The 129664-nt window shown below is 35.7% G+C and overlaps 7 protein-coding genes and 2 long non-coding RNA genes across 17 annotated transcripts; 6 read left to right on the forward strand and 3 right to left on the reverse strand.

Annotated features, from left to right (window-relative positions):
• The first annotated feature begins 18813 nt into the window (after positions 1–18813).
• On the forward strand, positions 18814–26213 carry LOC126718809 (probable apyrase 6). The gene is made up of 8 exons (XM_050421160.1): positions 18814–19624; positions 20605–20717; positions 21229–21336; positions 22608–22662; positions 24652–24843; positions 24945–25042; positions 25163–25359; positions 25487–26213. The coding sequence occupies exons 1-8, from the start codon at positions 19042–19044 to the stop codon at positions 25758–25760; spliced, it is 1620 nt and encodes a 539-aa protein (XP_050277117.1). The 5' UTR covers positions 18814–19041; the 3' UTR covers positions 25761–26213.
• A 5442-nt stretch (positions 26214–31655) lies between these two features.
• LOC126718810 (uncharacterized) lies at positions 31656–37051 on the forward strand. Its single transcript, XM_050421161.1, has 7 exons — positions 31656–32209; positions 33615–33686; positions 34149–34207; positions 34349–34505; positions 34898–34978; positions 35193–35282; positions 36645–37051. Exons 1-7 carry the CDS (start codon positions 31916–31918, stop codon positions 36762–36764), a joined length of 873 nt encoding a protein of 290 aa, XP_050277118.1. The 5' UTR covers positions 31656–31915; the 3' UTR covers positions 36765–37051.
• A 15458-nt stretch (positions 37052–52509) lies between these two features.
• Positions 52510–62590, forward strand: LOC126718811 (uncharacterized). Of its 4 annotated transcripts, XR_007653062.1 has the most exons (9): positions 52510–52670; positions 52820–52926; positions 56504–56998; positions 59292–59393; positions 59492–60058; positions 60364–60438; positions 60596–60662; positions 61588–61678; positions 62123–62590. It is a non-coding gene; the product is annotated as an uncharacterized LOC126718811 (long non-coding RNA). The 4 variants fall into 4 exon arrangements; XR_007653060.1 differs by lacking the exon at positions 62123–62590 and having other exon boundaries at positions 61588–61860; XR_007653061.1 differs by lacking the exon at positions 62123–62590 and having other exon boundaries at positions 59514–60058; positions 61588–61859.
• A 14450-nt stretch (positions 62591–77040) lies between these two features.
• LOC126718812 (amino acid transporter AVT1I-like) lies at positions 77041–80145 on the forward strand. The gene is made up of 3 exons (XM_050421162.1): positions 77041–77202; positions 77691–78298; positions 79612–80145. Exons 1-3 carry the CDS (start codon positions 77085–77087, stop codon positions 80122–80124), a joined length of 1239 nt encoding a protein of 412 aa, XP_050277119.1. The 5' UTR covers positions 77041–77084; the 3' UTR covers positions 80125–80145.
• Positions 80146–80351: 206 nt separating this feature from the next.
• LOC126718813 (uncharacterized) lies at positions 80352–83879 on the reverse strand. The gene is made up of 3 exons (XR_007653064.1): positions 83717–83879; positions 81963–82082; positions 80352–81146 (listed from the first exon to the last, which is right to left on the reverse strand). It is a non-coding gene; the product is annotated as an uncharacterized LOC126718813 (long non-coding RNA).
• A 9-nt stretch (positions 83880–83888) lies between these two features.
• Positions 83889–86750, reverse strand: LOC126719915 (uncharacterized). Its single transcript, XM_050422413.1, has 5 exons — positions 86736–86750; positions 85583–85777; positions 84531–84852; positions 84382–84444; positions 83889–84290 (listed from the first exon to the last, which is right to left on the reverse strand). Exons 1-5 carry the CDS (start codon positions 86748–86750, stop codon positions 83941–83943), a joined length of 945 nt encoding a protein of 314 aa, XP_050278370.1. The 3' UTR covers positions 83889–83940.
• Positions 86751–88570: 1820 nt separating this feature from the next.
• LOC126718814 (pentatricopeptide repeat-containing protein At2g02980, chloroplastic-like) lies at positions 88571–90764 on the forward strand. Its single transcript, XM_050421163.1, has one exon. The coding sequence runs from the start codon at positions 88642–88644 to the stop codon at positions 90427–90429; it is 1788 nt and encodes a 595-aa protein (XP_050277120.1). The 5' UTR covers positions 88571–88641; the 3' UTR covers positions 90430–90764.
• A 2052-nt stretch (positions 90765–92816) lies between these two features.
• Positions 92817–103427, reverse strand: LOC126718815 (disease resistance protein RUN1-like). 6 transcript variants are annotated; one of them, XM_050421169.1, is made up of 9 exons: positions 102794–103427; positions 101426–102566; positions 100921–101193; positions 100063–100830; positions 98716–99956; positions 96520–96582; positions 95438–95683; positions 94958–95160; positions 92817–93168 (listed from the first exon to the last, which is right to left on the reverse strand). In XM_050421169.1, exons 1-5 carry the CDS (start codon positions 103300–103302, stop codon positions 99063–99065), a joined length of 3585 nt encoding a protein of 1194 aa, XP_050277126.1. In that variant the 5' UTR covers positions 103303–103427; the 3' UTR covers positions 92817–93168; positions 94958–95160; positions 95438–95683; positions 96520–96582; positions 98716–99062. The 6 variants fall into 6 exon arrangements, with proteins under 6 accessions (XP_050277126.1, XP_050277121.1, XP_050277123.1 ...); XM_050421164.1 differs by having other exon boundaries at positions 95430–95683; XM_050421166.1 differs by having other exon boundaries at positions 95430–95751.
• Positions 103428–127855: 24428 nt separating this feature from the next.
• LOC126719917 (uncharacterized) lies at positions 127856–129568 on the forward strand. Its single transcript, XM_050422414.1, has one exon. It carries the CDS (start codon positions 127856–127858, stop codon positions 129566–129568), a length of 1713 nt encoding a protein of 570 aa, XP_050278371.1.
• Positions 129569–129664: the final 96 nt, after the last annotated feature.

The following is a 129664-nucleotide window of genomic DNA, read 5'->3' on the forward strand; positions in this document are numbered from 1 at the left end:
CTTTTGTCTACTAAGGAAAAGCCAAAACCCAATCTCTTGGATTTATGGCCATCTTGCCACATCACCCGACCATGCTTACTTGTACATGCACCCTAGACTGATATATTCTTCTAAGCCTCTGGTCCCACACACACAGAGTAGAGAGTTCAGTTAATGTGGGTGCCCACAAATTGTACTTTTAAGTCTAACATATGCTAAGTACTTAGAGAATAACTTAATTATCATAAGATGAAGAATTGAATGGAGGGGGGGTGTTATGGTAAATACCAATTCCTTTGTTATGAAGAAAAGGAAGTTTTTGTTTTTTTGATTTTTTTAACTCAGTAGACAGAAGCCATGGGCCACCAAAAACTTGTATAAGTTGCTATAGTGGCAAGCAACTCTCATATAAAGAATAGACGAGGGAAAGAAAGAAGGGGGGAAAATGGAATAGAACAGCCCCCAAAAGAAACAAACTCATGCTTTATGCCATTCTAAGATCTTCTCTCCACTTTAGAATTCCAAGCTCTATTCCCCATGCAACAAAAAAAAATTACAGCACTTGGTTTCTTGTGCTAAATGTCTTTCTTTATGCTTTTCTTTTGGCTGCCAAGCTCTAATCCCCCATTCAATATTTCAGATAAGACCCTACTTCATGCCTCTCTCTCTCTCTCTCACACACACACAGTTTGTTAATTGTTCTCGTTTATTTATGCAGACCATCTTTTTCTTTATTATTATTTTTTTATAATTATATTACAGTGTACAGTACCACATGCGACTAGGAACATTCTAAAGCGTAAGTTCCTTCACTTTATCAAAATCTGGTGTCATGGTGCCTTAGGTGACTGGTCATGGTCCAAGCAAAAATACAAGGGGGGCTTGGGTGTTTTGTTAATGTGCTGATTCTTTGCTTTTTTATCCTCCAATTAAAGTAAAAAGAGTTGGAATGAGTTGTTGCTTTCTGGTCTACGTTTTTCTCCAAGAGGTTTGAATTTTCTTTTTGAGGGTTTTAGGGATTAAGCATCATGCATGAACCCATGTGAATTGTAATCCAAGCTTTTGTTTTTAGAGTACAAGATAATTTGAAAAGCACATGGATCCAAATTAAACTCCATGGATGGCACCAAACTTGTGGACACTTACGAATTCAAGGATACAAGTTTAATGCAGTCATGTATGTTTGAGGATGTGATATACACATGTAGGTGATGTTTCATGGGATAATAGTTCGAACATAAGAGCACTTGACTAACCCCTCGGGTGTGTGTTGTTTCCCGTCTTGCACATCAGATAATTATAAGGAAGAATTCCTTCGGGGTGATTCCAAGGTGCTTGCTAAGGAGACTTGAATCCAAACCTTATGGATCACATGGAGTGTTGAAAATAACTAGACTAACTTCTATGATGAATAGAACTGTTATGTTAAACTGCAGTGGGGGTACTTATGAATTGGACGTGACAACAAAATATTGGTGCAAAATCTATAAACCACGTGAGACGTATTGGGAATGGCCTCGGTTGCTTTAATGACCTTGAAAGTGGCTTATTTGAGTAGATACTTTACCTCTATGCCTAAACATCAAATTTTCCTGGACATAGAATTACCCCCCCCCCCCCCCTCTCTCTCTCTCTCTCTCTCTCTTCCATAGGCTGGGTGATAAATTTTCTTCAATATAGATTCATTCTACTGATTTAACTTTATTCTACTGTATGTTTTTGCTAGAGGATTTTCTCCTATGTTTTTTCTAACAAAATTAGAACAATTTATACAAGACTTAGCAATAACAACCTCCTATTAATCACATTATATTCATGTTTAGCTTTTTAGAATTTAGTAGCTAAATGGACCACACTAAGATTCTAAACATAGGTTGTTTTAGTAGCAGATGCAAAGAATACTATTTGTGATGAGGCATCACAGTCTCCCTCACATATACCCTAATATTCTTGTTAAGATCCACACTGTGTTGTGGTATCTCTAAGTCACATTGTGTTATCAATACTATTTGTCACAACTTGAAGAAAGTGGAAGTAACATTTGTGATATATCCTAAAAGAACTAGTCAAGTTATAATTAATACTCATCGTAATCACTTATATAAACCAAATCGACCTAGCAAATACATGATATGAAACCCAGCATACACCTATGCAATCCACACTCATATCAAATCCATCCAATATCAATCTAGAATTAGGGTAACACATCTAATGTATATTAAGTCTATATGAGCTATGCTAGTGGTTAAGTAAAGCCTCATTTGTAACTTAACTAATATATAATAAAAGAAAAAAAAAATTATAGCACAGATATAGTTAATGATTTTCTTAGGTGGTGACACTAGTGTTAAAAATCATGCTTGAATTCAAATGTATAAAGAGACAAAGGAATAACACACACACAAAGAGAAGTCTGCTGAATCTGCTGGTCTTGGTCGGTTCCAAGTCCCAAGAGGCATCCTGGCTTCTAGAGAAATGGATGCAATTGGCCACTGCTGTTCTGGTTCAAGCCTTTGCCACATTAGGAAATAAAAAAGTGCTAGGTGGGGCTTTTTACTTAAAATTGTGGTACGGCTAAGTACTATGTTAATGTTCATGTACTTATTAGATACCCTTAGCTTCTATTTTTTATTTTTGTTAATCATTAGAATCTTTAATAATTAGGTGGATCCCATGCTCTCTTATCATATAATCAGCATCAAAACATAAGAAAACAGAGTTAGGCTTTCTAGATTCTCGAGTTTAGTCTTAAAGTCGTGGCTTTTGGTTAGTTTTGTTTTAAATTTTAGGACCCAATAACGTTTAGGCTTTAGCTCCCCCACATTAACGGTCTCAGTGCAATGTCTCCATCCATATGGTCTACTGAGTAAGCCACCATACAAAAAGAAAAGAAAGAAAAAGGAGCACAACAAAGCAAGTAAAAGAAGATAAAAGCAAATTGAGTTGGTATTTGTTACAGATCATTATTCATTACCCCATCTTTGAACAATTCTCTGTTCCATTACTTTTTCCAAAGTTTATTTGTTTGATTAATACTGTAAAAACAAAGAACATGTGATTAAATTTAAGCATTAATGCAGCATTTTGTGGGTCATGCTAAGACACCACTGGGGAAACCAGCATCATTGATCATGTGGCATGATCCATAATCCATTAAGACATGGTGAACAATGATTTTGATTAGCAGCAACCATGCGTATTTGTAATATTTTGAATTAAATTGAATTGGATAAGTTTATGTTGTGCAAGTGTGTGTTGAGTCTCACATTAAATCTTTACTTAGGTTGAATTAGATTATAAAAATGATTATCGCTGAAATGAAAGATGGAATATAAAATTGTTGTAGAGAAATAAAGCAGATGTGTCGAATTAGATTATAAAAATGATTATTGCTGAAATTAAAGATGAAATATAAAATTATTGTAGAGAAATAAAGTAGATGTAGGAAACTTATATAGCCGAAGTAAAAGAGAAAGTAGAAATGGAAAACACATAGAGTTGCGTGATTTGGCCTGCGAGCCTACATCCACGCTATATGTTACAAACAACCTTAAGAGCATCAGGATTGGTAGTGTCAAAAATTTAGCAATTTGATATCACAAAAAACTATTTTATCTTTTTTGCCACCTACTCCCGCGCACCCTTGGCAGCAAGGGTCGGGGTTCAAGTTTCTAAGAGGGAGTTTCACACACATATACACTTAGATTAGTTTAGAGTAGAAATTCTATTTTGTATTAAATATATATATATATATATATATATTGTCACCTCACTTTACAAAACACCCGACATCCGTGGTTTTATTTTAGCATTCAATGCAATAAAATAATATTTGCCTCATCACACGCGCTTTTGCACATGCGATGAGGTTTTTTTTTTGGGTCATAATTTTTCATTCATTCCAATTTGAGGTTTACATATTTTCTCATTAATATTACATATTTAGAACTACTAATACAACCAAAATGTAGCAAAAAGAAAAAGAAAAAACCTGTTTTTTATTTTATATACATAATTTTTATTTTGAGAATCTAATGTATAAGTGGATAAAGCAATTTGAAAATAACAGAAGTGTGACCCTATTTTTTGTTAGGCAATGTTTTACTATGAGTTAGAATTGTATTTTTATCAAATTGTTTTTTAATTTTGTCTATACTTAAACATAAGCATGTAGGGCTATTTTTGAACAAAAAAATAAAGATACAAAATAGGAAAAGTCTCTTAAATAGTAGTATAGATAAACAACCTAATAAAATAATATATCCACCACAATACAAAACATATTCACTACAATAAACAATAGCCACAGCCACCGCTACAACCACCACAGCCATAGGAACTACCGCCAAAACCCACACCACACAATCAACACAACCCGACCACACAAACTCACACCACCACAAAAACCCACACCCAACCTAATTGCATAGTGCACACACATACAGTTAGCAAATCAATGTCACTGTCCCATCATCATCATCATCATCCAACTTGCCTCACACTTAGACTCAAAGCCGCAACCAAAAACGACGTTGTCATAGTCGATGACAGTAGCGAAAATTTCAATTTCAACTTCAATTCGTTCCTCTCCATAGCCGAATTCCTCTGTCTTGCTTCTTCCTTGATTGGTCTCGTGGTGAACCTAGCATTTGGGAGTCATTGAGATTATAACACGTGTCTACTTTTAAACCTATGTCACCATCTTAACAAGTCCAATACACTACATGCATTGGACCTAAACCTTACCCTAAAATATATTATTTGCTTTTAGCATTTGAGCTACAGTGCATAGCCAACACCAATGTAGCACATTTTTTTTGTATATTGTGATGCAAAAAATAACAATTTAACTTTTTAGCACTACTAATACTAATGCTCTTAGACATATATTAATAAGTATGCTGTGAGGGTAGTAGTTAGGGACATAGATTAATAAGAAAATATATATTGTTTTTAAAGCAATTTTTTTATTTATTAAAGAAATGTATTATTTTATTTCCAAAGCAAAGACAAAAGTGGGAACAACAAATAGAATGTTACCCAAATATATATTAAAGAAGTTCCTTGTTCTACTTTAAGATTGTTCTCATAACATCACAATCATGCCAAGATTATAAGAGAATATATGCTTTGTCACTTTATCACCAGATATTAGCCATAGTATCATCCTTTATCAGCGTCTAACTGATAAAGATGATCTTCTCCATATTGCAATGAAATCATTTGCTCAACTATTGGATAGATTCATGGCCACAACTATGCGTAATATTTCTTGTTTTAAAAATTTATTGACACTATATTTGAAAGTTTGAAGAGTGTCAAGGGCCATTTTTTGACAAGCCCAAAATAGAATGCCCAAGTAAAAATAGGAGGCCCAAATTTTCAAGCTAGGCCCAAATGAACTTGAACCCATTATCATTACATTTCTCTACTTCCATATGGCCCAAGCCCTCATGAGAAGTCCATTGGAGAATTGGGGCAAATGTAGTTTGGAGGGCTAAAGAAAGAGTTCCTTTGTGCACCCTTGGATTCGATGGAAAATTTGCAACAATAGTTGAACTCTTAAGCCTCGTTTGGGAGGAGGGAATGGAATGAAAATGAATGAAAAGAATAATTTTAGAATATTCTTTCTTTCTCTTGTTTGAGAGTTTAAATGAAGGAAATGGAAAGTTCATTCCCTTGTTTTGGAGTTTAAATGGGAGGGAATGGAATAGGTTGGAGGAAACATTCATTCCTCTCTATTCCCTTAAAACCTTAAGGTTCTGTTTGGGAGTTCATAAGAGAATGGAATGGAATGATCATAAAAGAATGGAAATGAATGGAATGGAATGGAATCATTTTATGGTGATATTACTATTAGACCCCTATTTTAAAATAAATGATTGAATATATAGGGGTATTTTGGGAGTTTTAGTAAAAAAATCATTAAATCTAATTTCATTCCCTCTCATTCCTTCCAATTTTTGGGGCAATGAAAATTTGAAGTTTTAAGGGAATAGAGAGGAATGAGTGTTCCCTCCTACCCATTCCATTCCCTCCCACTTAAACTTCCAAACAAGGGAATGAGCTTTCCATTCCCTCCATTAAAACTCACAAACAAGGGAAGGGAAGAATATTTTAAAATTATTTTTTTCGTTCCTTTCCATTCCCTCCTTCCAAACAAGGCCTAAATTTTCATTCCCTCCGAAATTGAGAGGAATGGAAGGAAATGAAATTAGATTTAATGATTTTTTTTACTAAAACTCTCAAAATACCCTTATATATTCAACATTTTATTTTAAAATATGGGTCTAATAGTAATATTGTCATAAAATGATTCCATTCCATTCCCTCCATGTTGCTCCCAAACAAGATTACTTATATTTTATTCATTTTCATTCCTTTATTTTAAAACATCTAATCAAGGTTACGTAATTTCATTTCATTTCATTCTTTTCCATTCATTTCCCTTACTTAAATACATTCCATTCCATTTCATTTTTTTTCATACCCTTATGATCATCCATTCCATTCCCTTATAAACCAAGCACATGTTGAAAACTAACTTAAAAGTTAAACTGCTAAAACACTCATAAATTCCAGCCAAAAAACACAACCCAATGTAAATGCTTTCTCTTTACCATTAATGTCAAATGACACAATCCCTCAAATTTAGCATCGCTTATAATAATTGCCTCATTTATTATCAAACCAAAATATCAATCGATTTTTAGTGTGAGCGGAGATTGAATCACAGATCTCTTATTCAACCATTAGAAACTTTACCAATTAAACAGATTGGATCCTATCTTTAAAGGGTATTAAACGTTCTAGAGAAATGAAAATGAAAAAAAAAAAAAAAAAAAGTAGGATTTTTGGCAAAACAATTTACCTCAAAAGGCATAAAACCATATTGTTTCACTCTTCCATCACTGTTAAAGGCTATGATGATATGATCCCCTCAAAATCCAGCAACTAAAGTCTATTCATACTCCTTTAAGAATGAATTATTATTATTTTTATTATTTATTATTTATTTATTTTTTTGAATCACTATAAAGGCATAATAAAAGGGAGGCATTAGCTAAAGAATTCACCCTAGAGACCATATAATTACTCCCTTAACTAATACGCGTGTATCACATAACATATGCCAATAAAATTTTCTCCTGAGAAGTTTTTTTTTTTTTTTGAGAAGGTTCTCCTGAGAAGTTTGTTAACCATTTATTTGAGAGTGAGACTTATAATTATAAATTGGTAAAAGATGCCATTAATATTTAGGAAATTAATTTCAATTACATAAATTGTTAACATGAATTGAACCTCATTTAGCGACATCATACCTCAAGAATGAATCTCCTAAAGATACTCGTTAAATCAAATGCAAAATCTACAACTTAATAACTGGGAAAATCCCCCTCAAAAAAAAAAAAAAAAAAAAAAAAACTGGGAAAATGCTCTAACAATGGGAAATGGACCACTTTTTACGAGACTCCCAAAATTTACTGCATTTAACATCTTCATGGCAAATTTTAATTGAGCAATCCAACCAACTAATTATGAACAGTAATAAGAAAAACACACACAGCACATTAGTGAAGTTGCAGAAGTAGCCATCACTACTTCCCACGGGGGGGGGGGGGGGAGGAATCCAAATTTGACTTCCAAACACTCTTCGGGAAGCTCCCAAGTTAGCCCTATCTTCAATTTTGTTAAAGGTTAATGCTCAGTAACTCATCTAAATACTTATGCTATATATAGGTCATAGAGGGTCTTACATTTTTAGGTTGAAATATGTTCTTTAAAATTTTGTCAATTTGTGATTATGCCATTTGCACCAAAAAAAAAAAAAAAAATCTTCTTTTATACAAAAGAGAAAGTTAAATAAAAGTAAGTACGCAAGGCATTTATGCTTGCTTGCTTAGATTTATATACTTCTCTCTCTCTCTCTCTCTCTCTCTCTCTCTCTCTCTCTCTCTCTCTCTCTCTCTCTATATATATATATATATATATATCCATGTCTACTAGCATTTTATTTTGTCATTGATTTATAAGATTCTTTACTCCTCTATATCTAGGTTATACACACCTAAGATGGCTCACACAATATATAGGACTAGAGTGTGTTCATCAAAAAATATATATAGGACTAGAGTCTATCACTCTTTAAGGTTGAAATATGTTTCTTATTATTTCATCAAATTATTATCATGACATTGTGCCAAAAGAAAAATCTTTTCCAGCACAAAAGAAAACAAAAGAAAAAGTTAAAGAGAAGCAAATATAAATGTCTTGTCTACTTGCTTACTTAAATTTATATACTTCTTATTCTGATTTCTCTAATATCTTCACACACACACACCAAAGAGAAAATTAAAGAGAATCTCTTCACACATGCCAAAAGAGAAAGTTAAAGAGAAACAAATGTGCGTGAAAAAAAAAAAAAAAAGTATTTATACTTGCTTATTTAAATTTATATACTTTTTGTTCTCATTACACACACAACACACATCCATAGAAGTTTAAGCATTCAATCCAAATTCCAAATTCAAATTCTACGGAGGGAGTGAAAGAACATTAGCCAGAAGTGGCCAACAGATTAGGGAGTAAGCTTTCAATGAAAGACGATAGACTCATCGAATTTACTTATTCATTTATTCCCTCTTGTGCTACTGTGCATGCCACTCCCGTTTCCATTATTATATTTTGTTCAACAATTAGTTTTCATTTTTTTTTTTTTATATATCATTTTTGCTGTTTTGTTCAACATTCAATAAAAAAAAACAAAAAAGATCGTCCATCCGAAAAAAGGTGTCTCAACTACAATAATAATTAAATATAAAATTTTCCTTCTCAAAAAAAAAAAAAAAATTTGTTAAGAATAATATAGTTATGATTTTGAAGGTATTGATTGACTGAATTCACAATTATTTAATTAGTTTGAACAATTACATTGTGTTGTTAAATTTACTAAGAAAAAATTCGAATCACTTTGTGGCTTGATTGAGGCTGTCATCATCAAACTCCGGTGTGCCAATGAGCTCTAATCTGATAGCATCACCTTTCCGGCAAGAATAGGGTGAAGGATGTGGTTATGAGATCAAAGCCAATCAGATTAGTGTGCAACTTACCAATCTAAAAGAAAAATTGATTGAACTTCCATATAAATATTATCTCAATATTTTAGGCATTTTTGTCTGTGTTTATGTTATTTTTTTCCAAGGATTGAGTGTGTGTTTGTTTTGTGATGATTCTGCGTTTGGCTGTTCATGGATCAGCCAAGCACTAAAAATGCGTGAAGAGTTTTTGCTGCAGTGTTTTTGCCAATTAAAAATTATTTTGCTATAGTATTTTCAGTAATAAGTTTTCAGTTTTTAGTAATAAACGTTATCCAAACAGATCTTGAATGTTTAATTTGAGGATATTGAGAACTATAATTTGAACTGAGATTATCCTTATCTGGATGGTAATACGTTCTCGTCTCAATTGTCACTCATTATTGAAGGGTTCTTGTTGACTGTTATGTGTGTTTTTCTCAATGACAAGTATGAAACTCTCAAAATTTATAGTATTTGACATCTACATGACAAATTTTAAGTGAACAAACCAACCGAATATTTATGAATAGTGATAGGAAACTTATACACACGGACACACACACACAAATGAACGAAGTTGCAGAAGTAGCCATCTATACTTTACTAGAAAAAGAATTCTAAGTTTGACTCCAAAGCACTTTCCATGTTAGCCCCATTTTTAATTTTGTTAAAGTTATGCTCAATACCCTCATCTATTACTTAAGCTATATATAGGAAGAGAGAGTCTTACATCTTAAGGTTGAAACATGTCCCTTAAAATTGACAAAATTATAATCATGTCATTGTGCTAAAAAAGAAAAATCTTCTCTAATACAAAAGAAAACAAAAGAGAAAGTTAAATAATAGTAAATACGCAAGGTATTTATGCTTGTTTACTTAAATTTATATACTTTTTTTTTTCTCTCTCTATATATATATATATATAACGGTAATTTTCATGAAGAATTTATATGGACAAAAAAAAAATTGCTTATCCTTTGAATATAAATCTAATAGAGGTATGAATTTTGAAATTGACAAAGAGGGTTGTTGGAAACACCACATAGTCACATTCTATGATACTATAATAATCTTTGGTAAGGCTAACTGTTCTTTACCCCATCTCATTAACCTGAGCCCAATAACTAGGCCTTGCAATGGGTTGTGTCGGTCTGGGTTTGGGACAAATTTATTTTTTTGCAGGTCACAATTTTAGATCCGTGATAGAATTGGGCCAATCGGCATGATTTTATTTATTTTTTTTTTTTTTTTTGAGGGACCAATCGGCATGAATTTGAGATTAATAATAGAGAAATTGATTAATTAATAACATGAAATTGGTAGTATAATTTTCATTGAAGTAGCATTTCAAATTTCTTGAAAATTAAGTAATATAACTTTACTTAAATAAACTATTTTAACATTTAATAGTCCTTTCCTTAAAAAAATAAAAAATAAAAAAGATGAGTCCCTGAGATGCGACAAAAAATTACAGCAATTTCACATCATTTCCAAATTTGCGTACCATCCCACATGGGGCATTCAAAATATTAAATTGTAGATTGTGGTGGACTTATATGTCAGTGTAGTAAAATTGTTGTGAATATTTATTGAGTGGTTCTATGCCTATAGACTATTTCGTAGTTTTTTTTGCTACCACTCTAATGTGGTAGATTGTCTATTTTATCTATACTACTAAAATTCTCAAAAAAAAAAAAAAAAAAAAAAAAATCTATACTACTAAAAAGTTTAAACAATAAGGTTAGATATGTAAAAGTACTAATTTAAAAACTCCTAAATTTTAGATACTTATTCATATCCCTTAAAATTAGGTACTTTCATGTCTTCTTATTCCTTCGGCAAGTTAGTTACTAAAATCAAATATAAATAAATACCTCTCAGGAGGTGAGGCTGGTTTTATAATAATGATATACTTTCATTTGTTTTCACTTTTCACCCTGTTTTTATAAATAAAAACCATTAGTGTTCTCTTCAAAAAAAAATAAAATAAAATAAAAATAGTGTTATCACTATTGATGCACACACAAGACCATGGGAAGTCCACCCCAATACCAAGTCAAAAGTTTTTGTTTTTTTTTTTTTTTTTTTTTTTTTTACACAAATATAGAAGTCAACAGTTTTAATCCTACTTTATTGAGTAACACTAGTATTATGCCCGTGCGATGCACGGATTAATTAAAATTCAAATGTAAACAATTTTTTTTTATTAATTTCCTTAAAATTAAATAATAAATAAACAATAAAAATAAATGAATATTTTACTTTTAAGTTATATAATGAATGCATATTGTGTGAGACTAAAGTATTTTAAAAGCATATATATATATATATATATGTCTAAAATAATTGAATGGAAGATGGTAGATAACTACGTAACTAATATAAAATGAGATACATAAAAGAAACATATAAGGATTTTTCATAATATATTGAGATTTAAGGCTCAAGTAATATTTAAATGGAAAAACCTTGAATTTAATAATGAAAAGCTATTAAAAAAAATGATTGAAAGCATATTTAAGTGGGAACCTCAATTCAGTAATTAAGAATAATCTAAATAACTAAACATTTAAAAAAATAAAGTAGAGAGACATACATGAAAATATAATTTTTGTCCTTGAAAGCATGGGAGAAGACACTGAAACTTGAGTGATTTTCACCCAACCAAAAAAAAAGTCATTAGCATTGAGATATGATGAGAATTGAGAAGTGATACCTTTCAATAGTAACATCCATTTTGGCCTTTAGTTGTGAACAATAATCTCTATTATTTGATCTCAACCTCTCTCTCTATTATTAACAAACCAAAATAAGCAGCACAACAACAACGACAACAACAACAACAACAACAACAACAACAACAACAACAACAACAACAACAACAAAAAACCCTGCTTAGCATGATATTTCCTATCTAGTTCACCTAATTAAGATTTTTCAAATAAGGCTTAAACTACAAAGAGAATGGTAGACAGTAGTTTCCCAATTAACAATATGAGCAATACGGATAAAACAACAACAACAACAACAACAACAACAACAACAACAAAAAACCCTGCTTAGCATGATATTTCCTATCTAGTTCACCTAATTAAGATTTTTCAAATAAGGCTTAAACTACAAAGAGAATGGTAGACAGTAGTTTCCCAATTAACAATATGAGCAATACGGATAAATAAAAATAAATAAAGAAGAAGCAAAAAGACCAACAAAATAAAAATTATTGAGGCATAAATAGAATAAAATAAGTGAAGGGGAAAAATGTCTTACTTTTTCTTTGGAGATCATTGAGTAATCCTTTACTTGCAATGGACAATTTATCCAGGCGTGGTGTTTATGTTGAAGCAGTTTGTCCAATATGCAGTACTTCAAATGAAACTGTACTAAATGAAAATAGAAGTGTGCTATTGTTGAGTGTAATTCATATATGATATACAAAATAATAAAAATTCATGTCTAACTCTATTTAATGGTTGATGCTCAAATAATAACCAAATAAATAGGATAAAACTTTAGGAAATTAGGTTAAACAAAAGACAAAAAAATACACAAAACCTATTCAATTTGATGGAAAAAAAAAATTAAACAAATACATTAAAAAAAATTAGTGTAAACAAATACATATGTGTAAGGTTGTAGGGAGAAGAAGAGAATAATAGAGGAAAAAAACTGTATGGTAGGCATTTATTATGAATTATCTTATATATATACACTCCACATTGAAGAAGTTGATATGTACAAAAGGTCTAATGTCAGTCTAATTTATAGAGGTGTATGAAGTTGAAATTAGATGACTTTAACGTGTACTTTAAGAAAGGATTAGATGAAGAATTTTAATTATAATGAAATTAAGATTTTTATCAACTTAGAAATTATCGGAAAAGAAAAATTATATATATATTTTTTAAAAAAATCTAAAACCTTTTTTGGAATTTTTACGTGTAGTAAGGTTTTTTTTTTTTTTTTTTTTTTGAAGATTTTACATGTAGTAATATAATTTTTTTTTTAAAAAAAAAAAAAAAAAAAAAAGAAGGATTAGATGGACCTTTTTTTACGTGTACTACATTGATTTTTTTTTTTTAATTAAGATTCTTATCAACTTATATATTAGAATAAGAAAAGGATCAAATGAAGAATTTGGATTGTAATTAAATTATGATTTTTATCAATTTAGAACTGATAGGAGAAGAAAAATAATATATATTTAAAAAGCATCAAGATGAAAGAATCTCTTTTTTATTTAAATTCTATCCTTAGGTAATTCTATTCTATTAATTTTAAGGTTTGTTGATAACATTTTAGATAGACATAACTGTTATAGTTGTAAGTCAAATACTATTTTCTTTCATTACTTGATTTGTTATATTTATCCAAAAAATATGTATATATATCTATTCTTAAAATTTAAAAATTTATTAAAATTTCTGTAAATTGGTGAAGCCACGTGGCGCAATCACATCGTCTAAGCTCAACTTTTATCATATATAATATGATATAATATGATTTGTGAGGGATAATCAAAATAAGATACTCAAAATAAGATAATCATCATATTAATAGATGTTGTAGCGTAACTAATACGAATACCTTCTTTTTGTATGGATAACAAAACTTTGAAATATATTTTCGTGGCTTGAGAGTTGAGACACAATTTTACCTGACTTATATTAGAGGATTCTCATAATATAATTTTATTGCTAAATCAATTAGATATAGAAGATTCTTTATCCAAAAAGAAAAAGAAAAAGATATAGATGCATGATTGATTCAAAAATTAAAAATATACGATCAATCACACCTAAAAACTTAATCATTTGTGGAGATTCCATTTAATTCATTGATGACGTTTCACATGCTTCCATGTGAGGAGTGCATGTGATGGAATTGTCGCCCATTCTCCATCCAAGGGTTGGATTGAAGTTTGATATCGAAAATTCTGATACCATGAAAAAGAAAAGAAAAGAAAATATTATTAGTATTTTTTTTTTGAAAGATTATTATAGTATATTATTGTGTAGTATGTATCAAACTATTGTATATTTGTATTATAATTCTTAGTATTTATTGTAGCCTTACCTTGGGATTGTCAATCATTAAAATAAAAAAAAATAAAAAAAAATAAAAACCTAGAATTATCATTCATGTGACTGAAATAAAGATAGATTCAAACGTTATCATATTGTGGATGGACACTCTATTTTAACACTACCCCTCAAATTTGTGCATGGATGTTTAATTAGAGTGTCCAAATTGTACAAGAATTTTTTTCTTGGGAGACCACAATTTAACTCCTTATAACCACTTTAAAAACAGGCTTACGTGGTGTGATGTCGAAGGCCATAAAAGATTTGAATATGTCTTCCTCATCACCAATTGGTTTTGAAGTGGATTGACACAGTTTACAATCCGACAAACGGTATCAGAGTCATGGTCATGCGTTCGAGCCATGTGAGTGTCATTGTGAGGGAGGGAATGTTGGGGGTTCAGAATTTGACTTCTTACAACTACTCTAAAAACAAGCTCGCATGGTGTGATGTTAAAAGCTATAAAAATTTGAATATGTCTTCTTCATCACTAATTAGTTTTGAGGTGGAATGACAGAACTCACGATCCTACAGTTTTGAAAGTTGTGTTCCCAAGGGCTTGATGAACATGTCAGCAACATGAAGGAATGATGGTGTATAAGCTTGGAAAAATTAGACTAGACTTAGATTTGATCTTTTCCCAAACTAGGTGAAATTCAAATTCTACGTACATGTCTACTCATGAAATACGTGACTTATGACAACTAGTATGTAATCTTGTGCATATACACAAATATATTTAAAAACAATCACAATTACATATATATAATTTAGAATCTAATTAGATTTATACTCTTCTGATTTTGCATTCAATAATTTACTTACCACAAAAATTAAAAATTAGATGGAACACATGCGCAAAATTGAACTCCAATTAAAATTCAATTTAGAATTGAATTGAATCTAGACTCTTTAATTTTTGCACCTAATAATTCACTTGAAATACAAATTTAAAAATTAGATGAGATACGTGGTACAAAATTAGACTCCTGTAGAATTAAGGGCCCAAATTATATATTGGGCCTTAAGCCTTGGCCGAGAGCGTGAGTAGTCTGAGAAGGAACGAATGGTAATAAACGGTTCAGGCTTAGGATTTAATAAGCAAAATACAAATGGGAAGGTTGTCCGAGGAGGAATATCTCCCCGGATACATTAAGTACAGCTCAAATATGTATTCCAATGATCAAAGTGACTTTCCATGAAACTTTAGTGATAGTGACATGCATCATGAACATATGAGAAGGAGGGGAACCCAAAAATATCTAAGGGAAAGCTGTTACCACTTCATTGAATGCACTGCAGCTACTTTTTTGGCCGCATTTATGTGGAGAAGACCTCTGGACAGTGCTGCTTTGGCTAACACAACTCACAGAAAGCTAAAGAGGGTGTTTGATGGGATAGGTACTTAAATAAGGGCTCAGATGACCAACAAGTGTAGGATCAAGATGGTCAAAGGGAGCTATATAATGTAAGAAACCCTTCGTGAGGAAAGAATAGGAAAAATAGAAAGAGAATACTGTAGCCATCAAAATTATACTTGTATTCAGTCTAGTTGATTTATATAAAGACTTACGTCCTCAGACAGTGAATTGATTCAGATCAGTGCTTCTTGTTCTTGTTTGATCATCATTTAAATCCATACTAGTCATTGTCTAATTCATTATGGCCTAGTTCTTTGATCCACTCTCTACAAATTTATTGTACTGGACTCACTGAGCCAAGATCTCATACATCTTGGACTTGGGCTGTAAAACGTGTCCTTACAACTCCAATTTAGAGTTTAATTGGATTTTCTCTTAGTTTTGGCAATTTATATATATATATATATATATATGTGTGTGTGTGTGTGTGGGGGGGGGGGCTTATAAACTTGAATTGTTTTTAGTTATAAAAAAAAAAAAAAAAAACTTATAAATATAAAATCATTCAAAAATTATATTTTTTTATGGTTTACTTATATTGGACTCCTCATTTTTTACACTAAATTAACCTATTTGACACAAAAATTAAAAAAAAAAAAAAAAAGATTAGATGGAACACATGGCACAAAATTAAACTCTAATTGAAATCCAATTTTTACATTGAATTAACTCACTTGGCACAAAAATTTAAAAACTTAGATTAGATAAGACACATGACATAAAATTACACTTTAATTTAATTCCAGTTTGAAATCTAATTAAATTTTCTCTCACACCTACTATTATTATTATTATTATCATAATATATATATATATATATATATATAGATGTGTAGGGTTGCTTGATTATTTGTCAGATGTGTAGGGTTGCTTGATTATTTGTCATAAACTCATAATACTAGATTGTGGGTTCCAAGTTAGCCACTTGCAAATCATTCAAAATGTCGGGCAACCAAACCATCTCACAACACATGCAGACACCATAATTCAATACTCTTCCTCAGTTGATGATTGCAAAAATTTGTGTTTTCTTCTTGGGTTCCAAGAGATAATAGTGAGTTTTCATGTATTCATAGAATTTTGAAGGCTTTTCTTAATTTTCCAATCAAATTCACTATAAAGGACATTAAAAATCGTAATCCCTCTGTCATAATTCTCATACTCATAATGTTTTGTGTGATTTGTTTTCATGTTCATCTTCACATGTTCATGCATAGTAAAACTTCGTTTGTTTTTAGCATATAAAACATAATCAACATTTTTTTGGAGTTTGGTGTAAAAAAAAAAAAAAAAATTGCATGAGGCCAAAAATGTTTTCCTGAATTTCACGGACTCAACAACAAATAAACCCCATATTACAAATGCTTTCTAACTTATTTATAAAATCACAACTGAACACAAGAAAACGAGTCAGCTTTCTACAAATTTGCCAAAAGTTTTTTTTTTTTTTTTTTTTTTTTTTTTTTTTAAATCTCTATATTTTAAGAAGTTTTTTTTTTTTTTTTTCCTCGTCCCTTTAGGTTGCTCTCATTTTGCTTGCCACTACTACAAGAATTACTTTTGCTTTATTTTCCTCTGACTCGGCTGTTTGGTATGGTTATTTGAGTAATACTTTTCAGTTTTTAAACAACATTACACGTATTTCTACACACTTTTTCACTCACACGTATTTTCAAAAAATACAAACGACATTACTAAAATAACTTTACCAAACGGCCCCATGTTTCAATTTGCCAAATTGTTTCTTGCTTGCTCATGGATTCAACAACAATTCGAAAAGTTAAGGGGTTTTGGTTTTAAAAAAATCCTCACTATTCACTTATCACTCAATTTTCATCACTTATCACTCAATTTTCATCACTCATCAATCATCACTTATCACTTATTGCTTAAAATACCCTAACTCCTTAAAGGTGGCACGTTTGGCACATTGTTTCCAACTTCTCGTAACTCAATTTTTTGTACTTTCTGTGGGACCCATACCTAAGCAGCATGTCATAAGTTTTGTTAGACCCACCTCACCCTCATTTCATTTCATTTTCTTCACTGCTCATTCCCCTTCAGTCACCATTGCCCTGTTACTCTCCCAAAACACAAACTCGAACCCAACTAAGATAGAAGACACTCGGACCTACAACACTGATCTCCACCTTTACCAGGGCGGCTTGATCTCCTCCGACATGTAGTGGCGGTGCCGATCCACCTTCTTAACCCAGCGGTGTCGATGAAGTGTGAAGAAACGTGATCCATTTCCACATTTTATCGGTGTTGATTTTTCAAAACCCCAAGGCTTGATTTTTCATAGATCCCTTAAGTTTTATCAATGAAATTTGTAAAGATTTTTTATGGGTATTGTTCTATTTGAAAATTTTGTTTCTTGATTTTTTATTTTTTATGGGTTTGAGATCGAGATGATGGTGTCAACGGTGGAGCCAGGAAGGATGGAGAAGAAAAACAGCAATACCCACACACAAACATCCTACCTGGTCATGGCTCTCTCTCTTTGTCTCTTTTTCTCTTTGCTTTGGTTGTTCTACTTGTGGAAACTATTTGGACTTCGAAAAGGATCAATAAAAAAGAAAATATAACACCAAAAATATTCTATAATGAGAAAGGCGACAAGGAAAAAGAAAAAAGAAAAAAGAAAAGAAAAGAGGAGAGTGACAGGTGAGAGAGGGAAGGAAAGTCTGACTTGACGAGACTAGTGGGTCCCAATAGTGTATGTTTATTTACCAAAATGCCATGGAAATTCAGTTTCTATAACTTAAAAACACCTAAAATGTGTTTTCAATTTCCATAACTCATCCCTTAAAAATCAGAAAATTGAGTGATGGAAACAAAAATTGAAAAACAAATCCTAACAAACCCCTCTACTGTGAGACTCATCAATTTTAAGTTATGGGTAATAAAAACAGAATGATGAGCGATAGCAAACAACAAATCCAAACACCTCCTAACCTATACGAGAATCTCTGGATCTATTCTTATTTTCCTTTTTTGATGAACAGGATCTATTCTTATTTTCAAACTTCTCAAATCATTTTGTCGTTTATTACTCCCTTCCTCGTTTTTGGGTATCGTAAAAAAATATTTTATTTTATGCACTTAAACTTTATCAAAAGTTGTTTTCTTTTCCTAAACAATTGGCCTATTTTTGTATTTAAACTTGGTCAAAATAGTATTTTATTTATTTTTAAATTAAAAAAAAATAAAAATTCTAACGTATTCGTTGCGATCACTGACGCGTAAATACGAAACCAAAGCGAAAAAGCTTCCTCTTCCAAAATAACAGAGAAAGTGAAACAGATAGAGAATCAAACACAAACACAATCAGAATCAGAATCAGATAGAGAGGGCGAATCCATTTCATTTCTTAGCCCTCTCTGTCTTCTCTAACCCTAACATTTTCATTCTTTCTTTATATATCTCTCAATCTCACATGAATCTGTCTCCATTCTCGCCAATTCCCACTCTTTGATGCGAAGATCGAATGCCACTAAGCCCAATAAAATGGATCCGATCCAGCTCCCGATCCGACCCATCACCCGATCGAACCTCTTCTCTCGGAACCCCAATTCCAAGCCCACAAAGTCCAATTCCATCTTGATTCTCTCTCTGGTCTTCGTCTCTCTCGCTCTGTTAGTCTCTTACGTGTTAGTCTTCGGGAAAACAGCAAAAACAGGAAAAAGAAAATACGGGATCGTGATCGACGGCGGGAGTACCGGGACCCGGATCCACGTTTTCGGGTACCGGGTCGACGGTCAAGTTCCGGTGTACGATTTTGGGAAAACCGGGTTGGCGTCCATGCGGGTCAGGCCGGGGTTGTCGGCCTTTTCGGATGATCCGGATGCGGCAGGCGGGTCGCTGAGGGAGCTTGTGGAGTTTGGGAAGGGGAGAATTCCGAGGGAGCATTGGGGAGACACTGAGATTCGGCTCATGGCTACTGCGGGGCTCCGGTTGCTCGATTCGGAGCTCCAGGAGAGGGTCCTCGGGTCGTGTAGACAGGTTCTGAGGTCTTCCGGGTTTAAGTTTAAGGACGATTGGGCTTCGGTTATTACCGGTAATGCCACTCACTCTTTTAATAAGCAATTCGGGTAATTGGTAAAGTTTTTGTCTAGGAAGAAAACTACATGTTTTTGTGTTTAGGGTAACTGGTAAAGTTTCTTGTCGACGAAGAAAACATGAAAAAGAACAAATATGATGATTTAGGTTCAAATGTTTGTTAACAATGAATTGTTACTCATTACAATTGTGTGATGGCCAATTGTATTTATTAGCTATTTAGAGAGCATTCAATGCTCTAACACGTAGTTAATTGCTTAAGATACAGAGTCAATATACGATTACGGCCCAATTTTAAAGAAATTTCGTTTGAAAAGTTAAGCAGAGGTTCAGATCAATCCAAGAATTTCTCAGGTGTTTAACTCTTTATTCTGTTAATAGTGCTATTTAAATGAATGAGCTTACAACTGTAGTGGTGCATTGAGTTGATGACACCGATACCATTCTTTATGCTTATGATTGAAAATTGGGTTGCACGAATAGTTCATTGAGCCTCTGGACAGCAATGTCAGAACCAAAGTTTAGTTAATAAGCTAAACTAGGAAAAAGCGGGTCCGTTTGTGTTGTAAAGAGCGATTTTAAATGAAAACACACACAAAAGAAAAATGACGTATGGCTGTGTTGTTAAGAAAATATTGTTTTTTAAAATGGGAAAAAAGGTGCATTTTTAAATGGCAGCTCATGGATTACTTCTGATAAATTGCTGGAAATTGCATTTTTACGGTAACACATTTTTTGCAGATTTTACCAAATGCTTAATTGTCTTTTAAAAAAAATATGTGTTTAGAATGCAACTTTGAATTGCTATTTTTTAAAGAAAGTGCACATTGTCAAATAGCTAACCCAAAGGGACACTTTAAAAAATCTGGGTATCATATGCCTATAAATGCTGTTAGTAAATCTACCCTAGTGCCACAAATTTTGCTTTGCTTTACTTCCTAGCTAGAAGCTTAATGCTGAATGATGTGTTTGTGTTAGGCTCTGATGAGGGGATATATGCTTGGGTTGTTGCAAACTATGCTCTTGGGACTTTAGGAGGTGATCCCTTACAGACAACTGGGGTTATTGAACTTGGTGGGGCTTCTGCTCAGGTTTAGTTCTTTTCCCCCTACTTTTAAGTGTTTTTGAAATGTTTAGAACTTTATTGGTAGTATCTTAAATTTTGTCCCATACCAACATGCCATTTTCACTGCAATAGAATTGCTAGTCATTCAAGCAAACAAGTTTTTTGTGGTGGCATTGCTGTTTCAGAATAGTATGCGCCTTTTATATTTGGAAAAAAAGCGGTTAGCGAATACATTTGAGCAATCTAGCTCTAGAGGACAAGAATTTGTCATTCTATTGATATGCTGTGTGAAATTCAAAAGTTCATTGATTTGGTCCCATCTAGTACTTCATGCTGGAATTAGTTTAAAAAGCTGAAACTGAAGACTTAATGCAACTTGGTTTCATGCCTCAACTAGTAATTTATTTGTTCTATTTATATCCTATTGCAGTGCTTCTGAATGAATTTTATTTACTCTGCTTGGTTTTGGAAGTTGAGAAGCATGGAAATATGTGATGAGATCATTACTTAGAATATCTGGTTTGATTTTATTTCAGGTTACCTTTGTTTCAAGTGAGTCAGTCCCTCCGGAGTTTTCACATTCTGTTAGATTTGGCAATGTTACATATAATCTCTACAGCCACAGTTTTCTTCAATTTGGACAGGTATTCTTCATTTCTATATAAAATTTTAAACAGTATGACATGTGTTCTTTCTATTATATTATCTGCCAGTGTTACTGTTTTGTAATTCTTAGGCTATCTATCTTATTATACATCCTGTGTACATGAGGTAGTTCCTCTTCATCAATAAAATTTAATTACTAATAAATAAATAAAATTATATTATGTACCAGTGGTCTGAATTTCTCATTATACTTTTACTTTTCTCTTGTACTATTTTTTATGGTGAGATATTAAGGTATTTCTTCCTCTTTGTACTAAGACTTTATTCTGTAACTGGTCAACTAATAAGATCTTAACTGGGGGCTGCCACAGTAACAATTTTTTTTAAAAAAACCTAGCCTGTAAATGTGATGACCTGACTAGTATGCTAATCATAACTGTTGTGAGCAGGAGGCCCACCAGTTCCATTAAAATTTAGCATCAATCTTGCCAATATTGTGAAAATTGGGATATTTTTATTTATATAAAAAAGTGAAAATTTAGGGTGTTCTTGGGTGAAAGGTATGAGAAAAATTTGATCGATTGAATTTAATCAAGTTGAACAGATCTGGTGATTTTGTTGGTTCAATGAAAAATTCAGAATCTTTGGGAGATGGTTTTTTGTTTTGGGTAATAGTGGTTAGATGACAGAGGTCTGATAACAAATGTGTTTCTCTTTATTTCGACTTTTTTACCCTCTCCCATTGGTGGAAGTCAATATAGATCTGCTTCCTTATTGTTATTTTGTGTTGTCTTCCATTTGATCTAAATTAATATCATTGACTGCTAAGACTTCTTGTCATTATTAATTTTGTTAGTTATGATCAAGGAGATGTTTAAGAGCTAAAAAATTTAGACATTGTATGCAGTATGCTAGACTTTCATAGTATACAAATGGTAGGTGTATCTTGTAAAAACTAGCCCTATGTTTGGACGGAGGGGGAGGAGAGGGGAGTTGGTTGGAATATTCAGACATACCCTAGGTTTTGGTTCTATAACCTTCCCCAAACATACCAAAATCGTGTGTTTACGTATGTTGTCAGCTTCATTTTCCAAACTTTGAAAATATCATACCTTCTAACAAATTTTATTATTACTTTTTGTTTAGTTTTATCAAACTACAAAATGTAATTGTGGTTATAGATTTTACCCTGCTTAGTTGCTTCTAATTGCAGTAACCTTATTGTGAATGCTTTGGAGTTTTACATTTTGATTTTCATTGAGGTGCTACTATATAGTTTAGAGAGTTTGTAACCTTTCTTCTTTTGCAGAATGCTGCCTTTGACTCATTGAGGGGATCACTTATTTCAGGACACTTGAGCTCGGGTAAATAACAATGCTTTTGCTTTGTGATCTTTTTTTTGGTAAAAGAAGAGAATTTATGTAGCAGGGCATGCACACAAAAATCTTTTAAAGAATAGTAAAACAAAATAGAATTATAGTCTAAAAGAAAGAGAGTCTGAAATTTACAAGTGAATGCCTATCACTAACACCCATGCACCAAGACCATTCAAACAGTCTTCTTCACAAATGAAGATTTCAGTTCGACACTTGAAACCTCCATCCCATTAAAAGTGCAGTTGTAGCTCTTCCTTCAAAGCACCCACAAAAAGATGAGGGGGTCATATTACACACAAGATAGCTGCCATGTTTTCCAAATCAATTCCTCCATCCAAAGAAGAGTTTTGCAACGGTCTTAGGCATCACCCAGTGAACCCTACACATAGAGAGAACTAGGGACCGCGACTTTTGAGCTACATCAACAGTGCAATCACAAATGGTACATACTCTGGCCATTACATCTACACATACAACACTGGTCCACTAGAGTTATGCCTTTGTTGTTTGTGAAAGGGGCACAACCTATGATATTGGTTGGATTGGTGATGGTTGTATTGGAATATAGTTTTTCCCTAAGGTGGTTAGCGGTGGTTTGGCCATTGAAGCCATGGGGCTTTAGTTATATGGTGTTTGTGGGTATGGATTTTCACAGGTTTGTTGTTGGAGTTGAAAGATGCTCATGGTCAAGGTTGGTGGAGACAAATTATGGGTATGAGTAGCTATGGGTCTTGGTTGCTGGTGAAAAGTTTCAGGGTGGTGTTTTTTGATTGGAGGATGCTTGGGTGATTTTGGCGGAATCATGGCTGTGTAATGGTTTTGGAGTGGTTGTGTCTTTGGTTGTTGCTCTCTGTTTTCTTTGGGTTTTATTTATTTCTTTTATTGGTGTTAAAAGAGAAGAAGTTAATGTTATCTATTAACAAGGTTGGTGGTCAAGTGGTGGTTGCTGGAGATAGGAGAGTAAAATAAGAGAGAAGAAGAAGCAGCAGAAGAAGAAAGAGGGGGGGGGGGTGGGAAGTAGAATATTAAAATGAATTTTTTTTTTTATCAATATTTAAGTTAAAGAGAACTTTTATATTAAAATGCTATCCTGTGCACCACATGTGGTAGCATTTTCTATCCACTACATTAACGGAATGGTAATAGAAGTATCAATTTGGGCATTTTCTGAAGTTTAGGGGTTTTCAATTTCAAATCAAAAGGACAGGGTCAGTTTCATTTTTGACTAACACCTCAGTCTTTATTACCTGGCATATGCTTAGTCAAATATGAAACGATGGATGCCATTTTCTCACTCAACTTATATATATGTCAAATATGTTCAAAGTTATTTTATGTCTTTATTGTGAAACAAATTGAAGCAGTGCAGTAGTCATGTAACATCTAAAGATGGTTTGATTTAAGCAGATCTAAGGAGTGGTATCTAGAACTATTAGGTAATTAAGTGATATATGAGTTTGAAAGTCTTTTCTTGGTTGTGGAATGCTGCCCCATATCATAGTTGACTGAATTGGATTTTAATACTTGTCAGATTAATAACATGTTCATGCAGAATTAACTAGACAATTTTCCCTCTTTGAGAAATTGAATCTAGAAAATATGCAAGGGAGGAAGACAAGATGACATATATTAAATCTTAAATTGACTCCTTGTTTACCTGCTATCTTTTTTATTAGAAAGTTGGCTTGATAAACAGCACAAAGAACATCACTTTTTACTTGTCTTAAAGCCCCTACCTCAAGGGGAAGAAAAACCCCTCTTTAAACCTGGATTTGGGATTCATACATTTTGTGCAGGTTTAATGGAAGTTTTTTAGTAGACCATATCTGATCAAAAGTATTATTTCTGCTTACTGTTTTCTATTTCTGGATGCTATCTTTGATTGAGAGGGTTTGGGGCATAACCACATAATGCCTCATGGTTTACAGTAGGAGGAAATTATTTTTCTTTAGTTCTGACAAGTTTCCATTGATGCAGTTGATGAATCTCTTCAAAAGGGAATTTTCATAGATCCTTGTACTCCTAGGGGGTACTCGCATAATTTAGAGTCATGGAAGCTGTCTCCTGGTTCTTTGGAACAAAAGAATAGAAATTTAGTTGATCTTCAATCTAAGGGGAATTTTTCAGAGTGCAGATCTGCTGCATTAATGCTGTTACAAAAAGGAAAAGGTTAGCAATACTCTCTCAGTGATACCTTTCTGTTTCACAGAATTTCTGTTCATTCTTTTCCAAATAGTGGTGAGGATGATCATTTCTTTATCTGAACGCAGAGAAATGCTCTTACCAGCATTGCTACATAGGATCAACTTTCATACCTAAACTTCAGGGAAAGTTTTTGGCAACTGAAAATTTCTTCTATACATCGAAGGTATATAGCTAATTTGCTATTTTTTCTTATTAGGTCAACATATTATGTTACCATTTAGATGCACCAGTTACATGTTTTTCTGAGTCTTTTTTTCTCTGTCTGTTGTTTCTGTTTGATTAGTTCTTTCGCTTGGGTCCAAGGGCATATCTTTCTGAACTGACAACGGCTGGACAACGATTTTGTGGAGAAGATTGGTCAAAGTTGAAGAAGAAATACCATTCATTTAAAGGGGAAGATTTGTTGCACTATTGCTTCTCTTCAGCATATATTGTGGCCCTACTTCATGACAGTCTTGGAGTTTCTTTGGATGATGAAAGGTACTTTCCTGGCTTTACCATTGGGCAGATTATGCTCCTTTAATGGCCCACTTGTGCGCATTTGTGTACATATAGCTGTATGTTTTCAGTAAGTTGAATCATATTGATTGGAGTTTTGGTTGACCAGGATTGGGGTTGCTAATCAGGTGGGAAATATTCCACTTGATTGGGCTTTAGGAGCTTTCATCCTACAGAGCACAGCTAGCTTGGAGTTAGAGCAAGCTGACTGGATCTCTAACATTATTAGTGATGAATCACCTACACTGCTCTCTATAATTGCTATATCTGTTATTTTGATGTTTACGGCATGGTCTGTATCAAAGTGGAGGAAGCCTCAGTTGAAGACAATTTATGATCTAGAGAGAGGACGGTATGTAGTTACCCGAGTCAATAGATATTGATTGCTTATCCAAAAGTTTCCACGAGGGGACTTGGTAAATTGCTCATCCACAAGGGCGCTTAACCTAGTCCCTGGTTTCGCAATCAGGAAGAAAAAAGCTGTGTAACTTTGATACATTTAAATTAGTTTATGCTTCCTGATTATGCCCTAAGTCACGTGGATGGGAACTGAATATAAATGTGGGGGTATTGGTACAGAATATAAAGTAATGTTTTATGGGGAACTAGGGTAGATCATATTCCCTTTTTGTATGTAGTGGGAATCCAAAACCTCAGTTTTTTTATATTTAATCCTTATACCAAATGCTTCATCATTACCCAAACTAGATGTCTACAAGGTTAGGTAAAATAGTAGGGCTATGGTACAAGGATCATATTCCCATTTTGTATTTAGTGGGAATTAAAAATCTCAGTTATTTTTTTTATATTGAATTAAAAGTCTCAGTTATTTTTTTTATATATTTTTTATTTTATTTTTATCTAATTTTATCCCTTACCAAATGCTTGATCATTTCCCAAATTAGAAGTCTACAATTTTGTACTCTTTGTTTTGGTTTATGCTTTTTTCTGCATAAAGCAGTTTTTTGAATATACATCTTTCTTACTTATAAAAAAAGAAAAAGAAAAAGAATTTTACAAGTTTAGGTTAAAAACCAGGGTGTTGTTTCTATGGCAAAAGTTGGAACCCTCCCCACCCAACCCTCTCTCTCTCTCTCTCTCTCTCTCTCTATATATATATATATATATATATATGAAAAGGTTGTGTGCAAGCTTGTTTAATCAGTTTATCCATGTGGCCGTGTGATTTATTATCATTAATTCTAATTGGTTGGTTGAAAAATTACTCAGAACTAGAGTTTATTCAGTTTGACATGTGATTTTGGAATCAATGAATCATTTTTCTTAAAATATTAATCTTTTTCTTTATGGACAAGTGTGGACATCAGCCATGGGAAAGCCCAATTTAATCGTTGGAGTTTACTTTATGGAAGAATTAGTCAATTCTCATGTGTTCACGGATTTTGTTACACATTTGATAAGGTGGTTGTGCACACCTAATTGTATTAGCCAATTGATATATTTAGTTCTGGTGAGAGTGGAATTAGTTTTTTTATTGTTTGCAATGTGGTGAATGGTTGTTATGAGATTTTAAGTCATGGTCCGATTGTGTCATTGTGTTGGCATTTGATGCATGGCTTAAACTGTACCCTAGGGGCAAAGGGATAGGGTAACTAATTACTGGGGTGGGATATTGCATAGAGTTTAATGTTTAAACTACCCATGAAGAGCGATTTCATCATTTCATTCTATTTATTTATGTATTTCTTTGGCCCTAATGTGAAACAATTGGACGCAAATTGTAGAATGTTCAACAAAAGATTGACTTAAACATATGAAAGGGAAAAAAGATTTAGGCAGAATTTAGTTAAAAGTCACTCTCATCCATTAAAGAGATTGTTTTTTCATGGCTATTAATCAAAGCCTATTTTTAATACATTGACGATGAAGTACCCACAAACTATTTATTGTAGCTCATCTACTTTCGTTTGTAACAAGAATGAATGGCAATGAAAACAACCCATTTATGGTAAATTTTTATTGTCTTATATTTTTTTTTTCAATTCCTCTTCCATTCACTTGATTTTATGTCGTGTGCGTAAAGATTGTTTGTTCTTGGTAATTCCGCAATGAATTGGCATGAGTACAATTCATTTATAGTGATTTCATGGTTTTCAAAAAGTGCTTTAATATCACTCAAATGCGAAATTGCATTATATTGTAGAAGAAATCGTGTAACACACCCATAAAGATGGTTGTTCGTGGCAGTTCACTAGTCCATGGACTATGAGTCGTGGTGAAACACGGTCTGTCATTGTCAATGGTAACTTCACAAGTTCATGGTCTGAAACTTCCTAAAAGTTCAAAAAACAATAATATTGAGAGAGAGAGAGAGAGAGAGAGTGTGTGTTTGGTTACTAGTAGCACTTTTTTTGAGAATTGGAAAGAACACGTCATGGCTCACGTCAGATTTGGGGATGCTCTTTTTCTTTTTCTTTTTTCTTTTTTTGAAATTTCAGAAATGTTTTTGAAGGCTTTGCCTTTTCTGACTGCTTCTTCTTCTCTTTTTTACGAAGACAATTTCCTCGAAAATCTTGCGCAAGATCACGTCTATTATAAGAAGCAAATCTAAAAATATAGAAATGTTATTGGCTATATTCTTTTATGGGGAGTGTTTTGTTACACATTTGTGTGGATCCACACAAGTGTGTAATATTTATTTTATTTTATTTTAGAAAAAGCAAAATTTTTCTATAACAGTAAATGTTGTGAAAATTTACTTTTCATTTATTTCATGCATATCAATATTTTGTTGAACAAATGATATATATATTTTTTTTAAGGACGGAGCTTGTGTTTAGTGTATTTGTATATTGGATACAATACGATGTGGATATGTGTCCAATCTTAAATATGTGTCTGTATTGTATCGTGTTCGGTATACGAATGCACTGGACGCAAGCAGTGGCGGAGCCACATACAAAGGTGGGGGGCCAAGGCCCCCCAAAATTAAAAAAAATTATTTTATAGTATGTATATTATTTACATTTTTAAAAATATAGCATGTAAAAATTGAAGTTGGCCCCCCCAAATTTTAAGTTATTTCAATGGTGCTCTTAAAAGAAAAAGGAATTGTATTAAAATCATATAATTTAAGAGGTTTAACAAATTAAATTATGTAGAAAATGATAAATTTTTGTACATGTCTAATAGAAGAAATACATGACTTTTATATACTCATTAAAATTTAGAAAATGATAAATTCTCTTAGTAAATTAATTTATATACATGTGTGTGTAGAAGTTTGTCTTAACTAATATATTAGCATTACAACTTGGTCCCCCCAAACCAAAATTTCTGGCTCCGCCCCTGGACGCAAGCTGTATCTTAATTTTAATATGTTAAGTCATATTTTAGTATTTTAAATAAAAATATAACTTTTTAAACCAATTTAAAATTGAAATATTTTATTAATGAAATAGACATTGGTTTATTATCAAGTTGAAATTCTGCGAACATAGAAAGCATAAACTAATTTTAAAAAAAGACAATATAATTTTTAAAAATTAATTTTATCAATAAACTAGTTCAATATAAAATAAAAGTAAGTATTATAACATTAACAATATCATATATTTAAAACAGAGAAAAAAGGACATAGGATGGTGAATTTTAATATAGAAGGAGGAAAAAGAAATCATAGATTCTTGTAAGTTGTAAGTCTTATTTTTCTCTGGCACATTTATTAATTGACGGAAACAATGGTGAAAGTGAAACACATAATTGGTTGGTTCAATTGGGGCCGGCCTTTTGGCCTCCTAATAAATAAATATATGGATACTGAAAAACTGGTGGCTGTTAAGAAATGAAAGAAGACAGTCAAAGGACTAGAAAATCAAAATGAAATATCTAGAGCAAAATAGAAAATTATAAATTGCCATCACCAATAATAAATATATACATTAGTAAAACTTGGAAAAAGTCTTCTCGAATATTACAAAGACTGCTTCCCTGAAAGAGCAAGGTACTAGTCCATTTTGCCGCTTGGCTGATTGGGTCTTCACTTTCTACTTTCTAGTGTCACTGGGGCCATGCCCTCTCTATTTTGTGATTTTTGTGAGTGTCATTTACTCCACTTTAAATTTACCAATTGGTTCCTCATTAATACAAGGAATGAGACTTCATAGTTCAAAAAAAAGAAAAAGAAAAAGGAATGAGACTTCATAGTTCAAAAAAAAGAAAAAGAAAAAGGAATGAGACTTCAATCTTATTACTTTAACAAGTCACAGGATTAACTACTATGGGGTGTTGCTCTACAAATATAAGTGTCTGTAGGGTATAAGGGATAAGGGTCGAAGTCTCTAGAAGAGAACTTTATACACATATATACTTAGATTATGTTAAAATATAATTTCTATCTTGCATAAAAAAAAAAAATCACATGATTATCAAAAAAAGAAAATAAAACAAGTCACATATTATGAGGTCCTCATACCCCTGTTAAGATTAATATATAGAGTCCTACAACAAGTGGGCCGATTCATGTTTTTCGTTAATCTCAAGAGGTTGTTCTAATAGTTTTTAAAGTTTACATAATTCACGAATTTTTATATTTAAATTTCCTTACCAATATTTTGGAGTCAACATTAAGATATTTTTCTCTATAATTATTCTATGCATGGGAGAGACTATGTAACCGAAAGAATGGTAAGTGAATTCTAGACACCCACATTAGGGGGAAAAAAAAAGAGTAATAATTATTGTTAGATGAAATTGCATATGGCCAAGGCCCATAGCAAGATTTTCAATTTCATTGTCTTGCAAATAATGAAGTGGTCTTTTGAGCTGTATGAAATGGATTTAGAAGCTGTAACACAGATAAGATGTTTGAATTGTAGCTTATGTATCTCAAAAAAGAAAATCCAAATATATGAGGTGGATAATCACCATAATAGACTATTGCCTTTGCTTAGCCAATTCCATAATAAATTGACATGTGGCAAGAAGTTGAAACCATCACAAAATTTAAGGCCTTGATTGGGAAACATTGGGGGTGGCAATTGGTGGAGGCGAGTCGGTTCTGGCCAGTCAAAAAGTATACTCTCCTATTTATTGCAAATCCTAATCCAACACCAAAATTTGTCACATCCAACTATAAACACAATTGAATTAGTAATTCCTTTTGAATATTTCTTTTTTCCATTGGCCAACTAATCAAAAAATTCTAAAAAGATAAAGCTATCTTGATAATTCTCCCAATTTAATTCAAAGCAAGAATATCCCCACTACAAGTCTATCTATATATGCATTAAACTATTAAAGAACATTGACAATTATCCTTTCCCCAATAATAATAGTAGTTAGATATTAAAAAAAAGGGATAAATTGTACATTTCATCTTAAATATGGTTCAATTGCAATTTCCCTAAACTTCACAACTTAAAATGTCTTTTAAAATATCTATAGATATATTACTCATCTTAACTATTGGTAATAAATAAATATCTATAGATATTTATTTTATGTCTCATCTTAACTATTGGTAATAAGCATTTTACTTTTTATAGTTAGGATTTTCATTAAATTTAACAACAAAAATTCAAATTTATAACATACATACAAAATTTTCAAAAAAATTATAATTTTTCCATTAAATGCGACAAAAATCCTAACAATTGATGTAAAGTGTTTATTATCATGTTAAATGAATATATAACACTCCAAAAACCATGCGACTCAATGAAATCCTCCTAATAGGAAGAACTTGATTTCAATCCTCCTGTATTAAAGTATTAATTAACAACGGTTATTTTATATTATTATTTTAGATAATTTCAAATTATGATGTTCACATCTAATAATAGCTTTTTATTATTATATCTAATACCAATTTGTTTTTTCGTATAAGCGAGGATCAAACACCAAATCTATTACTAAATGATAAAATTTTTACTAATTAAACTAACTGAAACCAACTAATTACCAACAACTAAAAGAGGACGTTACACAATTTTGAAGAGTTTTTTTTTTTTTTTTTTTTTTTTTTTTTTTTTTAAGATAAAAAAAAGGAGAAATACAGTTTAGAAGTTTAAATTTAAAACAACATTACTAACTGACCATAATTAAAGGACAAAAAAATATAGTTTATTAAAAAAAGAAAAAAAAAAGAAAAAAGAAAAGAAAAAAAAGGAACAAACAAGAAGAGAAAGAAAAACAATTGGATCCTCTTGGTTTGGTCATTGGTGGGCTGTTTACGCGGCAATGGGATGATTGTGAAAAGACAGAAATGCCCTCAAAGCCGTTGGAAACAAGTTATGGCAATTTTACTTTAGCAAAACCCCCGCGTTGACGATCGGTGAATCCGAAGACACTCATCTCTCCATATAAATACTACTCCCACTCCTCATTTTCGGCAAATCCCAAAACCACGCCAAGAAAAACAATTCCCCCAAGGAAAACATTTTCCCAGAAAACGCGTAAACCAAAGCAAAAGCCAAAAAAATATCTCTCTTTCTCTCCGTAAGCTTCATATTTTCGGATCAAATTTCTAGGGCTTTTTGAAAAAACAAAAAAAATTTAGGGTTTTTAGAGAGAGAGAATGAGTGATCACTTGGTGTTGTACGTGGACCGTCTGGTTCGTCCAGCTGAGGAGGTTGGGAGCTCTTCTGGGCCAAGCTCAAGCCCAGAAATTGCAGGCCCATCTTGTGATCATCATGATCATCATGATCATGGTGATGATGATGAGAGAATTGAGGTTTGTAGCGATGGGTCAGATGGAGATGAGGAGGGGGAGAAGAAGCCGCTGATTGAAATGGCGGAATGTCGGATTTGTCAGGAGGAAGATAGCGTTAGCAATTTGGAGAATCCTTGTGCTTGTAGTGGAAGCCTCAAGGTATAATCGCTTATTTGAAATGGGGTTTTGTTGAATTTGGATTTTTTTGAGGTATTTGAATTGTGTTTGTACCCTATAATGTTTTAGATTACATGTGATTGTTGAATTGTGTGTTATCAAGTTTACAATTTGATTGAATTAGACCAAACTTGGATTACCCGGCAACTGGTTCTGGCACGTGGGGTTAGTTGACCTGAGGTTTTACTTGCTCGTGGCGAGTCCAAAGGACCCTTTTTTTAATAAGGGTTACATAAGTATAGGCTTTGTTGGTAAATTGTTGTGGGATTGGACTTTAATATATGACATGGGTGTTATGAGAATGAGTAGTGTTTGGTTTGTGTATGTGTTTTATAGGTTAGAGTAGGATGTTATTGTCGAAAATGTGTGTGTTTGGTTGGTTGGTTGGTCGGTCTGTGGGAGATGAAAATTCAGTTTGTGGAAAACAAGGTGGGAAAAGGCCAAAAATTCGGAAGTTAGGAAATGAATTTGCTTCTAAGGAAACAAATTATTAGAATTTTGATTTGTTATTGTTATTGTTATTATTGTTTTTTTTTGTATATATAGAGGCACTGTGGTTATTTTTTTTCCAAGCTTGTTGAAATTCTCAAGTCCATTTAGCTGATTCGGAGTGCCTCCGTAGATGGTAATAGGTTTTGTAAATATGTTGCGTCATTATGAGGTTTTTCCTTATCGTTAAAATATTTATTACTTTTCAAAAAAAAAAAAAAAAAAAAAAAACTCACTATGAGGTTACTTTTGAAAAGTAGTGGTGCTTCATCTTGGGTCGGAGTTTGCTGTGCTGTATTGCATCATAAAACCTTTTTACAGGTCGCTAGAGGTGAAGCAAATGGCAATAGCTAATAGACCCTTTGCAGTCTCCATGCAGTGAGAATTTTTTTTCCCCACTAATCATGCAGTTAAAAATAATTTTGCATTTGATGACAATGGATTCAGAATCATTCTTGTTCGTCCTTATACTAATTTCTGCTAGCTTGTCATTATGAGAATTTATGCAAAACTATAATGATTTAAGTCAAAACAATGGCTATTCATTATCATGTTTTTTTCTTTGGGGGCGGAGGGATTGGAGTCTTTTCTATGGAACGCTATTGTTAGAGCTAGCAAGTCAATTCCATTGGTACTATAGTGAAATTTTTATCACTTACAAAAAAATAATAATAAGAAGTAACAAACAGACACTAAGATACTTTATTAAGCCATGAATGCTACTAAAAAAATTTCAGGGAATGAGTTATTTAAAAAAAGTGCTCTGAGAATAACAATGCTCATTCTTTTTTCTAATGTTTTGTTTTTCTTTTCTTATTTATATGCAGTGAATTTGATATTAGTACTCTTTGCTATTTTGGTTTACTGGTATATTAATGGCTTCAATTTTTTTCATCAGTATGCGCATAGAAAGTGCGTCCAGCATTGGTGCAATGAGAAAGGGGATATAACTTGTGAGATCTGCCATCAGGTATGCTTTTGAATATTGCCTTTTATGCTTTGTGCTATTTCCTTAGAAGCATAGATGCTTTTTAAGTTAATATTTTACAACTCTGATGGCTATGATACTTAATGTTTTTCTTCAAGGAAATCTTCAGATGAAATGAGAAAGGCACAGCAAGCATTACCTTTAGAAATGTGATGATTAAAGATGCAATATAATTAGTCATGGGTTGAACCCACTAGTTTCCTGTTGTCTTAAGAAAAATAATTTTGAACTGAAATAGAAGCCATAATTTTTCCTTTAGATAAGTAGGCTACCTCTCTGTTTCCTGTGAACTTTTTTTGGTGGGTGTGGGGGGGGGGGGGGGGGATAAAACTAGAGGCTGGTGTGCTTAGGATTGTTTTGGCTGCATCTTTCTTTTGTTAAATTCTTTTTAAGACATTAAAATACACTCCATTGTTAATGGTGGTCTTTGCTTCTGATTTACAGCCTTATCAACCTGATTATACTGCACCACCTCGCCCTGAAGAAACTGCCATTAATATTGGGTAAGTTAAATCTTCTCATGTGTTTCCCTTTCCAAATATCTAAGTATATACTTTTGTGGTTTATTTATTTATAATTATGTGTTATAGATATCAATTTGGATTTGTCTTATGAAATCTTTGGTTGATGGTTCCTTTATGTAGTGGAGGCTGGACAATATCTGGCACCCCTTTGGATCTTAGTGATCCTCGCATCTTGGCAATTGCAGAGGCAGAACGTACTTTTTTGGAAGCTGAGTATGATGAGTATGCATCCTCAAATGCCAGTGGAGCTGCATTTTGCCGTTCAGCTGCTTTGATTGTAAGCCATAAATTTTGAACCCTTTTACTAGAACTTATATGCTGAATTCCATGAATCATCACATGGTTGCATGCGTTCAAGCTTGCACTCACTCACGCACACACATGTATAAGAAGAAGTCTCTTAACCCCGTGTAGTCATGCTCATAGCTCATTAGTATATAATATTTTATGGAAAAGAGGTTTAAGAGAAATGAAAAATCAAGGAGTACATGCTATAATTTTTAAGCCCTTGAAGGTGTTCCACTTTCCAGTTTTAAAATAGTATTTACACCAAATGGCCAATTACAGTTGGTCATCGAAGTGACATTTAAATTTTTTTTTTTTTTTTTTTTAAATCCTATTTTTCGGATACACCATGCAGTTAAGGACTTAATTTGCTTTCTTTGGCAGTTAATCGCCCTCTTGCTCTTGCGGCATGCATTGACCATCACAGATCCTGATGGTGAAGATGACACGTCTACTTTTTTCTCTGTAAGTGGAATTTGAACATGTTTTTATTTCTGTTAAAAGGCTTGTATGCTGCTGGACTATTTAGTCCTAAGGTCATTTCGTGGTTGAATGAGCTAATACATAGTTGATGTTTTGGTTCTGATTTTTTTAGTTTGTAGGTCATTGTGTGGTTAATACTAAAAATAAATGGTCATTGTGTGGTTAAGCAAGCTGATATCTAGTGGCTGTTTTGCAGCTCTTCTTGCTTCGAGCTGCTGGTTTTCTATTGCCCTGCTATATTATGGCTTGGGCCATCAGTATCTTGCAGCGTAGACGTCAAAGACAGGTCAGTTTTGCCCTTAGTTCTAGTTTTAATTGTAATTTTTTTAATTTTTTCATTCATTATTTTAACCTATTATGCTTTTTCTCTAATGTGCTGCCTAATTAGCATAAACCATTTAACCCGTTAGGGGAGAATGCCCCTAGTTCATGCAGGTGGGATTAGTTTTCCTTAGGTTTTACTGGATGAAGGTGGTGTTAGCTTTTTTTTTTTTAGAAACGTTCCCTATGTTACCCTAGGAAGCACGGACATGGATATGAGTAAAACATGGGTACCACACTCCAAATGAAGTGTTCGTGCTTCCTAGACGTTATCAACACCCCCTCCCCACTGCCGGCCCCCCACCCCAAAAAAAGAAAAAGAAAAAGTGCTGCCTATGATAAACTATAGTGGTAAATAAATATGTAATGCAAAATTTATTCATCTCTAGATAAATCTAACCAAGCCTTGGTTTCAAAAATTTTTTAGGGCTAGTTATGGATCTTCAACAAGTCAGCCACATGTATTCCTTTTTGCCATACTATTTTATCCAAAGTCATACTCTTTCATATTTTCTTAATTGTACTACTTCTATTAATATTATTTTTTGATAAGTACTTCCATTAATGTTATTCCTTTGTCTTCTACTTTTTTTTTGTTCCCTACACTTGAATCATCTCACTTTTTTAATACGGAACCATCTTAAGCAACTCTCCCTTATTTTTTTCATCAATGGGTTCACCCCTATCTGTAAATGAACTTTCTCATTTCAAATCCCTTCTTTCCTTGTATTTCTGCTTATCCGTTTAAACATCATTTCAACTTCACATTTTAGGAATATGTTGCTTCTTAGCAGCCCAACATCCACCATAGAGCATAGTTGGTCATTAATAGTCTTATAAAATTTCCCCTTTTAACTTATTAGGTATTCTACATTCACATAATACTCTTGATATGTTCTCTACTTCATCTACATTGCTCTTATCCTAAGATTCACATACTTTTCAATCTTTTCATCTTTTTGAATTATTGATCCAAAATATGGAAATCTCTCTTTCCTTGATATCTCTTGATCATCAAGCTGTATCTTATCTTCATCGTTTATTTTATTTTATTTTATTATATATATATATATATATATATATTCACACATGCGCACATTTTCTATACTCTGTTTTTAGTCTGTATTAATTGAAAACCCATAGATTCTAAAGTATCTCGCCACCAAATTATTAACTTTGTCATTTGCTCTCCATCTAATCTCATCACTAAAACATTATTGTTTGCAAATAGCTTACGTTAAGGACTTACTCTTGAGAATTTGAACATTTTTCTGTGATGCAATATGGGTTTGTACTTAAATTGTTCCGTCATGATTTGGTGACACAGGAGGCTGCAGCTTTGGCAGCAACTCAAGTTGCTATTGTGCTACAGTCTGGCCAAGGTAGAGGTCTGCAATTTTCAATAGCACCAGGAGCCACAATGCCTTCACACCAGGAACCTGTTTAATTTGTATGGCCATGCTACAACTCTTCATAGTTTCCTGTGCGACACGGAGATAGTGATTCGGCAGAAGTTAGAGACGATAAAATTTCCTTTATCCAGAAAGAATAAAAATAAAAAAAAGAAAAGAAAAAGGTTTTATATGTGGTAAATTCTATCATGGTTAGTTGAAATAGCCATGAAATTGTTGGGTTTTTTTTTTTTTTTTCCTCCATATTTTGTATTTACCTTTTCTATTTATGTATAGATTAAATGATTAATAACACATTCCTTGGCATGAGCACCTTGAATCACCTTATTTTTATCTGGAATGTGCTGTCTTGTTCACATAAATATGTGGTTGCAACCTATTTTGTAATGATTCAATTTTATTCCTATTTTTTTAATGATTCAGTTTTTTGTTTTTAAATCATTCATAAAAAAAAAAAAAAGTTTTTTGTTTTAAAATCATTACAGTCCCCTTTTTCTCAAAAATAAATAAATAAATAAATAAATAAAAATCATTAGAGTCCCTTTTGCAGCACATAGCAGTTAGTCTCAATTTTTACCCTTCAATCATGTATCATTTTCATTCAGATTCACGTTACTGGTACAAAGAAAATTTACTAATTTTTATGCAAATAATTAATCTTTACCAATTTGGTATATTAAGCCAATGATCAGCAAAACGAGAAATGTTATGTCCATAATATTTTCACAATAAATTCTATGTGACAGGTTGTTATTGGTAGGGTAAAAAAGTAATTTAATTAGTAGGTTTAAATTAAAATCAATAATAATTACCAACTTATGATTTGTTGTAAAAATATTATGGACGTAACAACTCGTCAAGATCTGCAACTTCAAATATGTTACACTTTTTTAGCTATATAGCAATTAAATATTAAATGCTAATTGAATAATTCCAATATCACAGGAATTTTAGGACATATATTTTGAAGTTCAAAGTACAAAAAGGTTTGATAAATGGGCCTAGAACCAATTTTGTACTTCTAAAAATACATATCAACTTTGGGTTTTTTACAAAACTGCCACTGAATCCATATTTGTTGAAAAAAAAATACCAAAAAGTTGTATTCTTTTTTTTTTTTTTTTTTTTTTCTTTTTTCATATCCACATTTTTTGGGTATTAAAAATGATAATGAAAACTGAAAATATAGTCAAATAAGTTTTTCACGGTAAATCCTACAAAAATAATAAATGAAAATAAAATACACACTGAAAACAGGAACCAAACACCACCCAAAAGAGCATCACTTCAATTTTCACTCAAAACTAAGGGACATCTTCACTATTGAACTCTAATAAATCTTAGCTTGTTTGATAGCGGATGAACATTTGTTGGTCTTCGGCCCATTTAGTGGGCTAAATTAATGCTAGATACATACGTTGGTATTTCAAAGTTATGGCTTTTACTTGAAGATAGATTGCTATTTGTAATCGAATTAAGACCTCAATTAGTTTTTACTTTTTAGTGTAGGATATGATTGACCCTAGATTTCTTATTCAAGAAATAAGAGACTTTATGTATTGAACTAATTGATGTGTCCTTAATCACAAAAAATAAAAAATAAATAAATGCAAAAGGCACTACAAGTAGTTTTACTACATAAAACTTATAAACCAATATAACAATGAATATGATTGATAGATTTCAACATCTCATAAATGAATATATTTATTTCCACGTTGTAAATGGTGACACATCAATTTATAAGCGTATTGTAGTAAAATTAGTAAGATCATGCTAACAAGTGCCCTAATGGCAATGGTTAACAATCCATTTTAAGAAAATTTTAACACAAATTTTATGGGAAATGAAAAAAGCTGTCAAAATATTAATTGCTTTTTTTTTTCTTTTCCCATAAAAATTTTCTTTAAATGAATTGTTAATCATTACCCTAAGGGAATCTGTTAGCATTTTCCAAATTAGTAATATCCCTAACACTACTAAAAAGGAAAATAGGTCTCACAAAATGATATGTCATCAATCATAACAGATGTGATTAATGATACACAATTTTATTTTATAAAAATAATATATTTTTTAAATTATTTTTATCTCTTTCATATCTTCAAATTTTTGAGTGATATTTGAGATGTTATTTTTTTATTACATAGGTGTCGATCACCAATAACAGTAGTGAGATTGCCACTTGAATAGCTGATGTTAAAATTTTCCCAACCCTAGTTTTTATAAAATTGGACAGGTTAATGTGTGCCTTTAGGTGTCAATCACCAATAACAGTTGTGAGATTGCCACTTGGATAGTAGATGTGAAAAGTTTTCCCGAACTTAGTTTTTGAAAATTTGGACAAATTAATGTGTACCTTTAGGTGTCAATCACCAATAACAGTTGCGAGATTGCCACTTCGATAGCAGATGTGAAAAATTTTCCCGACCCTAGTTTTTGAAAAATATTACAAGTTAATATATGTCTTTAGAGGATACATTAATCATCTATATTAGGAAAATTTTTGTAAGAAATTAAAAAAACTGTTAAGAAAGTCAATCACTTTTTCATTTTTGAAAAATAAAAAACTTATAGGAAACTCATTCAAAGTCTGGCCATTGATAAGGATTAAGGAGAAAACAACCAATAAAAACAGTCCATAGAAAAGAAAACTCATGCAAACTAGCCGTTGATCCTGAGCAAACAATTGTAAACTAAATTGATCAACTAGATATAAAAAAGGCCAAATATATATAAATTACATAATTAAATAAAAAAATCTAGAGTAGTTAAGCATTCACGTAACATTAAAAAATTTAGTTTTTAATAAAAAATTTATTTATTTATTTTAGCACTACACTTTAAAATATATTTTAAATATATTTTTTTACCACCAAATTATCTATTTCTCACACTTTTATTTAAATAATATTTTTTATATTCATCATATAGCTTTTTTTTTTTTTAATGGGAATCATATAGCTATTATGATAGTCAATAAAGATGACACTTTGTGGTAGTTTTAGGTGTTAAAATTTTTTACTTTAGACACAAATAATAATGAGAAATAATTTCATATTTTGAATCAATCAAATTTCTAGAAAGGAGAGAGATGAGGGATACATTCATGGCATTCTAGCTTGCATGTTCAAATCTGGTGCCCACGCACAGTAATTGTATCTGTCAAGTCAAAGTCATACACAGAACCCCACTTTCTTTGGGGTACGGTTAATATATGCCGCAGCGTTGCTAACAAATTTATTTTTAAAAAAATTTTATTGAGATTTAAAAAAGTTGTTAAAATTTTTTCAATTTTTGATAAATTTTTTTCAAATTTGGTTTATTATTGTTTGTTCTTAAAGTACATGTTAGTAAAATACTTCTGTTTATTATAAAAAAAACATCATTTATCGTGTTTTAGAGTGACTCTTAGATACTTTTATGGCATAATAAATAATTTTTTTTTCTCACATTTATATTTAGATATATATATATATATATATATATATGAAGACGGTAAGAAATAAGGCCTACCTGACGGGCCCACCTGATGGGCCTGACGGGCCCACCTGAACGGGCCTGACGGCCCTGCATGACGGGCCCACCTGAACAGGCCTGACGGCCCTGCATGACGGGCCCACCTGAACGGGCCTGACGGCCCTGCATGACGGGCCCACCTGAACGGGCCTGACGGCCCTACCTGACGGACATGACGGGCCTACCTGAACGTGCCTGACGGGTTGGGACTGTTGGGCCTGTGCAAGGGCTATCCCACGCGCTTTGAAGGCCCATCGCTGACAGGCACAGTAAGGGCCCATGATCCAAAATCTCTATCTCCTAGAAAAGCCCATGATCCGAAAACGGAAATCTTGACTCACTACGCTCAAGGGAATTTGTATGAGAGTCCCACATTGAAAAGGTTTGGAAACCAAGGAGAAAAGTCAACCCTTTATCACTATAAAAGGCCTGCCACCCTCAAGGATCGAGGTACGCTTTAATTGACCCTCTCTAACGCTCTAAGTAAAACAGAACAATTCTAACTTGACCGTCGGAGAACCTTTGGCCGGCACCACACCGGTGCTCTTTGAAGGATTCTTTCGATTGCTTCGTCGTGCAGGTTCGATTCGAGTCGCGAGTACGGTGTGACCCATTGGTGACAATTTTAGACGTCATCAGTTGGCGCCGTCTGTGGGAAACGGAGTAACATTATCGCTTCCTGGACAAAAGAGTTACATGGTACTCACACGCTCGATGGCAACCACAAATGACGTCCAAGAAGAAGCCCCTACGACTGCCCTTGAGAGACAGGTCAAGACGCTCGTCGCAGCCGTGGAGCGCCTCACCAAACAAAACCACGACCTGGTAGAGCAGCTGAATCAAAAGAGTGCGGCGCTGAACAGCCAAGGAGAAGATCAAGAAGGGAACAGTGCGGAAAGGAGGAATAATGACGGACCACAGGAGAGTAACGCCCCGAGCAAACAAGTGCGACGGGACGCTAGCGTCCCTTCGGTGACGGATACAGCTCCACAACCCATCATCGCGGAGATGCAGGCGATGAAGGAACAGATGGAAGTACTGATGAACGCTCTCAAGGGGCGAGTGTCCAGTGATCTTGACGACCTTGTCAACCGGACCGACTCGCCATTTACGGCGTCCGTCAATTCCTTCCCCCTGCCGAGTAAGTTCCGCATGCCGAGTATGGACAGTTATGACGGGAGCAAGGACCCTCTCGATCACCTAGAGACCTTCAAGACCCTGATGCACCTTCAGGGAGTGGCAGACGCAATTATGTGTAGGGCATTCCCTACAACCCTGAAGGGCGCAGCAAGGATTTGGTTCAGCCGGCTAACACCAAACTCCATCGGCACCTTCAAGGAGTTGAGCGCTCAATTCACTACGCACTTCATCGGAGGACATCGGTATAAGAAATCCACGGCTTGTTTAATGAACATCAAGCAGAGAGAGGAGGAGACGTTACGGGCCTACATATCACGCTTCAATAAAGAAGCGCTCTCGATCGACGAAGCCGATGACAAGATACTAGTGGCAGCGTTCACGAACGGGCTGAAGGGGGGTAAGTTTTTGTTTTCCCTATACAAAAACGACCCAAAGACCATGTCGGAGGTGCTTTACAGGGCCACCAAGTATATGAACGCTGAAGACGCCCTATTAGCCCGAGAAGATAGACCCAAGAAAAGAGACAGACAAGAGGATCCCCGACAGGACCAGGGGCGGAAGAAAGGAAGGATGGGAGACCGAAGGGAGGAGAGACGTCCAAAACATATGGGCGCAAGGTTCACAAGTTTCACCCCGCTGACTGCTCCGATAGACCAAGTCCTAATGCAGATTAAGGACGAAGGATCCCTAACGTTTCCAGGAAAGCTGAAGAGTGATCCCAACAAAAGGTCCAGAGACAAATATTGCCGCTTCCATCGTGACCATGGTCACGACACGGCCGATTGCTACGACTTGAAGCAACAAATCGAAGCCCTTATCCGACAAGGGAAGCTGAAGAAATTCATCAGCAAGGAGAGAACGGAGCAACACCCACAAGAACAACACCCCCGTCGAGAAAACGAGCGACCAAGGCCCCCATTAGGGGAAATAAGGATGATAATTGGAGGAACAGCCGCGGCCGGATCGTCGAAAAAGGCTCGCAAAACATACCTTCGGATGGTACAGAATGTCCAGTTGGCGGGTACAGTGCCAAAGATGGCAAGAAGGGAAGGCCCCATTATCGGGTTCTCGGAAGAGGATGCAAGACGCCTACACCACCCACACGACGATGCCCTCGTCGTCACCTTGCGGGCAGGCGACTACAATATCCACCGAGTGTTGGTCGACAACGGTAGTTCGGCCGACATCTTGTATTATCCGGCGTTCCAACAAATGAGGATTGATAGGGAGCAGCTAATACCGACAAACGCCCCGCTCGTTGGTTTCGGAGGGAGTAGGATATTCCCTCTGGGCGCAGTCACGTTATCGGTGACAGTAGGAGATTACCCCCAACAAATCACCAAGGACGTAACATTCTTAGTGGTCGATTGCTCGTCAGCCTACAATGCTATTATTGGACGACCCACGCTCAACTCGTGGAAGGCGGCAACATCAACTTACCACCTGATGATCAAGTTCCCAACGGAGTATGGGGTAGGAGAGCTACGCGGAAGTCAAATTGCCGCACGAGAATGCTACGTAGCTATGATGGAGGTGGAAGACCAGATCCAGGCCTTGAACATAGAAGAACACCGAACGACGGCAGAACCTACAGAGAAGCTAGAGGAGATAACTCTCGACAGTTCCAATCCAGACCGAACCACCAGGATCGGAACGCTTGCCAAACCCGCAATCCGTCAAGAGCTCGTAGCTTTCTTGAGAAGCAATAAGGATGTGTTCGCTTGGAGCCATGACGATATGCCAGGAATCGATCCCTCGGTTATGGTACATAAGTTGAATGTGTTGCCCTCGTTTCCACCCGTCCGACAAAAGAAGAGAGTATTCGCCCCGGAACGAGACCAAGCAATCGCGGAAGAGGTCCGCAAACTCCAAGAGGCAAGCTTCATTAGGGAGGTCTACTACCCCGATTGGCTGGCGAATGTGGTAATGGTGAAGAAAACGAGCGGCAAATGGCGGATGTGCGTGGACTTCACAGATCTTAACAAAGCGTGCCCCAAAGATAGCTATCCCCTTCCAAGGGTCGACATCCTAGTAGACTCGACGGCTCAACACCAATTGCTAAGCTTCATGGATGCTTTCTCAGGTTATAACCAGATTTGCATGCACGAGGACGATCAGGAGAAGACTTCGTTTGTAACCAGTCAAGGACTCTTCTGTTACAAAGTGATGCCATTCGGCCTGAAGAATGCAGGGGCAACATACCAGAGACTAATGAACAAGATGTTCGCACAGCAAATCGGGAGGAATGTCCAAGTCTATGTCGACGACATGCTGGTGAAGAGCCGGAAGGAGGAAGACCACTTGGAAGATCTCAAGGAAACATTCGGCACACTTCGATCCTACAACATGAAACTTAATCCGAGAAAGTGCGCATTCGGTGTAACTGCGGGCAAATTCCTAGGATTCATGGTATCTCAAAGGGGGATTGAAGCTAACCCGGACAAAATCCGAGCCATAATGGAGATGGCCCCCCCGAGAAACGTGAAGGAAGTACAGAGCCTTAACGGCAAGGTAGCGGCATTGAATAGATTCGTGTCGAGAGCGACGGACAAGTGTTTACCCTTCTTTCGAACATTGAAAAAGTCATTCGAGTGGACGAACGAGTGTCAGCGAGCCTTCGAGGAATTAAAAACCTATCTATCTTCACCACCTCTACTGAGCCCCTCGCAACCAGGTGAAGAACTCTTCCTCTATTTGGCTGTCTCCACGGTGGCCGTCAGCGCGGCCTTAATCAGAGAGGAGGACAGGGCACAGAAGCCCGTGTACTACGCCAGCCGGGCGCTCCGCGGTGCCGAGGAAAGATACCAACCTATGGAGAAACTCGCTTTTGCGTTGGTCACGGCGGCTCGCAAGCTCAAGCCCTACTTTCAAGCCCATACCGTGAACGTAATGACCGACAAGCCCTTGCGAAGGGCACTGAGTAATCCTGAAGCCGCGGGTCGACTGACGCTGTGGGCAATAGAATTGAGTGAGTTTGACATCAAGTACCGTCCACGTGTGGCCATTAAAGGACAAGCTGTAGCCGACTTCATAGCAGAGTTTACGCATGACGTGGACAAGGGGGCAGAAGAACCCCCCCAGTGGAACATCTACACCGACGGATCATCCAGTAAGCGAGTTGGAGGAGCCGGCATATTATTGCTGTCACCTGAAGGAGACAAGATTGAATGTATGGTCCGTCTCGACTTCCCCATTACCAACAATGAAGCAGAATACGAAGCGGTGGCAGCAGGACTCGACCTAGCCAAAGCCGCCGGAGCTGAAAGTGTGGTCGTGCATTGCGACTCTCAAGTCGTGACCAATCAAGTAAACGGAGATTATGAATGCAAAGGGGAAAGGTTGAAGAGATATCTTGATCAAGTAAGGGCGAGAGTCAACGGGCTAAAAGCAATGTTCGTCCAGATCCCCAGGGGAGACAATGAGCTCGCCGATCGGCTAGCCAAAGCCACTTCAGCAGAACATATGATGACACCGGGTAATGTACTTCCCTTTGTTCAAATCTTTCCGCTAATAGACCCCGACAACATGCAGGAGATACGCTCCGAAAGAAACTGGACTACGCCGATAGCTTCATACTTAAAGGACGGGATATTGCCTGAAGAGAAAGAGGCAGCGAGAAAGCTAAAAGTCCGAGCGGCAAGGTTCGTCTTGATAAAAGACATTCTTTACAAGAGAGGTTTCTCCCGTCCTTACCTAAGATGTCTCGGGGTTGAAGAGGCAGACTACGTGATAAGGGAAGTACACGAAGGAATATGCGGGAACCATTCTGGATCGCGGTCGTTAGTGCACAAATTGTTACGAGCTGGGTATTACTGGCCGACCATGCAAAAGGATGCTGAGTCCTACGTCAAAAGATGCGACAAATGCCAGAGGTTCAGCAATTTTATTGGACAGCCAGCTGAAGAGCTAACCCCCATAACGGCTCCATGGCCGTTCGCTCAGTGGGGACAGGACATCATGGGACCTTTCCCAACGGCGATAAGGCAGCTAAAGTTCTTGGTAGTGGGTATTGACTACTTCACGAAATGGGTAGAAGCGGAAGCCTTGGCCACCATTACAGAAAAGAACATTAGAAGTTTTGTCTGGCGGAGCATAGTATGTAGGTTTGGTATTCCTAGAGTCCTTGTCTCAGATAACGGGAGGCAGTTCGATAACGGCCCCTTCCGTGATTTCTGCACACAGCTAGGAATAAAAAACCACTACTCATCACCCGCCCATCCTCAGGCTAACGGTCAGGTTGAGGTCACAAACCGATCCCTGCTAAAGATTATCAAGACTCGGCTCGAGGGGGCAAAGGGCATATGGCCAGAGGAATTGCCGAGCATACTGTGGGCATATAGGACAACGGCGAGGACTCCGACAGGAGAGACACCGTTTCGACTAACATACGGGAGCGAAGCAGTCATCCCAGCAGAAGTTGGGCTCACAAGCTACAGGGTTCACAACCACGACGAGGGCAGGAATGACGAATCCATGAGGCTACAGCTGGACCTTATAGATGAGGTCAGGTTGGCAGCAGAGCAGAGGATCGCTAGATACCAGGATCGCATGTCCAGACATTTCAACTCCCGGGTCCGACAAAGAAGCTTCCAAGTAGGAGACCTCGTACTCAGGAGGGTCATGGGTGCAACTAGAGACCCTACACAGGGAAAACTCGGCCCCAACTGGGAAGGATCTTACAGAGTTACGTCGTGGAAAAGGAAAGGAACATACCACCTGGAGACAATAGACGGAGAAAAGCTACCGCATCCGTGGAATGCCGAGCACTTGAGGAAATACTACCAGTAATAGCGACATGACAACCAGTTTCTCTTTTAAGACTTTTTGGCATTATTAACTTTTTTTTAACTGTTTAACTATTTTTGCTACAATATTGTCGTGCCTTTTTTTTAAGCCCAAGGGGGCAGGCACTTTTCCTTTACGCATTTCTATAATCAGATGCAATTTTGATCTTCTACTTGAATGTATGTCATTGCAATTGTCCACAAAGTTAACGGAAACAAAATGAAGTCCACAAGATGGACGGATTATCCTACAGGGACGATCACCCTAAGTCCACAAGATGGACGGATACAATATGAAGTCCACAAGATGGACGGATCGTCCTACAGGGACGATCACCCTAAGTCCACAAGATGGACGGATACAATATGAAGTCCACAAGATGGACGGATACAATATGAAGTCCACAAGATGGACGGATCGTCCTACTGGGACGATCACCCTAAGTCCACAAGGTGGACGGATCATCCTACAGGGATGATAACCTTAAGTCCACAAGATGGACGGATACAATATGAAGTCCACAAGATGGACGGATCGTCCTACAGGGACGATCACCCTAAGTCCACAAGGTGGACGGATCATCCTACAGGGATTATAACCTTAAGTCCACAAGATGGACGGATACAATATGAAGTCCACAAGATGGACGGATCGTCCTACAGGGGCGATCACCCTAAGTCCACAAGGTGGACGGATCATCCCACACGGATGATAACCTTAAGTCCACAGGATGGATGGACGCAAAATATAAGCCCACTAGATGGACGGACACAATAGAAGTCCACAAGATGGACGGATCGTCCTACAGGGACGATAACCCTAAGTCCACAATATGGACGGACAAATATAAGTCCACAAGATGGACGGACCGTCCTGCAAGGACGATCACTTTATGTCCACAAGATGGACGGATCATCCTGCATGGACGACCACTTCAAGTCCACCTTAAGTCCACAAGATGGACGGATCATCCTACATGGACGATCACCACAAGGTGGACGGACTATACTAAATGGGGATAACTTAGTCCACAAAATGACCACTTAAAGTTCACAGGTTGGACGGACACAAAATGAAGTCCACCATATGAACGGATCATCCACGACGTGGACGGAAATAAGATGAAGCAAACAAGACGGACTAATCATTTTAGACAATAGAGTAGTATCAACAAGGTGGACGGAACATTCCACAGGTTTTGAAAAGAATAAGTTTTTAAGATCAAAAACATACTTATACACGAACGGATGTAAACAGGTCAAGCAATGGCAAAATTCAAAACATATAAAATGAAGTGCACGGATTCATTTAACAAAATAGGCCATTAAAAGGCAATGTTTACACATCATCAACAACGGATGAGAATTGTTCCAAAAAGAAAAGAAGAGAAAAAAAAAAAAAATCCTTCTACTGAGCCTTATCCGCATTATCGACGGGCTGTGGAACCGTCTCCGTGTCAGGCTCAGCTTGGTCAACTTTTGCTGGTGCAGACGCCCCGTCAACAATGGCGTCGTCGACATCAAAGAGGTCGTCTGTATCCTCGGAGGCAACAGGCACGACGGATGACTGAACCGGGTCTTCAACTTTGAACTTGGAAGGGTCCACGTCTGGATAAGCTTGCTTGACTTGACGGAGGGCATCCATGAAGCCCTGATGGAAAGAGTCGCCCAGCTCAGTGATCAGGGCGTCGGAGTCACGGTATTCACGAACCGCCACGTCCTTAGCCTGACGGACTTCATTTTTCAGATCGGCTATCTCTTTGTCCTTGCTCTCTAGAGCCTTCTTTGCCTCCTCCGTCGTCTGTTCAAGGCTCTTCCTTGCCTTCTCCGACAGCTCAAGCTTTTTCTCTATTTTGGGTCTCCAGTTTCGCAGTTGGAGGAGTTCTTCCTCCGTCTTCTCCGCCTTGGCCCGTACACGATCCAAGGCCGTCTCTTGGCTGAGGCACCGTCCCATCAGCCCCTTCATCATGACCATTGCCTGAAAAATAACAACACAGTTATAAAACAAACTTTCGACAGATGATTTAAGTTGTATTTGAGTAGTAGACGGACTATCTTACCTGTGTAATTGTAAACAGGCCCGTCTCCCCCATGGCCTCTGTCGAGTGGTTGCCTAAGTCTTCATAATCCTCCACCGAGATGATGGAGGAAATCTGTTCTAAGGCATGCTTAGAATCCTCTCGAAGAAGGACGGGCGGCTTCTCGTCATTCTTCGACGGGCCTTTCATCAAGCCCTTGCCAACCCCGTGCTTGGTTGGAGTGACCGTCTTCGGAGGCTCCGCCATGAGTCCCACGACGGGATCTAAAGACACTTTGGCCTTCTTGGCCTGACGGTCCGCTTTGGGCTGAGTCTTCCGCTTAGCAGACGGATTGCTTGGGCCCGTCGCAGGGGGAGCGTCGTCAGCAGTCTTCTTTGCAGCCTTTGACCGAATCAAGGCTCTTCTCTTAGCATCGTCCATCTCTGAAACATGGACGGGGGAGTTAATTAACAAAAAATAAGATGCACAATTTTTTTCAAGTAAAGGGTGACGAACTCACGTCTCCTTATCTTTGTTTCGTACTTGACGGCAGCCGCTGTAGGTTCCGGTCCGTCGCAATACCAGTGAATGGTATTTAGTGTTACCAGCTTCGCCCAAGTCCTTTCCTCCGGCTTGGTCTTTGAGAGGATTTTCTCAATGAAAGCAAACTCCTCAAGGTCAATTTGGGGCCGTCGTCTAACTGCAAAAGAAGAAAGAGGACGGTTAGATTATATTCAAAAAAAAAAAAAAAAAAAAAAAAAAAAAAAAAAAAAAAAAAAACTTAGTAATGTTAAAGTTTGGTGGATAGTCCATACTAGACGGATCCAATATGCCCCAAGTAGTGTCGACGGGCATGAAATCTGTTTCCCCAGGACTACCCATCCAACCATCGCCTTCTAGGAAGAAGAACCGACTCTTCCAATCCCTATTTGAGTCCGGCGTGTCATAGATGACTTTCAGCAACGGACTCCTGGGGACGAAGCTATAAATCCCCCTGGATTTGTCAATTTCGTCCGGACGGTAGTAGTGGAAAAACTCCCTAACCGTCAGCCTCCTTTCTCCGTTGGACATGGCACCGTACAGGACCTCCATCGCTATAAAAACTCTCCAAGCATTAGGGGAAATCTGGTTCACGGATAACCCCAGCTGACGAAGGAGCAAACGGTGAAGCGAACTCAATGGGAATCTAAGTCCGGCCTTCAACATTTGCTCATACACCCCGACTCCCTCTACCCCGTCATAGTAACACCTCTCTGATTTGTAGGGTAGACGGATCGTAACATTTTCTGGAATTTGATAATTATCCCTAAATGTCTTAAAGTGCTTTTCCTTGATAACGGACGTGAAGAAATTCACCGTCCACTCTGGTAGCATGACGAACTTCCTAAGCCCATCAGCACCAATGACGGATCTGACATCTTGATCCTCACCAACACCAGGTCCCTCGTCTGGATCAACCACCTCCAGATCCTCATATGTTGAGGACGAGGAGGATGTGGACGGACTACTATCATCTGGACTACCTTGTTCTCGTTGACTGGACGGATATACTTCCTCGTAATCCACCCCGTCACGAATAACTGACTGATTACTCGACGCACTAGACATTTCCTACACGAAACGACAAGAGCCTAAGACTCTGACGGTCTATGTGTCTATAACGGATGTGGATTGTAAGGAAAATTAAAACAAGTATAAGTTTTAAGAAGAGCACTTACCAGTTTTGCCAACAAAGTGACGAAGGACGGCGTTGACGACTAAGGTAAATGAACGGATCAGCAAATTATGACGGGTGCGCTCTGACAAGGGTGACGGGTGAGCTCTGACAGCTTGATTTCTACTGAAACTGAAGAAATGAGAGGAATCACTCCATTATTTATAAGAGAGATGCACGGAAGTCGAAGCGTCGCTTCGATCTGAGATAAGGTCCAATCAGCTTGCAACACGTGTCATCGGCATTAATTACCTTCGTACAGCCTCTGTAGTTGGTGTGATCGACGGACTCCTCATTTGAACCGTCATCCTATCTTGCGTTGATCCGTCAACCCGTTATGACAACTTTAAACTCCCCGTCTCATGAGCCTCCTTCCGTCATAAAAATACCCGTCATACCCTCACATTTGGATCGTCACCCCATTGATCCTTTATCCTAAAAGCTGACGGACCATTGGGGTGAAGGGGGCAACTGAAGACGGTAAGAAATAAGGCCTACCTGAACGGGCCTGACGGCCCTGCATGACGGGCCCACCTGAACGGGCCTGACGGCCCTGCCTGACGGACATGACGGGCCTACCTGAACGTGCCTGACGGGTTGGGACTGTTGGGCCTGTGCAACTATCCCACGCGCTTTGAAGGCCCATCGCTGACAGGCACAGTAAGGGCCCATGATCCAAAATCTCTATCTCCTAGAAAAGCCCATGATCCGAAAACGGAAATCTTGACTCACTACGCTCAAGGGAATTTGTATGAGAGTCCCACATTGAAAAGGTTTGGAAACCAAGGAGAAAAGTCAACCCTTTATCACTATAAAAGGCCTGCCACCCTCAAGGATCGAGGTACGCTTTAATTGACCCTCTCTAACGCTCTAAGTAAAACAGAACAATTCTAACTTGACCGTCGGAGAACCTTTGGCCGGCACCACACCGGTGCTCTCTGAAGAATTCTTTCGATTGCTTCGTCGTGCAGGTTCGATTCGAGTCGCGAGTACGGTGTGACCCATTGGTGACAATTTTAGACGTCATCAATATATATGTTAAATTTTTGGTAGATCTATTATAAATATGAAAGGCTGAAAACACTATTTTGTTATACTTTGCTCGAGGCTTCAGAGGATCAATAATATGAAATCTCATTTTCTTCTAAAATCTGAAATCTCGATCACGAATCACGATACACCATTACACTGACTCAAATCAGTTCAGCAAGTTCTCATAACTTTCTCGTGAAGTGGTGCACATGGCCTCTGGCAATAAAACTTGTACATTCTGAAGAAACATTAATGACGAAGAGAATGATAAAAAAAAAATCTCTCTCTTTATTAAAGTTTAATAATTAAAAACCGGTTCTCTACCCAAATTTAAAGAAATATAGTGATTAGTACCTTGGTTTGATGATAAAGTGTTATTATCAGGAGCAGACTTCATAGATTGAAACTCCCTAAAAAAAAAAAAAAGCTAAATGCTAACCATTAACATTACAATAATTATGTGGGTGAGTTGTGAAAAATGGAATATAGGAAAATGTTAAAGGGGCATAGTAAGATAATAAAAAATTGGCTTTAATAAAAAGGTCCGATTAATATGTGACCTTAGGGCGCACATTAAACCATCCATTTTTTAAAATATTTTTTTGAAAATTGAAAAAATTGTTAATACTTTTTCAATTTCCGATAAAATATTTCTAAAAATGATTAATTATTGTGTGTCCTTAGAGCACTCATTAACAAAATCCTTAATAAAAAATTAGTATAAATAAATGAAAGTAAAATTCAAAAAGTTAACTTTATTGATTTTATATCTAATAAAAGTAGTCAAAAATTTAATAAAAATTAACTTTATTAACATAAACTTCTTTGTTTTTTTTTTTTTTGATGGGACATAGGGTCTGTTTGGATTGAACTTATTATTGCTGAAACTGAAAACTGAAAACTGAAAGTATTGTAACAAAATAATTTTTAAATGTGTGAATAGTATCGTTGGACCAATTTTTAATATTTTTTAGTAAATGAACAGTAATAAACAATGCTGCTACAGTATTGCTACAGTGCGCTACAGTACTGCTACAGTGCTTATTGTCCCTGAAACACGTGAAGTGAGGAAAAAAGAAAAAAAAAAAAAAGAAAAAACGCAGCTTGGATTCAGCGGAAAACGCTGAATCCAAACGGCACCATAAACTTGTTTGTTAACTAGCACTTTGTGGTGCCCATTAATACTATCAAATAATAATAGATTTATATCTCCACTACTCATAATTCACCCATGCTAAGAGTTTCCATGTAAATGTATTGAGTTGTGAATGATCGAAAAAAAAAAAAAAATAGTCTGTTTGTATTTCCATTACTCACAACTCACCATGGGGTCAATTTTGGTAAAAATTATGTAAAATGTTCTCCAATACAATTCTCCAACACTAATGAAGGAGTGCTATTTAACTTAAGTAATGCTAGGGACACTAACTTTAGCACAAATTTATGCCACAACACGCCACATGACAAGTTGTGATTAGTAAGGGAGTGTCAATACTTCCTTACCAATCATAACTTGCCACGAATTGTGATACATATCTATGCCAAAATTGGTATCCCAGCATTACTCCATCTCACCCCCTCAATTTATCTACTCCTTCTCCATGGCCCTTTCTTTCTCCTATTTATGCCACAGCATCATCTCTCACTACTAACGAGCCAAGTTCTCTAAAAATATAAACCCATTGTTCACATTAGCTGAAACAAAATCCTTGCCTCTCTTGCTCCCTTCCTCAGGTGAGTCCTCACTCCTCAACTCATTTTTTTTTTCTTTGTTTTTTATGATTGGTTGGCACATCACGTATGTGGTAGATCTGTGTAGTTAAATGGTTTTGAGAGGAATTTTTTTAATTTAAAATTTTAATTATTTTTCTTTATTTTGTTAGATCTGAAGAATGTGGCTATTAAATGGTATAAACCCCAAGCAAGGCTTCTTAGGTGCTGATATAGGCACAAACGATCATATGCTGGAATGGGTGGACTAGGAAAGAAGGTAAAATAATATGTCTAATTAGATAGTTGATCTAAAGTGACTACCTTAAGTTATGTAATGCATTATTATTGGAGTGTGTTATATATTTGAGTGATATTACTGTTGAATTTGTTATGATGATTTTTTCTTTGAAATTTATTGTCATAATTTTATTTGAAATGATGGTAAAAAATTAAAATTTTAAAGTTTAAAATTTTCAAATGGGACTAAATGAGGCGAATGTTTATTTCTTAATTTGTGAAATACATTGTTACACCAGATTATTAATCATCGGCACCTCATTAAATGTGATTTGTAGAAAATGTTAATTTTTTTGGGGAAATAGGAAGGATAATATTCTTTGGATAAAATAGAAATTGTGATTGAAAATAATTGTTTGTCGTGAATGAGGGTTGAAATTTGTAGACCGTGCTGTGCAAATATAATCATCATGCCAGATGATGTTTAGTTCTATTTCTTCCTCTATAATTGTTATTGAATCGTGGACAATGATTTTTACGGTTAAAAACATGATATTGACCGCATTTGGATCTACTTCGTTATTTTGGCACCTTGGCGGGGGTGTGTTCGTAGACATTAAGTAATAAGAATAAGGTGAGTCGTGGTTTTCAGACTGAGGTATCAAGGTCTGGGCCTAGAAGTTTTGCCCAAATTGCTGACATCATGGTAAGAAATGCATTATACAACAACTAGCTAGGGTTTTAATATTCTACTATTTTAGATTCAAATGTAACGAATATAAGTAGTTTGATGAAACCAATTTACTGATGAATTTGAGCATTTTGTGTGAATTAGTATGAAATTTTTAGCATTGCTTGCCTCATTAGTCAAATTTCGAAATAAAAACTAATGTTTGCCACCTTTTTAGCAAGAGATTGGTTTGGTATATAGCAATTGGTTGTTCTTTGAATGTGCTTTCCTTTGTTACCTTCTCTGTGGAAAACTACCTAGGTTGAAAGTGGAGAGCTCCAATACAATTGGCATGCATATGCACATAGGCACATACATAAAACACATACCTTATCTTACCTTCACTTTGAAAAATTTTAAAAACATGAGTGGCTATCACTTGGTGCATAGCCCATAGGCCCAATTGATTGTATGTTGTAGAATTAATGGGGTAAATATTTGAATGTGAAGTTAGCATTGTTTAGGCTTATTACTCAATTTGTAACAAGTCATATGATCTTCTAAGGCACAGTCTACATCCAACATGAAAAGAACCAATCACGATACTAATGGCCTAAGATGCCTAAAAGTGCAAATGAGGAAAAAAATTTATGACCAAATGGCAACTAAAACCAAGGGTAAAAAAAAAAAGAACACATTATGCTAAGTGTGATGTTTTTGGATTTGGGTCTTTCTTCATTTTTTTATAGTTTTGACCAAAAAAAGAAAAAAAGAAAAGAAAAAAAGAACACATTATGCTAAATGAAAAGAGAGATGCAAAATTAATGCATGAAAATATGCAATAATGTACAAAGACCCCTAGGATGATTAATGCAGACTGATAATGTGTGAGTATGTTTAAGGTTACTTTTTAGGATGCCTAAATTATGGTTTTGACTCATAGACATACCTATCACACGACATATTACAAAACTCATACTTGCAACTAAACTTAAGCTCATTTAACTTGTGCGTGAAAAAAATAAAAAATAAAAAACAATGCATGAATGCAATACTGAAGTACATAGACTTTTAGGACATTCAAAAGATAGGAGTATTGACACAAGGATACATCAAATTTTTTTCAAAATTTGTTTGTAAACCATTTTCCTATAAACAAAGTAAGAATAAGTGAGAACCATTTAGTGTTGACTTTCTTTGTAACAACGCATTAAAAGAAAATTGTAACATTGCTTGTGTGTATTGTTTTAGCACAAGTGAGCCTTTTAGTTAGAAATGAAATGGACTAAAGAGTCAGGAGAGACAAGATGACTGCATTAAAAATTGAGGAGATTCTAGCCTTTTGCCCCTTTTGAGCAAATTATTTGGCAATATGTCCCTATTTCCAAACTATATAGAGGCATGCCGCTGTTTCGATACTCAATTACCATATAGCCGAGTTACTTAAGGAACTTGACTATTAGGAAGCTGAGTTTTGGGTAGGTTGGTGCCACATTGGATTGTCACCGTGGCTTTTGTGCAATAAAATATTCCGTGTTACTGTTCATAACTCGGCAATGGGGAAATCGAGTTATATGTAGAATAAAATGGGATTTTGAATGTAATGTCTCCAAAACAGTTTGTCTCCCTTCTTCCTCAGTCTAATCAGTAGCCACCCTCAGTTCGTTTAGTAGACCCTTTCCAAGTTCAACGCATCTTCAAGTTCTCTTATTTCTACCCGTACCCAAACCAAACCGTTCAGTAGACCTTTTCTGAAACTCAACCCAAACCCACACCTTTTCACTCTCACCATAACCCTCACCATAGCCAAGGTTGAACCCAATCTATCTTTAGAGTTAAAGGATTAGAAACATATTAAGGTAATTTCTAAATGCTGAGTTCAATTTTTTTTCCCCTTTGCATTTAATTTGAGTTAAGTGTTGCTTGTGCATGTACTCTGATTTGAGTGTGGCTTCTTAAGTTTTTCTCTGTTAGATTTTTCTCTATTCATTATTATTGTTGCTGTTTTAGCTTTGTTGGGTTTGGTTTTGAACTGGGTTTTGATGCATATCCAAGGCACAAATTCATGTAAAATACAGTTGGCATGACAATGGTGTTCATTATTAGGTAAAATTGCTTTTTAATTCATATAGTTTGAAAGTGCATGTCACGCTTCCACAAATTATTCACTATTAAAATTCTGTCTAGTGCTGCTGTCCATGCAAAGAAAGCAACATCTATAGGAACCTTGACTTGCCAGATGCTTTTGTATGGAAAACTTGCCCCTACCCATCAAAGCTTCATAACAAGAATGAACTTCAAACTTACTGGCTTTTACAAGCTTCCACTCTGTTAAGTTATTATTATAATAGATATGAAGTGTGTGTAATGGATATGCACGCATATATCTACACACATACCATAAAATGCACATCATGGACATCCACTATCACTAAACTAAATTGAACTCATAAATACCCTGTATATCTACTGTTTTGGGTTCCTAAAACCTTTGCTGCCATTTACTCTGCTCAGGGTTCTAACCGTGCCATATTGTTTTTATTCAACATCTTAGTTTTTTTTTTTTTTTTTTGGTTTTGGTTTCATGTCATTATCCTTATCATATGGGAACGTATAATCTTACCACATCAATTGAAAGTCTGTTACATTTTGTGTACAGATGCATAATTTATTGTCTTAAGAGACTAGAATTGGTAATTATCTCAAGAGAGAACTTCTGACAATTTGTTATTTTAAAGTAGGATTTCTGTTAAATAATAGCTTAGGTGAGGCACTGTAAATATTAGTATTGAGCTGTACTTTGGATAATGTTATATTATTAATATTTCCCTCAAATATTAATATTGAATTGCAGTTTGCATAATGTTTAAAATTAATATTGAACTATACTTTGATTAATGTTGTTCAGGCTTCCCACTGATTAGTAGCCTGTTTTATACAAATTTAGGAGTATCTAATTCCAATGCTCTGCACGATGATCTCGTGCGACTTGGAGCGCCTCTTGTTGACCGTATCTCGCTCACACTGCCACGGCGAAACATGCGCTAACATGAGCATGCAATGACTAAAATAAAAAAAGAGTACAATCTTATGATACTCAGTAGGTGCAGGTATCACATGCTACAACTGGCGAAAGAGCTGGCCGCTGCAACGAACAGGCAACGAACTCCGACGGAACGTAACAATGTCCTCAACTACTCACTTGTCAGAATGAATGCCTATGTGGTGTGTGTGTCTTATGTCTACGAGTTAAGTTAATAATATTAGTAGCGTTAGTGTTCGATATGCAATGCATGCATATTGGTAGCATCGTATAAGAATAGTTAAGTTTTCTGTGTTATGCTGTAGGTGCAACCGCCGTAGCCAACAATCAACTCACTCCGGCGGAACGTAACAATGTTCTCAACTACGAGGATTACTTGTTTGAATGAATGCTTATGTGGTGTGTGTGTTATGTTTAGGGTTAAGTTAATAATGTTAGTAGCGTTAGTGGTCAATATGCAATGCATGAATATTGGTGGCATTGTGTAAGTTATTTTAAGTTTTCTGTGTTGTGTCGTAGGTGCTTATTGAAAAACATCATGTGTGGGAATATTTAACTTTTATGCGTTATGTGGGAATAATCTAGATTATGAACAACATGCATGCTCCTTACAATCAATAATAAGTTTTACATAGTACAAATGCAACAACAGTGACACACATACATATAAAATATAGTTAAGCAAAATAGTTCTCCAACAAAGTCCAATTACACCACGACACGATTACTCTTCATCTGATATCTCCAAGTCTGACTGATAAATGAGATTAGCAAGAAGTGATTACATGTATTGTGCGTGCTCGTATAACTTACACTCCACTGACTCTTGAATCTCGACTTGGGTCTGATATTGATTAAGACGTATCTTCATTCTATTATTTTCTTCTCTTATGCGGTTCAATGCTTTACGAAATCCATCGATCGTGTCTGTTGGCATCTGGGATGCGAGTCGTCGAGGCACTGACAACTTATAACCAACTCATCATAAAACATTTATTGTTCATAAAATAACCAAACCCACTCATGTCTCATGGTATTGTGAACCCTTGCACTATTTCGCAGATTCGGATCAATTGGATAACTAAACTCATCTTCCAATACTTAGCAACGACCCACAATAGTGAATACATTGCAAGGCTTATAGATGAAACGGTTGTTAGAACCAGACATTGACGCTGAATACAATAATATCAAATGATCAAGTTAACAGTGTGCATCAACTGTTGGCAAATAATGTAACGCTGCATAAGATGGTACATGACAAAGACATTCATAAATTTGTGTATTATTACATGCTAAAAATGAAATACTAACACTCACATTTGACCATAAACATTAGACATTGTTGTTAATGTCTACATGTTGTGTGCAATTCAAAATGTTGTTAATGTCTGACCAATGATAAGTGTGTACATTCAACTTTTGCAAATTTAAAGATTAACTATTCATTAGTTTTAGCAAATCTAAAAATTTTCATTTTTTGTCAATGAAATTTATACTAGCAAAGACCCAATATAACCCAATGTACACACATAACACTCATCACCGTTTCTATAGATTATTGTACATTTCTTATAACACCAAACAACACCAAGCAACTAATATAACCCTAATGTACTCATATAACTCATTCAAGAAAATACCAAAGCACAAGTAATACAACCTATCAAATGAAACTTCTTCTCTAACAAAAACATACATTATGGTTGATAAACTTTTGTAATATTTACAACTACTTTTACCAAAACAATAAAATTCTCTATGTACTTCAAAGAAGAAATGAGTTTTTCACTTGAGATGATAGAAAGATAACACCAACTTCTGGCAGAAAATTTTGAAAATGAGAAGTTAATCTGAAAATGATGAGGAGAATCTAATACAATGCTGCATGAGAAGCTGATTTGTGTATTTATGAAGTAAATAGTGGAACAACTCGATTATACTTAAGTCGAGTATGGGTTAATAACTCGATTTTCCATTCATCGGGTTGAGCTTCACGTGCAAACAGGTGATTTGAAATTCGTCAGTAACTCAATTTCAGAGTAATCGAGGTCTATAAGAACTCGGTTTCCCTATTGCCGAATTATGAACAGTACCCTGTAATATTTTATCGCCTAAAAGCCACGCTGGATCGCCACTGTGGCAAGAACCTGCCCAAAACTCGGCTTCTTAATAGTTGAGTTATTAAAGTAACTCGATTTTGTGGACATCGAGTATCGAAACAAGGGCATGCCCCTATATAGTTTGGAAACAAGGGCATATTGCCAGATAATTTGCTCAATAGGGGCAAAAGGCTAGAATCCCTTAAAAATTCAAGCTTTGACAGCAAAGACAAGTGAGAGAGAGGAAATATGAGGAAGTTGAGTGAAGGAAATTGGGTTGTGGTAGTAGCCAATATATAGAACTTTGGGATGGGGCTAGCTAAGGACTATTTCAGCCACTGTCACAACTAACTATAATGGATTTTAAGAGTGTTAGGACCAAAAATCGCTTGATACTAAACATTCACATAAAGAAAACAACAATACTTGTCTATTTTAACATAATAATCTACATTTTTTTTATATTTTATTTTACATTATATTGCATGTTATGTCCTAAATTCCATTTGCTATGTTTGGTTGTCAATTGCCACTTCATATCATGTACATAAATTTTCACTATTGTAATAAGACTGTTGAATATGATATAGGCAAAAGACAATGGGGTAGCAGTGGAGCATGCAGATGTTCATGTGAAAGTATACAGTATCAAAGATGGGGCTCCTGTTAATCCCAAAGTGGGGGAGAAGATTGTAAGCCTTATAGTGTAACCTATTTCTTTTGTATTTTGTGCGTGAATTGTTTATAGAAAGTAATATGTTATTTGGTTTTTGTGTGAAAACATGCTAAGATGAATCAAATTTTAACTCAAGAGGGCAGATCACTACGAGGAGAGCGTGGTGAAGGAATCCTATAGTCGAAAAATGATGCGTTTGCTTAAGTGATGGGTGCAGAATGTTATGGACGTGTACGTGAGGTGGGTTTTGGACCAACCCCATCAGGAAGAAGTAGGTCCAACCCTTCATGCTATACCTTAACTCTACTGTCGTCAAGCGAAACGACCCATCGGATTACTGAATTGGAAACTTCGCTTGCATCTATGATGGACCAACTTTCCCATTCAGAGGAGAGGCATTCAGAGGAGAGGCATCAAGAGAATCTTGCCCAAGCACTAGCCCAATCAGATGCACGGCATGAGGAGTAACTTGCCGAAGCACTAGCCCAATTAGATGCAAAGCATTAGGAGCAACTCACCGAAGCACTAGCCCAATCAAATGCAAAGCATCAAGAGCAACTCACTGAAGCACTAACCCAATCAAATGCAAAACATCAAGAGCAAATGATAGAAATGATGTTGCACATAAAAGAAATGTTCGCCCAATTTAGCTCACTTATGCATTCTTCACTGCCTTCTCAGGTACTAAAAATGTTACATTTAATTTAATGAAAATTGCATGTTTATTGCAATGCCTTGTTATGTGCTACTAATACGATATGTTTAATATATTCAAGATAGCGCTGCATCTAAATGAGGACTCTCCGTGGATATTGATCAAATTATTTTGTATTACTTTTTGGCTGATCATGAAGGAATATTGTAGACATGAATATTATTTTAATATTATAGACATGTTGCTATGTAGACAGGTCGATCATGCCATTCAAAGATTGACAATTTTTTTTGTGAACAAACCTTTTTAGTTGAATCTCTTGTATATGTAGACAGGTACATTGATGCTTTAACAACATAGAAGAGTTTAAGAGGATTAAATAGTGAAGCCATGCATTGTTCTCAAGGTAAGTTTGAAATATATAAATACCGTTTTGTAATTTTTTTTAATATCTTTATTGTTATTTTAGTACTTTTTGCTAGTTCCATTTGTGTGATTTTGTTGGATAAGAATTTTTCCATTATTGCTCATGTTGATCATGGCAAGTCTACGCTTGCTGACAGGCTTTTGGAGCTCACTGGAACCATTAAGAGAGGCCATGGTCAGCCTCAGTACCTTGACAAGTTGCAGGTATATCAGCACTTCTAAAAGAATTGTTTTTCTTGTTGTGTAGGAAAAACATGAATCGGGTATTCAATGGAATTTGTATTGCTTTCGAGTGGGCTTGTTTCAAAGTGATGAGTGAAGTTTATACTTGTTGAGTTGTCTAGGTGGAGACATGAATTGGGTATGATATGGAATTTATATTGCTTTTGAGTGTATGATGCTTTTCATGGGTTTGTTTCTGAGTGAAGAGTGAAGTATATGCTTGCTAAATTGTTTAGGGAGATACATGAATTGGGTATTCTATGGAATTTTTATTGCTTTTGGAGTTTGTTTACGAGTGAAGTTATAGACTCTTCCTAGTTGGTTAGAATTATAAAAAAAGAAAAGACGAGTTTGCTTAGTTGTTTAGGAAGAAATGTTTGTGGCGCTTTTGATGAGTTTGTTTCCTAGTGAAGTTTGAGTCTTCTTAGTTGATTAGAATGATAAAAGAGAAAAGAAAAGAGTTTGCTAAGTTGTTTAGGAACATATAAACGCATAACCTAATTGTAACATATACCTTTAGCCATTTTCATTGCCATGTTTTGTGTATTTATTTTCCTTTGTAAGTGTCATTGATGCATAATATACTTAGATGCTTGCTAGATTTTAAGCCTAACATTTTAAACAAATTTAGGAAGCTTTTTCAAAGATGCAATGCTTCACTCTCATATAATCATCCTTAATTTGTTTGGTCCAAGCCACTATCATTTCTTAGAAAACTATTGAAAGTTGTTTGAAGAGCTGTCTAACTTCACTAATCTTGTTTTTAAGAGCGTCTCTAGTTGTTGTATATTCTGATCATAGCATTCAATCTTAAAAAATTTAAGGTTTTCTTTATATGAAGTAACTTATGTACTTCTTAGTTTTGCTTGGTTCGAAATAGCTAACTGCTAACTTTATATTTTTGCAGTGCCATAATGGACATACATTGGGCCCACTTGTAGACAAGAGCTTGGAGATGGGAAGGCACCCCTAGAAGCATTTGGGATAGCCATAGGAAGGTTAGGGACAATCATGTGCATACCCACCTGTATGTGTTGATACTTGCTGCATCTTTTTATGTTAAATGTACACTAAACTTTCCTCCATTTTGTTGCTGTATTGAACTCTATATTCCTTAAAGATTGATAATTTCCCATGGAGATTGAATCAACATTGTGACAGGTTTGAGAAAATTCCAGCTTGTTATTTGTTGCATGCAACAAATAACAAGTTGGAATTTAGTGTGTGACAGGTTTCTATAGCAGCGTTTGTAGACAGGCATTTGCCATCCGTCCTAGAAAAAAAAGAGAGGCTATAGCCGCGTTTTTCAAATTCAAAAAAAAAAAAAAAAAAAAAAAAGTTATACCCACGTTTTTAAAATGTGGCTATAGGTATTTTATATGGTATTTGATATGAAGATGGTTATGTTTGCATCAGAGCTATTGATGGTGTTTATGCCTCAGGATTACATTGGAGCTATCGATTTTGTCCATGTTCCCGTATTCCTATAAGCAACATACATATAGAGGAAGGAAAGGAGAGCCAACAATTAATTGCATGCATGTTTGTGATTTTGACATGAAATTCACATTTGCTTGTGTTGGATGGGAAGAGTCAACACACGAATATTTTTACACGAATATTTTTAAGTTGCCTCAATAATGAGAGTGATAACTTCCCTAAATCGCCAACTGGTTTGTATTGTTAATTTTATTAACTATTAGAATATTGTTGTGGTGAAATTGCTAATATAAAAATATTTTCATTTGTAGGAAAATACTATCTTGTTGATTCAGGATACCTTATAAAAAAAAGGGTTTCTTACATCATTTAAGGGGGGAGATATACTATTTTCCTGATTTTCAAGAAAGTTCAAGACCAAAAAATTCAAAGGAAAGAGATTTAGTTATTTCCATTCATCACTTCGTTCTTTCGTAGAGTGAACTTTTGATGTTTGGAAGAATAGATTGAGAATTTGAGAGATATGCTAATGACATTGGAAAATGGTTTACTAGATGTGACAAAAATAAAAGTAGCAAGGGAGGTTATTATGATAAAATGACACATGATCTCTTTTTTAGATGAGCTTGAGATAAAAGTGGTTTGGAACAATATCAAAGCATGGATATGTGGGATTTGTCCACTTACTATTGTTATAATTACCATTTATATCATGGTATTTTTTGGTAACTCTAGTTGATTGCAAAACTAGTTAAACAGCACCACTAATATTAACCTTATTTTCCATGAAAAGGTCTCATATGTGCATTCAATCTTTCATATACCGGGGGATTCACATATATGTGTGAGGCAGGATACAAATGGACGTTACAGGAGAGTAGTTCTCTTTCAGTAAAATTTTGAGCACAATTCAGTGTCTGTTGCGCCAAATGTTTACTATCTAATTAAATAATATGTTTCACACTCAGAATATCAAATTCATTCCCCACCTATAATAAATCTGAACATGTCTCTAGGAAAAATTTCAACCGATTTTGTTTGCCTTGTGATGACACTAATGTCACTAAATATGCCTTACTAAGTCATAGCCAATTCTCAGCATTACACAAAGGTAACAATAACACTATAACAATTTATGTGAATCATATGCACATCAAGCACTGAAGCACACAACACACATGAAAACTCTTAACCATTTTTTTTTTTACTTTGCCTCAAAATTCAAAGGATAATTTAAGGCTTTCTTCACCAAAATCTGCCTTGGTCTAAAGAAACAATCACCATGGTTCGCTAATCCAGAGTTACAATGCTTCTTCACACATGGACTTACATGTTGTTGACATCCCCAATTGCTTAAGTTTATATTTGCAAAAAAATAACTACCATGGCAATTATTTTGTTGTAACTACCTTTTATTTGTAGCCATATGAGAAAGAGCAATGCTTATTACACACTTGTTTATAACTGAAATCGTGATTTCAAGTAAAGTCACGATTTCAATTACATCCAACGTGTGTGTAAGAGTAATTACCGAACATGAGAAATTACATCTATGATAAATGGCCTTGTTGTCTTGGACTCTTGGAACCCTTTTATTGTTGCCAATACATCCACTAAGTCTGCACAACATGCCACAGCTTGATAACTGCCATCCCAACTTGCTGTCACATGTTGGACACAAGTGCATAGCCTGTTGCACATGTTTCAATACATTGCAAGTGTTGCCAAACAACTTCGCAACCCAAACATGCATACTAGCCTAGCATTCATTCTCGTCCATGCACCACCATATGGAAGCCATAGGCGTAGCCTATGCCAATGCCACCTCCAAGTCTGGCTAGCATAGTCCACACTAGTAGTGAGGCAAGAAATTTTCTTTTCCAAGGAGATCAAACTAAAAACACACACATTCACAAATCTATCAATGTGTGTATATAAACAGAGAAATACTATCCTTGGATTTAAACTAATACTAGTTACTATCAAAACTTTTTAAAAATATCTTATTTACTCTCTAAGCACAATCGACACATAACAGTGTTTATGCTCCTTTCTCCAAAAACAAATTTACTGTCTTAAATAATCCAAAGCTTGCAAGAGAGTTCCATAACTTTCCCCAAGCTTTTTGTTCTCTTTGTCAATTCAGATGCATTAAGAGGGAGTACCAAGGCTAGGTTTTCTTTGGTACTTCCATCGAGTTCTTGTTTAATAGTTATCTAAGGAAAGTGAGCTCAGATGAATGCTATCTGCTTGTAAATTTTCCAGTGAATACACGCTTCATGTGTTGTGTGCACATGCACCATAGTCCAGCCCATGAAGAATAAAAGCCCAAGTGATGAAGACTCCTATATCAAGTTGAAATAAAAGATCATGGACAGTTTGTACTTTGTGTGTTTCTAGGAGTCCAGCCGCATCTAATCACTACTCTTTAAAGAGTTTGTGATACGCTTGAAAAGCAAGGAGTCCTAATTCCTTGCAAAGTACTGTACGTGGTGTACCAAGATTCCTATTCCTAATTGATTGATGAGTGTGAGGGCATGCTTTTATATATAAAATGCATGCGTGTGGTGTACTAAAAAGGAGAACAAAACAAGAAGAAAAAGGAGGTGCCGCACAGTGGAAAAAAAAAAAGGTGGGTGCCGCATAGTGAAAAAAAGAAAAGAAAAAGAATTATTGCCTATAATTTGTGTGTGAAAGCAAAAAAAAAAAAAAAAATAAGAGAGTTTTTTTTTTTTAGTCGTGAGATATATATAAGAATTATTGTTATTGATTTAATAGTAGTGAATTTATTCAGAGTTTGTCTTGTGATTTTTTCCCTTCAAAGAGAAAGGGTTTTTCACGTAAATTTTGTGTTTTTATGTGTGATTGTTATTTTGGATTGCTAATATTGTTGATAACATTATTTGGGTCCCAACATCATGGCCTTAAGACCTATGTGAAAGAGGGTTCCAACCCAATATGTATCCAGCATGGAGGATATTCATTTAAAATAACAGTTGGGAAAATGTGATTAACCCTATATGCTGGGATTTCCCTCACAATGGTGTACTTCTCCGGTTCTCTTATGCTCAATTAAAAAAAAGAAAAAAAAGAAAAGAAAAGAAAAGGTAGATTTAACTTTATGGCATTCCCTTTTAATGTAAGACATCAATTAATTTTTGGTTTAAATAGGATTCGAACTTGGATCTTTGTCCAGCGATAAAGAACTTTACCTAACGAAGTAACTAGAATCCACCTCCAATTAATGCTCATCTTATGATAAAGGATGTCGTTCTTTTTTTGTGTGTGGCACAGATCACTTACACTCGAATTGCTTAGACCCTTTTAAAAGTGCTTATGGTATGTTGTCAGCTTCAATATCTGATGCGACTCCCATTAAAAAAAACTCAGCCAGTGGTATCTAAAGCCTGTAGACCAATTAAGTTGTTTCTAGTGTAGAGGTTACTGGGTGGGTTTTAGTTGACTAGGCATGTCTATATTTGGTTGAGAAGAAGCGTTGTCGTGAGGAGTACACTGTACGTTTGTGTGAAATTAATTAATTTTTTAATGAACAAAAAAAACTCTCACGCATGTGGTCGCCAATCCTGCCCACTTAAACCTAAATATAATATGGTGTGGGCAATCCTACGTATGTTAAAGCTATTCACATCACAGCACAACATTTTTTCGCTGAAGCATGTGACTCGAATCAGCACACTCCTACAAGCATCACGTGATGCTAGTTCGGGACTCCTACCAATGCACCACACCCCGAGGGCTTTGTGAGAATTAATGAGAGCTAAAAAACATGCTCAATTGAATATGTGGGGGTGGTTTGGCCGGTTGGCCCTTTTGAGAGACTATGTTATTGAATATGAGGGACTTTCACAAGAAGCTCTCTCCTTTTTTGTATCTGAAAATAAGAACAATCGAGAACAAAAGTTTTTGAGAAACTTTTGGAATTCCTTGACAAGCTTATGTTCATTTAAGACCAAAAATTAGTTTTAGGGGAAAAAAAAAGCACAAAAGATATTAAGTGTTCTTTGTAATTAGGGAGCAAATGATATATATTTTAAAAATCTTGGTAGTATCTGAAATTTACCCAAATCTCACAATGGATTTTGTATTTTACACCTTCAAAAATTATGAAACATATAAAAATTTAATTAAGTTTCAATAATTCAAATAATAATAGTCAATTTACATGCCTACACAAATGCAAGTTATGTATAAAAAAAATATAACAATAATAAAAACTAAAGGCTAACATTATTTTTATGGATGACAAATGCAATAAAGAAAAAAAAGGCAATCACCATTTCTTTTCTTAAAAAAAAAAAAAAAAAAACATGGTGTGGGGCCAGAGAATTTGTGGGCCCGGCCCACTTTACATTAGGGCCCAAGGCCTGAGCCGAGGAGAACTATTGCCGAGGACACATAATGAAAGTCCAAAAAAGGCCTAAGGATATGGCCGATGACGATCTTATGCTCAGCACCCCATAGAGCCCCTAAAGGAAAGGACGAGCTCAGTACAGGAACAGGCCAAGTGAAAAAGCTGCCAATATTGCAATAAAGAACTCTGCGTCTGACAAGTCCATGCTCTTCATCATGCTATTCAACTTTTACAACCACCCCTAACCACTCTAGGTATGGGCTGATGAGACAAGTCTTAACCCCAGAAAGTGGAGCTTACACGTGGACACTGGAAGGAGGGTAAATGTTAGTATAAAAGGGAAAAAGAACCAAGGGAAAGGGGGGTCTCCCAGACCATGAAGTCTTAAAAAAGGAGAAGAATAAGAACACTAAGCTCCTCGGACGAGGTCTAAAGACTGGAACCACTCATGCCGCCTTAGAAGAAGACCTCGTTAGACACGTCAGGTTCACCTTCATGTAAATTTCCATAGAAACCATGGCTAACCGCTGTTCGGTGACCTAGGCCTAGCCTTTTAAACCCACGCTCTACAAATGATATTATTTGGGCCCTTAAACGTACGAACCCAATATCATCTTGGGGTCGCTACAAATTGTGTCCTTACACATGGTGTCCTTCTCTAATTCTCCAAATGTTTATTTTATTTTATTTTTATTTTAAAGGGAGGGGTTTGTTTTTGGAAAAAAATAGAGGATTTATATTAAAGAGGTTTACATTTTTTTTTAAAGGACCGTGTATGGTTGAGAGGGAAAAATACCTTCAGTTATGTTTAGTAACAGTTTTTGTTTTTTATTTTCAAAAACTTGTTTTGGGAAATATAAAGAAAAAACAATTTTCTTATATTTTTGTAATAAAGAAAATGTTTAATTAGTTGAAAGTAAAAAAATAGTTTTTCAAAGAAAAAATATAAAATATTAAAATATGTTGTTATTAGAATTTGAACTCTAATACTAACCAAGGCCGACTCAACAACTTTTGAGGCCTTAGGCGAAAATTTTAAATGGGGTCTTTTTATAATTAAATATTAATCAAATAATATATATATATATATATTGATTTTTTTAAAATCTATTTTTCTTGCTTTTTGAGATGCAAAATTACTAATTAAGTTTTTGTATTTAATTTTTCTCTTTTTTAGAAGTTTTTTATATCCAAATAAATATTTTCTAGTAATGAGAAAATATTTATAGATAAATAAAACACAATTTATAATTAAAAATGATAATTTAACTAAAAATAAAATTTAAAGTATAGAACAATAGAACTTGGTTATTGCAATTTTTTTTAAAGCCGTGACCACTTTAAAGTTTAAACCTGTACAAATAAAAATTGATTTAATACATGATTTAATAAATTAGTGTCATTATAATACAAATGAGTTGATATGATACACATCAAATTATTAATTGGTATAATAATTTATAATAATAGATAAAGTGTCAGATTAAATAAAAAAAAAAAGTGAAAAACCGTCGGACCAAACTGTGTAAATTATAATTGTGGTCTGTGGGCTACCTATAAAAAAAAAAGTGAGAAATCGTCCTGCCTGTATTCCACTACTCCTATCATCCCATGGCTAAGTTTAAAAGAAAAAATGTGTCCTATCAAATATCATGGCAGAAAAGGGTCCAAAGATGGAGAAATTATTGGTTCCTCCGGGAGGACCACTGATGTGGTCCTCCTGGCTCTTGCCAGCCAATAGGAAAGTGCCACGTGGCCATTTTTTCTGATTCTGCTCCACATCAACACTTACCCATTACCTTAACTCTTATTAACAAAACCAAACCAAGGTTAAAACTCAACTCCACTTACCCACAGCTGGAAACCCAAAATCAAAGCCAAAATCAAAATCAAAATACAGTCCTCCTCTGATATGCCGATACTGCTGCAAAAAAAACCAAAGGCAACAACAAATCGGTAGAGATCCATCCCTGTATTTAACGGCACGTTTGTTTAGCACATTCAAAATTCACAAGCAAGTTTTTCTTTCTTTTCTTTTGTACTATTATACTACAAAAATAATTGAAATTCAAATCCATTCACAACTAAAGTTTTTTTTTTTTTTTAGAGAATCCACTGCAACAGAGAGAGACGCTTCTTCGAATGAACTAAAAGTAAATTTCCTTATTCAGAATCCTCACCAAAACGAACTTGAAGACGCCAAATCCTTTAGGAAACAAGAAAAAAATGTAGAGAAAACAGAAGAGAGAAACTTTAATCAGTACGCATCAATCTCTACACATGCTTCAACTTCAATACACATACACTACCAGTTACAATTATGCTATTTCCTTTGTTTGGCTACCCAGAAAGTGTAAGGAAAAGAAGCGAAGAAAATACAGCTCCTAATCTCAGATTCTGCTAAACTCGGCTGAGGCGAGTTATTCTGATCCAAAACCACTTAAAATCTTTTCAAAAAAAAAAAAAATTCTGTTATGCTTTTTCACTTGCTTTGCTATAATATTTTCTCGGTAACCAAACGAAGAGCAAGAGTTAAAAAGACCTAGAGATTGGAAATGGGAAGTACGTTCCGAGAAAGCCATGGTAGAGGAGAGAAATCTGGAGCAATGACGGTGACTCGGATCATGCATGGAGAGAGTGGAGTCACGAAGGACTCACCGAAATACCCATGGTTTCTGGCAATGGTGGATCGGAATCCCGGAAATCACAATAAACAACAACAATAAAAAATTTCCACAAAGAGAAAAAAGAAAAGAAAAAGAAAGAGTGAGTTGAGAGCGAATATTAGTAGAAGAAGGAAGAAGAAGTGAGAGCTTGAGGCAGAACAAGTCTTTGATTTTGGGTTTCCGGCTGTGGGTAAGTGGAGCTGAGTTTTAACCTTGGTTTGGTTTTGTTAACAAGAGTTAAGCTAATGGGTAAGTGCTAATGTGGAGCTGAATCGGGAAAAAATGGCCATGTGGCACTTTTCTTTTGGTTGGCAGGAGCCGGGAGGACCACATCAGTGGTCCTCTCGGAGGAACCAATAATTTCTCCGAAAGATGGGTAGAATTAGAAAAGCCATCATAGCAAAAAACGTGTCCCATCTCATCAAACAATTGTGCAGTGCAGTGAAAGTGTGAAACAAACTAAAAATATATATAATTTAAGTTAAATAAATAGAAGACTCTAGTCTTCATTTGCAGAAAGACAAAGAGAAAGAGGGGAAGAACTAAAGAAGAATACCTCTAGTGATTGAAGACTGGTAGACTGGTACGCTGGAATCAACAAAGAAAAATTTCAAGCTAGACCGACTAACTGAGTTGATGGAAAAAGATCAAGAATCAAGATGAAGATGAGGAAAAGAAAGGTAAGACCGTGAGCATCCACATCTGGATTTCATATCTCATCTTATTTTATCATCCTAAAAAGCTACTTTATCAATTATACCATACCATTTTACAATACACTCAGCATCCCAACTTTTATTTTCCTATCCTACTCATTAAAATAATATTTCTACACAATAAAATAATATATCCCACAATTACCATCATTTACAATACAACACATTATTTATTCTTTCTCTCTCTTTATTTCTGTTCAACAACCACAATCACCACCACCGCCGCACTACACACACCTGACACCACCACCACCAGCAACCCATAATCTACCATCAACACCAAAAAAAAAAAAAAAAAAAAAAAAAACCCAGGCAGTAAACCCACGCCGCCACCCATTGATCCAAAACCCACTCCGACGGAGCCACAGACACCCACCCCATCATCGACCCACCAGCCACAACTACTTCCACCACCTCCACCGTCGGCCCACTAGCCACAACCACAAACCCCAGTAGCTGAACCAAAAAAAAAAAAAAAAAAAACACAATCCAATGCCAACACAGCACCACCAACACAGCACAGCCACCACCAACAAACCCACAGCCACCATAAAACAAACCCACAACCACAAATCACAAATCAAACCCACACCACCGAAACCCACGCCGATCAAATCACAAATCAAACCCAAACACCGAAACCACACACTGATCTCAACCTTGTGGCATCCTTGTTGCTGCGTGGGAGAGGCTGAGCGTGAGATGGAGTGAAAAGTTAAATGGGGCTTGAATGGACTGGCTTGAGATTTCCAAACCCACAAACGTTTGAGAACCCTTGAGATTTCTGACGGAGCTTCGTTTGAGATTTGATTTGAGAGACCAACGGAGCTTCGCTTGAGAGGGGCTTGAACGGACTGTGAGGGGATAAGAGAGCAAAAACAGAGAGAGGGGACTGTAGCGCTATTAAAGTACATTATTTGTTGTGAGATTGCACTGTAGTGTTATGCCAAAAAAATTTGGCATTCGGCATTAATAGCAATCCAGTTGTTGGAGCAATTTGGGCCCAAATGCCAAATGTATTTTACAATTTGGCATTTGAGAAGCCAAATGCTGATGCTCTTATAGATGGAGAGGCAGAGAGATAGAGAGATGAGAGGTTTTTTTTTTTTTTTTTTTTTTTTTTTTTTTTTTTTTTTGAAGTTTATAATCCCTATTTTAGCATATTTAAAGACAATTACGTTGTATTATTAATGAATTTGTCTGCTATTAATTTTGATTTTTGCATATTTTAAAAATGAGTTAATAAATTTATCTCCTAAAATTTAATTTTGTTAGCTAAAATTTGACTATTTTTTTTTCCTTTTTAATCTTTTGCATTTTAGGATACAATGGGCATTTTTAATGCATTTTATTGACAAAAAAAGGCTTAAATTTTTTTTAATTAAAAAATATAAATAAATATATTATATTTATGGGTCATGCTAATGAGTGCCTTTAAGGCACTCGTTAACAATCAATTTTAGAAAAATTTTGACATCACTTTTATGGAAAATGAAAAAAACTATCAAAATATTAATTTTTTTTTCTTTTCCCATTAAAACTTTCTTTCTTTAACTGGATTCTTAACCAGTGCCCTAATGGGCACTTGTTAGCATTTCCCTATATTTATTATATATTTTTTTTGCTAGGGCCTTCTTTTATTCGAGGCATTAGGCGATTGCATCACCTATTGAGCCGGGTCTGATGCTAACTCATTAAATGAGATAAATTTATTAAATCAAATCCATGTTTTCATTGACTTTTGAAAACTAGAAACTGAAAATAGTCTTTTGCATGTTTTTAGTTTCCTTCACAAATTGAGTTTTGAGAACAATTTTTGTTTTCTGTCCATTTTGAGTTGCTAAACAAGTTTTTTAATTTCAAAAATAGAAAATTGTTTTTAGAAATAAGAAATAAGGAAAAAAAAAAAAAAAAAACAAAACAAATACCAAACTTACATTTTGGTGGGACACATGTTTTTTCTATTCGATCCGCCAAAACTCAATCTCCATGATTTGGGGAGAAAAGTGAAGACCTAGACTGGAGAGATTTTGTATGCCATTTGCTTTAGCCATGCACTTGCATTATTATCCTCTATTTTTTTTTCTCCGTGTGTGAGTGTGTTCACGCCTCTGAAATTATTATTATTTTAATTTTTCTTTTTTCCTTCTTTCCGTCGTTTCCTTCTTTTATTTTTTCACAGTTTGTTTTTTCTGTCCTTGTCGTCTACTTTTTTTGCTTGTTTTTTCCCATTTACATTAATTTCCAACACTAGTTATTTCTTGTTGAGTGCTTCTTTTTATTTTTGTTTTTCTTTTTGCAACATGGAAGCAGTATTTGGATGCTTCCACCTAGTTGTTGTATTAAAAATATAATAACAAAAAATATATAATATAATATAATATGTGTGATGTGTACATAATATTTTTCTTATTTAATGATAATATATATATATATATATATATATATAAGAATAAATAAGTGTTATATATATAAAAAAAGTATGAACTACATTTTTTTTTTTATTCTCTCACTTTTCTTGTCAACCTGACTCAACCAAATAAATGAGTATTCCGTCTCTCAATTTTCCCAACCAAACACACCTGGGCAAAAATTAAAAAATTTCTTCTATTTCTATCCGTCAACTTTCTCATCCTTGAAGCAAACTAAGCATTAAGGCTTGGAGAGGTTCAATTTAAATACATACATATTCGATCTTATATATAAAATGCATGCACGTACATGGTGATCAAACAACAGAAAGCCATTTTTGACTAGTAGGCTTGGCCCAGCATAGCAATCAATTGTCCTTGTATAGAATATTTTAGATACAATTTTCTTCCACTCTAAAACGTGCTCAATGATAAAGCTTTTTCTTCTAATTATCATTAAGAAATTCCAAAAGACTCTAATCATATACTCTAATGTAATGTAATGAGATGAAATGAAATTGCAAAAGCCTAAAGGAGCGGGGGAGTGCTTTTGGGTCTACTTACTTTGATCTGTGTGATCGATGTCGGTGTGCAATTTATAGTGTTTGGGTTTTTTAATAACAGACTACTGAATGAATATAACTTTTAATAGGATTTTTTTTTTCTTATGAATTAAATTCTCTTTATAACTTTGCAAAACATAAAAATTATTAGATATTTATGAACTATTTTAAGTTTTTGTATTTTAGAATTATTAATGACAATTTTATTTAACTTTATAATATCTCAGGTAGGACTCATAGGAGTATAGTGCTAATGGTAAGGCTAATTTTATTGATTTATTTAACTTGAATAATAAATTGGATAAAAATACATTTATATTTTAAAAAATAATAGTTTTAAAAGTTGTACCTGACCAATAAATTATCCCAAACAGAGGTTAGGGGTGATGAGAATAACACTTCTATTTTATTTGAGTAAATTTATTAGTAAGCAAGAAATTTAATTTCTTACTGTAAATAATAGATGTTATGGTTTTAAAAACCGGATCGGACTGACCGGTTCAATCGGAAACCGAATATTAATTCAGACTGATTATGATTAAAAACCAAAAAATTAGTAAAAACCGGAAATAGTAAAAAACCGGTGGGTTTAATCGTAAAACCGAAAACCGATATAGTTGAACCGGTTATTGGCCGGTTGTGTTGAGACTGAAAACTACACCGTTTTGACATTTTTCCCAACCTAAAACTACGTTGTTTTGGGGAAACCTATCCCTAAAAACTCATATCCTCTATTTTTCTTTCCCTCACAACCCTCTCTCACACTCTCAACTTCCGTTTCCTCTGAATTTTTTTTTTCTCACTCTTTCTCGTCTTCTCTGTTCGGCTTTGAAATTTGGTGGTCGCCTTTTTCCCTTACACGCCTTAGCCTTAGCCTCCTTTTTCTCTCGGCCTTGCGGTATTTTGAGCAGATAAACGAGCTTCAAAGGACAAGAACTGAAGAACACTTAATCTTTTCTCATCTTCAGTTCTTGTAAAAGAAAAGAAATTTAGGGAAGAAGCAATGTTGATCTGTTGTAAAAGAAATGATATTTTGGGAACATGCTAGCTGTGGAGTGAGGTTGAACTTTGCTTGGCAGAGAGAGAGAGGTAGAGGAAGATGTGTAAAATGAGGAGAAGAAATGAAGAGTGCAGAAATAGATTCGGATTGTAGAAGCAACTACTGACTGAATGGGAAAAGGAGAAGAAAGTGGGCGTGGGTGGAGAATTTAATGCAAGCAAATTTTGAATTGATGATCAGAGTACTGATTCACGGAAAAAGGAGAAGAAAGTGGGGGTGGGTAGAGAAAATTTAATGCCAATGGAGGTAGGTGGAATAGTAGGGGAGTTATTTAGTTATTTATTTTTTATTATAAGTTTGTTTTTAATGATTTTGAATAAACTTTTATAATATAAATTTTTTAAAGTAAATATTATTAGTTAATATAAAATTATTATATTATATTATTTATTATTTATTAATTATAAAATTATTAATTATGACATCATTGGTTCGATCATCGGTTCAATTCCGATCGGACCAAAAAATCGATAATCAATCCTTTTTTTGGTTCTTTATCCGTGCCGGTTTTTAAAACCATAACATAGTGCTGATACTTAAAACAAGCTCTCTCTTTCTCTCTCTCTCTTAATTATTATCCTATATTTCGCACTACTCCTAACCCCTCTTTCTCAATATATTATTACATTAAAAAGAAGATTAAATATGCAAGTTGATTGGGCAAGCAATAAATTAATGTTTCAATGATGACATGACACTAACGTTTTTCTTTTAAGAATCCACTAATATAAGTTTAACAATTAGATCTCTTGAAAATTTATAGATTAAAAAAGGTGTTACTTTTATAGAGTCTAATGTATTCACCTAAATTTTACCCAGTGTAACTTTATAAAAGTTCCCTCTTTTTTAAGTTATAGATTATTAAGAGATTTCACGGTTGATACACTACTAACCTATCATCATCAAAATATTTACTGTTCGCCATCTCATCTTGCTTCCTTTTATTATACATAGATACATATGTGTGTAGTTGATCAATATACATACATACATACATGAGGAAAGTTTTTTTCTTTTTTTCTTTTTTTGAGAAGAAATAATATTGAGGAAAGTAGTTATCGTATTATTAAAATGCAAAATTTAGTCACTCGGGTGCATCAACTTGCCTCTTTTTCTTTTTCTTTTTTTCTTTTTTTTTATAATAAAATTGAAATTTAACTTTAACCTAATCTAAGTATATATGTGTGTGAAATTCCCTCTTGGAAACTTGAACTTTGGCCCTTATCCTTCCACATCTCTCAAACACTTATACTTGTGCAATGACTATTGTACCAATTGCACCAAGGGTGTGCGGTGGTAACTTGCCTTTTTGGTATCTTTTTAATAGCATCATTTTATCGAGAGAGGTAGAGGTTAGGAATAATGAGAATTATATTGACAATTTTTTTTTTAATAAGTATAAACACAATAGTAACAAGCACCTATGTACCGCTGGAAAGTTGAGCCGGCATGATATACCTCCCTAGCATAAAGAAATGAAGTGGTCTCAGTTCGAATCCTGGTGAGAGGGGTGGGGTATTTAATATTTATGTAGTAATATTTATAACTTTTTTTTTTTTTTACAAAAAACATCTATGTAGGAATGTGATGTCTATAAACTAAAAAGTGAATAAATAACTTCTATTTTTTTATTTAGTAAATAACCTTTATTTAATTTCCATGTGAAGTTATTATTAGGAGAAAAAAAATTCTCTATACAAAATTTTGAACCTTTTTTTATATTTACATCCTAATAAATTCATATGCTATCACAAGATATACCACTAAAATTGCAATTGCATTCCAACTTTGCTTCCCGGAATTATCACAAAAAAGAAGAAAAAAAATTTAAATTTCTAATTAAAAATCATTGGCTTCAGAACTTCAACTCATATACTTGGTAGGTATATAAACTTCAGTTTCTACTATCATAAAATTTAAAAAAAAAAATCCAAAGTTAACGTAATTTATTAAAAAAAGAAAGAAAGAGATATAACAAAGTTCAAGCATGTTTACCCTATTTTTATTATTTTTCCCGTCACCTTTCACTCTACTCTTATCTCTTTCTATTTTAACATACATGCCCCCTGGCTTTTGAATTTTCCCTTTAAACAATATATAAAAATCATTAGTTATGTACCTATCAAACTTTAAAAAAAAAAAACAGACCAAGCTCTCCCCATCCTAAAAGAGTGCACAATTTCTTTGACTGTAATAAAAGCAAGCAAAGTTTGCTTTTTAAGTAAATCTTTTACTTAATTGCAAGTAAATATGTATATATAGGGTTTGTTTGGAATCCGCTTATTTTGCTGAAACTGAAACTTTTTGTTGAAAGTACTGTAAATAAAGGTAAAAATTAGCTGAAATAGTATAGTGGGACCCATGAATAGTATCAAAAAGTACAGTGAAATCCATAAATAGTAGCAAAAATAAGCTGAATAGTAAAATAAGTTAGCAAAAATAATTTTTGCTAGATACAGACATAATATGTGTTTCGATAGTTCAACAAGTAAAATATTTTTGTTGTTAAATAAAAAAGTATGAGTATTGATTTCTGTCTACACCACATTATAAAGAAATCCATTCATGTTTTATTTTGATGATAAAGAGTAATTGTCACACTCTCATTCAAATCTTATTGTATTCGTTTCTATAAGAATAAAAGTATAGAAAAAGCACGAGTAGTATTACAAAGAAGCACGTCTCCTACTCTCCTTTCCTTGGAAGAGGACGTAAAGTTGAAGAAATCGCCATAGAAGGAAGGGTTTTGAGTTATTGTGACATGTTGAGTGCGTTTCCTTTTTTTAGTGATTTCTTTCTGTCACCAATTACGGGTTGCACCATAGTGTTGCTTGTTATTGTTGAAATTGAGGGGCTGTTTGGTAATGTTGTTTGTATTTTTTGGAAATACGTGTAGGTGAAAAAGTATGTGAAAATACGTGTAATAATGTTATTTAAAAACTGAAAAATGTTGCTTAAAATCACGTACCAAACGCCTTGAATGCCTATCTACTCATATTCACTATCACTTTTTTTTTTTTTTTTTTTGATAAGCATTTTCACTATCACCTTTCAAGAACCAATTGTGTAGTCAATTATTGTTTCAATTATTAAATAAAAAGGGAGAATTATCCCAAAAGCTTTATCGGTTTCTCTCTTTAAATGAACCCAACACTTTGTATGGTGAGCAAAAAAAGATGGAACACCTAAAAGCAGAGGGAGTGGAGAGCCAAAACCAACTCCCACAGTGGGAGCAACCAGGCAAAGGCACCACCTTTCTCAAAACTTGCGTCAATGGGGTTAATACCTTATCAGGTCTCTCTCTCTCTCTCTCTCTCTCTTGGAGAGTATGCTTTTTATATCGAGTAATGCTAGGAAATCAACATTTTTCACAAATTTTTTTTTTTTAAATAATTGTTGACGTAGTCTATTGTGATTGGAGTAACATCACATTTCACTTAGTTTACCACTTTAGAGTACTTTTATCATGCGCCAATCACAATAAGGAATGTCAACAGTTGTGAAAAATGTTGTCTTTAAACATACCATTTTGTGTCATAGGGCTACTTAGAAACAAAGTAAACATGATTCTTCCTATGAATAAGCTTATGATTCTTCCTGTCAATCACTGCTTGACTGCTTATGGCTGCATGGTTTATTCTAGATCATGAATTCATGTATTCAGATGTCATGACTGACTGTTGATGCACGTATTGAATCTATCTAGCATGAATTTGTGGTGCATGCAATTGTTTGTCACCACAAACATAGTAATATTTAGCATGAATATCTATCTATTCCAGGTGTGGGGATACTATCAATTCCATATGCACTTTCACAAGGAGGGTGGCTGAGCTTGCTATTTCTATTCCTAGTAGCAATTCTCTGCTGGTACACAGGATTACTCCTACAACGGTGTATGGATGCAAAGCCTGCCATAAAAAATTATCCTGATATAGGTGAGGCAGCCTTTGGATGCAAAGGAAGAGCCATGGTATCCATGTTCCTGTACCTTGAGCTGTACCTAGTTGCAGTTGCGTTTCTGATATTAGAAGGTGACAATTTAGACAAGTTGTTTCCAGACATGGGGTTCAAAATTGCAGGCCTAAAGGTTCGAGGGAAACAAGGCTTTGTTCTGCTCACTGCCCTTATAATTCTGCCAACTACATGGTTGAGGAGTTTTAGTATCTTGTCCTATTTTTCTGCTGGAGGGGTCATGGCTTCTGTTATTGTGCTTGGTTGTGTTTTCTGGGCTGGTGCAGTTGATGGTGTGGGGTTCCATGAAGGGGGAAAGCTTTTGAATGTGGGTGGCTTGCCTACTACTATAAGCTTGTTCACCTTCTGTTATTGTGGTCATGCAGTTTTCCCAACACTCTGCAATTCAATGAAAGATAGAAGCCAGTTCTCTAAGGTAAGAAATAGTACTCCACTACCCAAATAGGAAGTAAGAATGAGAAATAGAACCATCTGATTTAGTGTGTGTTTGGCAAAAATTATTTTTACCAACTTATTTTATTATTTAGCTTATTTTTACTATCATTTATGGGCCCCATTACACTTTTTGGTACTATTTTTGAGTCCCACTATACTATTTCAATTAGCTTTTACCTTTATCTACACTACTTTTAGTAAAAAGTTTTTAGTTTTAGTAAAATAAGCGAATCTCAAACAAACCCTTAATTTTTTTTCTCAAAGTTACCGATCAAAATTAAAAATAATTAAAATAATTGGTAGATTTATTATATATATATATATATATATATATAATTCGATAGTTACAACATTGGAAAGAAGAGATTCAAACATAGGATATTTCTATTGAAAATACTAAGAGATATCCGTTTAATAATCTTACACTACTCAATAATTTTTTTTTTTGAATTTGTATTTTGAAAAATCAACTAGTTCGAGAGCATTTTCCTTTTATAACCTCCAAGAGCAATTGTTATCTCATATAAATTTTTAAAATTTTATGTTTTTTCTTTTCTTTTTAAAAAATTATACATAAAACATGAATTCATGGATTGTATAGTAAATACTAAATAGCATGATAACATCCAATTAATATGAAAGTTGATGTGCATGTTAAGGGGAATGCAAACTTAAGATCTAGTGAAATATTTGAAATTATTAATTTGATAAAAAGACATTAAGTGGTGCAAATAGAAACATTAAGTGTTACAATAGTTTTTAACTTTTTAAAAAATAAATAGTTTACAAATCCAAACTTTGGATTACATATTTTCATTGTTGTTGATACCCATACCAAGTTTCATGTTAATTGAATATTATTTACTATCTAATCTATAAACTCATGTTTTGTGTATAATTTTAAAATTTAAAAAAAAAAAAAAAAAAAAAAAAACTTGAAATTTGAACATTTTAAGATGAGATAGTCATTGATCTTCATCTTAATCTTTTGCAAGCATGGAAGATAAAAATAAATAATGGATTCATCAAAATACTCTTTTAATAATGTCCTTGTATATATAAACCAAAACAACATCAAAAGAAGAGGGGAGGAAAAAAAAAAAACAAAACAAACAAAAGTCATTGTACCTCAGCTACTGAAAGGAAATTTCATTGAATATTCAGCAAAAAAAAAAAAAAAAAAAAAGTACAATCATGGATTCCACTACAGGCTCTTTTAACGTTAAAATATAAAGGTTGAAGATCGTAAAGCATTAACAGGTTCTTTTTCCCTACTTTTGTCTCTTATTGCAGGTTTTGCTGGTCTGTTTTGTCACCAGCACCATCAACTATGGATCAATGGCCATCCTAGGCTACCTGATGTATGGAGAAAATTTGAACTCTCAAGTGACATTAAATCTTCCAATTAGAAAAATTAATACAAAAATAGCAATTTACACTACACTAGTGAATCCCCTTGCTAAGTATGCAGTTATAATAACCCCTATTGCTGATGCTATTGAATACAAATTTCCTTCTGGAAGCAGTCGATTAAGTAGTGTCCTCATCAGAACAGCAATTGTGATCAGCACAGCAGTTGTGGCATTGACAGTACCATTTTTTGGCTACGTTATGGCATTTGTTGGTGCTTTTTTGAGTGTCACAGCCTCAATGTTGTTACCATGCCTATGTTACCTAAAGATTAACAAAACTGCCCGAAGTTTTGGGTTAGAGTTAATAATAATAGTGGGGATCTTAGTTATAGGTTCTTTTGTTGGTGTAGTGGGTACCTATACTTCTCTGAAACAAATTGTAAACCATCTCTGACGTTCAAGATGGCAACTTGAACTTGTGATTAATAAGATTAACTAAGTTTGATTCTTACCAGATGAAAATACAAGTTCTACCCAGTAAGCATATAAGTCGGCTCACAGAAGAATAAAAAAGACATGCAACACAAATTCAATTTTCTGTTGATGAAATAAGCGGCAAAAGTAATTGATAATTTCATATTTGCATATTTAGACCAAAAGAAATAATCAAAGCTATAATATTCTCCCCCACTAAGATACAAATTTCTTACTAACCACTGATGATGTTATCCCAAATGACTTGCACAGATGATGGTGATTCGGAGTATTTTTCACTTTGCATCATGAAAATTTAGCAATTAAATCTCTCTTCAAAGCTTAAAATGGGATAAAATTCTATAACAGGTAAAAAGAACCCTTTTGGAAACTTGGCCTAAAGAATCAGCCAAATTCAAGCTCTTCTGGCACTCCATACCATACAAGTCTACGTTCATGTCATATACTCATATCTGAATTCAAGTTGCTGTGTAGTATAATACACAGTCATGTGTAGCTGTGGCTAGGCTTAGACATACAAAAGTTTCTGCTGGGATCAGTACCAGGTTAAGCATAAAGTAGAAGAAATTCTGTCAAAGACTACACTAGCCATTATCAAATCTGCTACATGATTTTGATTTAATTTTAATTGGCTGCATTCAGTACCCTAGAATCAAAGCTCGAACCCAGCCAATCACCACCTTAAAATGAAATAGTAGGAAAACAATTGAAATCAGTTATTTTTTGAGCAAACTATGTGCAAATATCCCATCTGTACAAGGAAAAAAAAGGCACAAAATATATGTTATCTTTTAAAAGTATCAAAGAATATCCCTACCATATCTTTGTTAAAAACTGCTAATTAGTAAACAGCCGATGGAAGCCGTACATAGCCACTTGGCTTCCCCTATCTCAGCTTGAGTCTGGAACACAAAATAACGGCTTCTGATTTTAAACATTATCAGTTACACAGCTATGCATCACAAATTGCACGGTGTTCTTCTGCATGTAAATCAGAATTTCAAACAAATTGCAAAACAAGTTCTATACATACAGATATTATAAAAATGATCTCTGGTCGGTCAAATTATGTGGATGTCAAATGCCATTCAGGATAAAATTTGTTGTTAAGGGAAACAATAAATCAGAAAGCTCAAATTGAAATTTATGGTATTTTTCATTCACATTGTTCAGGGCAGAGATGTTTTCCTGAAAATGGATACTAGATAGAATAGCAAACATGTCTTTTACATATGTATGTTGGACTGTAATTTTCTCTTTGGATACAATATAGAATGAAAACTATTGAGCATTGACTTATATAAATGGCGAAAAGTGGATTGTTAATAGATTTGATGTACATGCCTAAAGTACACAGTTCTTGATAGCCAACAGATCTATGGTGCACAGATTATTTAACAATAATGAACATTGTATAAGTTAAATATTAGTGACAAATGACAACACATATCCTGGTTTATTGTTAAATTGCGTAAGCTGAAATTCTAAATTTCTCATTTTACTTATGGAGTATTCACCATTCATTTTGAACTGATAGATGCTCGACAATCATGCAAATTTCTGTTGTAGTAGCAGTATTAGTGAAGTGCAGATTGAGTGGGTTACCAATATTGTGGTGGAAATGAAAATTTTGAGGGTGGTTGTGTAGTCACATATTGCATGGGGCCACTACTTCAAGGTAGAGCACTAGTTCAATGGTGACAACTGTGGATAATTTGAAATTTCTCACCTTTTGCAAAGAAGAGGAAAAAAATTATTCACATTTGATATCCCTATAAGAAAAAAATTGATGTATACCTTTATTTCTATCTGGTACTCCTTATTGCTGAGTTACATCATGTTGAATCCCCATACGTACTTCACGTTTTAGTTGACTTAATTGCTGACACATACTTTTCTTCTCAGTTTCCACAGTCACTGCCAAAGGAACATGATGATGACAATACACATATGGATCTAATCAAGGATGTGCATACAGGTATACAATGTAAAAGCAACCTAGAGATGAAACATGATAACTTTTATTTGTCCATATAAGAGCCACAATGGACTAAAGTTATTAATCATGTACTATTTATACCAATAACCAAATTTCAAAACCCCACCAATAAGAAAAGGAACTTAAATTATGGTTTTTAAGTTATTTAAAAATGAATGGACATCTGTGCTTCTTACACTAAAAAAATGAATGGACAAGTATGAGAGACAGAGAGAGTACGAAGATTTTATAGATCTGTTCTTTCCTTTCATCATCACACGACCAGAAAATGTGAATTTCCTTAAGTCAGATATGCAAACTTTTCAATTAATAGTTAATTCATTATTCAATGACTTCAATGTGATACACGTAGGCTGACATGACATGCATTCAAGCACTAGATGTGAGCTTGATTATGTCTCATCACACTAGAAAGATCCAATTAGTTGCAACAGACCATATATGTCCCATGACTCAGCAATATAATTTTCTTTGGCTAATTTATTAATTAATTGAGGAGTGGATGAAAAGCAATAGAAATTAATTCGATCTCCAAAATAAATGACAAACATATCTTTTACTAACACTATAGAGAAAAGTGTCCATCCGTCAACAAGTATAACCTTCGTGGCTCAAAGAATTAGCAGCTAGCTGAGATTTATGAACCATTTTCATTGGTCTACCATCCAGCTCTGCAGGACAGGCTTTATCATTTAGTACACAATTATTGAAGTCTTTATGCATATTCTTTAATGCCATTTTTTCATCAATTTGTTGTGATCTTTGTTGATATTCAGGCATACAGCAATATTCCCTCAATGGCATTGCTAAAATGGGAAAGAGTAAACTTGTTCCCCCATTGTGCATCTGGCACCATGGTTGGTTGACCATATGTTGTCCCTGCATTTTTGTTGCACCGAGGTAGGTTTCTGTCATTTCATTATTCCATGCAAATGTTCCTAGCAGCTCTTGCTGGCATGCAACTAGATTTTGCTCCCTTGACATCATTGACATGTATGACAGGCAATGTGGATCTACTAGACCAGTCAGTCCAACCTGGGTTTTCTCCAAGGCATGCATTTTTTCCCGCACTGAAGAATCTATATGTTCTGTCCTCAGTTGTCCCCTTCGTTTGCTAATTTTTAATGCTCTAAGATGCCGTGCAAGACGTTTTTGTTCCTTAAGTTGTCCAAGGTCACTACTAACTCCCACAAACCTGTGACTTCTACACGCTAGTGTTCGGTTATTTATTTCTTTTTGATGTCCAATTATATATGACTGTTTACTAGTGTTTTGCATTTTCTGACACCGTCTTCTATCTGCCACAGATCATAGATGCCAAATAAACTACAGTGTCAGCAACTGTAGTCTATGAAAAACAGATTCTCCAATCACTAGCAGAACAAAGATTACAAAAAACATTGGTAGGTACAAGTCATAGAGCACCAATTAGCCATGTGAACTTTGCAAAATATAGCATATACACTTAATGTGATTAGATTGAGGGCAAGCCAACCAGGTTTTGAGGATTCCCCAAACTCACATGGAAGTAACTAATTACACTAACACATACCAGAAGCAGGTTGATTGATTCTCATATTTATATGGCGTTCATCCACACCATTTTCCTTTGGGAGATTGCACTTTGCAACTAAATCCAAAAAAACAAAAGCCAAAAGGATAATTCAGAATCTACAGCATCTGAGAACATAAAAATGTCACATTGCAATAAATAAAATAACACATCACCCTTTTGATAGGGGTCACCTGTTTGACCTTGTACAGCAGGAACTCTTCCTAGATTCTGCTCATCTGGTTCTGGTCACAACCCGTTAATAAGATTGTATCAGCTGCATCTAGAAAATATGAAAGATATTGTTTACTTTGCAATTTCAGATGTTTACTTTGTAAATGTCTAGAACGAGCTAGACGCCGGATTTGGCTTAAGCGAGGTGTTCTTCCTTGTAAATGATCATCAGTGTACTCCCCATTATTATCTTGCACCAAGAAATGAGTTTTAGATCGAGCTTGTCGCCGAATTTGACTTAAGCGAGGTATTTTGGCCTGGCAACAGATTCCATCCTGTTCAGCTCCTACATTAGCACTTACAAGAAGTCCATCATTTTGTGTCCCTATATATTTCTGATCTGAAAATATGACAGTTTGAACATTATTGTAAAAACAAGCATGTTATAGAAGACTGTTACAAGAAAATTAAATGTGCACAATATCACAGACCAGTAGAAGTTGCATTGCTAAGATTTTCTTCTGACTTTTGAGCATTTGGATCAGTACATAATCCTGATTAAATCACAATGAACATGACATTAGCTACTATTCAGCACTTTAATTCAATAAAACAAACTATTAATTCTCACAGCCTCGACCTTCACTATTTTCGTCATTTCTGTGTTCCTCATGGAAGCAAACTTCAGATTCTGACAGTAATTCAGCTGACTGTGCAAGTATCAAAAGATGATCAAAGCCCCCGTCATGGTCCTTTCCCTTACTTACTTGCCCTTCACCTGATTGCCTATCCCCATTTTGGTGACATTTCTTCTGCTCCCCCATCCTATCTAACAGTGGTTTGGGCATAGATGGCTCAAGCTCTTCATTGTGCTGAACACGTTTTGCCAGTATAGCAGCACGCCTTTGACCTGCATCAGCATGCCATTGTTTCTTCAGTAATTCCCACTGCACATCACATGCCTGTTGCCAAACAGTTTCACTGGTCATTCCAATGTGTTCATCAAGAAATTTCAAACCATTTTGATAGGAAGCGTTCTATATCTATTCACTATGTTTAGTGGTCATCTTCAATTTGATTTTAGCAAAGAAAATAAAAAGTTGTGTCTTTAGTAAGCAATCCTTCACCTTTTGTTTATTAAGCAAAGAGAAGAAAGATAATCAGAATTTACTAAGAACACAGCAAATTATTTTCGAAATGACCCGTCATCCCCTTTGAACAAACATATGCCTCACCACCATTTTGTGAAACATTACACAAATGAAGCATAAATCACATTCACAGAAAACGGGCAAGACACTTAAAAAAAATAAAAATAGTACTCCACTATTACTTCGAAAATTACCGGTTATTGGTTTTTTTTTTTTTTTTTTTTTTTTTAGACATTCCATATCTCTATCAAGATTCAAGCAATGCCAGAACCTATTGTGCCATCAATGGGAGTATGAGAGCACCCATTGAAAATAAAACTACTAACATATAGAGTGACTGAGTGAGCCTTGTGTGGCATGGTAAAATAGTAGACTGGTGATTTTTTATTATTATTATTTGATAATTAATTAAATTTATTTATTTTTTTTAAAATCAAAGAAAGGTGCTACCCAAGTACACAGATGTATACCACAGGAAACCAGACTAGTTATTTATTGTCAAAAGTATAAGGCCCCAGTCGGTGTCCTTTCCCTTACTTACTTGCCCTTCATCTAATGGCCTATCCCCATTTTGGTGAAATTTCTTCTGCTCCCCGCTCCTAGTTAACCGAGTATTGCACAGGGACTGCTCATGATCTTCATTGTACTGAACACGTTTTGCCCGTATAGCAGAACGCCTTTGACGTGCGGCAGCATGCCATTGTTTCTTTAATAAGTCCCACTGCACATCATGAGCCTGTTGCCAAGCAGTTTAACTGGTCATTCCAATGTGTTCATTAAAAAAAAAAAAAAATCAACCCATTTTGTTGGGAAACACTCTCAATCTCTTCACTATTTTTAATGTTCATCTTCAATTTGTTTCAGAAAATAAAATAAACACTTTTTGTTTATCAAGCAAAGAAAAGATAAAAGGATAATCAGAATTTACAGCAAACACAGCAATCTAGTTTTAAAATGATCCATTGGCATACACTTTGAACAAACATGCCTTACCATTTTGTAAACATTAAAGAAACAAAGAATAAGTCACATTCACACAAAATGCAAAAGATACTTTTTAAAAAAAGAACAAAAACAATAGAGGTATTTAACGAGCAGGATTTGTATTTCAACTCTTTGTTTGAATGATTTGTATATCACAAGTTTTTTTTTTTTTTTTTGAGCAAAATCTCCAAAACTCAAAGTCCTTAACTAGTTAAATTTATATCTAGCTATTCATACTTGCAGTTCTTCTTCAAATCCTTTAATTTTAAACCATCATATCCAATTTCAACCCAGAGGTATTTCACTGCTACGAATTAATGGTTATTGATTTTTTTTTTTTTTTTTTGGGTCCCAGTATGGAACAAAACCTCAGGTTTTCATTAGACTTACCAAAATCTCTATCAAGATTCAAACAATGCCATTGAAAATTAGTATACTAATAACATATAGAGTGACCAAGTGACCTTTATGTGGCATGGTAAAATAGTCTTACCATAGTACTGATTAATGTGCGACAACAACAAAGCCTTAGTCCTAAAAATTTTGGGCTTGACTATGAATCTCGATTGATTAGTCATGATTGACTATATGTATTTTTTTTTTTTCTTCGTTGAAAAAAAAAATTAGAAACTATTAGAGAAATGAAAAATAAATATATTTAGAAAGTTTTAGAGAAATAAAGAATAATAAGACATGGAAGTTGGACTTACCAGAAAGTACATCATATTTTGCTAGTGTTATGAGAGTATGAAAGAGACAGGAAGAGGACCAAAAATGTTTATATTGTGTTTAGGAACCCTAATCGGAGATTCCGAGGAATATAAAAAGTCCAAGGTGGGGCACACCGCATGTGTCTCTTTAAGTTTTTGTTTCTTTATGGATTTTTTTTTCTTTATTTATAAAATTAAATGAACTGGAATTTTTTGCGTTACATAAAATAAGGTTGTGCTGCTGCAACACGTGGCAACATGGGACTGTTGGGTTTCTATTTGATAACAAAATACTAGCAATTTGGATATGTTTGGGGTGATTCAATTTAAATTTACTGGTTAAATTGAAATTAACCATTTGGTTTTGACTTATTTTTTGTGGGTTATAGTTAGCTAAATTGATGAGGTCTTTTATTGTGGAGTAAACAAGTGTGAGATTTGAATTCTAGCCTATGATAATAAAGAGTAATTATCATTGAGCTATAAAGAAAAATATTGAATCATTTTTATTTCAAAATTTTAAATTTCAATTTTCCCTACTTTCTAAAATAAGATCATTTCGTGGATTTATTTAATTATTTGACACCGTTAATTGAACAGAGGTAGACTAAAAGAAGTTAAATAATTTAAATGAGAGAAAGAATGAAACTTGAAGATCTAAGATTCTAAATTGAAAATATGTCAAAGTCAGAGATTATAATTTGTAATTTATTCTATTTTACTTAGTTTAACACCTTAATTAAACCAATTGTGCAAATTAACACCCTGGGGGAGTATCTTATGCCCAAATTGTTAACGGCCTCTCATTTTATCTATGGATAGTGGGAGTGATGTTTTGGATTCCAAACTCATTGATTATGTATGTAATTTTATTTTGTTTAAAGCCCAGGCCCTTTTTTTTTTCTTTTTTTGAATGGTATAAAGCTTAATAGAGTTATATTGGAGATTAGGATATTCATTTCGAATTTGATATAAAACTAAAGTTTTATATTCCAAGAGTTTTGTAGTGAAGTAATATTATTTTTTCTCATTTATGAGGATAATCATGATTCAAATTCCACCTCCCATTGTTGTAACACCAATAATTTTATAGTTCAATGACATTACTTCTCATTTGTGAGGATTCAAATTCTGCCACCCATCATTGTAACGATCAATTCATTGTAATAAAAAATAAAACTAAAGTCTCATGCACCATTCTTCTTATTTGTTTACTTTCTTTTTTTCCAACCTTGGTATATAAGTCACTTAATTTTTTTTTTTTTTTGGATATATAATTTGTTAGTTAAAGATTTATAGTTAAGGATGTGAAGGTTTTTAATTATGAATGTTTTTATTGAAAATATTAGAAAGTGTTAACTAGTTGAGTTATTAGGCTCTTGGATTAATTTTAAGTACAAAGCAAGGAACTAATGTATACCAAATGCAATGGATGGCCAATGATTTAGCCATATAGGATTTGACCAACCCAGTTGGTTTTATAGATGGATCATGTTAACGGGATGCCTTTAAGACAATGGATTCAGATCCTCTAGATTTTAAGAATATTGTTAGTAGAATGCTGATATGGCAAAATCTTAACTATTAAATCATTAAAGAGTTGTTAGAATTTAAGGAAATCTATGTGGTAGAGTATCCTAAGAAATCTAAAGAATCTGAATCCTAAGACAATTATTAATAAGTCATTTTAAGAAAAATTTGATATCACTTTAATAAGAAATATAAAAAATTATCAAAAAAATTAATTTATTTTTCTAAACCCAAAAAATTTTTCAAAAAATAATTCATAAACTGATACCCACATCCATTAACTTTTTCCCTTTGTGGATAAGGTCCACAAGTCACAACCAGAAAAGCAGTACTCACATGGACGTGATTACCATGTGGATGTAATCTTTAGAAAAATATGGCAGCAGCTAATGCTCTCCAAATCAGCCCATTTTCTTCTCCTCCAAAGCCCAACACTACCTCTCCTCTGTCTCTCTTACCCCAATGCACTTCTCTCAGAGAGCTTAAGCAAATCCAAGCCTTTACGATCAAAACCCACCTCCAAAATGACATCAATGTCCTCACCAAGCTCATCAGTTTCTGGACTCTCAATCCTAGTGCTACCCTTATGGACCATGCCCACCAACTGTTCGACCAAATTCCCCAACCAGACATTGTGGTCTTCAACAACATGGCCCGTGGATACTCCCGCTCCAATGCCCCTCTTCGGGCCATTGTGCTCTTTTCTGATATCCTATGCTCTGGCATTATCCCTGATGATTATACCTTCCCTTCTCTTCTCAAGGCATGTGCAAGCTCTAAGGCATTGCAAGAAGGTAAACAATTGCATTGCCTTGCTACCAAACTTGGTCTCAACCATAACATATATGTATGTCCCACATTGATAAATATGTATACTGAGTGCAATGATGTGAACGCGGCTCGCCGCGTCTTTGATAAGATAGTTGAGCCTTGTGTTGTTTGTTACAATGCAATAATCACGGGATATGCTCGAAGTAGTCAGCCCAATGAGGCATTGTCATTGTTTCGTGAATTGCAAGCGATTAATCTCATGCCTACTGATGTAACACTGCTTAGCGTACTTTCATCTTGTGCTTTGTTAGGAGCATTAGACTTAGGGAGGTGGATACATGAGTATGTGAAGATACATGGTTTTGATAAATATGTAAAGGTCAATACTGCTCTTATAGATATGTATGCAAAGTGTGGAAGCTTGGATGATGCAGTGTCTGTCTTTGAGAACATGTCTGTAAGAGATACACAGGCTTGGTCAGCCATGGTTATGGCATATGCAACTCATGGGCATGGTTCCAAAGCCATATCACTGTTTGAAGAAATGAAGAGGGCGAGAGTGCGACCTGATGATATTACATTTTTGGGTCTTTTATATGCTTGCAGCCACACTGGCTTAGTAAGGGAAGGTTGTGAGTATTTCTACAGCATGAGTGACAAGTATGGGATTTTGCCGGGTATCAAGCACTATGGATGTATGGTGGATTTGCTAAGTCGAGCTGGTCGTTTAGATGAGGCTTATAAGTTCATCGATGCATTACCAATCAAACCCACTCCCATACTTTGGCGAACCTTGTTATCTGCTTGTAGCAGCCATGGCAATGTAGAATTGGCAAAGCGAGTGATTGGACGAATTTTTGAATTGGATGACTCTCATGGAGGAGACTATGTGATCTTATCAAACTTGTGTGCAAGGGCTGGGAGATGGGAAGATGTGAATTATTTGAGGAAGCTGATGAAAGACAAGGGGGTGGTGAAGGTACCCGGGTGTAGTTCAGTGGAGGTGAACAATGTCGTGCATGAATTCTTCTCTGGGGAGGGAGTGCAATCTGTTTCTACAGATTTGCACCGGGCACTTGACAAGTTAGTCAAGGAATTGAAGTTGGTTGGGTATGTTCCTGATATTTCTTTAGTTTTTCATGCAGACATGGAAGATGAGGACAAAGAAATTACTCTAAGATATCATAGTGAGAAATTGGCTATTGCTTTTGGGCTTCTAAACTCTCCCCCTGGTACAAAAATTCGGGTGGTGAAGAATCTACGGGTCTGTGGGGATTGTCATTCTGCTGCTAAGCTTATATCATGGATTTTTGATAGGGAGATAATTCTGAGAGATGTCCAACGATTCCATCATTTCAAAGATGGGAAGTGCTCTTGTGGAGACTACTGGTAGTAGAATTTGTTCAGCCAAAAAATTATGTTTATCATTACAGAGATATCTACTGGCTTTAACTGTTAGAATATTCTCTGTCGCATTTAGTGGAAGGTTTGTTCTGGTCAGATTAATTGCATCTAGCATCTCCACATATTTGACATACTCCAGTGATTTTCATGTAATGTGAGAGCTGGGAAGAGCAAACACAACTGGTTACATGTTCAGGCTCGTAGACATCCACTTGGGTTCATCATTGGTGTATTTGTAATACTGATGTGTAAAGTTAGTGACATGAAGCTGGTGTGGATCATTAACTTGCTAGATTTATATAATTCATTACTCATTGTTGATTATGACTTGTACAATTTTCTGTATATTTTAAAGATATAAAGTAATAGTTGTATAGAGAAAATGCTATGTAATATGGCCAAAGACCTTAACTGGGTTTATGCAAATGTATGATGCAAGATTGTGCATCTTTGGAATCTATTTGTACAAATAAATCGGTTACAAAGAGTGGAATAAAGCCTTTTGTTGATTTGTATAGATAAAAAATTGGTTCCAAAAAGTGGAATAAAGCCTTTTCTAATTTAGGAAAATCAATTACTTTTAAACGCAAAGCAAAGGAAAATGATGTGACAAAAGTTGTTCCTGCTCTCAATGAGGACATTTTACTGATCTGAGTGTCTTTTTGTTGCTATTTTTTGTGCTTGGTTTCCTGTAACTCTTTATGTAGCAAGGAAAAAAAGAAGTCAAAGTTAGTTGTTTCAATATGATAAGTAAATAATAATTTTAAAAAAAAATTCACAAAAATAGACAAAACCAATGAAGTTGTGGAAATAAGTCCATAATTTTGTCCCAACTCTTCCCAAACTCCCAATGTGGAAGGCTAATCCCGTGAATTTGTTTCACACTACACAAGTGATAAATTAATAGCAATAGCAGTAAGCATATGCTGCACCAAATATTCTGTCCACACGTTTTTGCCTATAAGTACTGCCATTCACACCCTGACACCACCCCAAGTCCAAAAACAAATCCCACAACTCACTAACACACAAAGATGAAACCCAATTGTGCAATCTTCATCGAGCTTTTTTTAGTACAATGCCTAGCAATTGGTTGTGTTTCACAGAGTTTAGAATTCTTCTATCTTGTACAACAGGTGAGTGGGATAATTGATGTTGTCATAACATCACAACTTTTTTCTTGATTTCAGCACTCTAAATCTCTAATAATGTGGCCAAGATCATACTGTGACACAAAGCAAAGTTGTTGCCATCCAACAACAAGAAAACCCAAAACAAATTTCGGCGTTCATGGGCTTTGGCCTAATTACAACGATGGCTCATACCCATCCAACTACGATCCTAACAACTCTTTCGATTAATCCAAGGGACCAATTTCTTATTAGGAAAATGTTAAAGTTGTTATCAATTTTACTATATATAAAACTTATAAACTAACTTGATAATAAATGTAATTGGTGCTACATCGACAATATGAGCACTTAAATTTCTAAAGTTTATATATTAAATTCTGTAGCAATTGTAGCATCATTCATCATTCATTTTATTACACAAGTACATAGCTTCCATTCCATCACTAATAAAGTTCATTGTATATCATTCTATAGATTTCAGACCTAATTAGCAGAATGCAAGTAAGTTCGCCAACACTGGCTTGCCCAAGCGGCAATGGTTCCTCATTTTGATCACAAGAATGGGAGAAACATGGGACTTGCTCCGAGTCCATCCTTTACTAGCATGGATACTTTCAAACACCTCTAAACCACAAAGACAAAGTAGACCTCCTCCGAATTCCTGAAAGTGCAGCTAACTCTTCATCTCTTTAGTAACTTGAAATTGATTGTTCAAGCTTAATTTCTTAAACCTTCTCTTTGTTTTTTAATTTCCACTATACATTGAGTGGGGGAAAAAATGTTACAGGATCCACCTAATGGGAGTTCTTACAGCTTAAGTAGCATAAGTTATAATATAAAAGAAGCAATTAGGCATGCTCCTGGGATAGAATGCAATGTTGATGCATCAAGGAATAACCGGCTTTATCTTCGTGTAGACACTATTGGGTCACAACTCATCAAATGTCCCGTGCTACCAAAAAAGGGTTATGCCTCCAATATTAATTTCCCTACCTTCTAAATATAATAAGAGGAAGAAAGTGGAATGTCTCTCTTAAGCATCTTTTGCTAATAGTGAATTGGATATTTCGATTGTTGTCCTGCCTAATTTCCAATCATTTATATTCTCTTGTGGCATAATATAATCTATGGAAAATAATAATATCTATTATGTACACCTTTACATTGAAGAAAAATAAAATTTTCATTATAGAAATGAAGTCTCTGAATCTTGATTCATATTCTGTGGGTTACTATCAATGACTTTATATTGAATGAGGTTCTTTGCATTTTTATTAAAATTTCTCTAAGAATCTTTGTTAAAAAGAAAATCCTAACTGGCCAATCGTTATGACCTTTGGGAGCATGATACAAAAATACTGAGAATGTTTGACCATGGAATAGAAATAAGAAACCAAGCCAACAAAAACTTAGGCAAACACGTCCCAAAAAAAAAAAAAAAAACATTTATGCAAAAAGGTTCATTCTATTACTTTAATTTAGTAGCTTTCCTTCTTTGTCATTTGAGTTACAGCTTATTGGCTTTTTCCAATTACCTTCTACAGCCTTTAGGGTGCTATCTTTAGAAGCAACTGCCACAGTAATACCTTCAGCACCTGTATATAAAGAACAACTTTAACATTGATAGTGCAACGAAATAGTCACTGAAACCATGACCATTAGAAAGAATCAGATATTGCCATATTGGTGAACAAAGGATAGATGAAAAACCAATCTTAAGAAACCAAGTTTGATTAAAAAATATATAAAATTATTACTAAATTACTTCAGAGATACAAAGTTTTTAAAGAATTCAAGGCAGAGAGGTCCCAAGTTCAGGTGCAACAGTAGTTACTTTTGGCATTTCTGGGAAGTAAGAAGCACTTTAGATTATCAATCACCATATTTGGCATGTAAGAAGCAATTTAGGTTATCAATATTTTACATATTTTAACTTCCTAACAATGGGGAAGAAATACACTTTCTTTATCTTAGATTTAGGCTTCTTATAAACTTCCTTTTCCTCTTTCAGTAACAACATCACCACCTTAACAAAAACAGTCCCCATGAATCAAAATTCCAAAGCAAATCTAAACATCCCCAGAAAGCATATATTAATCTCCAAAAGGAATATAAGCAAAGCACTTACCAATAGGACTACTATATTAATAAAAAATCTTTTGCTCAAAGCCAAACTTAACTAAAAAAATTTAGTGAAGCCCAGAGGAAATCAAATGCAACCCATGTAATGGTAATGATATAGCAAAATTGTATTTCTATTGCAATTACAGTGCATAATGGTATATTTATTATTTTCCATACCTTCTGTTGTTTAGTTTGTAAAGTTTATTTAATACTTATCCCTCTAAATTGCATTACACGGGGTATGTACATTGTACAATAAAATCTGGCTAAGCATTAGAACACAGTCAATTATTTAAGAAAAAGAAAAAGAACGTTGGCATTGTTTCTTGGTTCTCTCAGTTTGCTATTTTACATAAACAATGCTTGGGGCACAAATTCTAGATAAGATATCATTCATGAATTCAGATAGAAGTTTGGATACCAAATAACTTTCACTAAGGAAATATGGTTCTAGTAACCTCAACAGAAAATTGCAAATCCTTTCTAGCAATCACAGCAGAGTAGGACAAGATGTGAAGAACTTGAGAGAGAGGGAGAGACTAACAATTAGATAAAAAGGTAGATTTAATGCTAAAGTATGATAAACCTATACCAGTTTTCTATATAACATAAACAATGCTTGGGACACAATTTCTAGTTAAGATATAATTGGTGGATTCACATTGAAGTTAAGATACAAAATAACTATCAGTGAGGATGGAAGGTTTTCTATAAGATTTTTTTACCTTGTACTTCCTGAGTGATGGAAATTTTGGTTCAGGCAGTAAGGATGGAGAGTTTTCTATAATATTTTTTTACCTTGTACTTCCTAAGTGATGGAAAGTTTGGTTTATGCATTCTTACAAATACTTTGAGGGAGCAGATGACACATGCCACTAACCTAAATCTTCAAAATGTAGTACAACTTTAAACAATGAATAATTCTTCTTCTTTCAATTCCAAATTCATTGAAAACCTAGCACCAAAAAAATAATTAAGCTCCACAAAGTTCCACACTACACTCCAAAATTATCACACCAGTATATCTCAAACCCAGTAAAAGACAACACAAATTACATAATAGTTACTAAGTATTTACCATCTAAGCACTCTAAATTATCACACTTGAGCTGACCCAATACAGAATATTGCATGCTAAATGAAATTAAACAACTCCAACCCCACCAAAATAAATAAGAACATGAAGCATAAAGAAAATTTCCAATACCAATAGCAGGAAAAACAAAGAGAAAGTAAGAAAAACACAGAACGGATACTCACAATGTGGATCATGTGGTCGTGAGAGATGCAAAGGAAGTATAGCAGTGTAGCTTGCTGGGGACATTGACCAATAATATTGAAAGCCAAATTGAGAGTATGCAAACTTATGCAGGTTTCATGGCCTGAGATTGACGGACCCTCTACTAGTAACCTTTTTTAGAATATTCATAACACTTTTGGCTCTGTGACTTAATCGAGCGAGTCTGCATTGGAGGAAAGAGAGAAAACTGAGAAGAGCAGTTATTAAGTGGTAGTCGAATGGTTGGGTTCTAAAAATAAAGCATTAAAAAATTAAAAATTAATAATGGTTATGTGTAAATTTATGAGACCTCTAAAGCTGACGTGGCATAATTGTAGAAAGTCAACAAAAAGACAAACACTTCAGTTTTATAGTATTGATAGATAATGAGAACAAACTAAGATTTTTGAATGGCTTGAATTTTTAAAAAATGTACAAAATGATTTCTTATACCTCAATACCTCCACATTTCTTTTAATTTAAACATGTTGTCTTCAGGGAATGCATACAGACTACAAAAGTGGGAGCCGAATCTTCACAAGTTTTCTTGTGCTGAACATACTGATTAGGAGCTTTCTCACATTTTCCTTGTTCATTGTCCTCACTTTTCAATCAGATCCCACTATCCAATATCTTACCTCTACTTTTCAAAAGGAAGCTGCTGTAGCACTTGGGCTTTGTTGATAAACAACAGTACTAACCTTCAACTGTTTATGCAAAAAAGCAAACATTTCATGTGACACTTATAAAGGAAAAAATAATGGTGCTAGATAACCTGTTTCATAAAATAAATAGCAGTCAAATAATGATTATGTAGATTTCCATTCTTAAATTGCTAATAGAAATTGCAAGTGCAGGCAAGATTCAATGTCTAGAAGCAGGGGAAAAACACAGAGAGAGAGAGAGAGAGAGAGAGAGACTTAAAAAACAAAAAAAATGGCCCTAATGCTCACACATAGCAGAAGAAAAGGAACAAGAGTACAACTAAGCCTAAGATACAAATAGTTCTAGGTCTAATTATTATATTCAATTGCTCCAAAAGTGTCTTCCACTATCTTTAAGGGTCCAGTACCGCACCACCTGATGTAATATTTTTTTACCATAGGTACCTTGGGGTTGAGGCAAAGGGACTCATTACAAAGCATTAGCAATATGGAAACATCTTGACAAAGTGTGGAAAACAACATTTGCTAGAGGACAGGAAATACTGACCTTGATTTTCAGATAATGCATAAAGTTATTAATAAATTTGAGCAGGCTAAGGCATAGGAGTGATAATCTAGACATTGCCTCACATGTTTAAGGGCACAAACTCCTTGAAAAATTATATTGCAATTGAATTATAAGATCATGAAAAGGCATGTAATATGCAAGGAGGAGAGAATATACGAAAGTTTTTTTTTTTTTTTTTTTTTTTTTTTTTCATACTTCATGCATTTGCCACATCCCCACAGAGCTGATAATTGATGTGTTTACAATGACACAAAGTGAAAAAATCTGTCAGGGTTTTGCTCGATAAAACTATAGAAAATAGACATTGTACCTGAAATTGAAGCAAAACATATCTCAGAAATTCATGGTCATGCCATAGGATGGTATAGACAGGCTGGATGAGAAGAGACAAACCAAGGAGAACATTTAGCCAAACATATAGAATATAAAAAAACAAACTACAGCTATCTATCTAACACAATTAATAAAAAAGTATAAAAAAAGAAGGATTCCACTAATAAATCACAGTAAGGAAAAAAAGCATCAGTTAGATTCCGCATTGTAAACTCTCTTCTCACCAAAAGATTATCATTTAATACTTTCCAAAGGAAAATAAGCACTTTGAGAGAGGATTAAGCTTCCATAGGTCGGCCCACATTTAAGAACTATGTCTCAGAGTTCTGCTTCTTCCATATAAGCATTCACAATGGAGAAGCCAGTAGGCTTGGTTGACAGTAACAAGACCTGACTGATTCATGGGGCCTAATTAGTTCAATTGCACTTCCCGACCTAAGAGTTTGCACCTTCTAAATAATAGAGTTAGCTACATGAGATGCATATCAATTCCTCACTAATGCACAATTTCATTGTGAGGTAGCTTGGTCAAAAAAAATCAAAAGCCCTTGTAATGTGTGGATAATTACCCGCAGACACATTGGATCTTACATTAAGCTAAAAGTCATAGTTATTAGGAATTGAGTTCCCATTTCCTACCAGCCATTTAGCTTCTTTGAGAACAGACAATCCCATTGTTTTTTTTGATAAATATATAATTTCATTAAAAATAAGAAAGTTGCTACCCTAGTACACAGACTTGACTCAAGTACAATTTTCTTTTCACTTCTTATATAACATGAAAACTTCCTAGAAAGAATCTGGACCCAACCTCAGTTTCAAGATGTGATAGTATGATTTCCATGGGTTGGTAAGTAATCATTGTATCAATATTATAATTGCAAGTTCAACGCATAATACATATATACAATTTTTAAAAAGCCTTTTTTTGTCTTTTGACATGTAATGAAAAGTTATTTACGAATTGAAGTTGGGTTTTGGGAGTTAGTGAATGACCTGTCTAATTTAAAACTTGAACAGTGGTGCACCTTGTGACACTTTGTTTTCAAGGTTTTAAAGTCCTTAATAACAAATGAAATTTCTCTTGGGCATGTGTAGTCAAGTTTATTGTTTGTGAACTCTCTTGAACTAGTTTGAACGATGCTATGAAATACTCTTAGTCCTTCAGCTCCTCCCCCCCGGGGCGGAAAAAAAAAAAAAAAAAAAAAAAAGAGAAATAAAAAGCCTTCAACAATTATGTTTCATCTATTAAATAAATTCTTAAAATACACCCACATCCATTTTTATGAGAAAAAATATATATATCAGGATTAAACATGATCTGAATACAATATCAAGTGAGGCCTGAACCCACATTGTTTATCTGCATGATTGTGAAGCTTCCCCTTTCTCTAGTATGGACTTTGGGGAGGGGGGTTTGGTATTGGGGTATTTATGTTAGAATACCACACATTTTATGAATTGAACAGAATTTTTATTGTTGAGACAATCCATCTTTTTTTTTCTTCCCCCCCCCCCCCCCCCGGCACCCCCCGGGATGGGTACTAGCAGTTTTCTCATAATCAATCTTTATTTCTCTAAGAGCATTCCCATCCGGGATTCCAAAAAGAGTTCTATTTTACAACCTCAAAACCTACTTTATCTATTTTACCATCTTATTTTACAATTCACTCAACATCCTAGTTACTATTTTTATATATAACTCATTAAAATAATATAAATTATACCATTAAATAATATAAAATATTCAGTTTCTCTCTATTCACTTCCATCTCTCTTTCCCCTCAACCTTTTTGTCTCTCTCTCCGGCAAACCCACCTTCACCTAAACTCACGGATTTTTTTTTTTTTTTTCCCCTTCTTCTTCCTGCAGAATTGCTGGTCTGCAAACCAGTTTCTTGCTTCCCCTGAGTTTGGTTTTTTCAGAGTTGTTATAATTTTTTTTGCATAAAAACTGGGATATTTATTAAAAGATACACAGAACACATAAACAGAGCTTTAAAACAAAACAAAGCAGACACACAGGATTGAACAAAACACAAAACTGATACTACAACTACAACTACAGGACAGAACAACAAAACAATACACTTATAAGTTGATATGATAATGATATCCATTGCCAATGGGTAAAAGACACAAATGAAACAGTGCTACTAAAAAGGGAAACATACCTTGGCATCAAATGAAAAAGAAACTGGACAGAAACAAAAGAGGAGAAGCAATTTCAATGTGATTTTTTTATTGAGGCATATTTCTTCTGAGTTCATCAAAATGTCCTCAGTTTCTTCGATGATGAATAGAGATTGAAGTTGACAAAGTCATGGGCCATTGAAGTTGAAAACAAACAAAACCCACCACTAATGGTTAAGCCAAAATGCATATCTTCCCTGCCCAAGGCTAAGTTGTATTCATCTGTTGTATCCATAGGAAGCCCCACCTTTTTGTTTTTTTACTCAAGAGAACAGAATGAAATGTTTAGGCTGGTAGGCACTAAGGTCTAAGGGCCTCAATCACCCTTTCAGGAAAAATTTCCGGGGCTGCAAAAGCAAAATAGCTTAAAAAGCTTGGTGGTTGGCCCAACTAGCCAACTCATGCATGACATAGATGTGTCATCAAGGACCAGAGGAGACTGACATTCTTCTTTATCATCAGATCCACGTCCAGCAGTTAGAAGGGGCAAGTTAGGTATTACAGATTCTTGAGGAGGACAAGTGCATTCTACGTGGACCCCCCACCTTTTTATGAGGGTGGGATTTAGTGGCTCAATACAAGGATTGGGTTCAACATCATAATGAGCAAAACATGTTCTATATGTAACCTCAACGCAATTCTGGTCAGTTGGATTTGATTCAATCAAATGCTGCTGCAGAAGCCATTGACATGGAGAAAATAAGAACAGATGATTATAATTATTTTCAGATGGACGAAAATACCCATATTCACGTTCTTCACAACCATTGATGGAAATGTAAACATAACAATCATAAAAGCGCTTATGTGCCTCATCTGGTCCAAGAGCAATACAGACAGCCAATTTTGGGAATTTGCAACCAACCCAGAATAATATGGAATTTTCAACACTTTGATGGTTGAACCACTTTGGAATCTCAGTTCCTGGTACATAAAGAGTATGAGCAATGTCCCCATCTTCAGATTCAACACCCTCAGTTTCATTCAGGAAATAATTGGATAACTGTTGATCCATTGATATGTCCCCATCTTCATATTCAACGCCCTCAGCTACAAATGGTAAATAATTGGAGAACTGCAGATCCATTGATATGTCCCCATCTTCAGATTCGGCACCCTCAGTTTCAGATGGGAAGTACTTGGTGAACTGTGGATCCATTAATTTGTTGCTTCTTGCATTACCACATACTCTATTTGGTAAAATCCCTATAATTTCTATTACCTGCATGCAATTAGTAAATTCAAGATTTTTCATTTAGCAAATCTTGTAAAGTATTTATAAAAAGTAACAAAAATTGTTTCTTTATATCTTAAAGAAAGAGAGAGACCTGATTCAATAGTCCACTTGGTGATTGAGAATCCAACAACATGCAATTCTCTGCAAGAACGGTTCTTATAGATTGGGGAAGTCCTTGAATTTCACAAAGAAGCTTGCAATTCGAAATTAAAAGTGATTCTAATCTGGGAAGTCTGCTAATGCTTTCAGGGATGGTAACAATATTGGTTTCAGATAGATCTATCATTTCCAATGCGGGGAAGTAATCAAGCTTCATCAAAAGATCTAGTGGTTTCATCTTCACAAACCCATATCCTGAAGAGATATCAATAGAATTGCATGTTGGTCTCAATTTGGTAGTAGTAGTGTCCAATATCCGAAGCTGTTGCAATTTATAAATGCTATCTGGAAGATCCTGGAGGTTTTTGCATTTATCAAGGCTTAATGTCTCAAGCTTAGTGAGATACTCAATTGATGAAGGCAACTCCCTAATGCCACTCTCACCTAAATATAAAATCTCTAAACATCCCATTTCTGAATGAAAATTAGGGAGGTTCTCAAGCCCTGAGCAGCTAGTAAGACATAAATATTTAAGAGATTTCAATCTGAGTTGGCTTGGAAGAAACTGAAGTTTTCTGCAATGAGCGAGGTTCCATCTTTTAAGCTTTTCAAGAGATCCAAAGCATTCATCAATCTTAACTAAATTTTTACAAAAAGAGAGGTCCAAATTCTCTAAATTTGGGGCCCATAATTTAGGTAATTTCGTAATAAATTCACAACATTCGAGATTGACATCTTTCAAATTTTCTAACCGCCACTCCTGTAGGGAAAACAAACCAAAAGTTAACTACAACAAAATTTGAAATAAAAATTTAACAAAATCCCAATTTAAAAATATACATAATCATACCTGGTTGATTAGCTTCGGCAGTCTAATGCAATTACGTGGCATCTCAATAGCAACAAGTTGTTCGGGAAAATATTCGGACGGCCAGTGAAAACGATAATCGGGCCACTTAAGAAGTATTAAATTGTTGGGAAGAAATTCAAGTGGTTTACAAATATGTACATTCTCAACTATTAGAAATTTGAGATTTTCCATCCTTTTGAAAGCTCCAGTGTGTAGTTGCACCTCTACTTGTTGAGGCGAATGCAACATTATGCCTCGAATTTTTTTTGATCCCTAATTGGAGAAGCATCAAGTAAACCATAGAAAATAATAGAATTTTCCAAATACATAAATATTTTGAAATTAAAATAAATAAAAAATAAAAAAAAAAAAAAAAAAAACACCAATAATACTGATGAACTAATATTTTATAAAAAGTTAGAAAGAAAGAAAAAATACAATACTTTCTACCTAGTGAAAAATAAAAAAATAAAGAGCAAAATAATTGAAGAAAAAGAACTTATACCTTATTTCTAGTTAGTACTTCAAGCGAATCCTTATAACAATATAACCTACTACGTTTTCCGAGGTTGTCTGGTGCTTGTTGTCGAACAACTTCCTTGCCCATTTGTTGTATCAAGTCATGCATTGACAATCTACCATATTGATCAACAACTATGAGACACTTATTAACAAGTCTCGGAATACCAGAACTTGGATATAATTCACAAGCATCTAATATCTTTACAACATAATCTTTGTACCATCCTTTGAAGAAACACACAATATCCAAAAAAATATCTTTCTCGGTGTCATTCAATCCATCATAACTTACTCTAAGTATTTTCTGAATGTCTTTATTAGGAATTTTTTTATACATATCTAATGCACTTTCCCATTCATCTTTAGCTTTTCCACACAAATCACGAGCTATTATTTCTAGAGCAAGTGGAAGGCCTTTGGCAAAATGTATGAATTTAGTTGCAAGTTTAGAATAATCTTCATCCAACGGTTTGTTTCGAGGAAAGGCATGCTCTTTAAAGAGTTGAAGAGCTTCACGTTTGTTTAATTGCTCGACCTTGAATTCCTTGACCTTGTAAGTTGTACAGAATTTTTCTTTAAGGGCAGCTAACCAGTGTCTATCTCTTAATGTTATAATGACTCGACTTTCGGGAGCAAACCAATTACATTTTCCAAGCAAATTTTCTATTCTTGTCGAATCATCGACATCGTCAAGAATTAAAAAAACCGTTTTACAGCAAAGTCTCTTCTCTATCAAATTGATTCCTCTAAATCTGTTGCCCACTTTCCAATTACCATCCCCTAAGATGTCATTCAGAAGTTGCTCTTGTAGTGTGATTATGCCAGCATCCGTCCCCAAATTTTCTCTAACATTCATTAAAAAGCTGCTTCCATCGAAATGTTTAGCAATTTTATTATAAACAGCTTTTGCAATTGTAGTCTTTCCTACTCCGGGAAGGCCATAAATCCCTACCACGCAAAATTCATCTAACCCAATATCTAAAAGTGACTCTATGGCCTCTACACGAGAATTTATTCCAACTGGGTATTCAGCAACATATAACGGCGTCCAATTCAATCTAGCATTTGATATCTCTTCAACAATGTTTTGTATGAAGTCAGATTCAGATTTATATGTAGCGAAGCTGACAATCACAGAGCATAAGAAAACATATAATTAGATAGAATAGCAGATGAACTACGAATTCAAGATAACTAGTTGTGAGTTATAACAAACAATTGACACGTTTTTTGATAAAGTAAATGGAATGTAATTCATATATTTTTTATAACTGTCATTGATATTACCATCATATTAGCAGTACAGACTCAGTAAAAGCATGAATCATAATACCAACAATCAGATACATACCCTTTCTTGTAATGCCACCCAGATGCATTAGCTGCTTTTCTTAGAGCATCCCTCCAGCTCTGCACCTTGTTCTTGTTATCCTTCAACTTCTTTTCATGTTTAGCGAGTGCTTTTCCAAAGTTCCCCTTTTGATTTCGTATTTCTGATGGATCAATATTGTAAAAAACTGGACAAATTTGAACCTCCGGGTCCTTTTCATTACACTCAACAATCTCAGCAAGTTCATCCAAGCACCATATGGAGTTGGCGTAGTTTTCAGAGAAGACAATAACCAAAATCGATGAATTTTGGATGACTTGGATAAGTTCTTTCGAAATTCCTTCTCCCCTATGAAGTTTATCATCGATGAAGGTGTTGATGCCTTTGTCGCACAAAACCTTATACAAATGGCTGGTAAAACTTTCGCGGGTATCTTCACCTCTAAAGCTCAAGAAGACATCATAGTTCCATCGGCGAGTGGAAGAAGAAGAAGAAGAAGAGGAGGCTCCTTCACTGTTCAGGAAAGTCATTGATAGAATCGAATAGACAGAGATGCCGATCTGACCCAATCTTGGTGGAGTGGAGGAGGACGAGCGGCGGTGGACAGTGAATGCCGATCCAACTTCCGCTGATCGATCGAGGGTGTAGTGGCGGTGCGGTGGAGCAGGGCGGCGATTCTTTCTCGGCGATATCTCTTCCCTTTTCTCTCTCTGTCTCTATCTCAGTGTGTTTGACAAAAAGGAAAGGCCGTGCGGACTTTTTTTTAATGATATGTTTTTATTTTAATAAAAATTAATGTCAAGTTTTTTTTAAGGAAAATTAATTACAGGTTAATGAATAATAAGAACAATGATTCAATAATCCCTTAAATTAAGATTAGGTAGGTTTAATTATTAAAAAAAAATTAAATAGGTTTTTCTTGAAATAAAATAGAAAGAGTAATTAATAAGTTAATGATTGTTGGTAGGAGTGGCAAAGCAAGCCCAAACCAATTTGTCCATCCAAATTCATTTGCTCACCTAAACTCACCCACTCTAATTGAACTCAAATTCATCCAATTATTAATTGGTTTAAATGAACATCAACCCAATTAGACCCAATAATTATTAGGTTTTAACTAAAAACCCATTAAGCCTCGTTTAACCTAAAAACAATATATCCAAATTCTATCCGGCCCTTTCCATTAAAAAATACCCTAACACAAGATCTTCATTTCCTCCATTTTCTCGGCCTCTAAACACTTCTTTCTCTTTCTCTTTCTTGCTCTCTCTCTTTCTCTTTCTAGCTCTCATCTAGAACTCATGGAATCCATTGGAGTACTCATGCTCATCCCGATGAACTCGTACCTAAAGCAAGAGCTTGAAGAGGCAGTTCAACAAAACGCAAAACGCAGAGTTCAGCAACTTCCTCGTACTCATTTCTCATTGACGGCGACACCTTAGTGTCCTTCATCAACCCACCAGGGTAATCATATCATTCCCTCTCAACTATTTGATTCGAATTTCGAGTCATAACCAGTACCAGATCCAGGATCTCATGCCTTAGAAACTCATCTTCTTCGGGTTTCTCTTTCTCTTTCTCTTTCTCTTTCTCTTTCTCTTCCTCTTCCTTCTCTGCCATACGGATCCGAATCCCACCTGCTCTAAAACCAGCCCCCTCGTGGGCCTCCGATCCGAGTTCAAAAAGGTCCAACACTACCTCCGCGGCGCCTTAACAATCCTCTATGATTGCTCTTTTCGAGTCTCCCAGTTTGACATGCTACCTGGATCGAACGTCCACTAGTGGGGCTCTGTTGCGCCCGACTTCGCCAACCTCACTGCCAACGGCTTCGTCGTTTCGAGCAAACCCTAAATGACACCTACACCAACGCTACCTTCATCGTGCAATTAAGAAGCAATGTCACCTGGGGTCGTATCCAAGTCCTCTCCGTTTGGGACCACTCCACCACCTTCGATTTCGGCCACCACCTCCGATCTGTACATGTCGCTACAATCTGCTAAACTTTTTTTTTTTAATTATTATTATTATTATTGTTGTTGTTGTTGTTGTTGTTTTTATTTTGATGATTCTCATAAGCTTTTTATCTCTGAGACGATTGATTAGTTGAGTTATTTGTTATTCTGTTAATGCTTCTGATGTTAGTAATATTAGTTTTCGTTATTGATTTCCTATTTGGTTGCTGAGAAAGCTGAGGGAAAATAGAATTTATAATTATTTTTATTTTTGTAATATTATTGTGATCTCTGAAAATTTAGTCGAAAAGAGAATTCAAGAAAGCGTTGAGATTTTCACTTTAATGGCATTTTTGTAATTTTGATAATTGGGTAATTGGGTAAGTTGGGGTTTACTCATAATAATTGAGTTGGGTTAAATTTGAGTTAGAAGCAATTAGTTAAATGGGTTTTAATGGGTAAATGAGTTTTATATACCCAACATAATTATGCCTACCCCGAACCCACCCATTTGACACCCCTAATTGTTGGGGGCATTTTTCGTCGCCCATATGATATTAGGGGAGTCAAGATTGAGACTTGACGGCTTAAAGGCTATCGATGAAGTATGAAAGGCCCACTTTGCTCAAGTTCTAGGTTGTATCCAACAAAAATTATAATAAGACCCTAAAAATACCTCCTACAAAGATAAGCTAGCACAAAGGATGGCCCACTATAACAAGTGTTTAAATAATAATCTAGCAATAAGCAAGAGAAACATCCAACGGTAGATGTTTGGGAAATTAATAAATGTATTTACGTAGTAAAAATTATGCATTTTTTCCATAGTTGGTTAATATAAAAGTGGGTCCATTATAACAAGTACACAAGAGAAAAAACGATTCATCAATGATTATGCCAAACCTCTAGCGGTAAACGTTTGACAAGTTAATAAGTGTTTACATGGTAAAAATCATATGTTTTCCTTATTATTATTAAGTCAACATAGGGAAAAACTTCTATAGTATCCAAAACATTATGGCTTTCATCATAATAGCAATAAGAAAGGATTAAAGACTTTATAATTACAAGTAAAAGAGGAAAAAATAGGATGGAATAAAGGGAGAGAGAGAGAGTGTCCATCTAGTGCAGCAAATGTTTAAACAATATCTCCATGTGCCATATCATGCCCATAATGATGAATGTATATATGTATAGTAAGTTATGGAAATGACTTTATGGAAGTATGAGTGAACATATGGAAATATGGAAGAGAGATGAAGTGGTGTTTAACCATTTTCGGGTATGGTGTAAAGAGGGGTTGTTTATGACTATTTTTAGGTGCTAGGATTTTTTGAGAAGATAGAATGTGATGTTTATGGGTAAGTGTATATGAGCATTTATGGACTAAAGTCTAGTTTCTGAACTAAGGGACTAACTTATGGGTTGAAAATAGCATGATGGGTAAGGTTTTATGATAAGATTGTTGTCTTCCATGAGTTTATGGTAGTTCCCTTTTATAGTGAAGTTTAACGGATTGATTAGCAAAATATATAAAGGACCAGGTCTGATAGTAGCAAAAGCCTAGATATCTTTTATGAGATTTGGCCCAAAATGGTGAGACTTGCTTTTTATGTGTTTTGCTTATTTGGGTAATACAGTTGGAGGCTGAGATGCTCCTAATCTAGGCATTAAATGTTGGGATTTGAAGATTAATTTCGCCCAATAAGATTAGAGCAAGTATGAGGATTAGAAATCTTGCTTGTTGCCACTAGGATCAGAGTTTAAGAGGATTGGTTGACACTCCAAGCCAAGTGTCAACCATTGATGTCTCTGCTGGAAGCTTCTACTAGACGAGCTAGTATATGGTGTACCTGGCATATATGCCAGGTACAAGATAAAATTTTCGCTGCTGGACACCCCATTATGCCTTCCAAACCAATTTTTCCTAATTTTCTCCTTTAGGACTCATGGGCTTGGTTTATGAACCAATTACATACATTTTTAATAATAAAATAAACTATTTGGTTGAGGATTTCATGAGCTTGGAGGTCTTGGTTATGGCTTCCTTGAGTTATGACCAAAACTTAGGGAAAAATGGTATTTATTACCCATTTGCCCTTAGGTGTCAGCCTCTGGTACTGTTCACATCAGAGTTAGTAGTGGGATAAGTGGCCAGCTCCTAATTTGGTTTGGGAGCTTAGTTGCTTTTTGAGGTGACCTCCAGCAGAAAGCAGAACTAAATGGAGTTCTCCAGTGGGGTCAGTTTGCACACATGAGCTGTTTTGACTGAGATTTCTTGTTGGGCTTGGCCATGAGGGCTAAGTATTTTGGTGGGCCTCTAACTTGGTGGTTCTCTCCACTTGGACTTATCCTTTTGCTTTCTCATTGTGAGCCCTACAAAATGGACAAAGTTACCGTATATTGCCATAGATTTTTATTCTACATGGGTTTTAGTTGTTAGTAGAAATAAAATGAATCCATAAGCTTTAATAAATATTTATGATAAGTTTTGGGTATTAATTTACATGGGTTTTAAATAACAACTTGTATAGTTTCTCATAATTTTTGCTATGGATTATTTTTGTAAATGATATTTTCTTTGGGGCTTTTAAATAATGACCTCCAATATTTCTTGAGAATAATATTTATCATGGGTTTTAAATAGAAGCAATATTCATGGGTTTCAAATAAAAGATGGCAACAATCACTATAGTGGAATAATGTGATATTCTCATGGGGTTTTCTATAGATAATCATAATAAAGTGAATAATTATCATGAATTTTGAAAATAAATATTAAAAATGTATAAGATAAATAGTGACCATGGGTTCTTATATAAATTCCATGGGTTTATAAATGGTATAAATAAACAAATTTCATGCGTTTAAGATAATCATAACTTTCCATGAGCTTCTATAAGATGATTGCCATGGATTTTGAGAATAGATAATTCATAAATTCCATGAGCTTGTAATATTATAGTAATAAATTTAAGAATCTAAAGTATTGTTCATTATTTGACTTTTTTTTTTTTTTTGAGAAATGTTCATTATTTGACTTTTAAGAGAAATAATTATGATATAGTATTTTGTTAAGTATTAACAACCTTGGGCTTTTGATAAAATAGTGTCAAGTAATTAGCTTGGGCTTTTGATATTGCCAATGAGAATTAGGCTTTGATATTGCTAATAAGAATTGGGTTTTAAATATTGCCAGTAAGAACTGAGCTTTGATATTGCCAATGAAAATTAGACTTTGATATTGTCAATGAAAATTGGGTTTTAATATTGCTAGTGAGAACTGGGTTTTGATATTGCCAATGAGAATTGGGCTTTAATGTTGCTAATGAGAATTGGGTTTTGGATAAATAAATTGCATTGGGTTTAAACCATAGGCTTTGATTATGGATTTGAATTCCATTGATAAAATTGCCATAGGTAGGGGTGTCCATGCAAACCGAAGACCTGCCGGAATCGACCAACTCGATCGGAACCGACTCGTCACGGCCAGGCTGACACCTCTAACAGGTCGGTGACGGGACTCAACTGTCAAAACCTAACTCCGGCGGGTCGAGTGGCGAGTTTCGTCCTTAAAAACTCGAGCCACCCAACTCGCCGGACAAAAACTCAAAGAATGACGAAAATCACCTAGATCTGGTGATGATCTGGCACTTCTGAGCTCCAATCTGGCAACGTTTAGGCTTCCTTCACTCAGATCAGCTCAAATTCGGCCAAGATCTGGTCTGTTCCTTACTCAGATCTACGTAATTCCGGCGAATCCAACCCAGATCTACTCAAACTCGGCCAAAACTCCGGTAAGCCCAAATCCAACTTAGCCAAATCTCGGCCAAATTTTCATAAATCCGAAGGAATCTTGCCCAACTCTCATTAGAGTCAGCCAAATTTCGGCCAAAAACCGACGAATCGAAAAACCCGAAACCGACCAATTCACACCTGAAAACTGATACGACCCGACCCGATTGATCTGAAACTTTATTCGGGTCGGTTGTGGATCAAAATCTTCCCCATTCGATAATGTCGGGTTGAGTCCGGGTTGGGCACAAACCTAACCCGGCCCGACCCTTGGACACTCGACCGGAACCAACCAACTCGACCGGAATCGACCCGTCACGGCCAGGCTGACACCTCTGACAGGTCGGTGACGGGTCTCAACTATCAAAACCTAACTCCGGTGGGTCGAGCAGCGGGTTTCGTCCTTAAAAACCTGAGCCACCCAACCCGTAGGACAAAAACTCAAAGAATGACGAAAATCACCTGGATCTGATGATGATCTGGCACTTCTGAGCTCCAATCCGGCACCATTTAGGCTTCCTTCACTCAGATCAGCTCAAATTCGGCCAAGATTTGGTCTCTTCCTTACTCAGATCGGCTCAATTCCGGCGAATCCAACCTAGATCTACTCAAACTCGGCTAAAACTCCGGTAAGCCCAAATCCAACTTAGCCAAATCTTGGCCAAATTTTCATAAATCCTAAGGAATCTCGCCTAACTCTCGTTAGATTCGGCCAGATTTTGGCCAAAAATCGACGAATCGAAAAACCCGAAACTGACCAATTCACACTTGAAAACTGATACGACCCGACTCGATTGATCTGAAACTTTATTCGGGTCGGTTGTAGATCAAAATCTTCCCCATTCGATAATGTCGGGTTGAGTCCGGGTTGGGCACAAACCTAACCCGGCCCGACCCGTGGACACCCCTAGCCATGGGTTAAATCATGGGCTTTGATTATGGATTTGAATTCCATTGATAAAATTATTTTGCCATGGACTTGAATCATGGGCTTTTCAAATATTGTCAAGCATGTGTATTCTTGGGCTTTAAATAGAATAGGATGTATGTATTGGGCTCATAGGGCCGGTTTTGGGCTTATCTAAATAATAATAATAAAATTAGATAAAACATGAGTTTTTTTGGGCTTTTTGTGATAGTTTATATCATGACCCAATTTAGATAATGAGATATGAAATATTTGTGATTAACATAATAATAGAGTAAAAAATATTTGGGAAAACCCAATAACTTATTAGTGGTATTTGAAAATAAATAGGTGGTACTTAAATAAAATTAAGTGTGAAAAAAAAAAGTACCCTAACAACTGGCATCCTTACAAGCAGTTTTTCATGAATTATAAAAAAATTAAAGCAAATTCTAATATTAAGCCTAAAGTTCCCATAAATAATAATAATAATAATAATAATAATAATAATAATAATAATAATAATAAGACAATTCCTAAAGCCCTAAAGTTAAACATTCGATATTTTAAAAACAAAATGTTAATTTAAACATATCAAGAAAATCTATTTTGTAAATTACATGAATGAGTTTCTTATAATAAATAAGATACAAAATATTTGGATTTAAAAATTAATTCTAAACACCCCTATCATATCAAAAAAGGGGATCTGAAATAAACCAAAGGGAAATGATTTGTTAAAATACACACATGTCAAGTGGCCATTTGATGAAAAATTCAATCTTGATAAGGAAATTTTCATTTAAATATAAGTCTAGACAGGTGTTTATTTGGGGCATTGACATGTGTGCCTTTTTGCAGGAATTGCTGCAACTTAATTTGTGGCAAATCCTTTCCCTAAATGAAAACAAAATTATTTAAAAAAAAAATTACTTTAATAAGTATCAGTAAAAAAAATTCATTCTATAAATTAATCAACTACATGAACGAATCTTGTGCACTTACAAATTACTATTTTTAGATTTAAAGTGTTGCAAACTATTTTGAGATTCCTTCTCCAAAAAAAAAAAAAAAAAATCATATGTTTAATCCATGCCTACACCAAAATTGAACAATGGTCAATTTATTGAGATTTAAGAATGGAAATCTCAATTTTAAATCCTGGATTTCAATTAGCTCAACTGATAATGTCTCTAATGGCTGAATAAATGATCTGGAGTTCGATCCCTACCTACACCAAAAATTGATTGATGTCTTAGGTCCTCATCTTGTAATTAATGTCCTTGCCAATGAAATATAGGAAAAAGAAACAATTATTGGCCCTCATAAAGTCAACGTTTTAACAATAGCTAAGGCTAAACTTTCTATCATTGCATGTAGTATTTCTGGTCTCACATTACACATAACATATCTCTTATAACAAATGTACCAAATCAACCAAATGCTTCCCTGTTTCATAGCGTGGGACTTAAAAGTAAATTTTGTATTTTTCCTTAAAAAAGTAATTTCTTTCTTAAATAATTGAGTTGTTACAAGAATTGGAAATTGGAAATTTGAACTTCGATTCTTTTTATAAAGAAATTAGTTAATATTACTAAACTATAAAGCTCTTCTCTTGAAGTGGCAACTAAAAAGTAAATTATTAATAATTAATGTATCATAAATCGATATATTTTATGCCAATGATTACATTGTTACATAATAAATCAATTTTGATGAGTGATGGCTTTGTTTTACATCAATAGTTATCGACCAAGTGAATCTTTAAAATTCTAAGTTAGTATTTCTTAAAGTTCAAGCAGCTCTAATGATCTACCTACCAACAAATAATCAAATTTATACTTATCCATTTGTTGATTTCATATTGAAATTAACAAGCTCATATATATCTAAACTAAATAATTAAAACCTCAATAAGTTGGCACAATGGTTCTGACTTCTGAAAACATCATGAAATCCATGAGGTGTTGGGTTCAAAACCCATAACCCCATCTCTTATGGAATTCCAATTAATTAATCTAGTTTATTCTAATTTAGATTGGGATAAGAATAAGATCCCTACCTATTTAAATATTCAATTTTCTTTAATTTTCATCAATCACACAAAATTAAATAAATGTCAAGTATCTTGCATTTTACTAAAAATTGGAGGAAATTGAAGGATTTTATGGGAGAGAATCTTATCCCAACATAATTTTTTTAAAGAATTTCCAAATTTCTTATCATTAATTCAAATACAAATTTCATTGAAAAACTTATTAATAATACAATACTCCATTGTACCTTTTCAATAGATTTTTATAATGGAATAATTTTAGTAAATTTTTAAGTTTTTTATTTATCAATATCAATTGTATCATAATATCTAAATTTGAATTGTGAAGTAAAAACTAAGCATATTAATGGAGTAGTTCAATAAAATACTTCTACCTTCTTTTTCTTATCAAAAGGGAATAATACATTATGAGCAATTTGCATACTCAATTAATTGGTATCCTTACAAGGAGATTTTCATGAAGTGTAAAAAATTTAAAGATAATTCTAAGATAATGCCTAAATTCCCATTAAAAAAAAGAAGATAATTCCTAAAGCCTAGATGTAGGGACACGTTTTGAAGCCAAAACCTAAAATGTAAAGGGATATAGGCCCAATAAGTCCAACACAATAAATTTGTAGAGAGTGGATTGGAGAACTAGGCTCTAATGAGGTAGACAACAGATAGAATAGGTCTGAAAGATAATCAAACAAAAGTTAGAAGGATTGATCTAGATAAGTTCGCTCTCAGCTCAGTTCGAGAAGGTAAGTTCTAGTATATATTAATTGGAAACCGTTACAAATACAATTTAGATTGCTACAGTGCTTTCTTCTATCAATTTTCGATCCCCTACCTATGGAGGATCCCTTCCATTATATAGTTTCCTTTGGACCATCTTGATCCTACACTTGTTAATCATCTGAGCCACTACTTGAGTACTTGTCCCATCAAACACTCTCTCTGGCTTTCTGTGAGTTGTGGTAGTCAAGATGAATTGTTCAGGGGTCTTCTCCACATAAATGCGGCTAGAAAGTTAGCTGCAGGGCATTCAATGCGGTGACAGTAGTTTTTTCTTAGATATTTCCTAGCTTCCACTCTTCCAATACGTTCATGATGCATGTCCTTCTTAGCGAAAATTCCTAGAAGGCCACCTTGAGTGATAGAATATGCATTCGATCTATCCAAGGCATATCCGAGGAGATATTCCTCCTCGGACCACCTTCTCCAGCCTTTCCACTTGCATGTTACTTTGGGGGACTCTGAACTCAACATTCTCACAACTATTTATCATCCTCGAACCAATCAATGTCCTCGACCAAAGCCCAAGGCCTAATATACAGTTTTAGGACTTTATCCCTACAATAGCCCCTCAAAATTCTGATTTTCCCCCCTCATCCGAGGAGAAAAAGTGGGATTTTGATTTTTTAAGAGTTTAAAACTACTAATTCTTCTAATTTATACACGTGGGAACACCATTTGGCGCTCCTCATAATTGTTACTGACACTTCGAAGCCCGCAATGCGTCATTAATTGCTCCATGTGGCGCTTTGTTCCTCGCATCCAACGGTGAGAGGCAAGTCCAATGGTGGACATTTTTCTTTGAATTTTGAGTAGGATAACTCCCACTCAATTCCTCCTCCTATATAAGGCGCCTAAAGGGCTCACTTTTTCTTACTTTACAAAAATTCTCAAACTCTTAAGAGCTCTTAACCTTTCAAGAACTTTCAATCTTCCAAGAATTCTCAATCTTTCAAGAACTTCCAACAGTGTTACCTGTTAACTTTCCCGTAAGTTTTTATTTCTTTTCTAGGTTATTTTCTCCTTGGCCAATCTCCTCAGCCCTCCATTCTTCATCTCCTTTCTTTAAAAACTTCACCCACTTCCCTTTAGCTTGATCAGATGGGTAGGTTTAAGAACTTAGTAGATTATGATGCCGGTATGGAAAGGTTTAGGGCTAAGTATCACATTCCGCGGGGAGTAGCCTTGCAATATTGCACCCCATACCAAATAATCACACATAGGGAGGAAGGGGAGGTTGTCATTCCTATGATCGCTTTCATAGAAGGAGGAATGACACTCCCCATGGGTAGGGTGACCTGAGACTATCTGATCAACCACAGGTTGACTCCCCACCAGTGCGTTCTTAACCTATCTAGGGTCCTGGGTAGCATAGACGCTCTCAATGAGTAGATGGGCTTGGGGCTCACATGGCACGACATTGTTCATATGTACTAGTGCCATAAACTTGCCAGCACGAGGTATTACTTCAAGTCTCAGTCCGACGTTGTGAGACTGATATCATGTCTTCTCAAGTCTAACAAAGGTATGAAGGATAACTACCTGATTGTCTTCGAGGAGTGGCATGACGGTCTTCACTGCCCAACTCGGGAGGGAGAGCCAGGCAGGGTACCCTAGGATTAGTCCCTTTGGTAGGGGATTTAGCCCTTTTTGTTTCATCTCTTTCCATTTTCAACACTTTATCTTCTTCTGATGATAATTTTCAATGGTTTGATCGTGATTTCCTTCTCGGACGTTTTTGTAAATAAAAGGCACGTTGCTCTGAGACTCAGCCTGGTCAACGTTTTGGCTCTCAACAAATTACTGAGGTCGGAGATATTCATAAGTGAAGACTGGCAACTACGGGCCATGCACTTAGTAATTGACTACAAGCCTCTGTCAAGAATCTTCCAAGAGGTGGGTCAAGCAATAAGAGCTGGTGACTGCCGATTGGCTCGCATAGACGTCTCCGTGCCTAGTTTCTTAGCTCGGAGAGATCTTCCACCTGTTGTACTACCACTTAAACAGGTTTTACCCGAGGCAGCAGTAGTGCCGAGGGAGGAGATCACCTCTTCACGTCTATCACTCGAGGAGGAGATAGACAAATTTCATTTTGAAGAAGAGGAGATTCAAGTGGCTCCCATAGTTAACATTACGGACGCCAAGGAAGAGACTGATAGGCACTCGGGTGTTCACTTCCCTACTTTGGTAATTGCTTATCTAGACAGCACCTCCAAAGAAGAGGAAGACGAAATGGCACTGAACTGGGGGAACAAAGCCTGAGAGACCTCATGGATGTAAGGAACAAGGGGTCATCTTCACAAGAAGTCCCCAAGTCTCAAGTTCCTCATACTCTTCCCCCTCCTCCCCCTCTGCCCCCTATTAACCTTGGACTACACGCCCTTCCAAATCTAAAGAAGAAGAGGCCAGTGCAGGAGCTTGAGTAGGGGGAGGTGGCCCCTCAGAAGGGCTCCAAACAACAAAAAACTACCAAAAACCCCAAGGACAAGAGGTCTTCCTCGATGGACAGCCGAGAGGAACAAAGTCTAGTCGAGGTGCGCCTTCCCCACCATACCTGGGCTCTTCAGCTTGAGGTGGATGGGGCCGCCATCCCTTAGAATGCCTTTGTCAGGGAGTTCCAAAGAGGTCATTTTGCGTACATGGCTGAGGCCTTGGAGCAGCCACTCCTTTTACCCAAGGATATGGACGCTGTGAGGAAGCTGAAGTAGCAAGACCTCTTTATGTCCCTAAAAAGGGACCTTGCTATGGTAAGTTCACATCCTTATAATTTTTATTTATTTTAGTACTAATAAGTTTTTTCTTTCGTTCATATAGGGTTGTAATATTGTTTTTGTGCAGATTATCCAGGAGGTCTATATGGCAGAGGAATGGGTCAATAAGGCCTGAAATGATGCTAAGAATGAGGTCCACCTCCGCCTCGAGACTGAAAAGGCCCTAGGTGCCGTGAATGAGGAAAATAAAGAGCTAGCCTTCAAGCTGATTGTCGAGGAGAGAGAGAGAAAGAGCGCTGAGGCTGGACTGAAGAATGCTCAGACTCAAGCTAAGGATCAGCACAAGTTGCTTTATCAGACCGAGATAGAGTTGGCCACTTCAAGGCAACTTATGCTAGATCTGAAGGCAGAGCTGCAGAAGGTCAAGGAGGCAGCTCAATTGGCCAAGGAGGTAATAGAGACTGAAAGGCAAGCATCTTACGCCCTCGGCGTGAAGGAGACATAGGCTAGGCTCACTGAGGAGCTAGCCAAGGTATGCGGGGACTACTACAATGCAACATGGGATGTGGCCCTTAATGTTCCAGGAGTTCCTGCAGACTCGGCATGGAGACAACGTGGGAGCATATACTATTACCCAAATATTTGCGAAGTTCCAGGTGCCATCCCTCCTCCCCTTGCCCTTGCTTCAAAGCAGCCCTTAGCTGCTTAAACTACTCTCCCCCTCCCTAAGGTTTCGAAAGGACTCAGCCAAGTTGGTGATCAAGGCCAAAGGGCTGATGAAGATAAAGGTAAGGGCATAGGGACCAAGCCCCCCTTAGAGGCCAAAGACACTGTCGAGGTCAAGGAAGCAGAGGCCAAGTCTAAAGAAGCTAATCCTAAGGCTAAGGATGCTCCTACCTCTCAGCTGAGCTAGAAAGAAGACCCTCCTCCTCCAAAGGCCAAGGCTTAGCACTTAGGATTTTCTTGCAGTTTCTTTTGTAGTTTTTTTTTGGTAATGACATTCTGTCTATGTATATAATGTATTTCCTTTGTTTAATGAAATTTTTTTTCTTTTTATTCCTTGTTTACTTTATGTGCTTTGAAGCTTATTACTATCACAAAAAGCATTGAACTGTTGTTATTCTGTCTTTAATAAAAACCAATAATAATACACCGCTAATAATTTAAGTAATTTGATCAAGTGCCAGCAATAAAGAGGTTTACCACATATTTGTATTGAGAATTGAACCTCTTATAATGGAGGCCGAATATGATGGAGATAGATGTACACTTAAAAAATAAGGGGGCGGACAACCTTCATCCTGCTCATCACTTAAATAAATACATAAGGGTTTTAACTTACCCAAAGCCATCCATCCGAGGAGTTGGATATAATTCTGGATCTGTTTTGACACTTAGTACAAGACCAATGGATATCATAGTGTTAGTTCTTCCCAAGTATGTGATCCGAGGGACCAATCATGACTAGGATTCCGTTTAACACTTATACAGATGTCATTGAGTGTTAATTTTCCCAAAGTATGTGGTCCGAGGGACCAAGCATGACTAAGGTTCTGTTTAACACTTATAAAGATGTCATTGAGTGTTAATTTTCCCAAAAGTATGTGGTCCGAGGGACCAGGCATGACTAAGGTTCTGTTCAGCACTTATAAAGATGTCATTAAGTATTAATTTTCCCAAACTATGTGGTCCGAGAGACTAGGCATGACTAAGGTTCTGTTCAACACTTATAAAGATGTCATTGAGTGTTAATTTTCCCAAAGTATGTGGTCCGAGGGACCAGGCATGACTAAGGTTCTGTTTAACACTTATAAAGAGTCATTAAGTGCTAATTTTCCCAAAGTATGTGGTCCGAGTGATCAGGCATGACTAAGGTTCTGTTTAACACTTATAAAGATATCATAGGAAGTACGATGTATTTACACAACAAATGAGCATATGACAAAGGAAAATTTCATTAATAATAATACATTTTTAGGTTGTTTACATTCCAAGGACGTGGTATTACATGTTCATCTAGGCTTTCAAGGAAATATGCTCTTATACCAGCCACCAAGGTGATGCGATATGGGCCCTCCTAATTGGGTCCCAGCTTTCCCCATACTGGGTTCTTTGCAGTGCTTAGAACCTTTCTTAACACCAAGTCACTAGACGCTAACGGTCTCAGCTTCACATTGGCATCATAACCTTGCTTGAGTTTGTGTTGGTAATATGCCAATTGGACCATTACATTTTCTCTCATTTCTTCAATTAAGTTTAAGCTCTTTTCTATCAGCTCGTTGTTATTGCTCGGATTGAAGGAGCTAGTTCTCAGGGTTGGGAAACTAGTCTCTAAAGGAATAACAGCCTCGACTCCGTAAGTCATTGAAAATGGAGTTTCCCCTATGGACTTGTGAGGTATGGTTCAATATGTCCAGAGGACATGTGACAGTTCTTCCACCCATTTTCCCTTTGCATCATCCAACATTTTCTTAAGTGTGTTCACTATGACCTTGTTAATAGCCTCTGCTTGGCCATTCCCTTAGGGATAAGCTAGGGTGGAATATCTATTCATAATTCCCAGGTCACAACAGTATCTCCTGAAAGACTTGTTATCAAATTGAAGGCCATTGTCCGAGATGAGAGTATGAGGGACCTTGAACTAGTGAAGTAGTGCCGACCAATAAATACCTCTTATTTCTTGCTGTCTTGGGAAAATGGCCAACAATGTTCAAGCCCCATTGAGCAAATGGCCAAGATCTGGACAGGAGATTAAGGACTCCTCTTGGTTGGTGCACGTTTGGTGCAAATTTTTGGCATTGATCGCATTTTTTCACATATTCTTGTACTTCCTTTTGTATGTTTGACCACCAATAGCCCTGTGTAATAACTCTGTGAGACAAGGATCTGCCTCCTATATGACTTCTACAAATCTCTTCATGTAACTCCTCCAAGAGTAATTCTGATACCTCAGGGTGTACGCAGAGATATGGCCCAGAAAAAGAGTACTTGTACAGTTTTTGGTCCTCGAATAGCCAGAATTGAGGAGCCTTTCTTCGTATCTTGTCAACCTCGGACTTCTCCTTGGGCAGGATATCCTCTTTCAAGAATAGTACCACGGGGTCCATCTAGCTAGGCCCCACTCTAACTTGGTGAACATGGACCACCTCTTTCCTTACCTCTGTGGGTTTGCACAAGTCCTCTACAAGGATGATCCGAGGCAGGCTCTGTGCCAAAGAGGTTGCAAGCGTGGCTAGGGAGTCAGCATGTGTGTTTCCACTTTTAGGGAGGTGTGATAGGCTGAAAGATTCAAAACCTGATTGCAAATGCCTCACTTGACTTAAGTATCCTTGCATTCTTTGATCCCTTGCTTCTAAATCTCCCTTCACTTGGCCTACGACCAATCTTAAGTTCGAGAACATCTCCACTGCCTTTCCGTCCATTCTTTGAACCATAGACATTCCTTCTAGCAGAGCCTCATACTCAGCCTCGTTATTTGTGGTTGAGAAGCCTAATCTTAACGATTTCTCAATGGTGATTTTCTTAGGCGAGATTAAAACTAGCCCCACTCCGGATCCCCTTTGATTCACTGCAACATCAACATATACCTTCCAGAATAAAGGTTCTTTCAAGATGATTGTGCCAACTGATTTTCCATCCATGGATTGTGTTTTTACCTCTTTGTCCAATGGGGATTCAGCGAATTCGGCCACCAAATCTGCGAAGATCTGGCCCTTAATAGAGGTGCGAGGCATATACTTGATGTCAAAAGCCACAAAGATCGTACCCCACTTGGCAATCCTCCCTGTATAATCAGTAGGAATGGCAACGAATCGGGTTCGGGCCGGGTTTCTTTATATTCGGACCCGACCCGCGAGTTAGGACTCACGACCTAGACCCGCACCGATTATTAATCGGATTTTTTTTCGGGGCCTAGACCCGCTCCGTCGGGCCCCGGCCCAAAATCATACACCCAGAAATCAGAACAATCCCAAAATCACAAATAACAGAATATATATGTAATTTTCTTGGCAATCACAACATTTTCTTTCCATCCAAACGAATGCCAAGATCTAACAAACCAATCTGTACAATAAATCCAACAAATCCCAGTAATTTTTGCAAACCTAGAAATAAACTCAGCAAATATGAAAATCTCAACAACGAAACACCAAAAAAAACTCAACAAATTTAGCTCATAAAAAAAAGCCCAAACCCATATTTTGCTCACAAAATCACGAAAAGAGAAAAACCCAAACCCAGATTTTGCTCACAAAAACACGAAAAGAACCTTCAAATCAGGTCCTCTAATTCCCCCAATCACATAAAACTTCTCATCCATGAACACACCAAAACACATCTTCCTCGGCTTCTTCATCGGCGGCAGAGTCTCCCAAGACTTCGTCTCCAAATTGTACAACTCCACCAAATCCAATATGTTTGATCGCTTGAGGGATTGAGAGTGCTTGAGGAAGGGCGGAGATAGTGCCAGCAGTGAGATTGGGAAACGAGAGTGGCGGCTGGTTAGTGTGTTGTGAAATGAGAGAGGATTAGTTTTAGGGTTTATAAGTATATATATATATATGAGGGTTTTTTTTTGTAATTTTCTTAACTTGTAACCGGGTCGGGTCGGGTCCGGGTTCGGGCCGGATTTTGCAAAAAACCTGGACCCGCTTTGGGTTTTTTTTTAAAAACCCAAACCCGACCCTATTCTTTATCGAACCGGGTAAAACCCGACCCATTAGGATCGGGCTGGACCAGGTACCTGCGGATCGGGCCACAATTGCCATCCCTAATAATCAGCACTTCGGAGCAGAACTTTGAGCGGAAACTGAGGTAGGACAACAACTATGTGTGCCTAGAAGTAATGGGGGAGTTTACGTGTAACATGTACCATAGCCAAAATGGCCTTTTCCAGTGGTAAATAACAGATCTCAGCCTCATGTAGTGACTTGCTCGCATAGTAAACTGGCTTTTGTATGCCGCTATCAACTTGTATCAACACCAAGCTTACAGCATAAGGGGCCACGACAATATAAGCAAATAGGACTTCGTCCATCTTAGGACTGGACATGATGGGCGGCCGAGAAAGATATTCCTTAAGCTGTTAGAAGGCTATTGCACACTCTTCAGTCCACTCAAATCCCTTCCACTTATTCATCAATAGGAAGAAAGGTCTGCATCTATCCGCTGACCAAGAGATGAATCGATTTAAGGCAGCAACCATTCCAGTTAGCTTTTAGATTTCCTTGGGATTTCGAGGTGGTTGTAAACTGTTAATTGCCATAATTTGATCAGGATTAACCTCAATTCCCCGATGAGTTACCATGTAGCCAAAAACTTGCCTGATCCTACTCCAAAAGAGCACTTAGAAGCATTGAGGCACAATTTGTGTTTCCTTAGAATTTCAAAAATACTCCCAAGGTCTCCCACATGCTCGGACACAACCTTACTTTTCACCACCATGTCATCTATGTAGACCTCGATATTCTTGCCCAACTACAGCTTAAACATCCCAGTCATCATCCTCTGATAAGTAGATTTCGTATTTTTTAGACCAAAAGGCATCACCTTATAGTGGTAGTTTCTAGTGGGGGTGACAAAAACTGTCTTCTCTTGATCGTCCAAGACCAGTGGTATCTGGTGGTATCCCTGGAAGGCATCTAAGAAACTCATTCAAGGATGGCCTACTGTTGCATCCACCAATTGATCTATTCGAGGCAGGGGGAAGTGGTCTTTTGGACAGGCTTTGTTCAAGTCTGTAAAGTCTACACACACTCGTCACTTCCTATTTTTCTTTTTTACTACCATGGTATTGGCCAGCCATTCAGGGTAGAACACCTCCTTAACAACCTCTACTTGCTTAAGTTTCATCACCTCGTCTCTGACAGCATCAGAATGGTCTTTGGATGAGCGCCGATGTGGTTGGCTTTTGGGAGTGACAACTGGATTAACATTTAAATGATGATGGATGAAACTCAAATCCACCCTGGGGCTTCGTAAGCACTCCACGCAAATACATTAAGATTTTTCCTAAGAAACTCCATTAGCTCTTCCTTCTCCTAAGGAGGCAGCTAAGCTCTGATCTGAAAGAACTTCTCCGGGTCATTACCGACCATAACTGTTTCTAAATCTTTGCATTTTGCCTCCTCGTCTGATCCATTTATAGGCAATGCCGGAGCCTTTGATTGTTATAAGCCCCCTCCGGTGGAGGCCGAAGTCTCAGCTTCGGGTTGATGTAAAATGGCAGCCACTAAGCATTGCCTAGTTGTGGATTGACTCCCCACAATCTCTTCAATGTGACCCCCCAACGGATATTTCACCTTCTAGTGTAAAGTAGAAGAAACGGCTCCTAGGACATGGAGCTAGGGCCTGGCCACAATGGCCGTATAGGGGAATAGATATCCACCACGATGAAGTCCACCTCCACCATTTCTGAACCAGTTTGCACAGGTAGTCTTATCTGACCCCTCGGAATGACTACCTTCTCATCAAAACTTACCAAAGGAGAGTAATAGGTTGTTAAGTCCTTGGGTCTCAACTTTAGCCCCTTGTACAAATCAGGGTACATAATTTCAGCACCACTGCCTTGGTCCACCATCACTCTCTTCACGGTGTACCCACCAATCTTGAGCGTGACCACCAAAGCATCATCGTGGGGCTGTATGGTTCCAATCTTATCCTCGTCTGAAAAACTTAGTGTTGATTGGATATCCAATCTAGCCCTCTTCAGCTCCAGATTATTATCTTCGGCGAATAGCCAAGCCATAGACATCACTCTAGAGGAACAAGAACCGGTCTTCCCTGGAGCAGCAAAGATGACATTGATCGTTCTCAAAGGAAGTCTTGAAGAAGCATCTCTTCGGGGTTTTGAACTTGCTTGACCCTACAGACCATTGGAATGATGCAAAAGATGTTTCAATTTTCCTTCCTAGACCAATTAGTCCAGATGATCCCACAAATTTCTGCAATCCTTCGTAGTGTGTCCTTGGTTTTGATGGTATTGGTAGGAAAGGCTCTGGTTGCGCCTCATGGGGTTTCCGGCCATCTTGTTTGGCCATTTAAAGAATGGCTCATTCTTAATTTTTTCTAGAACCTGATGCACCGGTTCTTGGAACACCACACCAACCACCTAAGTATTGGCAAGCCCTGACTACCCAGTAAAATCCCTCCAAGGTCGATTGTTATTGTTGTATTGGTCTGACCTGAAATCCCTCATTTCCTGAAAGACAACCTTAGCTTTTCCTTTTCCCTGTTGCTAGTCTTCCTCAACCTTCTTATACTTATCAATTTTGTCCATGAGTTGGCGTACACTAGTGAAAGGTTTTCCAGTCAAAGACTTCCTCAAACCGTGTTTGGTTGGGAGGCCGACTTTGAAAATGCTGATGGCCACGTCGTCAAAGTTACCATCTATCTCATTAAACATCTCCTAGTGCAATCCGAGTATGCTTTTAGGGTTTCACCCTCTCTCATAGACATGGAAAATAAGGAATCTAAGGGTCGAGAAACCCTGCTGCACGTCATAAAACGAGACCCAAAAGCCTGGGTGAGTTCATTAAAAGAATCAACAGAATCTGGCCTCAAGCCATCGAACCACCTTATCGCCACCGGCCTTAGGCTGGACGGGAACACTCTGCACATTAGGGCTTCATTCCTTGAGTGGACTGCCATTCTCTGATTGAAGTAGCTCACATGCTCCACGGGGTTTGTTCTACCATTGTAGATGGTGAAGGTTGGTTAGTTGAACCACCGAGGGAGTGTGCCTTCCTCGATTTTGCACATAAAAGGGGATTTGGAAATTTGGTTGAGTGCCTTGCTCATCGCATCATTTCCCACACCTCTGGAAGACTTGTTCCTATTTCTACGTTTACGGTGGTGTTCCTCTTCATATGAGAAAAACTCACTGGGAGGAGTCCTTGATCTATGCCGATAACTACTGTCTTTCTCACCATTAGAAGAGGAGTCAGACTGAGAGGGAGTTTGTCTTCGCCGTGCATGCAACTTCTTCTTTAGATGGTCAATCTCCCTTTGCATAGCCCTGTTGTGCTGCTCTTGAGAGACGTGACTTCCAACTCGATAGTGGCTTCTACTAGTATGTGTGGTGTGCACACTACCTTCCCGATCTCACCTACGTTCAAGGTTAAGGAAATCGTTTTTTGTTGTTGGGAACCCATGGATTCTTGTTGATGAGGACCTGATCCTACCATGCTTCACCGTTGCACTCACTATTACACAAGTACTCCCCACAGACAGTGCCAATTGTAGGGACACGTTTTGAAACCCAAACCCAAAATGTAAAGGGATATAGGCCCAATGAGCCCAGCACAACAAATTTGTAGAGAGTGGGTTGGAGAACTAAGCGTTAATGAGGTGGACAACGAATAGAATAGGTTTGAAAGATAATCAAACAAAAGTTAGAAGGATTGATCTAGATAAGTTCACTTTCGGCTCAGTCCGAGAAGGTAAGTTCTAGTATATATTAATTGGAAACCATTACAAATACAATTTAGATTGCTACAATGCTTTCTTCTATCAATTTTCGATCCCGTACTTATGGAGGATCCCTTCCATTATATAGTTTCTTTTTGACCATCTTGATCCTACACTTGTTGATCATCTGAGCCACTACTTGAGTGCTTGTCCCATCAGACACTCTCTCTTACTTCTGTGAGTTGTGGTAGTCAAAGCAGCACTGTTCAGGGGTATTCTCCACATAAATGCGGTCAGAAAGTTAGCTGCAGGGCATTCAATGCGGTGACAACAGCTTTTCTTTAGATATTTCCTAGCTTCCACTCTTCCAGTACGTTCACGATGCACGTCCTTCTTAACGGAATTTCCTAGAAGACCACCTTGAGTGATAGGATATGCATTCAATCTGTTCGAGGCATATCCGAGGAGATATTCCTCCTCGGACCATCTTCTCCAACCTTTCCACTTGTATGTTACTTTGGGGGACTCTGAACTCAGCATTCTCACAACTGTTTATCGACCTCGGACTAATCAACATCCTCGACCAAAGCTCAAGGCCCAATATACAGTTTTGGGCCCTTATCCCTATACTAGACATTCCATAATTTAAAAACAAAATGTTAATTTAAACATATCTTGAAAATCTACTTTGTTTAATATATGAATGAGTGTCATATAATAAATAAGGGCATGTTTGGTATGAGGACTTTTGTTTTTGTTTTCAAAACAGTAAGAAAATAATTTTAAAAAAATTGAATGCGAAACTAGTTTTTAGAGAATAATTTTTACATTATGAGGGCATTTGGGCTGGGCGTTTTGTGCGTCCGCGTTTGATCAGTTCACGTTTTCTCTTTTCTTTCTTTTTTCTTTTTTCTTTTTTCTTTTTTTTCGCATTTGTTGACTTTTGGGAGACAAATTTTACTGTTATGAACAGTAAATTCACTGTTTACGAACTGTACTAACACTGTCCACGCATTAAAAAATATTAAAAATAGGTCCCACAGTACTATTTACACATTTAAAAATTATTTTGCTACAGTGTTTTCAGTTTTCAGTTTTCAGTTTCAGCAACAATAAGCTCAATCCAAACGGACCCTATATGTGTTTGGCTCTCATTTTTAAGAACAATTTTCAAAATATATTTTTTATAAAAAAAAAAATGATGTTTGGAAAACCATTTTACTTTGATTTTTTTTTTTTAAAGAAATTATAGAAAGTAGTGTGTAGATTACTTTTTTTTTTTTGGATAATTAATTATAAACTTCAAAATTGAAGTGTGGGAGTAAAACTAATGTACCTTTTTTTTTTTTTTTAATATAAGGATAAACTTCAAGTCTATATCTATATGTATAATAATAAATGAAGCTGAGAAAAACTCAAATTAAAATTCCAAATTAGAGTTCTAATTTTGCGCCATGTGTCCTAAATTATTTATTTTTAAAGATTTTTTTTTTTTTTTTTTTTTTTTTTTTGAGAATCAAAACTGTGAAACTTCATTAAGGAAGGCTCTCAAGATCAGCCAAAAATATAGATGCAAGGTCTAGTGGTATTTCTTCCATCCAGGCGGACATACTAGGAGGTATAATTGCTCTCCTTGCTAATGAATGTGCTAACTTATTACAATGTCTCCTAACAAAGGATAAATTCGCTTTAGAGAAGTGAGACAACAGGAAAAGAATATTAGCTGCGATGTTTCCATAGTGGGTCAGCTTGCTTCCTCCATTCATCAGGTTCTTTATAAGGAGTTCTGAGTCACCTTCAAGAGTTATATTGTCGAAGCCAAGTTCCAAAGCAAATTCTAAATCTTTTCTAGCCGCCAGCGCTTCCACCTCAATGACTGATGTTGGCAGAGGTATTTGTTGAGTCAAGGATGCCATAATTAGCCCGGCATCATTTCAGATTACCATGCCTATCCTAGCATTATCTCTATCTGCAAATGTCGCGCCATCAAAGTTGATCTTGAACCCATTAGCCTTAGGTGCTGTCCAATGAGTTGTTGATCGTCCTTGGGGATGCGAAGGTCACACGTTGGTAGTTTCAGACCCCATCAAGCATTTCTGGGCAAACTACAAAACTTTGTCAAGTGGTAAGGCAGATTTGCCGAGGCGTAGGTTGTTACGCCTATTCCAAAGTGTCCAAATTACTGCTGCAAACAGCTCCGGCTCTTTGTTTCTTGCAAAAATGAAATCAAGCACGTCAACAAAAAAGGAGCATGCAAAGAACGTGCCATGGTTCCATTCTGGCCATGTGCACCACAAGGGCTTCAGGTCTAGACAGTGCAACAAGGCATGCACAACATCTTCTTGGTGCATTTTACAACGATCACAGGTGCCTGTGGTAGTGATTTTACAGCGGACCAGGTTCACTTTAGTGGGTAGAGAGCCTTTGCATGCTCTTCAGGCCAGATGTTTCACTTTGTTTGGAACATTGAGACCCCAAATCTTCTTTTACAGTGGCTTCAAGGCGTCATTCTCAGACGGACCAGGTTGCTTCCCAAGATGTTCTTCATACAGAAACTTGTACCCGAATTTAACAGAGTAGATACCATCCGGGTTGAAGGGCCAAATCAATACATCCTCTTGAATCGTCCTACAGAGGGGGATATTTTTTATGATACTCACTTCAAAAGGATATAATATTTTTTCTAAGACATCTTCCCTCCATATTTTTTGCTCGTGGTCCATCAAATCACTGACAAGGATTATGTTGCTGTCTTCAATTTGGGGTGATAGCAGCTTCGGGTTTGCTTTGAGTGGCAGCCAGTTATCCCCCCAGATGTGGACTGAGTTCCTCGAACCAATTTTCCACCTACTCCCCTGTTTAATTACATCTCTTCCCCGTATAATACTCTGCCATGCGTAAGAAGCATTTGCAGGTATTTTGGCCTTCATCACCGATGTAGTGGGAAAGAATTTGGCTTTAAAAACACGATAGAATAAGAAGTTTGTGTCATGAAGCAGCCTCAATGTGTGTTTTGCCAAAAGTGCATCACTAAAAAGGGAGATATTTTTAAAACCCATACCACCTTGAGATTTAGGCTTACACAAGTCCTACCACTTAACCCAATGAACCTTCCTATTATCACCCCTTTGACCCCAAAAAAATCTGCATATCATCATTTCAATCTCATGGCAAAGTGTTGAAGGAAGCTTAAAGCAAGCCATGGTATAGGTAGGGAGGGCTTGTGCCACGGCCTTAATGAGGATCTCTCTTCTTGCTTGGCTGAGGAGTTTAGCTTCCCAACCTTGAATCTTTTTCCAAACCCTTTGTTTGATGTATGTGAAGCTTTCCTTTTTATTACGCCCAACAAGAGAAGGGAGGCCTAAGTATTTCTCATACTGTTGGACCACCGGAACCCCAAGCATCTCCTTTATAGCCAAATGGGATTCTTCAGAAGTTGATTTACTAAAGAAAAGGGTGGTCTTTGCTCTATTTATTTGCTGCCCTGTTACCCTTTCATAAAACTCTATTTAAAGAGTTTTATTTCTTAATTTTAGAATCAAATGTAGGACCACATTATAAATATTTATCCAAATGAGTTATTAAGTACAAAAACTAAAGAGTCTAGAATAAATGAATTGTAAAATAAAAAAAAAAAGTACTTCCCAATAATTAAAAAAAAAAAAAAAAAAACGTGGACAATTTACATTTTATACCTAATAATATCCTTACAAATTTTTTTAAAGAGTTAAAAAAATATAAAAATGACTATCAATTGTATTTAAATTATATATATAGGAATTATATTAGGAATCTTATTGTATATCTTTAAGTATGTCCATGCACATGCATGAGGTTACAAGCTAGTTTGTGATAAAGAGAAGCTTCTTAATTTAAGAAATAAAAGAGTTTTGGCAAATCTATGAAGTCCACTCTTTTCATATTATTTACAGTTATACCATTAAAAACATTTTATATATCTTGAAAAAGATGGGTTCAAGTTACATCTGATGTAACTTCATAACAGTTACACATTTTTTAAGCCATCGATTTTTATTAGATCTAATGGTTAAGAAATCACTACTGCCATGTTAGATCTAATATCATTAAAGTCATTAAATTACCTTCTTAAAAAAATCAATTATTAAATTCTTTCCTCCACTAACCAATGTCTTTTTCTTCTTTTACCTCTCTCTCTCTCTCTCTCTCTCTCTCTCACATATCTGCTGGACCTTCAAGAACCCCTCCATTTGAAAAACTCTCTCTCTCTCTCTCTCTCTCTCTCTCTCTCTCTCTCTCTCTCTCTCTACGTTTTGCTTGAATCTTCATGCATCTAACTCTAATTTTACAATTTATACCCAAAAAAATATATTTAATATTTGGTAGAATGGATTGCCAATTGCCAATTGCTATGGAGATTAATTTTCGGTGTTTGCCAAGTGCAATACCTCACATGATCTCATAGCAATTGGCAAACACCAAAAAAAAAAAAAAAAAATGACGTCTCGAGCGTTCCCTCTCTCCAGCGAAGAAGAAGATACTCTCCATCGTAGCACCAAGAAGATTAAGGAAGGCCATGATCCTTCGCCTTTTGCTTCCTCTGTCCAGAACCAAAACCTCAGCTATAAGGAAAAGTTAGTAGGACATCTTCCTGGTGCCTATGAAAGCACCTTTAGTCTCGCAGGCCTTATGCTTGAAGAAGCTGACTTGGACGTTGAGGAAGATGATCTTGAAGAAGGAACAGTTGCTGTAGCCCTCTCAAAAGAAGAAAAGTCTCGTATCCGATCCCAATGGTCGAATGCTCTCATCATAAAAACCTTTGGCAGAACTGTGGGCTATCAGTTTCTTTCCCAGCGTGTTTGTGATCTCTGGAAGCCCAACAATAGACTTGACCTTGTTGATCTTGGCGAAGATTTTTTCCTAGCCCGTTTTGAGTCCAACAAGGATCTCGATCATGTCCTGAAGAATGGCCCTTGGTTTATAGGGCAACATTTTCCGGCTATAAAGGCATGGGAGCCTGAATTCAATGCCACTGAGGCTAACCTTTCACAAGTGGCCATTTGGATTCGCCTACCTCGGCTGCCTATAGAATTCTATGACCCTGAGATCCTCAAAAAGATTGGTTCAAAGATAGGCCCAGTCCTCAGAATTGATGGACACACTGCCACAAACTCTAGAGGTAGATTTACTCGCCTATGTGTCCAAGTTTGCTTAGATAAGCCATTAGTTAAAAACATCCTCATCGGGAAGTTCAAACAACCAGTCACCTATGAAAGGATTCACTCCCTCTGTTTTTCATGCGGTCGTTTGGGCCATAAAAGGGAATGGTGTCAATATACCATCAAGGAAGCCCCCAAAACCTCTAGCCAAGAGCAGCAGAACGTTGATAACGCATGCTCTAGTAATACCCAGCCACAACCATCCTTCCATGGTCCCGAATTGCCTTCCATGGAAACCCCACCATCTGAAGAAAAGACTAACTCCTTTGGACCATGGCTACTGGTGTCTAGGAAAAAGCCTACTGCCAAGAAACAACCTACTCCTATAGGCAAGTCACTTCAGCCACCTGACCATCCTGTTCCTTCTCCCACACGTCAATGTCCCGTCTCTCAATCCAACTCGTCTCCCCATAAAGTAAATGAACCAAAACTAAGTGCCAGTAAGGGCAAAAGGAAACTAGTCACCGCAACTAGACATTTTCAAAAATCAACCGTTATTTCTAAGCAAAAGCCATCCAATTCCTCTAAGGGCCCCACAGCCCGGCCCATTAGCCAAAATGGGAAGCAGACCCTAAGGCCCAAGCAAATCTGCCCTTTTCTCCAAATGACCGTAACTCAGCTGGATGCTTTAATCCAATCTTTTCTTTCCAAGCTCACGTTGAACCAACAGCGTCGCTCTCCCAAACTACCTCTTCTCCAACCTCATCCTCATCACCTGACTTCTGTCCTCAAAATGCCTTGGGCTATCTGGCACAAGAACAAGGCTGTGGAACTGGGAGACTCTATGATCAACAATATACGATGGGACCCACTAACGATCTACGGGTGGACGGACAAAAATCTGATGGAAGCCTGGAGTTTCATCTTCCCGCTGACGGAAAAAAGCATAATCGACGGATGCCTTCCTCTGACCGATCCGGCATGGTTTTACACTCCCAACCCATGGTGGAGATTCACTCTAGATCGTCCAACTCTGCTACCCATAGGATAGAGGACATCCAGCAACTCAAAGATTCTCTTGGAGAAAGACCTCTCCGAAGCATCACTTGACCTTATGGAGAGAGAGCTTGTGCCGTTGGAGATATGT

Source organism: Quercus robur, chromosome 3 (assembly GCF_932294415.1).
Source record: "Quercus robur chromosome 3, dhQueRobu3.1, whole genome shotgun sequence".
NCBI lineage: Eukaryota > Viridiplantae > Streptophyta > Magnoliopsida > Fagales > Fagaceae > Quercus > Quercus robur.

Coding starts and splice junctions, on each gene's coding strand:
- LOC126718809 (XM_050421160.1), top strand. CDS start 19,042: ATGCGAAGATCGAATGCCACTAAGCCCAATAAAATGGATCCGATCCAG. Junction 22,663..24,651: donor TTCAGGACACTTGAGCTCGG/GTAAATAACAAT, acceptor CCATTGATGCAG/TTGATGAATCTCTTCAAAAG. Junction 24,844..24,944: donor GCTGTTACAAAAAGGAAAAG/GTTAGCAATACT, acceptor ATCTGAACGCAG/AGAAATGCTCTTACCAGCAT.
- LOC126719915 (XM_050422413.1), bottom strand. Junction 84,445..84,530: donor AAATGACGAAAATAGTGAAG/GTCGAGGCTGTG, acceptor TGATTTAATCAG/GATTATGTACTGATCCAAAT. Junction 84,291..84,381: donor TAGCAATGCAACTTCTACTG/GTCTGTGATATT, acceptor TCATATTTTCAG/ATCAGAAATATATAGGGACA.
- LOC126718814 (XM_050421163.1), top strand. CDS start 88,642: ATGGCAGCAGCTAATGCTCTCCAAATCAGCCCATTTTCTTCTCCTCCA.
- LOC126719917 (XM_050422414.1), top strand. CDS start 127,856: ATGACGTCTCGAGCGTTCCCTCTCTCCAGCGAAGAAGAAGATACTCTC.
- LOC126718810 (XM_050421161.1), top strand. CDS start 31,916: ATGAGTGATCACTTGGTGTTGTACGTGGACCGTCTGGTTCGTCCAGCT. Junction 34,506..34,897: donor GCCGTTCAGCTGCTTTGATT/GTAAGCCATAAA, acceptor TTTCTTTGGCAG/TTAATCGCCCTCTTGCTCTT. Junction 35,283..36,644: donor AGCGTAGACGTCAAAGACAG/GTCAGTTTTGCC, acceptor TTGGTGACACAG/GAGGCTGCAGCTTTGGCAGC.
- LOC126718812 (XM_050421162.1), top strand. CDS start 77,085: ATGGAACACCTAAAAGCAGAGGGAGTGGAGAGCCAAAACCAACTCCCA. Junction 77,203..77,690: donor TGGGGTTAATACCTTATCAG/GTCTCTCTCTCT, acceptor TATCTATTCCAG/GTGTGGGGATACTATCAATT. Junction 78,299..79,611: donor ATAGAAGCCAGTTCTCTAAG/GTAAGAAATAGT, acceptor CTCTTATTGCAG/GTTTTGCTGGTCTGTTTTGT.
- LOC126718815 (XM_050421165.1), bottom strand. CDS start 103,302: ATGACTTTCCTGAACAGTGAAGGAGCCTCCTCTTCTTCTTCTTCTTCT. Junction 100,831..100,920: donor TGCCGAAGCTAATCAACCAG/GTATGATTATGT, acceptor TTTTCCCTACAG/GAGTGGCGGTTAGAAAATTT. Junction 99,957..100,062: donor CAAGTGGACTATTGAATCAG/GTCTCTCTCTTT, acceptor AATTGCATGCAG/GTAATAGAAATTATAGGGAT.